This window comes from Lonchura striata, chromosome 6 (genome assembly GCF_050655825.1).
Source record: "Lonchura striata isolate lonStrDom1 chromosome 6, ASM5065582v1, whole genome shotgun sequence".
NCBI lineage: Eukaryota > Metazoa > Chordata > Aves > Passeriformes > Estrildidae > Lonchura > Lonchura striata.
Window position 1 is genome coordinate 35,182,485 of NC_140708.1, and position 144,179 is coordinate 35,326,663.

Here is a 144,179-nt window from a genome sequence, read left to right on the forward strand (position 1 = left end):
AGCTTCTGTTGGTGGTGTACAAATATCTGAACTAATTTATTTTTAATCATTAGAAGGAAAAGGGGGAGAAAGGGAATAACAGTCTTTGCCAAGTGTTCAGTGACTCTCATATACCTGATTCCCAGCTGCACCTATCTCATTATCACTCTTGTGAGGATAACACTTCTCTGAAAATGCTCCAGCCACTTGGATTTTTGAAGAGGGTTTTTAAGCAAGGATGGAATGTGATAAATGTAATTTAAACAAGCCACTTAATCAACTTATTTATAATAGATAACAATATAAGCAAAGTGAATGAGTCTTCCATACAGAAGCCCTCAGAAAGTCTCTATAGAAAAAAAAAAAAAAAACAACCACAAGATCACTCCTTTTACAGCCACCCCTTTAAATATTTTCCTTCTGTGTCCTCCACGCCCATAATGGGCAGTCAGGATGTTGATAGGACAGAGCTCTTGGGCAGGGAATTCACACTTGGTGAGGATTCATCTGCTCATAGCTATTGACTAAATTTCTGTGAGAATGAGGAAAGGGAGTCTGGGAAAAACAAAACAATTTTGATTAGTTTTACAAATGTTATTAATATTTTATTAATTTCTAAGAATATTGTCTCTGGGAAACTGTCTTTCTACCACAATGTTAAATTTGCCCTGAGGCCATAGACAATATGGAAAAAATCTTTGTACTCAGCTTTCCCTATCCTAGTGCCCACAGACCTCAGGAAAAAGTTCAAGAAAGAAATCTGTGCAGGTGAAGCTACCAAAAATGTCAGCGAGTAAAAAGCTGGTTTTTAAAATTATATTTTCAGATCAGAAATAGGAGATGATCCTCACATTGGGTGAGAAACAGAAAAATAGAGACAGAATTTTTATTTTAATTATTCATCTTACTTAATCTGAGAATTTAAGTTGATCCTCATTTTACAGAAGCTTGTGGAATCCCTAATTTGCGATAAGGTCTGAGTGGGGATCAGAGACCCCAAGCAGAGAAGAAGGCTGATGGAAGTTTAAGCTGACAGAAGTATAAAAAGAAACAAATGGGCTTTGCCATTCAGAGAATGCAAGCAAAGACCACAGCTCTGGAGGGAAAACAAGACAAAGTCATAGTAAAACAATTCAGAAACCACACGCTCCACTTCAGGAAATGCAGAGGCAAAGGTGAAGCTCCAAGAGGAGATGGAGTGAAATTAGAATTTGTTTTCCAGAGGCATCCTGAAAGTGTGCATAGACAAGCAAAAACAGCCAGGTTCAGGAGTTTTTGTCTGTGTGAAAAGCTAAATTCTGGCTTCAGATATAAAATTTTTAAAAAATTAAATATATGTAATTTGCACAAATGAGAAGAATTTGTGGGAAATTTTAAAGAGACAGCTACATGCAGTACTGGAATATTACACTGAGCCCTTTTCATTCGTGATTCCAACACTGCTGCACAAGCTCACTGCTCAGGAGGACTGAAGCTGAGCTAAAAATTTTGAAGATTAAATGTAGAAATGTTCACACAGGAATGTAGACCTTTGTTAGAAGCAGTGGGGAATCTCTGAGCTAGATATGGAGAGCAGGAACATTTCAGCTGCAGGGTTCTTGGAGATGTGAAATAGAGCAGGATGTGATGAGTAAAACACACGAGTTCCTTTGAGGATTTGTGAGACAGGGCAGCCCAGCTCATACTGATCAAGACATTTTGCTATGCATGGTATATTGTCACTTCTCTATAATATTTCCTTATTATGAATAAGAGTTAAGTCAAATTAGCCTTTTATGAGATTTAGAGTGAGAAATGTCACTTGCTGTAACATTGTAGCTGGAACTAAATGTTAAATTTAGCTGGTGAGCAGCCTGTGGGAAATGACAGACCAAACATTCCCTCTCCATCACGAGGACCTTGTCTGGAGTGTGTGGAGCAAGCTGCTCTTCCATCAGAGATGTTCCTGTGTTGCAGATCTGTGTGAGAGTGTGGCATCCCCTTCTCCTGGAAGACCCAGAGTGGATCTGTCCCTCTCCCTGTGAGCACACAATATCAGTGGCTTCCTCACATCCAGGACTGGGCCTGAATTCCACCTTTCTGCCACTTTTGTCTCCCTGATGTGCAGCATTTGCATTTGTGGAGCAGTAACAGCTGTCAGGCACTGATGGCCTCATCCCAAGTCTGGGCCAGGTCTGTGGTTTCAGAGCTCCATGCACACTTGCCATATGGACAATCCTGCAGTAACACATCTCCTTGACTGTCGTGGGCTGGAACTGGATGCTCATATGGAAATTTGTGTGTGTCTGCACCGGTTTTGCCAAACGTCCTGTTTTAATTATTCATCTCGCCTCATGAATAAATGAAAAGGGGAAACATCAAAAGTCGCCAAATACTCTGTGCTGGTCACAAACACTGAAGGTTTCTTTTTAATGTACAATCAGAAAGTTGGATTAAGATTCACTCCTTTGATATGCAGCTGATTATTTTTTTAATATATAAAAAAGAGAGAAATTCCTGTTTCCTGCAATTAAATGTATTTTTTTTGAAGCGCAACAGGCATAGAGAAATCACATATCTGTGGCGACTCCTTTCAAAGAAAACAATTAGCATCCATATCAAAAAGCTAATTCAGAGAAATTAAAAGAACACATACATCAGTAAAATATAATATTTCCTCTTTAGCACATCTCATTGTGTACAATGTGTCACTGTAAAATTGTTGGGCTTGGAGATAATGAAGAGTGACAGTTGAAGGGTTCAGGGCTTCATATAAGACTTTTGGGTATGTAAAGATTTTAATTGCACATAATTATGAATGTGCAAGTGGAACGATTTAATTTTTTAGCTTTCATGCTATTAGAAGGCTAATAGAACCAATATCAAACTGAGTTAGTTACAGCAGAATTACTAGAAGAAGCTATTTTTTCATTCAGCAATTTAAATTCAATCAAAACAAAAAAAATTAAAATAGCTCATATATTTCTCTCTTCTTTTACATTTATATAGTGGTAGCAAGATAAGTGGTGTGTGTTATTAACAGAGAGGAAGAAAATAGTTCTTATAAGATTAGAATATTCTGGAATAATGGCACTGGATAGTGGGGAAGCACAGAAGAAAAGGGGCAGCTATAAAGGGTGCAGCCAGAGTAATAAAGTGGTCTGTTAAGTTTGAGACTGACTCTTGTCTAAAGCTACTCTTCTTGCTATAAACACACAATTATACAGTTTCCTCACCTTGGACAAAAATGCTTCTGCTGGTAACAAGGAATGAGCTGCTTTTCCCAGATCAGTGAGGTTTTTGACTGCTGAAAGCACAAGAGCAGCAGGACTAAATGCTTCCAACAAGCCAGAAAGGTGCCTTAACTGGGTCTTAACTCCATGAATCAATGACAGTTTTCACCTTAGCAATGCAAGTAAGGACTTTATGGCTGGGAATGTTGTCTCCCAGCATCCTGGATGACTGTGAGCACTCCCACAGCTTCCAGGAAAGCTCAGGGTGGGATAAAACAAGGTTTCCAGCACAGCTCACCTTCTGCAGGGTTCAGGACTCTCCATCCAGTACCTTTCCCTGTGGGAATTAGTAAAGGTGAGAAGATTTTTAGAAAGCTGGGAAAGCAGGCCATAGAAACAGAGAGAGCAGAGAAACAGAGAACTAGTTGCAGCTCCAAAAAAAAAGCTTAAAGCAAAAAAAAGCTACAATAGTATAGCAAACAAGGACAATAAATAATAGCTTGAGTCTTAGGCTTGGCTAAGATAGACCTTAAGACTGCAAGAAAATATGCTAAGCAAGATAGTAGAAGATTTTAAGCTTAATAATGGTGTATTGTTAATAGAAAGATAATTAGCTAAAACAACTGTCTGTAAGCTTTAGCAATATACTATTGGCTAAAAAGTTTTTAAGATGCTCTGTAACAAATAAATCATTGAGTGCTACTAGCTATATGCAAACTTTACCATCTTCCTATTGTCTCAACAGTGTAATAGGGCTAATGCTACAAATAAAGCTCAAAGAACATACCCCAAGTCTCCTCCTGTTCATAAAAAAAAAAAAAATAACATCAACACAAATCCCAGCCTTCCCCCTAGCTGAGCACCCATCCCTCTCCTGCATCTTTCTCCCTTTCTCTCTGCAGCATCTCATTCCAGGCTCCTCCTCTGACTCCTCCAGCCACCCTTCTGTGGGCATTTCCCTGGATCTGCCCAAACTCAGGCTCTCCTGGAGATGATGCTGAGGGGGCTGGAGCTGCACCCCTGCCCTGCCTGGAGCTCCTGCTGTCACACAGCCAGGGGACAGGGCAGGAAGAGCAGCTCTCAGCAGACAGGAGGGAGAGGAAATGTCCAGACACTGAATTTTCTCTGCCAGAACCGGGAGTTTCAGTTCTTGCACGCTTCCCTTACAACAGGGCTGGAAAATGATTTTCTATCTTCTGCTAAACCCCATTTAGATCCATCTTTCAGCAGTAATTAGAAGTCTGTTGGTGTTAGGATCTCTTTGCAGATCTTGGACCTTTTCAATTAATTTTAATCAGGTTCATTAGCACTTTTTTTAATGTGTAAGAAATGGGCAAATACATAACTGAAGAGCCACTTACCTTTTAATGAAGGTAACAAATATGCAATTAAAAAAGCTCTGTCTTTCAGCAACTTTTCAGTAAATTAACTTGTTTTGTCATTATTGTGCATGTAGAATGTCACTTACTCTGGAGTTTTGACATAAAATTCTTTATCACTGGCAGAATTAGTGAGTAACATTAAGAACTAGGAAATTACAATTAGTTCATAAATTAGGTGGGATATACAATGTGTTAATTATTGAGGGACCAAACTTCATGCAATTAAAATTTAAAATCAAGATAAGAATAATGTATTATTAGGCATCTGAGTATTTAATGAAGTTGTGAATGATTACCAAATTTTATAAATTAATTCTAAGGTTCCTTGTCTATTCTTAGAAAATTTTGTGCTATGGGACTTATAACAGGCTGCAGTTGTTTGTGAATAGAATAATAATATGAAACTCAGAAATGCTGTGGGAATATTTGCTTTTTTGTCAATTCTATGTGGGTCTCTGAAGATGCTTAATAAATGTCTTGTTGCTAAAAAATACTATATCAATGCTTCTTCACCAAGAGTTTCAAATATGAGTTTCACATACAACTACCATACCCAAACATTTATTATCTGCTCATCAGGAAGCTGTTGGAAGTTCACTCTTCATTGTGAGGTTCTAAAATCAACGGGCTACCCCCAAGGCAGGTCAGTGCAAAGTTTAACTACAAAGTAAATGCAAAGAGCAGCTGCCTGCCTCCTGAGAATCCCAGCAATGAATGGCACAAATCTCTGTCCCACTGCTTCTGACTAACTGGGGTTGAGGAGCAAAGCAGACCCTGGAGCACCCCAAGGAGCCAGTGCCAGCATCTCCCTGGCTCTGTGGTGTCAGAGCAAGATGGTTTCATTGCCAGAGGAGACACTGGGTTGGGACATGCCCTCAGAGTTCCAAAAATGACAGTAAAAAATGAACCCACACCACTAAATTGTGGCATGGGACAGCCATGAGCAGCAAGACCAGATGGTTCCATCCATTCCTGCCTTCCAGGGTCCCTTACCTACCAGAAAATAGCAACAATTGCATTTCAACAACTTCCACAAGATTGTGTTCCTCTTGTAAAATCTCCCTTGTCTTTGTGAGAACTGTAGACTTCAGAGCAGCTTTGCTGGGGAGTTCTTGAATAGGAGCCTCAATTTCTACAATAACTTCTCCACTTCAGTGAAGAAATTCACTGTGCTCATGGTGTGGTATTCACATTCTCTGTACAGAGAGAGACATGAATCTCTCCCAGGATTTTTCCTGGGAAGCTGTGAGATGCAGTGAGAAAGCTCAGAGAAAGAAGAAAACAGTTCTTATCTCAATTCACTGCTCCTGTTTGGCACATGTGGAATGTGTTATGGAGATTGTTTACTGAAGAGTGATTTATTAATTGGACATCAGTGATGGTTGTTTGGAACCATTGGCCAATTGGAAAAAGCTCTGTCATGACTGTCTGGAGACAGTCACGGGTTTTTATTGAGTATATTTTTAATATTATATAGTTCTAGTACAGTATACTATTAATGTAATATAATTTAGCTCAATAAAAGCAATTAATTCAGCCTTCTGCAACAGGGAGTCAGAGCACATTATTCCCCACACAGGGGGGTCGTTTCAATACTCGTGGGTCAGTGCCCGAGGTGATTGTACCCATGTGAGTCCAGTTTGTGTCAGCTCCACTAGCTGGATGATCCCACAGCAGACAAACCTTGAAAAATTTGCAGTAACAAGAGGTCCTGGCTAAAAGCTGATGTTTGTCTTATTTATTTATTATTTCTGTCATAAACACCAGCAGAGTGTGATGCTGCAGTGCCAGCATCCCTCAGGGACCCTCAGAAGGACACCTGGTGTTTTCAGCTTGTGTTGGTGTGGTGGCAGGTACCCACCAGGCCAAAAAAATCTATCTGACCCAGGACAATATGTCTGTATGTGGAGGCTTCCAGTGTCCCTTTCACCTTGTGGGATGTCACATTTCACCCTCTAGCAAGGGTCCCATCCTCACGGCTCTCCCCAGGGTCTCATTGTGGCTGTGGGTGTCACTCCTGGACCTGTGTGGGTAATGCAGTGTGGGTGCTGATTCTGCATGCAGCCCACAAAAAGGGCTCTGTGTAAAGTATCTTATTTATTTCACTATCCTTCTCCCATTCACCAGGCAAATTATCACATGTGTATTTAGTTTCAATAAGATAAAAAATTGCCTAATAAAATATTTACTCAGCCTTTGTCCCTGCAAGTGTAAACTCATGTAATTACAGAGCACTCCAGAACCTGTGGCTATAAATCTCTAGAAATAAAATCCTCAGCACACTGACAGAATAAGGCTCCCATTTGCTGTGAAAATGGGAAGCTGGTCCATGCCAAGCTGCTAGATTAATTTAATGTGCTCCAATTCATGCTCCTTCTCTCTCTTCAGTCTTCAGGGAAGGATGTTTATCTCTTCCTGCCACCTAGAGATGGCTGTCATTACCCTTCCACCTGAGGCTGGAGAAGTGATGATTCCACCTTGTTCTCTGAATTCCTTGTCTCTTAGCCCAATATTGGCTTGTGTTGCTGGCAGTCAGTAACACCTGGGCTGTGCTATTCAGAAAGGCTGATGTGTATGGATATCCTTGGAAAAGTCAAAGTATGCCAGTAAAAGAGATGGCTTTATCTCAGCTATTAACAAAAAGCTGGTAGATATTGAGGTGCCCCAGCCTGATCATCCTGGCACAAGCAGCATGCCAGCCTTCCATGAGACCAGCTGCCAGCAGAGACATGGTGTGACCAAGCTGCTCTTTCCAGGAAAACATTCCCAAGGGGATTGGGAACCTGTGCCCGAGGAGGCTGCATGCAAAAGGCAAACACTCAGCCATGATCTCTTTGTTAGATGGGCAGGGGAGAAGAGGGACTATTATTCTTTATTTTCAATAATGTTTAGGTTGCAAAGCTTTAGCTTGGAGGGATCAGAGGAGGAGGGAGCACGAGGAATAGAACAACCTCTTTTGTACCTGTCACTTTAATGTATGCCTATTCCCACTTTGGCACAGCACCAGAGCCTTTGAAACACAGGAGAGTGGTAAGGAGTATATTTTGAAGGAACTTTTAATTAACTCTTCCCTTGGGCTACTGAGCAGAAAAAGGTGGGAGTGCCTGTGGCTGTTTTTAAAGGGTTCCTCTACAAAGGCATTTTTTTCTCAGGCTATCACAAGTCTAGGATTGAGGGGAAAAAAAGCCCAAACAGGTAACTTCCCTTACTCAGCAGGTAACTTAACACACCAGTCCCTGAAAAAGCACAGCAATGCAGGCTTTTACTTCCCCAACTAATTACTTGAATAAAACACTGCTTGGACTCAAACCAGGTATCCACATTGCATTCAGCATTGTCAGTCCAACCACAGCAGCCAGCTAACACACAATAGGGGAAAGGAGAGAGTAAAGAAGGAAAAATGTTCTTTCCTGCTGGCTCTGTGGAGGATCAGGGTGACCTTCAGAAAACCCTTCACAGAAATGGGGGAGCAACTCAGTCCTCCAGGCACTCATGGCTGAAGGTTTCCCTCTAAGAACCAGGGGAATCTTCCTGACCAAAAAAGCCTGGTTGCTTTTCCTTCTTTCCTTTGCGAGTATATTTCTGTCTGAAAATCTTTCAGACAGAAAATCCGTAATGAGATCTGCTACAAGCTCCTGCAGAAGGTGACCCAAGGTTAGAATAGCTAGAAGGGGTAGGAGGGAGGAATCTCTTCAGTTAGAAGCAAAAGTCAAGCACCACCCAAGTTCCATAACCATTGTATTTATGAAAATGAGGTTCCTATATCAGCCCAGGAGTTCACGTGGATCTTTGTGTGAACCTCTGAGCTTCATCTCAGAAACCCCAGGAGTCGGCAGTGCCAGTTTTGCAGCAATGCATGCTGACAGGAAACACATCCCACACATGCAACAGAGCCTGCCTGAGATGATCACAGGCTGACCTGAGCACTCACTCTGGTGATGGAACTTCTCCATTTCCATTTCCAATTTCTCCATTCCAGGCCCAGAAGGATGGCCAGGGATGACAGCTTGGCACTTACAGTTTGCAATGACAGCATACATGTCCTTCTGCTCCAGGACAGACCTGCCCAGGTAAGATGGCTCTGCAAAACTAAGCTTTCCTCCTATGTCTGGTATGAGCTGGCCCAGGAAAGAGCAGGGAGCAGTCTGGAGGTGGTGGCTGAGCAGGCTGAACGCAGACCCTACACCACCCACCTCTGGGGGCCATCACAAAGCTTCATCATGAGGTTGAAAATGGGAACTGGGGTTTTTCATTCCCCTTTCCTAAGTCAAACATTATTTATTGAACCAGGGGCTACTTCCCTCTGAATCTCCCAATTTTTTTATGCTGATTGAACATGAGATAAAAAATCTTGTGTCACAGTCTTAGATCTCCTTCATACCCCTTTTATCCATGTCTCCCTCACTTTCTCTCCATCTTGGTGCCACAAGGAAACTGTCTCCTTCTATCCAGCAGGCAAGGCAGAATTGCATTCCAGAGAGTTCAGCCTTTAAAATCAGAACAGACCTGTTTCCTATGGCCTGGCCCTCCTATTCCCAGAGTCTCCAACTTCAGATGATGTTTTTGTTTCAACCAGTGCCACTCCAGGTTCCAGCACCCATGAGAGGTGAGAGCCCTGCCCTGAGTGCTGCCTCATGCTCATATACATCCACTGCTTTAAAAAAGGATCATGGCAGCCCAAAATTAGTGACTGAATGTCTGGTTTTCTTCTTGTTTCTGTCCAGTCTTAATAAAAAGCAAATATCCCCTTCAGGGAGTTATATTCATGCAGCAATTTTAATTTCAAGGAAGGCCAGCTTCAAATTGACCCAGACAGCATCAACTCACCACTAATGCTTCCATCAGATGCCACCCTGTGGCTGGAAAGCAGCTTTCCCAGCTGGTGTCCAGAGGAAGGGCTCCACAGCCCCAGTACTGCCCCATCCCAGTGCTGTGAGGCAAGACATGGGCAGTGAGATGATGCCTTAGGATTTAGCTTTTCTATTTTTCAGATTCTGTTCTGCTTTAGTGTGTGAGTCTGGGCTTCATATCAGGGGATGGTGAGCTCTCTGCACAGAGAAGGGAGACAAAAAAATTCCTTCTCCAGCTGGGGACCAAGGACAAATGATCCAAATCTCAGGCCCAAGCATAAACATTGGAGTGAAGAGAGAAAAACAAGGATGGGACTTCATGGGCTGGAGCTATAATTGGACAATTAGCTCCAATATGCAAATGGAGCAGAATTTATCAAAGTGAGAGACCCTGTGACCGGTTGTGCGTTTTGTGACCATTTTGGGTTCACCTGGAGTGTGGCCCTGGCTGGGTTCTTGTGCTGCCCAGGGTGTATCTATTGAGACCTCCTAATAAATCCCTATTTTATTCATTAGTTCTGTCTAGTCTCTGTTCCAAGTCAGCCTTCTGAAGGCATCAGAGGGGATCCCGTGCCTCGGGCAGGTGTGTCCTGGCCCCCAGGCCGTGCGTGCGAGAGCGTGACGCCACTGCTGTGACGTCTGGAACGTTCCTGCCTGGGGAAAGCAGCGCTGGCTGCAGCCCAGGGATCTTTAACAGAGACTGAACATGGATGTGGGGATGCTTGTGTGTAATTATACACATATAGGGCCATTTCCCATATGGGAGCAGTTGGAGCCCTTTGATCCTTCTCACCCATAAAACGGGGCCGGAGGGGCCTGGCGTGGGGGAGTGGGGTCACAGAGGGGCTCGCTGGCGTTCCAGCGAAGGCCAGGGCTGTGCCTGTATTTTCTCATTTCCCATCAGTTTTCACAAAAGAGATTTGCCAGCACAGCTGGAAGAAAGCAGGAGAGCACTGCTGGTGTCCTCTGGAGCCCAGCTTGGAGGCCTTTGTAGGCAAACCAGAGGGGTGCTCTGGTGAGGTTTGCTGGGGCCAGCAGCTCCTCCATGTAGGACCCCATGCCCTGCACCCCCAGTTCTGGGGAGGGCACCCCTCAATCAGAGCACAGCTCAGAGTGGGGAGCCCTGGCTGAGAAGTGTCTGTGGTGCAGGGGTTTCTTGTGCTTAGCATGGTAATGCCTGAAACGGGGGGAGCCCATCTGTAGTTCAGACCCTCTGCCAGCCAGGATGCCAACTGCCAGCCAGGGCAGGCAGCTGCACTGCCATTCTCCAACAACTTTTTGGGAAGGTCTCAGATTGCCCCCACACTCCTTCCTGACTGTCATCTGCTTCACCTGCACCCATGATCCTGGTGCAGGTGTTTACAGGGCAGGACTAGGAGGGAGCTGCTCACAGATTTGAATCTGGGTTTATCACAGCAATGTCTATCATTTTGTGCTTTCCACAGTTCCCTGACAGGATGATGCCAAAACTATTTCATGAAAAGGAATTACATAGTACGAATGCTACACAGACTCAGTTACTTCTTGTCTTTTCCAGTTCTGAAAAAAATTCCTCAATACTTTACTTTGCAAAGATAGCTGAGAGTTCAGTTGTATTTTCCGTAGTCTGGAGGGCATCAGGTTGTGATTCCCCAGCCTGAGTTTATTTCTGACTCTGCCACTGAGGTGTGAGTAACCCTGACCAGACCACTTGGCCCCTCTGACTCAGTTTCTTCTTTTCTCTTTTATTTTCCTGCAGTATAAAGCCCCGGATAGAAGAGCTGGTTATTAGTTTGCATTTGTGAGGTGTGTCATGCAACGGGGGTGAGGGCAGGACCAAAGCTCAAGCACTGAGGAAAGCCTGCCAACAGTGTCATATAAACTATCAACTGGATGTGTTGCTGAAGACAAGAGGGTTTAATTGCATGAGTTGTCTGTCCCCCCTGCTCACCAGGTAAACCTAAACCTGGTCCTCTGGATAGTCCAGATCCTGGCTTGCCCCAAAAACTGCTCCAGACCTCATGCCACCTTTGCCCTGCCATCCCTGCAGCTGAACCCTGGGGACCTTCAGGGACAGCCCAGCATCACAAATCCTCATGCTCAGAGCCTTTCCTCCATCTTACAGGCTGCTGACAAGCATTTGCTTGCAGAGGAAGATCCAGCAAAGGAATGCAAGGGTGTCTTTGTGCAATTTTCTCACCCACACTCACCTGGGCAGTCCTGCTAAAGCTGAGGGAGATGCCTGGGTGTAGAACCACCTGCCTCAGCACCCAAATGGTTCAAGGAATTTTGCACACATGGGTCCTTGCTGAGAATCTCCCTGGAGCCATTTGTTCTGCTCTCCCTATTGCTAAAACATGAGAAAAGACAGTGCCTCTGCCTGCACATGGGGGTGTCAACCCAACCACCCCCTCAGTAAATCTTCACCACCCAAGAAATACTTGTAAACTCCTTCCATCCATCTATCCATGGACAGTGCTGCTTGGTTTAAACGTCCCCCATTTCTCAATCTTCTTTTCGTTGTTTTTTTTTTTCCAGGCTATTTGAGCCACAAAACTGGCCAACAGACACAGCTGGGAAACACACTGCAGCACAAAGGAAAAATAATAAAGGCTGGGAGAAGTTCTTTTCCCCTCTACAGAACTGTAATTGGGTCTTCTCTTTTTATTTTTTTTTTTTTTTAAGCTCAGTTGGGGTATGAACTCCTTAATCTTAGTTTGACTTATGGGAAAGGGAGGGCATTAGCATATTTATAAAAATTTACCTTGTTCTGAAACTGTAGACATGCTTCACCTTATAATTTCATGATTAGTGTCATTTCATCATAGGGGAAAAGCCACTTCTTCTATCCAGCGGCACAAAACGAATACAAATCAAACACATGCTTTCTGGAATTATTCACACAATGTTTTCAAAAATCGACATAGTTCAATAGTTGAGCAATAAATTTTCTTACTAATGAGACACTAAAAAATGTTTTTGATGTTACGCCCAGGGAGAACTAGTTATTGCAGATTTATAGGCAATCTGTGCAAAGACTGTCCTTTGCTTCCAATGAGTTTCTAATTTTGATTTGATGATATCCAGCTGCAGAGATTTGGCCATGATATTATATAACTTGTGATATCACATCTATACAGTATTTTCTTCCCCCTCGATGGCTGGCCTTTTCATGCATGACCTGGACTGCAGCATCCCATGGTTTCCTTGTGCAGACAGCCATGGCATGTGGTGTTTATGGATCCCTTTAAAGAGTGTGTGCAGTTACAGGATGTGCATCTCGTAACTCTCTGAAATACAGGAGGCAAATTTAAATTTTGCTGGAAATGCAGCTTTTCCTTTCAGCTCCTCCTGCTCTCTCCATGGCTGGGAGCTCAGAGCAGGCCGGGGTGTGGGCAGTCATTCTCCGGAAGGCCTTGCAGACAGTGTTTCGTGGTTCCTTTTGTTCCTAGAATTTCTTCTAGGGTTTGGCTGGAGCCAAGCCAGTCAGGCTTGTCCAAGCTGGGGGAAGCCACCACCCCAGGGACTGAAATCACCACAACCCACCCACTCCCACACCAGGACGGTTCGGAACAGGCAGTGAAGGGCACTCAGTGACCTCTTGTTGGCCTCTTGTGACACCATTTTACCAACAAAAAGCCTCAGAGGGAGAGTTTCCCAACCCAGGCCCAGAATATTTCCAAAGCAGACTATTCAGAGAAGGCAACCACCTATTCATGTCCTGGAAGTAACCAACAGCAGGGCTTTAATCCCCAGACCCTGCTGAACTCAGTCCTTCCCTGGGGACATTTTTAATCCAAAACAAACCGAGCCGTGCCTGTACTGACACTGCTGGCAGGCCCCTTCCCTAGGAAATGAGGGAATGTGGTGTCTCTCCAGGGGCCATGACAAGGCTCCTTGCCTGGGTACAAGGATGATGAGTGCTTCAGAAGTGCTGATGATTCAGGCCCGTGGCTGCAAACACAAAGGCTGCTTTTTGCCTAAACAAACTTTTCCAGCTTGGAAAGTATGATGAGGAGACTGTGGCCACCCTAAATAGTATCAATTAACTGATAACTCACAAATATTTCAGCCAGTTATTCTTCTGAAGGGCTGAAGGAAGAACACCCGTGACAGGGACAGAATACCCATGGCAAATGCCTTCAGCAGGTGCTCACCTGGAAATCAGGCATCACATGCCATGCATATGCATAATTCCATATAAATCATGGGCTTGAGCAACCTAGAAGCACTAAACAATGTTAAAACTTCACAGAAACACATTCAGAATGACATCTTATTCCCAGCTTTCATTAAGCATGTTATGCATTGAAGAGCTGCCATTCTTTTTTCCTTCATAGACCCAGGGTTTTGGTCCCCCCCTCCTTACATGCACCTTCTCGTCACATTTCTATCTCCAACTTCACTTCTGATGCAGATTATTTCAATGGCACTTCAGAAACATATGCAGAAAATGCAGCCAGATGTCTTCCTTGGATTTCAGGAAGGCAGAGAAGTGTCAGAATTAAATCTGGATGGCTATGATGTTGCCAAAAATAGTTTATGCACTCACCCTGTATCTGTGAAGATAGATCCCAAGGCCAAACACAGAAATTAGCTTCCATATCAACATTTTACTGTCACTTTCATCGCCACGCCAATAGATTAGTTAAAATAACATCGTTTACTGGCATGGAGTGTTATTGCAAACAGATGTCATCATTAGGCTAAAGACGAGTTCTACTATTTCATCCAGGAATTTATTCATGGAAATTTTGATTTTTTTCATTGAAATAAGAAACAGTTTTTAGTCCTTGAATCTTTCATCCCTGAAAACCACTTTAGTATTGTTGGGGTTTTTGTGTTGTTCCCCTCTCCCATGAAGAAGAAATCAGCATTTTGCTTGACATGGCATAATTCTGGTGGTTATTTTTCAGTTAAAAGTTTTCCTACAGGGAAAGGCAAATGTTATTTGGAAAAATACCTATGATCAGTTGTAATTCCTTGTATGTCTTTCATAATTGTATCTAATTGCATTCTGCTTCCTTCAATTCTTCTTCATCTAGAGCTGAATAATTCTAGTAACAAATATATTTGTTTTTCCATAGTCATTGAGTCACCTTCTCTGTGTTATTCAGATAAAGCTGGACATACATTTGTAATGTTTGGGTTTTGTTGCCTTCCTTTTTTCAGAAGGGAGTCTGCATGGATAATGGATACACATTTGACTTCATTCATTAGAAAGGAACATGAAGCAGTGCAATGTAATGAGATCAGCCACCAAAACATAGCAGCTCAGGAGGGGTAAAACAAGGCTGGACCAGGCAGAAAACTGAAATCTCAGTCCTTCTGGAATGAGAGGCAGTGCACTGGTTGACTTAAGCAAGGATTCTAGGACTTCATCCTGAGAATTTAATAGTACTGCTGTTCTAAGTAAGTTCAAGCAGAAATGCATGCTCACTGGTGTAGAATAAGGAATTTCAGTCCTACACAAACAAAAGCCTATGCATTTAAGTAAAAGAATTTTGAGCCCCTTCACTTTATTTATTTAATCTGCTTACAACATATTAAATATTAAAAACTACATTGTAATAGATTTTATGTACCTCTGAGAAATAACCACAAAAATCACCCAACACACAAAAAATGCAATAGTGGCCAATTTGTATTCTTACTCAATCCACTCCAGAGAGGAGAGCAACAAATCAGGTCATGTTTGGCCCCTAGTTTAGTGTAATATGTTGACTCATTTCTCCTCTCTGCATGTGTATTCCTTACACCATGACTAATAGGTTGTCCATAACTTCTATATGAAACTTGCAGTGTCCCCACTGCATGAGCCCTAGTGTCAAAAGAGAAATTCCCAACACTCCAACACAGCCCTGGCCTCTCTGCTCCTGCTCACATCAATGGAAAATTTCCTTTAGACCTCATAACCAAGAATCACTCACTACAATCAAAATCCTTTGGAGAAAAAAAATCCTACTGTCATCTTTTAAAGGCTAAAATCCTCTTCAGTTCTCTTATAGTATGTGAGAATGGACATTGCCAAGAAAAGGCACCTTTGTAATGTAAGATAGATGTTTAACTCAGGAAAACATGGGAAGAGCTTATATTAACAGCCCCAGGGTGCACACAAAGTCAGTTTTACTCCTGGGAAAAAATCCAAGTGGGTCTCTGGACACTCACAAAGAGCCTGGAGCAGGTGCAGGTGCCGCAGGACCAGCTAGGCAGAAAGAAGGTACAAATCCCACCCTGGAAAACACTGAACTAAACTAGCACCTGCAAAGGTGCATAAGGAAGGACAGAATGGTTGGAGTATGAAGAGACCTCTGGAAATCACCTGGTCCCACCCCCTTCTAAAGCAGGTTCAGCTGCAGCAGGTGACACAGGATTGCTCCAGGTGGCTGGGGAATGTCTGCAGGGGAGGAGGCTCCATGGCCTCTCTGGGCAGACTGTCCCAGTGCTCAATCACCCTCACAGTAAAGTTTTTCCTCATACTCAGATGAAACTTGTTTCAGTTTGTGGCCACATGGTCATGTCTTTTCTGGGATAAACATCTTCAGCTCCCTCAGCTTTTCCTTGTAAGAGATGCTCCAGTCCTCACATTCTCCTCCAGACTGCTCAGTTGTTCTTTGTCTGCTCCCTGCCACTAACCCTCTCCTCCTTTTTCCAGCACAGGGTGTCATCACAGCACTGCAGCTTTCTGGGACAGCCAGAGCAGGCTGTAGAACAGCATTTGCCTTCTATCCTCACTCACAGCCCTGTGCTGAGTTGCTTAAATGCATAAAAATCTCGATCCTGCATCTCCTGTGAGTGCCTACAGGGACCACCGCTGTGTCTCATTACTCTGAGCTGGGAAAAGAGCAGGAGTTAGTTACTGACAGCAGAGCAGCCCCCAGAAACTCTAGCTGGAATTTCTATCTTCTTCTGCATTTGCCTTTACTGTAATTATGTTTCAGAATAATTTCTATGTCAATCTCCCACTTCCAAATATAAATGTCACTTCTCTTGCCCGGATTCAAAACAAACTGTCAGTGTGAAATAGCTTCTAACACGTTAATAATGAAATACCGTTTTACCCCCACTGAGAATAAAATGCTAGGACTAATCATACCATTCTAAAGGGCTTATAAATCAATAAACCAAGAGGCAGTGAATGAACAAAATGCTGATTGAAATCATAAGCACATCAAGTATCTGCAGATAATCAGTGTCACATGTTTAAAATAAAAATAATTTAAAAAAAAGAAATAGTTTCCCTAAACATGTGGATACACACAGTGCCTTGCTAGATTTTATTCTCACAGCGTGGTTTGATTTCTCACCAAGGTGGATGAAAGCACAACTGACTGTTAGAAAACGAGGGCAGCAGATCACTTTGTGGTGTGACATTCACAACCCAAGTGGTACAACTTCATAATAAACTGTTCAGTAGCTGGGACTTTTCCTGTGTCTCTTTCCCTGCTTGCTGCAGGGATGCCAGCTGGCAGCAAACAGGGAAAGAGATACAGGAAAAGTGTCCATCAGCAGTTCTGATGCAGTTCCTCAGGCCAGGGCTGTGTCAGGGCCCAGCATCACAGCTAGCAGCAGAGCCACGTTGCCTGGCTGGGGACACAGGGTGGGAACTGCTGGAGTCCTGCCACTCCTCAGACCCAGCTGCCCTCTAACCCTTCCTCCCCCTGAAGCACCTGTTTTGTGGCCTTTGGCCCCATGAAAATTTTGGGCAGCAGCTCCACAGGGATGGTCACCTTGTACAATACACTCATTCAAAGTTGGCTGTTTCGGACACACAACACACCTGAAAATCCTCCCTGAGTGAGTCACGCTCTTCCCCATCCCACTGAGGCTGAGGAAGATTTGTAAATTTGGTGGTGGGGAAAGCTTTTCTCAAATTCATGGTATTCTCTTTAGGGATTCACATGACTACAGTTAAACAATTCTTTCCCTGTTTGGGGGTGTCTGTGAAGCTGTGATATAACAAATGTTGTCAAGCTTCAGTTTCTAAGGATTCCCAAAGTGTTGGCACCATGGAGGTGTCCAAGCACCTTAGCTTGGGCCCAGGAGAGCTGGCAACACAATCCAGTGTTTGCAGGTGTAACACCTCCTGTGAAAGACCCTCCCGAGGAAATGAGCAGCCCTTTGTCGAATGACACTTGATCACCAAACCCACAGCTGCTCTCCTGCATTTGTCACCCAAACCCCTTTTGTCCCTGGAAAGGAGCCTGTGAGAAATCTCTGGTACTTTAGAAGTGGCACATTGCCATTTTTAGCAAACAAACCTTGTTTCAGAATTAAAGGCTGGCACTGGATGTACAGAGAAATGTTAGATGAAAAACACCAACAGAGCAGCTCCTCAATTTTATGGAAACTGGTGACAGCAATTTCCTGTGTGAGAGTAAGAATGGTTCTTATTTACAGTCAACTCCAAATTATTTCCTCATATACTTTATCGAATCTTTCTTAAAGATAGATTCTGTAACTCTCATTGAACCTGTCTCAAGAAAAAAAATTACATAATATATCAAAATCATCTATCTATTCTTCGTCTGCATTCTGATGCAATTTATTGAATAAAATAGAGTAGAAATGAGGATGCTGGGAATTTGTGACAGAGTTTTTAATTGTAAATCTCAGAGTAAATAAGCATGAGGTTCTCTTGCTAAAGAATTGTAAATTAAGTTAATGGATATTGAGATTAAGTCCTTTTTTAAATTTATTTTGAAATACTTGATGATAATAGAAACTTACACTATGTATTATTCCAAGTGTCTTTAAAGACTTTTAGAGTCATTATTCTATGATGGATGCGTGTTTTAAAAAATTTCCATTTCTGAATAGGTAAATGGATTAATTGAGAGAGGATCATGAAAAGCTTTGCAAATGTGTGTTGATAAACGAGTTAATAAAACACAAAATGCTTTATTCACACAAGATAGGTAGGCTCACCCCTTGTTAATACTCAGCAGAGCTAAAATATTCCCGTGAAGTGGCATTGAGGTATCATGATCTTCAAGTGATATGGGGTAGGAACTTCTTTTGATAAAACCTTCTGGGGAAACACACCACACCAGTGTTTAAAGTGTTCATCTTGTGTCACACGTTATTCTAATTGTGTCACTGAAATGCTGCTGCTATTTGAAACATTTCTCCCCAGGTGATAGTAGCTCTTCAAAAGTGAGGTTATGTCTTAGCAGGTGCTTTAAAAACACAGTGGAAGATTCTTAGCATGGACCTCTTTTTGTCCTTTGCAAGATGACTGATATTTCTTCATGTCTTATTTCCTCTAAGAAACATTTAATGAACCTATTTTTTCCACAGGGATGATGAACCTCACTCAATGTCTGGTAGCAACGTGCACTCATTGGGCCCAGTGAGCAGGGCAGCAGGGCTGTGTTGCACTGAATACTTCCTGCAGCACTATGGAATTCAGGCACCAATCTTCCAAAAAGCATTCAGAAGCTCGGCCCCTGCTGGAATTCAGTGCTCAGGAGGTGGATGTTTCAGTAAAGCCAAGACTGAACCATAAATTTTTAGGTGTGTTGCCTCCAGCTATACCAAAGCTCTGGAACTCCAGCTCTGCACCATTCTACAGCACATCACTGTAGGTCTGTAAATATTCACCATCGTTGCTTTCTGTCACTGCAGGCTCTAATTCGTTTGGGATCTCAACTGGAAATTCTGTGTGACTGTGTTTGCATGCACAGAGGCAACCAAGTGCTCAGAGAGCATCACAGCACCAGGACAGTGTATGAACTCATTAACAACAGAGCACTAAGATGAAAATATATTTATACCCTGGGAAACAGAAAAAAAAGTTGCCATTATCTTGCACGTAACCTTGCAAAGTTTCTCCTACATGCCCTTCTTCACAGTTCACCCAAGTTGTCACAGTCCTGTCTGTAAGAGCTTGGGGACTGCCAGCAAAATCCCTACTGGAAGATATTCTGCAGGGCCATCAGTCACATCTAAAGCACTCAAATGTTAGGAAATGTCAGGATTTAAGCTGCTGAGAGAATCTTATATTTGCCCTTTTGCGTGTTTGTGCTGTACAGGGTAAAGCACTATTCCAGTAAGTAAAGACAGAGATCCTTGACTCCCTGTAGCAATATGAGTGAATTGAGTCACTAATACAAATGTTTCAAACTTATCTACTTCCCCTTCAATAAATATTTAACACCTGCTTAATCACTGGCCCCTTCTGAAGTCACTTTGTGAATTTTTGAGCCATAATTTAAAGAAGGAAAAAAAAATCATTACGTAACCTGGCTGGCAATAACATTTTCTTCATAGAATGGAGCATTCCCTCTGTCCTCGGAGCATCTTGTAGGAATGAAAGGGAAATAAAGCCTGGCTTTGCTGCAGTTTCTCCATTCTGCAGCTTCCACTGACACCTGCTGGAGGCAGGCACCATCAGTTCTAGCTGGGGCACCAGGCAGAGAAGGACATGGAGGGGCTGCAGTGAGCCCAGAGCAGGTCACAGAGATGCTCAGAGGGCTGGAACCTCTGCTATGGGGACAGGCTGGGACAGCTGGGGGTGACCAGCCTGAAGAACACTCCAGGGAGACCTGAGCCCCCTCCAGTGCCTAAACAGGTAGAGAGCCAGAGAGGGACTTTGTACAAGGGTCTGCAGTGGTGGGAGACAGGGGAAAAATTTTTGACTGACAGGGAGTGGGTTTAGATTAGACATTGCTATGAATTTCTTCCCTGCAACAGTGGTGAGGCCCTGGCACAGGCTGCCAAGGGAAATGTGGGTGACCCATCCCTGGAAATGTCCAAGGCTTGGGCAGGGCTTGGAGCAACCTGGGATAGTGGAAGGCATCCTTGCCATGGCAGAGGATTTAAACTAGATGACCTTTAAGGTGTCTCCTAACTCTTTTCATGTTAGAAATTTCAGCAGGCTTCTGATGGAGGTGTGAAGCGATTAGGGAATGACAGTTAAAAAACCCAAAAAAAACCCCAAAAAAACCCAATCAATCAAACAACAACAAAAAAAAAATCACTAAAATATAGCCACAGTCCTAAAACTTTGAAAACTAGAAAATGTATAACAATTTTTACAGTAGGTTGTTTATGTTGGTGTAAAGTGTTCTTGCTCTGCTGAGCCAGGGAACAGAGCCAGTCTGATAGACCTGAACCTTTCCTTCACTTCCAGATTAACATCACTGTTTGTGCTTTTGTAAACACTACGAGCTGGGTGCACCAGGGTTATCTCACAGCATCTAGTTCATAAGAGTAGATTTTCACTAAATCTCAAGACTATTGAAAAAATTGGAGGTATATACAAAAAACTTTTACATTTAGAGTGCTGCCCAACAGGAGCCATCTAAGGTGAGGGTGTTTTGTTTTGTTTTGTTTTTTTCCTGGTAGGGATGGGAGGACGGTTGAATTTTTGGCTTAGCATCTTTTCAATTCGTGTAAAGCTTTTATTACGTAGTGGCTCAAGTCGCCTTGGTGGCATCCAGGAGGTGGCAGTGGAGGAGCATCCATCGCTCCACAAACGCCGGGTGAGCAGTGTGAAGGAGGGTAGAACTCTTAGTTAGACTCCAGCTCTTCTTTTGAGCAGCACAGGGACACTGACTCCTTCCCCTCTCAGCACATCACAACTGAAAAAGAAGTGCTGGAGAAGATTTTGAAATATGAGGGAAAAGTCACAAGTTCTTCAACTTAAAAACAGAGAATTTTCCTACAGAATGCAGTGACTAAATGAAGTTTCTGTCACAAGTATCAAAGGACAGCAGGAGCAAACAGTGTCAAAATTTTAAAAAGTGAAGGAACAGAAAAGGATTTTACAAGTGATATCAGGAGTAGCAAGAAACAATTCTCAATGTACAGTGAGAAACAAAGGAAAAGAGCCCAGACAGGTTATTGGTTCATCAGCAAATTAAAGGAGGGGTCATCAGCGAATAAAAGAAGCCAGTAAGGCCAAAGTTCTCTGTGTCTTTTTTTGTGTTTCTAAGGGGGAAAGACCAAGTGCAAAGGCTTCAAACAGCAGCAGAGCAGGAGAAAATCCACAAGGAAATGCACAGGGAGCCAACAGCACACACAGAACTGGAAAGTTTCACAGTGCCTGAGCCTGATGCATTTCAACCCAAAATACTGCAGAAAAATATGACAGAATTAATGTCAAAACCACTTGGGGTTATCTTAGGGAAGTCATGGGGTGTAAATAAGCATCAGAAAACTGGAGAGAAGCAAATGTATTCAGTTTCTAAGAATGGAAGGGGGAGATTAATCAGGGATTTGTCTATCAGTCAGCTTACCTTCAAATGCCAGAAAATCCTGGAAAGCACAAAATCTTTGTGAGCAGTGCAAGAGAGCAAGGCAATGAGGAAAGTCAAAATGGATTTTCCAGCTGCAAATCCCCTCACAGCAAACTCATCTCTTTTTATGAATGGGCCCTGGGCCTGGATCGAGAGGAAACAATAAACAGCATCTAAAGTCACAGAATGAGCTTTGATACCTTCTCATTCAAAAGGGAAAAAAGTGGGTTCTACATCAGACTCTGACATGGCACGGGAATAAAGGCTGAATAAACATGCTGGAGTGATGAAAATGCAGCAATTTTCCTGCAGTCCAGGATACTCTTTTCTGAACAAAAGCCACGACATGTACTTGTAATGGAGTGACATTCATGCAGCACAGCACTCAAGCACACCTCTGCTCTGATGATCCATTTCCTGATGTCCTGTCCTCTCACCCAGCCATTAAAGCAAATGTTCTGTGAGAGCCAGCCCTGCTGCAAGGGGCTGTGATAAAGGATCTGCCTCCACTAATGGCACGGACTCACTTCCCAAACACTGAAATCACCGAGTGACCATGGATAATTCAGTGATCATCAGTAATTAACGCATTCACAAATTCCTCTGCCTATAACTGGCCAGGATTGAACCTTCCCTCTGAGCTGCACATGAAGCCAGTGCAACATTGATTCAGCACTTTCACAAATCTTTTAGCATGGGCACAAAAAAACAGAACTCTCTGCTGTAGCCTGTGAGAGGCAACCTTCACTAGCTAACATTGCTGAATTTTAGCACCCTTTGCTCTTATCTAGTGACAGAGGAACTCAGGCTTAGCAAAAATATCAACCATCACAAACAATGTAACCTGTTATTTACTACAGAAATAGTAAATAAATGCTAGGACACAAATCACAGCCTGTGTTAATGCAATTCCTGTCTGTGCTGGCAGACCAGGGTTACATTTCTGAAAATATATTAGAAATATATCACAAAAAAAATCCAAATGAAGTATAGTAAATATGAATCCATCAAGTGTTGATAAGACAACGAAGACTGCCCTGAAGTTTCTGTGTCCTGCTCATGAAAATAAAGTAGTTGGTAGAGTTACCTTCCTCCTTTGCTGTAAATATTACATTAATTGTTTTTGCTTGGAGATGTACAAGGGAATTTCCTCTAAAAGCAGATGAGAAGAGGCAGGAGAACAGGAAGAAAACAGCTTTGGAGAGCAGTGGGCAGACTGGATGTGCTGCTGGGAAACACCAGAGCACCACTGGTGGGAGCCAGTGTGATGCTCCTGCTTTCCTGTGGTGAGGCTTGTTGGGTTGGGGTGGAGCAGGCTGCATCCTCAGGTCCTGCACAAGCACAAAACACATTGTAAAATACATAAGTCCTGTTTTGTTTATGGATGCAGCCCATTGGTAGCAGGAATTTTGATTGGGTTTTTTTGTTGCTTGTTTTTATTTTAATGATCTTTCAGTTTTGGGCGTTTCACATTGTCTTCCTTGTAGGGTAAATATGTAGGATAAAAGTGAGCTTTATGGGTTCATGCTGTCCTGATTTGCACAGCTCTATTTTGTGTCTGTGCTAGCAGGCAGGGCTCTGCTGGACAAGCACAGATTTCCTTGGGGATGAGTGCTCCTATGTGTGCAGGAAGAGGGAGTGGGGGAAAATATAAAAACTTGTGATCTCTCAGAAGCTCAGCAGAGGAGATGGTTTAAAGCAATGGCAGTAAAATCTCTGAGTGCTGGCAGGGATTTGTATGGTGTATGCAATGGGTTCCTCGAAGATGTGTGATTGCATCCAAAGGGTGAGGCAGACTTCAGTGGGAACTGCTGGAGGGAGGCAATTGCAGTGTGGCTGGAAAGTCACACAGCAGCATTAAAGTTCCCATTCTGTGTTCCAGGCTGTCCAGAGCCAGCAGTGTTTGGTGTGAGGCAGGGAGGGGTTTAGAATTAGGAGCTGTCCTGAATTGTCCTTCCTGGCCCAACGTGTCCTTCTGCAGGTGTGGACCTTGCTGGAGAGGCTCTCTGAGCTGTCCTGGTGGCTGCAGGCTCAGAGCTGCTCTGTGCAGCCTTGCTCTAGAGCTGGCACCAAGCCACAGCACAGTCACAAGTGTCACAGCAAACACCTCTGTGTGCTCCCTGTGCCCTCTCTCTGCTACATCCTCTTCTGCAGATTTTGGGTTTTACTTAACATAAATCCTGTAGGATTTTACTTCTGGCTGTCCTTTTGACAGTAATGGACCATTAACTAATTGGAGATAAAACTGAAAGCATAAATCCCTCTCCTTTATGGAATTAGAAAGCAGGTTGAGGATGCAGGTTGTGAAAGGCAAGAGTTCACTGGAAGCTCAGACCAAACCTGATTAAGTGTCCCTGCCAGGCATCCCCACCTGTGCCAGGTGAGGAACAAGAAAGCAGAAGTTGAGGTTTGTGCTGCAGGACTGTTGGCATCTGCCAAGAGAAATCCTTTAGTCCTGATATTTGAGCTGGTTTGCCAGGGTCTTCCCTGAAAGACAGTGAGGAGAGTCTGGGTGCTTATCTCCAGAGACTGATGCTGTCTCTGATTGGAAGTTGGGTGTTTTTATCTTTTTTGAGACAGGGTGAGATGAGGAGAGCTTTGCTCATGTCAGAGTGAGGGAGGAAGAAGCACAAGGGGAGTGCCCAGACTGCTCCCAGCCAGGCAGTGGGGTGATGAGAGGAGATGATGAGGCAGCTCTGCAGGTTGGTGTGTACCTTTGTCCAGTTCCCAGGCCTTCCCCTGGGGTCTCCAGTGAGGCAGAAGGACTCTGCTACGTGGGAGTGAATTTGCCGATGACTCCCTTCACTAGACCTTGAGGTCAGCCCCTACTGATTAAAAAAGTTAATTACCTTCCTCTTGCAAGAATGACTCTGTTTTCAAGGTCTCCCAGGCCATTAATCAAGCATCTTCTTTGGAAAGCAGTTTTAATTAAAAGTAAGTCATCATTAGAGCCAGGTGGCCAAGTCAGAGGGGGATGTCTTCAGAGACCTCACGAGGCTCTGCTGTGGTGAAGGGAGTGGTTCATGTTTATGCAGCCCCCAGCCTTCCCCCCACTCCTGGTGTGAGTATTCTTTTTTAATTGTCAAGCTGAATCTTTAAACACTGTTTAAAATCTGCAATTTATAGGCAAATCTTCAGCAGAGTTCAGTCATCTCTTGGTGCCGAGGGTGTCTGCAGCATCCCCCACTGCTGTGCTTTGGGGTCAGACTCAAAGGGTCGAGTGAAAGACTTAAAATGTCCAAGTACATGGCCAAAATTAGATATTTTGTCTTTGCTTCAGCATCTTTTCAAGTTCATTTACTGCTTTTATTACCGCGTGTCTCAAGTCGTGTCCAGGAGGTGGCAGTGGAAGAGCATCCATGGCTCCACAAGCACGGGGAGCTCACGGCTCACCAAGGGCACCGTCAGGGACTGCTGTACATCCCAGCCCAGCACACAGCTGCACTTTGGGGTGTTTGAAGAGGTACCCCCTATCTGTGATGCCCCAAGTGCCAGAATCTGTGGCTCCATGGTTAATGGCCTGGAAATGTGTAAGGAAACTTGTTCCCTTGAAAGCCAGGAGGAGAAAGCTGAGTGTGGAATTGCAAAGAATGGAATTTCAAGACAGTTTTAATAATTTTAATTACTCAAATGAGTAAAACATCTGCATACCAAATCCACTGCAACTGACTAAAAAACATACAGGATTCTCAGAGTGAAGCAAACTAAACAGAATAGTGCCAACATCAGGTTTTAAGTTCATACTTGTTGATGAGCCTCTAGTCCCCTTTTTAACTGCCCTCATGCTGGGATAACTGCCTCCATGAAAATGCACAAGAAAGCATTAGAGAACTGGAAAGTTTCACACCGCCTGAGCCTGATGCATTTCATCCCAAAACACTGCAGAAAAAGATGAATTAATGTCAGAACCGCTTGGGGTTATCTTTGGGAAGTCGTGGGGTGTAAATAAGCATCAGAAGACTAGAAAGGAGCAAATATATTCAGTTTCTAAGAATGGAAGGAACAGATAATTGAGGATTTGTCTATCAGTCAGCTTACCTTCAACTATCAAAATAAAAATCCTGGAAAGCACAAAACCTTTGTGAGCAATGAAACGAAACAAGGCAATCAAAAGGATTTTTCAACTGCAAATCCTCTCACAACAAACCCAGTTATGAATGGACCTTGGGCCTGGACAGAGGCGAAACACTAAACAGCACCTAAAGTCACAAAATGAGCTTTGATACCTTCTCATACAAAAGGGAGAACAGTAATTAGTACAGATTTGTGTCCTTGCTGAGGCAGATCCCAGGTTTGCAAACAGGGGACACACGACCTGGTCTGAAGCTGATGTGGTCCTCATGTGCCTGTTTCAGATGGCCAGGGCAAAAGGAAATAGATAAGGTAATAGCAACAGGAGCAAGTGACCCACTTGGAACAAAAAAGGGGATAATAATAAATCCATGGGAATGAAATCTGAAAATTTTTTAGAAAGAACGTAACAACTGTGGACAGCATTTTAGGGCTCCGAGAGAAATGGGAGGTCTAGATTAAGTGGAATGTCAAGTTCCTCATGCACCAACAATTTTTTTTTTTTAATCAACTTTCATTAATTCTTTTCTGTATTTATTTACCCAAGAGATTAGGGAAGACTTTTTTACTCTGTTGTAATAGGCTGCTTTATTAGTATCACATCCTTACTTCAATCACTGCCTTGCATATGTGGGTTCTACCTGGCTTCAGGTAATTGCATCTCCTGATGACACAGCCTTGGGAAACTTGTTTAATGAGCTGAACCCTCTCTAAAGCATTCCCATCCACCCCAGCCTGCAGCAACACTGTCAGTTTTTGACAGGGGGGTCCTGTGTGTGTTTAAAGGCTCTGTCTGCTGGGCTGGGGGCAACTGAAGGTGGTGGAAGGACAGTGTGTTCATCAGAAGCTGAGTTCTGCTGGGAAATGGGATGTAAGGGTTGCTGGGGGTAGGGAAAACAGGTTTTGCTTCTCTAATGAGGAAAGAATTAGTGAGAAAACAGCTGACAAACAGGTTCCAGGGAAACAAGAAATAATTTACAAGAATGCTTTGGTGAATAAAGACCCAGCCACTTTATCAAATGTTTTAAAGCTGAAGGGAAACAGATATTAATTTCTTGTGAAGAGGTGGTGCTTGATAAACCCACTAGCTCCAATTCAGAGTTTAATTTTAGCTCTGTGTTAGGATGATAATTACATGTATTTGTGCTCGCCTTCATGGTTTGTGCCACAAGGACTCCAATCTCCCCGAGCTGTTAGGAGGAGATATCTCAGATCTGGGATTCTTCTTCTTCCTAAACTGTACAAAATGTGTGGAGGGAGGAGCTGCTGCATCCTGAGGGCTTCTGATCTAGAGGGGGAAACACAACAAAGTTTTTCTAATTCCCAAAAGGGAACTTGGGAATATTGTATAACAGGAGACTGGTTGGAGCTTCCCTTGTATTCTATTTTCCTTCTGCTAAAGTAGTTCAGAGTAATCTGTAGGGCTTTCCATTTTTGCAACTGTTTTTTAATAGTGAATTGTGAAACTCAGTGTAGCTCCACATTGCCTTTTATCCACCTCATTGAGTCTCAATATTTGAATGTAAATAGCTTCAGATTTAGAAAGCTGTACTGACACTCTTCATTTAGTTTTCATTCACAACTCTTAAAAATTTTAAAACCATTCTTATGTCAACCCAGCCTTCTCCAAACCCACCTTCCACCCCTGTTTGTAAATAACTCACGGGAGAGCTGGAAGAGAAAGTGCTTGCCTAATTATCCCTATTTTCAACACTGTAAATTAAGCTGTTCATGTGAATAGTTCCTTCATTTAGCAATAAGCAAAGAATGTTAAGAACTGTGAAATAATACAAATTTTGTCAGACACCGTACACAAGGTTTGGCGGGGGTATGAACTGTTTGGAACAGTGCTTTCCACAATGCCTTAAAAGCAAAGAAATCCATATTTTTGTCACTACAGCAAAACACAGGTCTTCAAAATCTTCCCTTCACTTTGTCTGTGTTGTTGTCAGAACTTTGACAGGTGATGATTTGCATTTCCTCTGTCCTCAGTCGGTGACAGTTTTCCAAGAGGAGGTAGTATCAAAGCAATCTAGAATTAGCTGAGACAAGTGACAATTGCATGGGTGGTACAAAAGGCTTTTACAAATAGACATTATTTTATGCAACAGACATTAATACATGTTTTAATGAAGAAGTGATTCACAATGATAATATTATTGACTTGTTAAGATTAAACAGGTCTGCCATATGCTGTTGAGTGCTTCAGATGGTTTCAAATTTATTTTTATTTTTTTTAATCTATGCATATTAACAACAGATGTTGAATTTTAAAATGATCCAATAATTGAGGGGAAATCGTTCCAAAGCTGAGTGATAATTTCGTCATGTTAAGGATTTGAAATACTTTGTATGTATTATATATTGTTATTTAGCTGATAGCTAGCTCTTGCACATGATATTTTTTGTCATCTTACTTCCTCCAGAGTTTTCTCCAGTGGCTGAGGAGTGGGTTGGTTGAACACTTGCCTGGGAACTCCATCACTAACCTTTTAATTCTTTTTATTTAAAAATCCCTTTCAGAAGTGCATCTGCCCTCAACCCCTCTGCCTCTGGACCATACAGAAATGGGATGTGGACCTCACCCTGATGTTCCTGCTTTTGCCTGGCCTGCCCCTGTTGCACTGAGGGGGTGAAGGGAGGGAAGAAAGATACCACAAAGCAAATACACCGAGCTGACATGCCACAGGTGAGGGACAACGCTCCCAGAAAGCTTGAGTGCCTCCTACACTGGCACAGGAACAGCCTCTGGGTGGTTACAGATTTACCCTTTGGCTGGTTATTGTTAGCTTGAAGATCAGAAATCTGGTTTTTTGCTTTCTTTCTTGCCCTGCCTCCAGGAGCCCAAGATGGGGCTGGTTCCCAGCACAGGCTGTTGCTTCTCCTTCCCACCCCCAAGTACGGCAGGTCACAAACTTGAGCTGGGGATGGTGGCAACCTGGGACAGTGTACCATGTCACCTTTTTTCAGCTGTCTTGTGGGTGTGATGGAGTAAACAAACACGGCTCCCTGTGGCTGAGAAGCTCTAGAAAGAGAGACAACACCTCGAGTTGATCAGCCTCCCCAGAGCAGAGCAGCCACCCTTCTGGTGATGCTGCTGGGAGAAGCTGAGCTGCACTGGGTGATCCCCAGCCCACACCAGCACCAGCTTCTCACAAAGCACTGCAATAAAGCCACTTCTGCTGCTGTGAGCCACCAGCTGCCTTTCCAGCATCTTATCTGGAGAGCCAGAGCTGTGCTAGGCAGGAGAGGCAGAGCTCATCTCCACGCTGAAAGCTTCAAGCTTCTCCTTGCAGTCCTCTTGCTCCAGTGCCTCATGGAAATGTAGGAATTGTAGGAAATGTAGGTATAGATTTTTGCTGTTATCATCTTCTGGATATTCCCTGCAGAAATTAAAATATATAAGTAAATAAACCCAAACCAAAACAACAACAAAAACCCAACAAACAAAAAACCCAACAAAACAAAACAAACAAAAACCACAGGGAAATTACAATGTGAACATAAACAAAATGCAAAGGATGGAGAGCCCAGTCAGCTTCAAACAGTGATCCCAAATTGATTTCCAATGGACTGGAGACATGAACTGGGGAGCTCTTGATTGTGTGCTTTATTATTTACATAGATCACTAGCTTCAGTGACTTAATTTGACAAAGAAAGCTGTAGAAAGGGAAAGTCAATCCCATTTGCTTCTTGGTGAAGAGAGTAAATGTATAGATCCTAAAGGGACATAACTCCTAATGAGATACATTTGAGCTCATGCCCTTTACCTCTCACTTTTTGCCCTGTAGGGAGGCAGCCTGAGTATCAAGTAGTTAGTCCTGTATCATTTAGGTGGGAAAACACCTCTAAGATCATCAAGTCCAGATGTTAACCCAGCACTGCCAAGCCCACCACTAAACCATGTCCCCAGGTGCCTCATCTACACATCTTTTAAATCCCTCCAAGGATGGTGAGTCTGCCACTGCCCTGGCAGCCTGTTCCAATGCCTGACCAGCCATCTGGTGAAGAAATTTTTCCTAATATCTGATCCCTGTGTAATCCTGTGGGGCTTCCTAAAAGAGAGATCACTTAGATGACTTTTTTTCCCCAATGAGGAAATGCCAATATTCCTAATTTCAGGTGGGAACAACCTTGAGGCTCTTGCTTTGACTGAGTAGCTGATCAATGGCTTCAAAAGTCTGGGGGATAGTTAGGAGAGCAGGGAGCAGAGAGAAAAATAATATAAAATTTTATTGAAATCAGCCTGGGGAAGCCGGTCCCATCTGGTTATGTCACTACACAGTAAGAATAAACTTCAAACCTGCTCTTGAGATGGGGATTGTGGAAGTCATTTCCGAAGGAAAAAATCCCATTAGTATAGGATGGATACCTCAGATGCATCTGCAGCTCCTCTCTGGGACTTTCAGGGAATCATCTTGTTGCTGTGGAGGGAAATCAGGTGCAAAGGATCAGAGTTAGTGATGGTTGTGACCCAAAATGAGGTCACCGAGAATGGGGAGAGTATTTACTTGAGGTGAACACAAAAGCCAGAGTTTCAAGTGTCAGGCCAGGCCAGCTGCAGATCCACACAGCAAATGGTTCCATGTATGTCTTGCAGAAAGATGAGAAAAGAGGATATTCTTCATTTCAGAAAACCCTTTTCCCTTTAGAAAGCTCTCCCTCTCTGTATTCCTTCCATGAGGGAGAAATGTTTGCTTTGACCCTTGAGCAAGCTTTTCTCCAAGGTAAGGAGGAGGAATGTGATTAGTTTTTCCTGAGAAAATAAAAAGACAGTGAGCAGTGAGAAGGAAGGACTGGAGGTAAAAGTTTGTACTACATTGCTTCATGCAGAAATGATGGCAGTGGCTTTACCACCAGCAGGTTGTTTTTGTCTTCTTTTCATCTGGTGGGGAGATTGATGCATTATACAGTTCCTTTTTCACATTGTTTTTATCCCCAGATGCAGGTGTACCATTTTCAGCTTCCATCACCTTAGACAGCTAATTATTGACAAGAAAACAAGCAAAATTTTCTCAATTAAAACTGTACAGAGCACCTGTTGTTCAGCAGGTATGAAGAACACTAGCTTTCCCCAGTCCATCTATCAGCTGTGAAAGGCTCACCCTGCTCCTGTAAGTGATGCCCTTATGGCAGGAGCTGCTTTTGCCCCCCAAATAAACTGACACTCCCCAAACGTGGTACAAATAGAACTCTGAGTTTTCTTCAGCCAAGAACAAGGAAAATTTATTTAAAGCAATGCATTGCACAGACAATTTAGTTTTTGGTGACTGAGTGGATATCCCTGAGGTGGGGGAAAGACCAAATCTACCTGACCCTAACTGAGGTTTTATTTTTTTCCTTTGGCTGCCTGATCTCAGCTTTAGTGAGCTTTGGTCACTTTCTAATCTAATTCCTGGCTTACTTTTCTATGTGTTTCATGAGTACATTGCCTTTTAATTCCAGCCACACTCTTGACCACAGGGAGTAGTTTATGTTTGATCAAGCACTAGTGTAGTTTATAGGTTTATCAAGTTTTGAACCAAGCTACTCAACAAAATAAAAGCATGCCATGATTTCTTAAACTGCAATTAAAAAGTATACCACCAAAAAAGCCTCAGTGATGAGCCCTGGTCCTTCCAAGAACTGCAGCAGTCCCCTGGAGAGGGGTGGAGATTAGCAAACACGTTTCACATGACAGCTTTCAATATGTTTATTTGCATTACTGGATTACAGAAGTGCATCAACGTGCCTTAAAATATTATTATTTTTTATTACTCTGGATATCGGACAAAACAATAATTAAAGAGGGCAGAGATTCTTGGGGCTCAGTTAACAGAATTGAGGCTCAATGAATGTGGCTGTGCTTTGTGGAACCCCCAGACCTCAAGATCAGGACTGGACCTCCTTTGTGCAGGGAAAGCCTGATAAAATGGCATTACAGGACCACTGAGGTGGACCAAGGTGGCTGTGGAGGAGAGAGAAGGAGCTTCAGGAGCTCACAGTTGGGGAATGCAGATAATTTCAGGGTTCACCTGAAAACCTGCTTGTGAGGAGGGCCTGAAACAAGGGCAGGCTCTGAGCATTCTGCTGCAAATTCACATCCTGACAGCATCAAGACACGTACAGGTTAAACCAGCACTCAGATGAGGGTGCCAGCTGTGCTGGGCATCTCCAGGAGCTGCCAGACCTTGGCACTGCTCTAAGAGCAGCTCCAGAGGCAGCCTGGAGTGAGATATTCCCAATGCATTTGTCACTGTGGGAGCAATCTGTGCACTGAACAGCCCTTCATTTCTGTCTCAAGGAAAAGCAAATTGAGAGAGAAATCCTTGTTTGCTTCATGCAGCTCTTGGCAGTCACCATCTCCAGTCATTATCGTTCAAGAGAGCATGAATAAGTCAAACTGCAGTGATGGTAAATGAGGGAAAAATATGGTGTGTAAGGAGGAAAAGATCCCAGGACTGCTGTGGTTTAGAAAGTCTGGAAAGACTCCATGGGCTTTGGATCCCTCTGGGTGATAGCACTTTCTGTATTTAGTGCAGGAGGTTGTAGACATTATGAACCATCTCAATCTTAATTAACCTATACAAACTGAAAAATTAGGAGTTTGAATTTACTTAATTCCACAGAAGAAAAAATCTCTAAAACTCAGGATTTTTTGTTATTGGAAACTGCTTTTTGTGTTGTTGTTTCAGTGCTCTCTTGGTGTCTTGCTCTCTGTACTTTTTAAAGATTCCTGAAAATGAGATTGAAAAGCTTTTAAAAATAGGTTGGTCTGTTTGGAAGTGGGCTTTGTCCCTTTTCAAAGTGACCAGTTATTCCAGTAATTTACAATATTTAGCTTCAAGGAAAAAAATATTTCCTGAAATTCAGCAAAAGCAAAATATTCTTTAGAAGGTCACTCAAACCTTTAAACTGAGGTAAGAAAGGCAGGCACACATAATCACAGAGTGAATGCAAGTAATGCCCAATTTAAATGGACCTTCTTCATTCAGTGACTCTGTAATTAGCTTTTAATGCCCTCATTACCAGCAATAGAATAACTTGAAATTGCAGTAAGTTTGTGAAATGGAATTTCAAATGTTTTCCAAGACTTTTCCCAGGGTGGGCATATGGATCTGGGGGACGTTTTTATCAGATTAATTTTACTGAAGCACGATAAGAAAAATTATTTCCACAGATTCACAGTAGGATTTGCAATCTAAAGCAACCACCTCTTTCTTCCCACTCCCCTCACGTCCTTTTGCATTGCCCCCAACAGAGAAGTCTCTGGCCACGTGCAGGTATGGTCAGAGAGATGTCCTTGCTGACCATGGCCAGAGCTGCCCTGGACTGTGATGCTTTTTTGGCTGATGGCAGTTCAGTGTCAGAAAGTTTCTCATGCTATCCCAGATTGCAGCTGAGCAGGTTGGAAGAAACCTCTCACAACTTTGTGCTGTGCACTTAACTGTTATTCCAGATATTTTCAGGGAGGAAGAAACTAGAAACCATTAGGTTGATTATAGCTTTAAAGTCCCTTTGAAAGGTGAGTTTCAAAGGAAATTGTTTCTCCCCAAAAGACTCCTCCAAAGGAGAGTGCCTGCTGGAATTCATCTCGGTGCTGTCGAGGCTGTGAGCACAAAGCAGCCGACTTGCAGTAGGGTCAGGGAACTGGGGCTGCATGAAGAAATGGCCCTGACCCAAAAAGGACTAAAGGAATGATGTAGTCCTCTACCCTAGAGGCTGTGCTAAGGAATGGACTCTGGATAGACACACAGGTTTCATTTTTACCCAGTCCAAAACACTGCCTCTTTGAGATATTTAAGTTTCCTATTCATCCTTGCTTCTCTTTGTCCCCAAAAGCCATGTCTGTACTGACAGTAATATCCAACACAGATAGAAAGGATCCCTGTATCCTATTGTGCTTACATCTCCTTGGCTTCTAACTCCAATCAAAGCAATTAAGATATTTTTGAGGCATGACATCTGCCTGTCATTCTCCATTAGAAGTGGAAGTGCTGGGGAAGATGCACACGGGACCTCTGTTGTTATAATTGAGCCCTAAAGGCAAATGTCAGGAATGAGGACTAATTAAAAGCGGAAAAGACTTACAATGTTCATGTACAAAGGAGGGGCACTCCCACCAGCTCTCTTTTACAGCACCACACTGGCCATAATGCAGTTTGTAGCGGGTCCAATTTTCTTCTTCCTCCAGGCAAACATTTTTTTCAGCTCTCCCCTGAAGCTGTCATGGAGCCAGGCATAGAGGAAGGCATTGGTACAAGCAGACATCATTGCAAACCAGTGGCACAGCAGCTGGATGAAGTTGAAGTACTGCTTGTCAATCAAGCTGATGTCAATGTCCTTTATCATGTTGAAGATGTGCAGGGGCAGCCAACAGACTCCAAAGGCTGCCACCACTAAAACCAGCAAGCGAAAAGTCTTTCTCCTCCTGGCACGGTCCCACTCAGCCTGGCCCTGGGTGACATTGCCTGGGACCACACGGTTCTTCAGCTTGACTGAGATCCTCAGGTAGGACAGGGAGATGACAGCCAAAGGCAACACATAGGTGATGATGAGGGTGCTGTAGGCGTAAGCCAAGCGATCTCTTTTCATGTGGAACCAAAACTCCTCGCAGATGGAGAAGTCCAGCTCCGGGAACTCTGCGTGGTAGGTGTGCACCAAGGCTGGGGCAGCCAAAGTGCAGCTCAGCAGCCAAATAGCAGCCAGGATGTAAGCACAGATGGGGATGGTGAGCCTCCTGCGGAACGGGTACACCGTGGCACAGTACCTGTCCACGGCTATGACAGTCAGGGTGAAGACAGACACAAACACCGTGACGGGTTGCATCAGGAAAACAAAGTAGCACATGAAGCGCCCATAAACCCATCCCCGGGGCTCAAAGGCATAGGCCAGGGTCAGGGGCACGCAGGTTGCACACATAAGCATGTCCGAGAAAGCCAGATTGCCTACCAGAAAGTTGGTGACGTTGTGCATTTTTTTTGTCTTGCAGATGACATAGATGAGAAGGTAATTCCCAATGACACCAATAAAAACCACCAGCGAGTAGCAGGGGATGATGAGTGGCTTGAAGGACTGAACAAACTGGAGCCCTGAGAATAAATTGGTGGTGTTGCTGTGAATCGCAGAGAGGAAGCTTTGGGAGGTTAAATTGTCCGAATTCATCATTTTGCTCCTTTTGTTGTCTGCCGTCAGCTGAGTGAAGTAGTTAGCACCGCGCCGCTCCCGCACTCAATCAGTGCGGATAATGAATGGATTTCTGGCTGTCCAGAGGTTACCACATGGATAGTAAACAAGCAGCTGTAAATGCAAAAGGTGAACTTGTAACCCTCGAGAGGCAGCTTTCAGCAAATCCTGAGAAAAATCAAATACAGCCAATTTCCATTAAAGTCCTCCTGTATTTGCTATTAAATCTAGCTTTTGACAGCATGCCACTTAAAAAACATTTAATGCAGTGAGTACTTACTGCTGGGGGGTTTTAATCCCATATGATTTTCCTGTGGATGCCAAGAAGTGCCCTAGATGTCTGTCTTCTGCAAATCCAGGAGCGTGTGTGTGTGTGTGTGTGTGTGTCAGAGAGAGAGAGGCAGAGAGAATATATGAGTGAGAAAGAGGGCGATGTGCATTTACAAGCTAAGTGGAGATCACTGTTTTTAAACAGTCTTCACTACTAGGTCATGACAGATTTATGTATAAGCTTTTATCCCCATTGGCTGCCCTGGGTATTACGTTGCTCTTTGTGTGTTTTTTACTGATAGTAATTAGTTCTAGAATATCCTTTCAAAAATTCCACTCTCCTTCCAGTGCATCTATAATTGCCCCTCACATCTAAGAATCAATTTACTTTCATTAACATGAACCTGCAAAGTATCTAATCCTAGATTAGCTTTTCCAGAGCCCCCAGAGTGTCCAAAAATACTACCTGTAATTTCGTTGCTATAATGTGACTGTGAAATAGAATTTTAATCACACACTGAAGGCAAATAAATGTTTATGCCACTAGAGGGTCTCAGCTATGTACCTGTGAATGAAGTTAAGATTAGAAATGTGCATTTTTCTTGTAGCACAAAGCATCTTATTTTACTTAAATTTATTTTCCGCCAGTGCTACAATGTTTACTCACCCACTATGGCTATTTTCAGTAGGATTTACACATCTTTAAAAGTAAACAAATGTGTATGAGCACCTCAAAGGAAATATTAGATCCAAATAGGTTAGATGTAAGGGTTTACCTGCAGAGAACTACAGCAAACTTCTACTAGTATTTCAGCTGCCCAAAAATATTTGGGGTGTTTCTTCATTACTGCATTCAATTTGTTAACTTTTTCCACACCAGACAAGTGCTAACCAGTCTGTAAAACAATCTATAGCTGTTTTGCTTAGTTCAGATATTAGAAAGCAGAAAATTCAGGATATGTGCTTACAGAACAGTTAATTAGACATCCCCCTCCAGTTCTTGTCTATTACACTAATTCTCCCTTAACTCTTCTCCATTTCAACCCAGGACCAGGACCTCATCTGGTGAAAAACAGTGAAAATCCACTGCATCCATTTGTACTGGCTAGAGAAACTAAAAAAATCTAAGGAGCAGCCTAACTTCTGAATGCTTCAGAGCAGAGAATATTGTTATGTTCTGTCAGGCATTCAGGGGATTTAGACACAATTTTAAATGACAATTTGTGTCCTAGTCAATTAGACTAAGGAAATAGTAATCCATTATTTTCTAGGAGGCTATGGCCAGAACAAAATCCTTTTGATTTTATGCCATTTGACAGAAATCAGAAGTTTGAATAGGCTCCATTTTTCTCTTACTTCTTTCCCTAATCCTAAAACAGAAGCTAATCTTGTGTAGCTCTTGTTCTGACCAGAGACATTCTGCTTGTGAAGGATGAGAAATTCAAGCAAGGTGAGTGCTGGCTCTGTGCTGCTGCAGCCAGGGTTAGATTATGCCATGGACTGAATATGGCTGTAATTCCAGCCTGAGGGGAGAACGAGCATGTAACCCCACTGCTCAGGAGTGTCATCCTTCACTGCATGGCTAGAGTCACCTAGCCATGACCCAGACTAAAAATGTGATGTTATAGCCTGCTTCAGGTTCCAATCTCACCTCTCTGATCTGTATGGGACCCAAAGGAATTCACTACCAATTTATCTCTATATACCCAAATCCAAAAGAGCAGAGGGACATGATGGGGGAGGTAGCAAAGAGGCAAGGAAATAGGAAATTCCTACTGCTGTCCCCAGCCAGTGCAACCACACTGCTTGGTGACAAGCAGCATGCTGCAGAATTCCTAAAGCCCATCAATTCAATTGCTCCATTTAATGGGGGAGAAAAATATGGCCTGGTTTAAAGTAAGATTGCAGTAGTACATGGCCCCTCATAGAAGCCAAAACATAGGAAAAATGAAGGAGGACATAAGTAAAAGGCTTTCCTACTGCCCACATCCTACTGGATCGACAAGCATTGTGTGAGGAAAGAAACCTCTCAATAATATCATTGCAAATTAAATAATTGAAAATTTCATTTTTAACTAAGTGAATATTTTGTTTCATTCCCAAGAGCTGCAGAGTATATCCTATAAATATCCTCATTGTATTCCTATGAGAAAAAGGTTAATTCTTCGTTATGTGAGAAAAATCAAACACAGCATCAGCTCAAGAAGCCTTCAAGGTCACCTTAACACTCAGGTCACAAAACTAACCTTATCTATTCTTTTCTTTTAAGCTGTACCAGCCAATGTTCCTGCATTTTCCCTTGTCTTTAAATTTTCTTCTCCTCTGAAACCAGTAACCGGTACACCTTTTGTCTGAAGGCTCACATCTATTTCTCTTCATGATTTTCTGTTTGTTTTGGCTTCAGGCAGAAAATGTCTTCAGTTCAGCTGTATGCTACAGTCAAGATCTGGAAAGATAATATTTAATAAGGGTTTGAATAGAAAAAGTATTGCAGCAATTTATCCCAAGGAAATAATCTTTTCTCCTTCTAAAACTGCAAATATTAATTTTGTTTAGAATTTCCAAGGCTATGTGACAGAGTCCTTCCTGAATGGACTATAAGTCCTTTTCACATGCATAATTTCCTCATTAAAAGAGAAAAGGTCACAGAAACTGCATTACTGTCATATTAGAACTACTTTGACATTCCAAGTGTATTAGGGTATCACACACAGGAATGATGGTGAGTGTTTGGTTGAAGCCCTGGTTGTCCTTGATGTTATGTTACATTTAGAGCCACTCCAACATTTCACAGAAATGTTTCACAGCTGAGCTTTCATAATCTCCTATGCTAACCTGTCTAGGTCCACACAGAAATTCTGAGTACAAACCTTGGAAGTTTCTTTAAGGCTTTACAGACCAAAACATTCTCTTCTGTCATTAAAGCCTCACAGTTTCAGCTGTTAGTGTTCCATGTTCTTATTTATTTGTCTTTTTTTTTTTTCCATGACAGATCTACTTTAAAAATTCTTTCACATTCTTCCAGGAATGTTCTGTGCAGAACAGCTCAGATAATTCTTGCAGAGCCTGTAATAAAAACTGATTATTTGCATATTTTGAATTATGTCAGGCTGGGGGTTCCTTTACCAAAATCTTCTTTTGGCCAGGCAGGGAACAAGATTTTATTTCATACAACAATTTCAAGTCAGGGAAGCTTGTACTTCCCCCATTTTAGCAATAAATGCATCCTGTCTATCCTTGCTGTGGACTGAGACATCACAGTCCCTAAACTCTAAAAACCATGTTTACAACTAAGGGGTTTTTTTTTTGTTTGTTTGTTGTTTTAGGGATTGTTTTTGTTGTTGTCTAGGAGTTTTTTGGTTGTTGCTGCTGCTTTTCTCAAATTCAAGGCATCAAACTTTGATTAGCATAGAATTTAGATTAAAATAATTCACTATAGATGAAAAAGAGTACATAAAGTGGAAGTCCTGTAGTCTGACAGCTTTATAGTAGGTTTTAAACTAGATTTAAGGACAGAAGAAAGCACACAAGAGAGAATAGACAGAATAGGACACTAAAGGAAGATTTTGTAAAAATAACATTCCAGCAATGTTGTTAAAATTATTTTTTCAACATAAAATATTTAGCAGTTCTCAGTTTGGGTTTGTGTAACTTATGAGAAACCATCATCTATACCAGAGGAAATATCCTAAGAACTGTGAGGCAGGAAAAAGAACAGCAGCATCTAGGGAGAGATTGGACCAGCAGACAGCAGCTATTCATGGGGCTCAAGAACCCTGTTTGGGATTGACCAGCCTTGGCAGCTTTTTTCATTTTACCATGTTAGCACAAGAGGCAGGACTGCACCAAGTAAATCTGGTAGAAACACCAAGTTTGGAATCAGAGACACCACGGCAGGTGACTGCACAATTAAGCAGTGAAACTTTGAAAGCCTGAGGGAAAATAGAAGGAAAACCTGTCAGAAAAGACAAAATCAAGGTCACTATAATAATTTTCACTGTGGCTTAGGACAAAGCAAATTCTGTAGTGGGTCTATAGAAAGGAGCAGACAGTGCATTTGAAATGCAAACAAAAGAAAATCTACTGCTCTGTGAGAGTTCTCAGGCTGAATTCACCTCTACTTTCTACAACCTCTGGACAATTTTCTTGCTATAAGTGTCTATACAGAGCAGAATTGCACTGTATTCTTTAAAAACACTGGGGAGGATGGTAAACTCCAGGGCAGGAAAACACATATTTAGAGAAAGGAATAACACTAATGAAAGAACAAATTCACTTTGGGCAAATTTAGGATGAAAAGTAGAACACTTCTAGGTTGGAGGGCAACAGATTGCCCCTTGTAATCGCTTGCTTTTTGAACAACCAGTGTATTATGGGAGATAAAAACATCCATGTGGATTGATTCTTTGCATGGGTCATGGGTTTCAGGAGGTTCCTTTCCATCCTTCATCAACACAAGCAAGTTGTGCTCACTCCTACAGGGAAATATCTCCACTATCACCTTTTCCAGCAGTATTCCTGTTGATAATAGGCAGATAGAATTCAAAAGAGAAAATTAAAATTTATATACCTGTACATCCCCACAGATAGACACAGCTCACACTCAGTCTTATTATGTTTGCATTTTTTTTTGCCATTTTTCAATGGGAGATGTTTCACTAGTGCCTGTGAAGATCTACTAGAACAGCACTTAACTATTTGCCAGACAAATTTCTCCTGTTGCTGGTCTCAGCACCTGCTCAGAGCAGCTGATTTACAAAGCAGGGAGAAAGGCAGGGTCAGCACAGTCACTCTGTAAAATCATTTCAGTCACAAGGCACTTCAGTCAGTACAATCACTGATTCTTCTTTCTCTAATCTGCCTTCCTACAAAATCACTGCTGAGACTTGATACAAGCAGCCCTGGTTCCCCCATGTCCCCAGCTCCTTAATATTTTCTTTCTCAGACAAGCCCATACAGGAATTAATGACCAAGAAAAGCTGATTGTTTTTTATGTTGGGTTTTAGTGCACAGTTCTGAGGGATTTTTCTTTTTTTTTTCTGTTTTTTTCTTTTTTTTTTTTTTTTTTGTTTCAGTGTGTGTGTGCTGTTGTTGCAGGAGGGGGTTAGTATTTTTTTAATTTCTAAGTAAGCACAGGAAACATAGGTTGAACCTTAGGATGACTAAAGAGGTATTTGTGTTTAATATGTTGCTTGAGCATGCTGAAGTAGAATTTTGCTAAAAAAGTAGGGTGTGGCTGACAAGTCTGACCATCTTGAGTTGATTGGACAGACAGCAATAGAATTTCAGATTTTAACTACAGATTCTTCTGTAAACCCACGACTGAAATGGATTCTTATCATGTTACATTAAGAGACAGCTGCTGTCTTAAGCACTCCCATGGACAGGACTAGGAAACAAACAAACAAACAGACAGACAAATCCCTGGGGCAAAATCTTTAGGAATATCAGAGCTAGAAGTTTTCTTCTTCATCTCTAATTGTAATTTTAGGCAATAGTACTGACACATCATGGTAAAATGCATTTGTTTGTTTTTATAACTCTGTCAGAACTCACCTGGGAAAAGGTATCTGGATGTCTCTGATCTAAAGGTTGTTACAAGGAATGATAAAAATGGAAAATTATGCAGGCAGATTTGCATATCCGTCAGATCCAACAATTCCTACCGCTCCAGAAAAACTGGCATGTCTCCTCTGCTCCCAGGTCCTGAAGGGATGCAGAGAGCAATACAAACATGTGCCCCGAGCCAGAGCAGACCGTGGGAACTGGCTGCCACAAACATCTTCAGATTGGAAGCTGAGCTTGAGAAATTTCGTGTTCCAGCTGTTCCCTGCAGCCCTGAAGAGCCGAGAGTCAGGGTCCCTGCACAACCAGGGTCCTGCGGGCTGTTCAGCCCGGAGCAGGCGAGGGCTGCCAAAAAACCCAGCAGCTGAGGCTTGACAAATGCTGCCCTGCCCACGACACTGCTCTGCAGCCCCGCGGAGGAACAGTGCCCCTCTGCAGCACCGTGGGGGCGAGTGGAGAGGGGCTTGAACACCTCCAGGAGGATTCCCAGCGCCTGCAGCACCAGGGACAGCGGGGACCTGCTGCACCAGGGACAGCGGGGACCTGCAGAACCAGGGACAGCGACACTTTGGGTACCACGGACAGCGACACTTTGGGTACCACGGACAGCGACACTTTGGGTACCGCGGACAGCGCCCGCAGAGCCGCGGCTTCACCCAGGATGGGCTCACGTCCCCCTCCATGTGACAAAGCCCAGAGCACCCCTGAAAGGCAAGGGTAGGGCTCTCAGAGCCACCCCTGTACCTGGGGATTCTCAAAGTGTGCTTTTCCCACTGAAATTCTCCATCCATGAAAAAATGTCGGGCCACAAGTTGTATTGAACTCTGCCCCCAGCAGGGATCGCTCCCCAAGAACTAAAGAAGGAAAAAAGCATTTCCTGCTTCCTGAATGTTGTGGTTTATCCACAGCAACTAAGCCCCACACATCTCACTTCCAACTGATAGGATAGCGGGGGAACCAGAAGAGTAAAATTGAGAAAACTCATGGGTTGAGACAATGACAGTTTAATAGCTAAAGTGAAAGCTGCCTGCACAAAGCAGAACAAGGAATTCTCTCACTGCTTGCCATGGGCAGGCAGGTGTTCAGTCATCCTCCTGAAAGCTCCCATCCATTACATTCAGTGGCCTCTTGGGAAGACCAGTGTTATCACTTCAAACATCCCCCCTTCCTCTTTCCCCAGCTTTACATGCTGAGCATGACACCATATGATAGAGAACAACCCTGTGGACAGCTGGGGTCAGATGTTCCAGATGTGCCCCCCCAACTCCTTGTGAACCCCCCAGCCCCCAGCTGGTGGTGTGGGGTGGGGTGAGAAGCAGAAAAAGCTTTGTCTCTGTGCTGCTCAGCAGTAACAAAAACCTCTCATTTTATCAACACTGTTTCTAGCTTGAGTCCAACAGCCCCATATCAGGTACTGTGAAGAAAATCAACTCTATCCTGGCAAAACCCAGCACACTACACCACCCCAAAATTTCCATTTCCCTGGTGATGGGTAAAGGACAGAAGAGATCAACAGCCACCTGATGTTCTTGAGCAACCATGTTGCCATGAGCAAACTCACTGATTTCATGAAACAATGATTTCAATTAATATTTGTCAAACAGAAAGGAAAAAAACCCAGAGGACTAGCATCATTCCAGCTGCCCTTAGTTGTTTATAAAAAGTAATAAAATCCAACTTCCATTTAATTAACTATCCCACTAACAGCAATCTGCCTGGGAGCTTTAAAAGCTCTTAATAATAAAGGTTTGTCTGGAGGACTGTCATCTAGTTTGATTATAGTTTGCATAATAACATTATGCAGAGATAAGAACACTATTTAGAATTGAGTTGTTCTGCTCTCTCATGCAATTCCTGTTTGAAGAAAAAAAAAAGAGAGAAAGACAATAGGAGAGATTGGACTTTCATAACCTACAGCACCAGAATAAAATTTAACAGAATTTCTAATGAAGCCTTATGCATGTTTTCAGTATAGTTATATTAATAATGAGGAAGGGACATTTTAAACAATAAAAATAAAACTTTATAGCACCTTCACAGCAGGGCTGGTCCCTCCAAATGTATAGATCTATATTTGCTCTCAGGACTATTCCCTCACTCTGTGTGTATGTATATGCACTTCAACACCTGGGTTTATTTTCTTTGTCTGCATTTCTCTTCCACAGCAGAATTTGGTTGTTTATTTTTCTCTGCTCACAGCAGCCATTAAAGGCATCTGCTATCAGGTGAGCAAAATAAATCAAAAAGGATAAATGTGGAAGAAATTAGAAGAATATCAAAGATGAATGACCACTTCATGATGACTCCTACTTCCATGACTTGCCCCCACACACCACTTCTGCTGTTTATTCTTTCATGCTATTCTGATATGTGTAGCTGGTTAAAAGTAGCAGTATTACTGACTAAAGACTATCTTCCTGTGAAAATCAGTGTGAATTCAATGTGAATTTTGCTGCAGATTTCAACATTGTACAGTTTCTCCCCTGCCCTTTTTTTAACATATTTGCTTTAGAATGTTTCTCTCCAGCTCTGTCATCTTCCCCGTCTTTTTATCTAACACAAGAAGTTTGCAATCAAAAAGACCATCAGATTTCCTTTATTGTGACTTCTTCTGTCTCACCTCTGTCAGCCTCTCCTTTGATACTCTTCCACTCTTTAATGAGTCTTACCAAGAAGGAATCCAGCCCCATCTGCAAAGATCCTCAGCTCATGTTTGTAAATCCTATTATTCCCCATGGATGCTCTCCCATTATCTGATTGCTCTTAGACTAAGAGTTTAATCTCATAGGAGCTTTCCCCTAATGCTTTTCTTAAAGAATTGTGGGGTTTTTTTTATTTTGTGACATCATTTTTGATGGGAGAATTGTTCTTACCAATGGGCTCTGTCAAGTACATGAGCAGCACTGAGAGTCATGGTTTAGCTCTAATTTTATGAACACTTTTGTTTCAGCTGAATGCACTGGTTGAAGTCCCATCAATTAGAAGATTTCAACATGCAGTTGCTACTATAAATACCTATTCCATAATGTATCCATTTTTCTATAGGTATTTTTGTTCCTAAGAACAGATTTGTTTTACTTTGTAAGATTTCTAAGTGTTTGTTATCCATGGTCACTCAGTTCAGGGCTGGATGTGACCACCTTCTGATGATGATGAATTATAGTGAAATCAAACAAAGCAGCAGGGAGCCTTAACCTGGATTTTTTTTTTTTTTTTCTAAAAACTTGCAGTTAAGCACTGTAATGTCAAAATAAGTAATGGATGAGATCTTGGCTGAAATCTGTGAGGTCCAGCATGCCCCAGTTCTTTACAATTCTTACATCACTTTACGTATATTTTGTTTCATCACAGCAGCAAAACAAATCTTTCCTATTAAGAAACATAAGTGTTGTTCCAGATATTTCATTCCCAGTCGCAGTGACTCATGATTACAATTAGAGTAATCTAAAAAAGCCCCATAGAAGTGAGCTGATACAGTTATGTAGGACTCATTTATTATTTTAACCCTATTGCTCAAGCAGTTCTCCAGGTGTTCAGAGGGACTTGCAATAGAACAAGGCAAGACCTGCCCAAACAGAAGACAGCTTAATCAGTGACAATGGAACAAGCCCAGAAGCTCACAGCGTTTTAAACACGATAATGAACAGGTCTTTCTGACACCAAGCAAAGATCACTGTCAACTCCACACCAGGGAACACGAATCTGAGGCTGGATAATTTTTTCCCTGGAGCAGGATAGATTTTCCTGATAGAACTGACAAAGGAATCCAGATCTGTCGATGTCTTATGTAGGCAAACAACCTTTCCCTACTACAACGTGAGGTGTCAGCACTCAAGAGGAGCAAGAAGACAAGAATTTCTAATTAACCATTCTCCTTTTCTCCTGTTTCTTTTCTAACATTCCAAAGCCAGATTTCAGCAGACAAAATCAAAATACACAGCCCTAGGCAACAAACTACTCCAAAGCCTCTTCTGAAGATTCTAAGTACATTATTGTACTTTCAAAAAGGCCAAAACTCTTTTCTATATCAGTAATGGTTCCTATTTTTGTTCTAGTAGGAAAAATAGCTTTTAAGCCTGGCTAGAGTTTTACTGGACAAAAGTATTATACAGTATTCTGTCTGGCAGAAAATGAAGAAGATAAAAAACCCCACTGAACTGAATTCTTGCCTCTCAATTATTCTTTTGGAGCACTGAAATACTATTCCTAATATTTTGAAAGCTTGGTGAGAAGTGGTGTACTTCAAAAACAGTAAAGAAAGCATTGTTAATGGGAGGTGATTATATAAGATGTATAGTTAAAAGCTCAGAATGACTGAAGTACCTGTATTTATTTAGACTTCTCTTTCTTCATTTGTTGTTCTTCCCATTGAGTATTTTAACTGAAAAATACATGGAAGATTCTAGAATATTCACGGGGGAGATGCCATTAAATGGTAACTTTCTTTGTTCTGTGGAATCTTGAAGAAACAGCAGCAGTTCAATTCCATGTTGAAGGAAGTGAAACACTTGGAGGAGTTGTGGGATGACCCTGCCATTGGCAAAGAGGTTTTTTGCAAGGCCATAGTTCACAACTTTTGAAGCAGAGTGAAAGGGTAGCCAAATCTCAAGTCAGAAGAAATCAAGAGAGGTAGTGGACCAATAGATCAGTGCTCACACCCACTGTTCCTAGTGTGCAGATTTAATTTTTCATGGTAGAGTTTGTGAAATCTGAACTTTTGTTCAAATCTAATAGTGAAAATTAGGAGCTTTGAGTCTTAAGCCATTTTTTCTCCACTTCCCCTGATGCACGTTACCCCACAAAGCTCCAGTGAAGTCAACAGCTCAGAGAAATGTGTTTCAAATTTCTTCATTTGTATCCTTGGGAAAATGGAGCTGCCATGAGTCTGGAGTACGAATACCTGGGGTGTATTCCTCAGCCAATAACATCCTGCATCTCAGGCTCAAGATCCTATTTCAATCTGAAAACTCCATCTTTGCCATCGCTGCAACAATAACCCCCCTGCACCCTGGCTTTCAATATTCAAGGCCATAATTCCCCTTCACATGACCTCTGAACCAAACCTACACAGCCCAGGGTTCACACCTCGCTTCATGACAGAAAGTTTTAACAAATTACAATGAAACCTCAATAGCTGAAAGCAAGACAAAGGCATCTTTTAATCGTCAAATTAGCTGGAGGGAAGAGCTGGAACTGCTTTCAGTCAGGAAAGAAGGGGAAATCATTAAAGGAAATCATCCCCTTTTCTTTCCCCAAGTAATTAGAAGAACCATCTGTATGTTCATTTCACTACAGTGAAGGGTGTGGATTAGCATTTCAGAGAGATTTGAGTTCAGCCAGCAATACTTTGATGTGTTAAAGTGAATGATGGTAAAATTTCTAAGGCTTTCAATGTTATACAAGTTAAAAAGGGTACACACGTCACTTTCCAGTCACTCTTTTAAAATTACTATTCAGCAGAGCACAATTTACATTCAGAGAATTTTCCTTTTAACTCCAAAAGCATATTTAAAAAATAATATGTTCCCATTAAAAGAAATGCATTGTTTACAGAATGCCCAGCTATAACCCTGTGGATCTGTAGACTATGAAGCAAGTACTGCTGGAATGAAATGAAAATTGTACAAAAGGCTGACAAAAAGAATCCAGATGTAAATAAGCTAAATAAACCTTTTAGTTATGACTGCTTTTACTCAATGGGAAAAGTAGCCTTTCAAATATTTCTTTGGTGATTTACAAAGGTATAGCAAAATTTCAGGCACAAAGCCATAAATAACTAAAGCACACTGAAAAGTGAAAATGAAAAAATACTACAGGCTTAGATTCACATATATAAAATAACAATCTCTAGTGTGGCACCTGCTCTGGTTAATCTGGAGACAAATCTTTCCCACTACTAGTTCTCCCAGTACTATAGAAATCTGCACTTGACCTGAGGCAGAATGGAAATTATAAGATAATATAATAGACCCTACAGACCTCATAGATAAAAGGCCATGGGATGTCTAAATTGCTCAATCAAGACTCTCCATGATTGAAATTAAGTCCTATGGATAAGTGAAGCTGAATTCAGTTTTCCCAAGATCCTTTGTCACTGTCCAGTTCTCTTAATATACTTGTCCAAGTCATTACACAAAGTTCTGTCTATTTATTTAACAAGAAATTGTAAACTTCAGCTCCATCAAGTTTAGGATTGCCCTCCATAAGCCCAAGTCTTTCCTTATCATCCATCATAATAACCAACCAGTTAACTGAAAGTAAAAATGCACATCTGAGGAAAAAGAGCTTTGAGACTTGGCCACATTTTTTAAATTCCCAGCCACATCAAGAAAATAACATATTTTCCCGTGAAACAAAAAGAAATTTCCAAGTAAATCCATGAAACTCTAGATCTGGGAATTGCAAAGCACTAACAGCTCTCACCATTTTTTACAGAAATAATTAGGGAGGGGTTTCAACACCCCGTTACAAATCTCTGCAATACCTTTGTTCTGTAAATGAAAACAGAATATGGAGGATGTTTATCCAAATGGCAGCAGTTCAAAACAAGGATTACAAGGGGAAAAAGAAACAATTTCTTTTGCTGCATTAATTTTGTAAAAGAGCTGATGTCATGGTGTCATTTTACCACCATGTCGTGTTCTTGAGTTCTACAGGCCAAGGATTTTACCAAGTCAATGTTAAAATGAGGTGGCTATTGATTAATTCCATTTCAATTAAATGGTACATTGTAGCATATCAACCTGATTGAATTTGAACACACACACGCAGATATTAAAAAAAAAATTATAATCTGTAATGCCTCTCAGTGTTCATGAGTCATAATAAGAGAGTTTTCTACTAAAAGAGATGTCCACTAATACACTATGATATTCTGTGGCAGGGCTGAATTTATTCCTGTGAGCTATACCTCCCTGGGGTCTGTCAAATGTGACACTGAGAGAAGGTAGTTAAAAAGCAGCAAAATTCTTCTATTGAAGGTTTTGAAATCCAAATTTATCGGTTCCTTATCCAGTGGGTTTTTGTTTGCTCTGGGATTTTTTATTAATCTGTTAGAAGTTTTTTCTTTAAAACTTAATATGCTTCAGGACTATATTCTCTGATTAACATGCTTGATTCAATTACTCAGACACTCTTTAACTTACTTTTTACTGTACACCATATAACTTTAACTTCAACAGGGCTGAGAAGGTCAGGTCTGAATGAGCAGAGTACAATAATTTAGTGTCGCCACAGTGCCTGCCCACACAAAACACCCCATTATCAGCAGAGTAGTTTCCCTTCTGTCCCATTTCTCTCTGAAATTAATGCTGCTTGACTACGATGAATCACAGGAGACAGTGCTCCATTATCAGCAAAAGTAGTCTATCATTCATAATAAAGCAATTTTTGACCCACTTGAAATGCTTTTTGCACTTAGTTATTCTTTCCTTTTTCCACATTCAGCATGAGTCGCCTCTATCCAGTCTAGCAGCTTAGTTGCTGTCCACAGACTTATTTCACAGCACTGAAATTACACAGTGCTCAAAGGCTACCAAAATCCTGCAGGACCAGTGAGCAAGAAGCATGATTAGCAAGAGATCACAGGAGCAGAGACCAGCTGAAAAACATACTTCATGTCAATGGGGCTTGCAGGAGACATTCACGAGCATTTGCTCATTTGTTAAATGTCAAAGGGGAACAAAGCTCTGAGAGCCTGACATGCAAAGGCTGGGATAGCTGCACGTCCTTGCCATGGGAAAAGGCACATCTAAACTGGGTGAGGGTTTTGTAGGTACCAGGTTATCAAACACCTTGTCCATAAAAAGAAGAGAGAGGTCTAGAGGGCTCTGCAGAGGAGCTTGTTTGGTGCAAAGGAGGGGGCAGAAGAAGGCATGTATCATTATTGAATCATGATTTTCAAGGGTTAAGATTTTAGCTGAGGGTTAGGATTAATTCATATTGAAGTAAGATACACCAACAATAGGTTAATGATTATTAGATGCATAAGCTAAAGCTAATTGTTATAGTATGAGCTTATTTGTAGAAGGAAGTGGAGCAAGTAAACAATTATAGGAACATATTGAAACCAGCAGAACAATGCCCAGCACCTGGACCTTATGTCAATCCATCATGAAGCAGGGGGCCTTGGATCCTGCCAGAGGGTCACAGAGACCTGATGAAGACGTTCCTGACTTCATCCCTGGGACCACTGACCCAATTTGAGAGAAGAATTGCACATGTGTGAAGGACTAATAACCTCATTGTAATACAAAGAGGGGATGGGAGGTGCTGGAGTTGTGCATATGTATTATTTTGGGAAATAAATGGAAGGCAAAAATCCTTGTATGTCACAGTCACACATTTTGGGAACAACTTCCTTGTGCCACCCACTGGCGTAATAAACATAGCATTTCTAACTTTAACTAGTTAGAGAGTCTTTGTCCTTAATGATTCACCCTCAATTTTTACTACCAGATTGATAGAGTCTTCCAAGTCATCTAGCAGGGCCACAGCCTTGCTGTTTATAGCCACCATCTCCCCTGAGAGCACAGCTGGAAACAGCCTGAATCAGCTGCCACAAAGGGCTGCATCTCAGTGGCTCCCAGAGCCTGAATGTGTGGTAATTATCCAGCTGGGGAGTCTGAAATTGTTCAGCTGGAAGCACAAGACATTAACTCCAGCCAAAAAAAGAGTTATCCTTGCTGACTCCTGAGGGGAGGCTGAAGCTTCTTGGAGGGTATTTTTGACACCAGGCAGGCACAGTGTGGTCTGCATGATCCCCATACATTTTGAGGTGTTTGGAGTCTTCCTTTTTAGCGGTCTTCTGTCACCTAAACAGCTTAGGGTCCTCATTATCACAGACATCTAATAAATTGTTCCATAAAAAACAGAATTACCAAATCCTGCTCACATAGACAGATTTCTTCCATTTCTCACACCACAGCAGCTGTCTCAAAACTCATGTCCTTTATGACCTCCTCACCGCATTGTTCTCAGCTCCCATTAAAGCCACCAATTGGTGAGGGCTTGCTGGCACTGGGAACATCTCATAATAAAGTTAATATTAGAGATGGAGATAAAAAGACACGGAATAACAGAGAGTTCCACTCTGCTGTGGAACTCATTTGTTAACCAGATGTTTGCCAGGTTTTCTAATCCCAAAGTAACACAATCTGTCACAGGAACTCTCTTCAACTCCAACACAGAAACAGCTGCTAAATTTTACAAGTCAATAAAAGTTTGGTGTTGAAAATGTAATATATCTGCCTAAAATTATGATGCCTATTTATTTTGTATAGATATTATCTATTATCTATTATCTATTATCTATTATCTATTATCTATTATCTATCTATTACATATTACCTATTGCCTATTATCTATAATCTATTATCATCTATTATCTATTCTCTATTATTACCTATTATCTATGTGTACGTGGTTACTACACATACAGAGTTATAATATCCACACACTTTGAAATGAGAAAAAAAATACAAGTAGCTGAAAAATAAGTGACATAGATAATTTTGGGTGGCAAAGAGGCACAGTGATGAGTCAAAAAAGGTGTATGAGAAGGAACATGAAGAATAATGCAGTTAATGGAATATATAAATTATTATTCATATGCCATATATAAAGCATGACTCACACATGCTCTCAATCCTTTCATAATTTGAGCTCATGCCTCATTAGGAATATGATTCAGGTATATAAATGAGACTTCAAAGATTTTAATATGGGAGGAGAGAATTAGTCCCATGACAGCAGGATGAAGAGGCAAATTGTGACTATCAACTGAGGTGTGGCAAGGTAATGACAAGCCAGCACTGACCAAATCTTCCTGTTCGTTCCCCTTTCATAATGTTGTGATTTTTGGAGTCACAAATTAAGTTTGTGATTAATTTAATTTTGTAATAGAAGAATTGCAGCACTAGATTAAGCAGCAGACCATCTCTGGTAGTGATTTTTGGGAGAAGGAAAAGCAGAAGAGAAAAGGATGTTTTGATGCCTTCCCTGTGAGAAACCTTCCAGTGATCAACATTCCACATTCCTCTAAGGCAATGGTTTAATCCAGAGAGATTTATTCCAGAGGGCTTTCTCCCAGAGATTTCTCTGCATTTTTCTCATCCATATCCAAAACAAAGTACCAAAAACTTGCCACGTTTTCACTTTGCAACTTTGGGTTTTAAACTGACCACCTGATTAATAACTTTATGGTTTACTTCCTAATTTTTGCTTCCTCAAGAGCTAACACAGAGTTTGTTTGCTACACTGACTCAATGAAGTTATTCATAGGCAATGGGCTTAAAACCAAAGTCATGCAATTAAAACATGGCACTTTTTTGGCAGGCATTCTGTCTGAATTCCTGCCTTCTTTACCTACAGAAAAAGCAAAAAAAAAAAATTATTCTTCAGTACTGATAAGATGCAGCTTGAACTTCCAAACAGGAAGTATAGACCTACATACCAGGCATTTTTTCAGAATTAGAAAAAAATTATATTTTGATGTTGAAAATTGATCAGCATAATAGATATTACATGAAATACAGATATATAGTAGTCCAATTTTAACAAGTTTTTGTTCTGTATCCCTTCCTCAGCAATTGTCTCCTGCCTTCATTAGTTAATTTGGTCTGCCTGAAGCAGTAAGCTTCTGATGCTTAAAAAAAACCATAAAACCAGTAACTCAACAGACCCTCAGAATCTTTGATCATTTGTTCACTCATGCTAACCCACAAATCTTGTCTTTTTTCACTTTGAAAATACTTGCAATAAATTCCTGTAGGAGAGTCTCAGACTCTGCTGCTGGGGTCCTTTCAGGTGAACTTCTTGTAAACACTTTCAATCTCAGGTTGCTGTAGAGAGTTCTCCAAAGCAGCTGAATGCCACAGAATAAACACATTAACCAGAGACAGAGCTTCTCCAGATCATTAAGATATTAAAGATGTAAATAAACTCAGCATTTTTGACTTGTTATTTCACTCCCTCTGCAAAAACCAGTAGAAGGCAGCCCTGAAACCATCTTGAGTTGGACAGTTATTCACCAGTGTTAGCCTTGCAATAAATTACCAGGAGTCTCATCCAAAAGCAATGACAGCATTCATTTCTTCATAAAATGATCACTTATCATTTGTCCTCCAGTAATTTTATTAAGTCATGGTTTAATAATTAGGAGCATCTTGCATCTATTATTCATCTTTAAAAGATCAGATGCTAAATCTCAGATGAAAATAAACTTAATATTTTTGAAAACTCCAAGCATATGATCTGGAAACAATATTGATTTAGTTAGCCTGGTTAGTGCTAATAGCAATAAATACTACAGGGAAAACACAAAATAAGTTTAAAATTTTTTCTTCCTTCTCCAAGTAATAAACTGCATCATTGGCCTTTTTGCTCAAGTGCTATCTACATGAGATTCACACATTTCCCAGCAGAGCCACTGCTTTCAAATTAGGCAATGTATTGGAATTTAAACTAATTTGTAATTTAAAACTATTCATAACAGCATTAGGATTATTTTATTTACTGGATGACTGGAAAGTTAATACTGCAGCAACAAGCTGATCAATTTAAACTGTTTCCAGAATAATAATCACACTGCAAAAGCCTGAATATAACTGTCATAAAATATCTGTTAGTAAAATTCACAACCCCAGACAGAGGTACATTCTCCAACATCTCTGTTAAAGAGGATTTATTTGTGATATCAATCTATTAAAACACCAGGTTGGTGTTCTCTTTATTATACCTTTGCTTGAACCTCAAGAGAGGAAGTTGTCTTTTAAGGTCTTTAAGCATATAGAGTGCCTCACCCCTGCAACAATTAGTCACAGAATGTTCTATTCTGAAGTACTAAAAGAACAAGGATTTATTAGTACTTTATTCTGAGGATGTACAGGAGTGACTTTGCTTGGGAAGCCAGCACTCCTCTGATAACCCTACCCAAACAACATCTGACCTTTTTTAACATCTGTTTTTTTTTAAAGGTTACATATTCTGATCTTCCCAAACCTATCATTGGAGAGGAGTTTGACTAACTCAGCAATGGAATTCTGAATCTTTGAAAATCACCTTTCTTTTTGAATTTTCAATCCCCTTGCCAGCTCATGGTGACTGCATGACCAGTGTACAGCTTGAGAGAACAGTGGAATAATGGTTTATGTTGAAAGGCACTTAAAGATTACCTCATTCCAACCCCCTGCCATGGGCAGGAACCAGGAGCACCTTCCACCTGACCAGGCTGATCAGGGCCCCATCCAACTCAGTGTCAAACATTCCCATCCTTCAAAGCCTCCCAGCTCTGGTCCTCTGCTCAACTCTGTCAGAAGCAGGGGAGAATTTTTTTTTTTTTTTGATGTTATGATCATGTCCAGAACCAAATTTCCAAAAGCCTGTGCTAAGCTAACCATCCAACCAGTTGTAATGTCACAGCTGCCATTAGAGATCAGAAGTTGTTTACCTTGGGAATGCAGAACTCCTCTAAACATCAGATCCAGCTGATGTAGCTCCCAGTTCCAGCAATATTCTTGCCCCTCAGGTCATCTGCTGGAAGTGTTTGGGAAGCTGTCCAGTGAGCTGGGCTGGGCAACTGGTCTCATTGCAAAATAACAGTGTGAAAAACAAGATTATTAATAAGTAGGGTTGGTTCACAGGCTGTTCTCAAAGCACTGCATCTCTGACTCACTACAGAGGGGCCGGAGGTGGACAAATTGTGACCCTGACACCATCCCTTGTGCCTTTCTGATAGTGACAGAAAACATGTGGGTATATGCAAAGCCACAAAACGCCAGGGTGCCCATAGTTCTGGTAGAGGTCTCCAGACTGAAATTCAGAAGGTTCTATTAACAGCTCACTGGCTCCCATGAAGGGCTTATTTAACCAGATTATTTGGCCCCACCACCCACATTTCACTGTTCACGTATTTATCTTTTCCCTGCACGCATTCTATCGCTACCCAATGGGTCCCGCTAATTTTTGCAACATCCCACATGCACGCATCTTTTTCACCAAGTGGCAGCCAGATCCACATGACTCATCCTCAGAAATGATCCTTTCCTACAAAGCTCCAACGAGTACAAAATTCCAGCCGTCTCCTAACAACCAGCCCCGTTGCTGAGTCCCTCTGGTAAGTGGTTGCTTCAGTCATACATGTGGCAATTAGTGGTGATGGAGAAAGAGCCTTTTATGCACAATTCCCAGCTGTGAGCAGAGTGATTCTGGCTCTTGGCTGAGCTTATTGACACTCTGCTTGTTTCCCTCTCCACACATGGGAATGGAGAAGAGGATGAGGTCTGTGTTAAAAATTCAACACAGGCTCAATGCTGTTTTCAGCAGAGATTCAGTGAGGCCATGGCAATATTCATCTGTTCCACGTGACTAAATCACACTATAGGTAAATAAATATGATCTTATAAGCTTCCCAGAGGAAGCAGTCTGAAAAATAGAAGTAATACAGAGCTACTTCATCTGCAGGAGTGAAGTTCTGCCTCTTAATGAGACAACTAAGAAACAGGAAAACCATTTTTGTGCATGCATGACGCACAATAATTTCTAATTCTTCTTCCTCCCCCTCTCCTCCCAGCTCATCAGCACCCAGAAATAAGAGGAACTTCTAGGAAAGTTTTTCAGACCCTTTTGTCAGAAAACAAATATTTCTTTTTTCCTCCAAGGCATTGTCTACCCCAAGGCTGTGCAGGACAGCAAGAACTGGTTATGATTCCAGAGAGAATAATCAGCCATGCAGGATTTTTGTCCTCCCACTGGTCATGGCCACGCTGAGCCATGGTGGGCTCTGCACCAGCCAGACTCTGCACCCACCTTTGGTCACACAAAGGGACCTTCACAAAGGTTGATGGGACAACCCACAATTTGCAGAGAATCAGCACACAGCAGACATCAAAGGTGACACAGCAGGGTCCTATTGAAAAAGTCTTGTCCCATAAGGGAGGAATCAGATTTACCAATATGCAGCCTTGAACAATCAATAGAAATCATTTGAACAGTTTGATTTGAAGTTCAATGATTGCACTGGATGATTTATTTTTCTAATACTTTACGCATTAGCCTGTCATCACTTTTCTTTTAAGCCCTGGCTGCCCTGTATAGCAATCAGCTTTAATGGGTACAATCAGGTATAAAAGGGATGTTCATTTCTACAAAAATATGACTAAGGATTTAAAGTGTCCTTGAGTAAAATTTAAAAAAAAACAGAGAAGAAAATAAAAAGAGGAAGTGAGTTACACTTAAAATAATTTGCACTTATAAAATATAATCCTATTGACATCCATAGAAATTAAATCAAATGGAGAACACTGAAATGAAAATTACCCTTTCATCTACACAAATTATTGGAAAGTCGTTAGACAAGGTGATTGTTATGCAAATGTAGATCCAATGCAATCACAAGGCCTGGGAGTATTTTCCAAGAAGCATGTTAACTCTTTCTAACACATCCTATCTGCTTTGTCCAGAAGCCCTTGAGTCTGGCTTTTCTAATAATCCCCATGTGCTTTGTCTTGAACAGAAATATTTACAGTTATGAGCATTCACACACAAATATATTTGATGTTTTTCATCAGTTACAAATGTGGTTGACGAAGAAATGGGTGTTAATTTATGTAAGTTTTTGTAAAGCATTTCATGTACTGGGATATGGCGCTTGGATTAAAAAAACAGAATATACACAAAAGCAATATATCATAGAAAGTGAGCTCAGATGTAGATGACATATACTTGAGAGAGTAAGAGGTTATCACATGATCTCTGGGGAAAGATTTATTCAGTTGTTTCATAAAATAAAATTTTGTTTTATAAAAGTCACAAGGGATAGGTTTATGCCAACAGAGCAGCAGCAGAGAATGAAGCACTGACTTGTACTTCAGAGAGACAAAAAAGCAAATTCCCCTGCACACATGCCAGGCTTCCTACAGCCTTGGCTGAGAATACGGGGGCAGAAATGGCCACAGAACCCAAATGACCACTTGTCAAATGCAAAACTGTCTTGTGGACCAGCTTTAACTGTTTGGTATGAATAAGCAGGAGTAAGCTCAATAACTTGGAGCAAGCTGAGAGAGAGAGAGAGAGAACTGCACCCCAGGCACCAAGCAAGGCTGCACGCAAGCACAGAGCAGGCAGAGAGGGCTCTGGTGGCTTCCAGCTGCTGGAGCTCTAGCAGGAGCCTCTGGCAGCACAAGGAGGAATATCATGCAGAGGGAGAGGGATGTTTGGTGGCAAATGATCCAGCCTCAACAGCAGCAGAGCCACAGCTCAGTTTAGTGACAGCTCTCACGGGTCCTGTTGATGGATCAGCTGCAGTTCTTGACACCAATGCTTTTCCAGCCCTGTCCTCACCTTCTGTGTGGCCCCTCTGCTCAGACCTAAACCATCCCATTCCCTGAGGTCAGCTCCCAAGGCAGTTCAGCCTTCCCAGGGTGCCCAACTCCCTCCAAGAGCCAGGAAAACCCTGTTGCACCCTCTTGCAATAGCCAGGAAAACCCTGCTGGCTGTGCTTGCTCCACACCTGCCATTTTTAGCACCATGCTTGGGTGTTGGATATTTATGGGGCTATTTGCTCTTTCTCAGTTTCTCCATACCCTCTAAAAAATGACAGAAAACAAAATATTCTGTAGTTGCTTTTCTTAGAATTCACTGTTTTCAGGAAGGACTCAAAGGACCTCAATATGAGTGTATGCAAGAGGAGGTTAAAAGGTGAAGATGTTCTAATTCATGCAGACATGAGAACATCTGGTAACGGAGAGACTATTAATCAGCAAAAGGCATAATGAGAGCTGAAGGCCAAAGCTGGAGCTGGATAAATTGAAGCTAAAAATAAGGCACAGAACATCAGGTCTGAAGTTTATCGGGCATTGGAGAAATTTTCTGAGAATATGGGTTTTTTGTTGCTCAGAGTCTTCCTAAATAAGATTTATGAGCTGGTTGATTTTCTATAAGAAATTCTGCTCCTCACTAAGGGTTTACAGGCTAAGTTATGATTGAGGCTGCTCGTGCCATACACAGTATCCAATTATCCAGAGAAAGCTCCCCTTTCCTAAGGAAAATGCACTCCTGTGGAAGTGAGGGGAGGATAAACTCATGCATTAAGAGTTAAACCCTGCATCACTCTCTAATGCACACCTTCTTCTTGCCAGGGATTTCATTGTGCATCTTGCTAAAGAATTTTTACTTCTATTTAAAGCCATGGGTAGGGATGTTCAAGAGCCACATGCTACATCCCTGGGTTACAGGAGAATTTGAGCTTGGAATGAACGGGTCTGTGGTGACAAAGGCTCAGGAGTGAGATTAATTTAAACTACAGGGACAGCAGCTGAGCGTCTCTTAAACAAAAGGCTGCTGTTGGAACAAATATTGACACATTTAAAAAGTGGACAGAAGGAATCCAAGAACACTGAGTGTGTTCATTGTACTTGCTAAAAGCGTGCCTCGCTCCTCGTGCTATTTTAGTCAGGCAGCAATACACAGAATTAAGACACACTTCTCCCACCAGACTGTCTCTTCTCCATGTGCCTCTGCTTCTGCTCCATCTGTAACTTTTCCCAGCATAAAGAGAAATTGCCACACAGAGGAGGAATTATGCAGATTTTATTTTAAGGTGAGGGAAGGCAAAGATTCCAGTTCCATATGAGCTAAACGAGCGATCTGCTCCCACACTGAGGGATGATCATGGAAATGCTCTTGATGCTGACAGCACACTGTGCATCTGACCTATACTTCAGTACCAATTTTTCAAACAATGCAACATACCTGAAACAGGAATGAAAATTACACAAGTTTGGTTTAGCACTCTAGTTTGGTTTTTGTTTTATTTCATCACCAGTTGTTAAAAAACTTGTGATTTTTCCTACCCACTGAATTTATTTCTTGACTGTCATCACAGAGTTAGAACTGTGTGAAAGCGTTAAACGGATCCACTGTTAGCCAAAAAAAAAATCTGTAACATAAAACATGTGCAATGTTTTTATTAGCATTACAAAATAATTTTTGGTTTCTGTCTATTGCATACCTACTCAAATCCCAGCACCTGAATCTTCCCAAAGGGGTCCATGGTATACAGGAATATCTATTTACAGAGCATGCCTTTAATAGGGAAAGGAATAGCACTGAAACCTCTTGAGCCAACAGAGCTGGTTCTCTCTTGTGCCTGCTCAAATCTCTCCCCTCCTGTCCTGAGGCCACAGCTCTGCACATTTTTTTTCCCAGTGTTGGCAGCTGCCTCTTTGCAGTTTATGCAAGTGGTGTTGCAGCTCAATGCACTGCCAGGCAGGGTGGCTCTTCCTGCTCACTCCATAAATATTCAGTTTTGAGTCAGGAAATAAAAAGAATCTCCTAAAAACTTGGCCTAGGATGAACTTCATAAGAAAAAAAAAAAAAAAAAAAAAAAAAAAAAAAAAGAGGGGTTTGATTGGAGTAAAACAAGAAAGAATCTACAAAAAATTCATTCTGAGCTGTGCTTTGCCCATCTGGGGTTACTTCAGCTTTTCATCCAACATCTAAATATAGCATGTCAGTATGAAAAGCCAGGGTTGCTTTTTGAGGGAAAAAACACAGCAACATGAAAATTGCTGGACAACATTGGAGTGAAGCTTTTTCAAAATGCTGAGGGAAGGCAGGTTTTTAACATTCCTTCTCCTTCTCTTCCCCTCTGGCAGAATCTGTTTCCTAAGTTAAATTGAAATTCACAAGTAATTTCTTCTCCTCCCCACGTTCTCAAGAAACCCTCCAGTCTTGTGAATCTGCTACTCACAAAACAGACTTGAAAGACTTAAAATGCATAGGAGTTGTTACTGTTCAGAGCTGAAATATAAACAGGAGGAAGTTACAAAAAAATAAGGAAAATTATTTTTCCCATGGTCAGGTAATCATAGGAAAAAGGGGAGCATTTTTTAGCTAAAGGAGGAGAGATTTAGATCAGATGCTGGGAGGAAATTCTTTACTCAGTGAGTAGTGAGGCACTGGCACAGGTTGTCCAGGGAAATTGTGGATGTCCCACCCCTGGAAGTGTTCCAGACCAGGCTGGACAGGGCTTGGAGCAGCTTGGGATAGTGGAATGTGTCCTTGCCTATGACAAGGGGTGGAACAAGGTGACCTTAAAATTCTGTGGTGGCTGGGATCTCCTCAGTGTAGTAGTCCAGATAAAAGCCCAAGTGTTCTCCTGATGGGATCTGAGCCCTCAGCCAGGGGTTTCCAGCTGTGTTTTGTTAGATGGTCTCATGGAACAAAGGATTAGGGTGGAGCATCCTCTCCTTTCCCATTCCTCCCAACATTTTTTTTCAGTGTTACAAAAGAAAGGACATCTGTAACACCAGAAAAGGGGTGTTGGAGGGAAGTGGCACCTTTGTCCTCTCAGCTACACCTCCTCCCCCTCCTGCCAACTTCCTCTCAAGATGTGGCCACCAGGTACACTCTGTGCCCATCCATATAAATAAATCTACTGCCCATAAGGAGTAAAGCATGCTTGTACAGGGGCTGGCACACTGAGTTTAATCTCTGAGTTCTTGTTCCTGAATTAATTTCAATATTCCCCGGAGCTGCCATGCCTGATAATGACTCTGTTCCTCTGAGCAGCAACTGTGCTCCTGATAACCAAATTCCAGGCCAGTCACTGCCTGGGACAACCTGAGCAAACCCTGCTGAGGGCAGCAGAGCTGGGCTGAGGATCTGATCTCCTGTGCATCAGACCAAGGGCTGTACCCTCAGACAGCTGCCAGACCCCTCCTGTCATGAGCCCTCAGCTCAAAGAGGTCACTGCAAGCCTCTGAAAGGAACAAGAAAATCGCACCAACAATGCCACATAAGAAGAAGAAATGTCATATAACACCTTAAAAAAAAAAAAAAAAGTTATTTTCAATCAAGGAGCACAGTAAATTCTCAAATTAAATGGATTCATCCTGTCCAGACTGCTGCTCTTCTCAGAAAGTGGCAATGCTGCCCAGACCACACTGCATGACTAAAGCAGCAGCTGGGCTACACTGGGGTTTGCAGTGCCCAGTGCCAGGTGGCAAACACAAGCAACAAAAAACCCAGCTGTCCTCTAATCACTGACTGATAGTTCTGGTAGTTTTATTTCATAAAAGAGACTAAATCAAATTCTCTTCCAAGTAAGCCCAACTGACATGGCAAGGAGTGGTCTTAGGGAGGGCTTTAGACTGCTAGAGAAGTAAAAAGTGCTTGTTGACATTTTTCAGAGCAATGTCACCAGAAATCTGGCTTTCACCTAAACAGAAATTGTAGTACAAATTATCTAGTCCGTAAAAAATTGTATTCTGACTGAAAGATGAAAGACACACAAATCTGAAATATTCTTCTAGGCTACTCCCTGCCAGTTTAAATTTAGGACTTAAAGGGAAAGCTAAGGTACTTCCCCCAGATAATTAATAGAGCCCCCTTTAATAAATAGATCCAGCGAAATATTAAGAGCATGTACAATTTCTGTCCATGTCCCTCTCCCAGAAGCTCTGGTTCAAGTTCAACAGCTTCAACAGGAGCCTCACTAACTTGCAATTGAATAAGCCTGGTGATAATTTAGTGATAACATGGTCCTGTCCTCCAGCAGGGAGGAAGGCTCAGCAATGAGATCTGAAATAATGGCTCTGCTTTGGTGGTTCTGGGTGTCCAGGCCTTACACAAGGTAAAAAGGGCATTAGGGGAACACCAAGGAAGCCAGAGCAGGCTACTGGTTGTTCTCCTGCTCCTCCTCCACTCCCCAAACCTGTGAATTTTCTACTCTGAGAGCTGAACACAGGGTTACACAGAAATTCAACTTGAGTCAGGGCTGCCTCATGCAGAACCCCATCTGCAATGGCAAATAATTCAGGGTCTAAAGAATTATTCTAATCATTTTATAACAAAGTAAAGAATACAGAGGATTTGGGAAAATATTTATTTTGTCAATATTTGGCTACTATGACAAGATTTCAAAGGAAAAGTTGTGAAAATCCTTCATTGTTTCAACTGCAATACAGTTCCTTAAAAAATTTGCAAAGTACCTGGGTCTACCCCACCACCTGGGTTTCTAATCTGTGGGACAATTACAAAATAAACCTAGGCAATTTGAAATCTGGCTGGAATAACCTGATGTTTTCCAAGATTATGACAGAAAGAAGTGTAATAGAGAAATTGTTCATCAGCAAAATGACAACAGCTGTCCAATTTTGCTTTTGAATGTATATCAGCAGTGCTGGCCTTTGTCAGACAGACTGCAAAGAGTGAGTGAGGCTCTTTCTAAATGTGCTCGTTTCCACTGGCAACCAATGGAGCAAAAGGACAATCAGATTTAATCAATTGATCTCAGTGCGCCATGTTCAAAGTTTTCTTTAAATGATTCAAGAGACAAAAGGAAGGAGAAAAAAGTCAAGCAATAAACTGTAATGGTTCTCATTAATGGCTATGAATCAACTTTCATAGTTTAGTTTTGTTTTGTTTTTCATATTTTCATCAGATAAAATCTTTTTTTTCCAAGCAAAGCCACAAAACTTAATTGTAGGCTCCAACCCCTTTGTTTGGATGCTGATTTTTCAACTCAGTTTTCCCCAGAATTGCAAATAATCAAAATACCTTTTCCTGTCTAAAATGCCATCTGCATTTTTCTTAAATAACTCTCTATACATGAATCATCTGCATTTTTACGCTGTTGCCGAAACAACATAAAAACCTTCCACCCAAATTGGAAATGCGACGGGGCTGGGTGACATTTGCAGAGAACACTTTCTCAGAATAACCTAACCTTTAATAAGTGCATTTTCCATATATTTATTAATGCCAGTAGAAGAACACGATGTTCTGGAATAGAATATTTACGGAATTTCTGTGTCTTTGTTGCGTGGGGCTCCTGGCTCCAAGAACCATTCAGAGGCTTTTAAACTGTTCACATGTCACTCCTGTCAAGTGGCACTTTTCAAGTGCTGAGCTCTCTGCTTTTTCTTTTTTTTTCCTGTGCATGAATGTACATTGGCATAATGTTTCCTTGAAATTTAAAGTGGCTTGTAACAGCACCACAGAACACATCCACCTCACAGACATTACATTACTCTTGCTTGATTTAATTTTTAAACAGACTTAAATATTTGTATATCCTGTTCAGACTCCTCAGCTTCCAGATCAGCATGTTCAGGGCAGCTCCTGACTCACAGCAAGGAACCAAGCCTCTTATTCTCTCTTCCAGGCTGCTTTCCCATTTCTATTTCTCCACCCTGTATTAACCCTGGTGCTCTTTGTTAATTTGGCCCATTCATTAGCAAACGTCACACACACAGGGGTGTTTCTTTCTGCAGGAGCTGTAACATGCTCTGATGCCCTGATGGCACAGTAGTATTTTTGTGAGTGTGCTATTTCTCCAGGTTTATTTTACCCCATTTCTGGGCAATGCCCAGCAAGTTTGTTATGAGGAATGTGAGCAGAAAGGGAGATCCTTGCACCTCCATCCTGGATTTGATTTACTTGATTCCCTCTGATTTCCTGTGTTATTTCCTTAACCCTTATTTTTTTTTTTTCTGTTTTCTTCCATGATTTCTTTTAAGCTGTTTCACAAATGCACATTTCAATAGTCTAACACTGTATTTCTTCATAGCTCTCAGGAGGAAAGAGCATAAAGCAAACAAAACACTTGCTCTTCGATGAGAGAAAAGTTTGTCTCATGTTTTCCAAGCCACCACCTTGTGATGAGATTTCACTAGCTGGGAGTTTGACATGATAGCCTAAAGTGAGAGTAGGATGTGCACTGCCAGCCCACACTGTTCTCAGAGCCTGCAAACCAGTTCCAGTTCCTCTTGGAAACAGATCTCTTGTTTCAAGTGTTTGTCAATATTCATGGCCTTTTCTCAGCACTTGCACAATTCTGCACTCTCAATGAGGAGGTTGCAATGTTGGCAAACAGGTTGAGGAAGGTGGAAGATAATGAAAAGGTCAGGCTGAGCAAAGATGATGCTGCATTAAGGAGGAAATGTAAAATTATTCTTTCTGAATTTTTCAGTAAAACAATAAACCAATCCAGATTTCTGCATTCTTGGGAAAGACAGTAATTCTCTGCTGGACTGAGGGTGAGATGTGGTACTGGTACACATGAAAAGCAGGTCAGGAAAACATTAATTACATTGCAAAGTACTGGTAAAAACATCCTTTCCAACATTCATATCTGGTAAGAGAGCAAGAACAGGCAATCAAAGTTCAAGAAGGATTTTAATTAATGTCCTGCTTACAGATACATGGCAAGAAGAAATTTTCTCATCTGCAGCCATGCTCTACACAGCACTTTGTTTCCTCCAGCGTGTTAGAAGTTGGCCAGATGCAGAGGGAAGCTGGCACACAAATACAAACATTTAAGGGCACAAAGGCACTCAGGATGCTGACACTGCCTTTCCCCACACTGGGCACAGCCAGACTCTGATCCCAGCCTGAGGTCACCAACCTTTTGGGGACAAAATGCTTTTTATTTGTTTTGGATCCTGACAAAGCTCATCTCCCAAGTTCTCTGTGGTTTGCCACGATGTAAACAAGCCCAAAGGTGAAAATAGAGGTGGTCCCCAAGGACAGGACCTGCAAGGCCACAGGACAGGCTGGAAGCTGCTTTAGCAATAAGATTTCATATCCTGCTTTCCTTCATACTAATTAATTTTTTTCACTTTGAGGAGGAAGGATGACTATTCATTTTATAAGATTACAACAGATCAATAAAGGGAAACTATGATTCATTCAATACTTGGTGGTAGATTAAATAAAAAGCATCATTCTGGGTCTGCTCTAAAGTAAAAAGTTAAACTATTAGGGAGACATAAAATCACAGCAGTTATCCTCCCTTCCCTCCTTTTCTGTCTAATTAAAACAGAAATTACAAATGGTTTTATTAACCTGTGTTCAGCAGACAAGCATCATGATGGTGAACAGTAAATTCATTTTTCTAAATTAAATTCATACAACTGCAAGAATACAAATGTAAAAGTGAAGCAAAGAAAACTTTTGGGAGAAGATTGTTATATTCTACATAAGCCTTGAAACATTGCTGGCTGAGTCACTAAACTGAGATTTAGCAGAGAAGGAGGCAGCTCTCCAAAGTGTTTTACAGCTCTGTATTTTGCAAACCATAAACCAGATTTGCTGCTCCTCTCATGTGCTGTCCTTCAGCCAAGCCTCTTGCTAAATCCACCACACAACAACTTGTCAGGGACTTGAAGTTATTGCAGCTTTTTCATGCTTGTTGGAGAGATTATCAAACAGATATCCTGTCAACCTGCTGACTGCTCAGAGTTTTGGGCTAACAGGTAACCTTTTCTGGAAATATTTGTGGCTTGATGAGCTAAATACCACATCAGATAGGGGACTGCCTATGCTTTGCAGGTGGTCTGCAAGGATTTTCCATCTCAGAAGTCAGGAAATTGCTCTTGATCTTCTCAACTCCACACAATTCACTTCCACAAGACAGAGCATATTGAAAGAGGAATAGGACAGTGAATATTTCTGAATTATAATAATGAGGCTCCAGCTGTTTTCAGTATTCTCTGATGGGGATAGAAACCAATCACACTCAATTTTAAACATAATGAAAGACATTCTCTTTCACGGCAATGAATTTTAAAATGTGCCTTGCATTGGTGTATAGAAATATTAGAAATGTGCCTGCTTGCTTCTGTGAAGAGCCAAGTATTGTGCAAGACAATATTGAATTTCAGTAATTAATTACATTCTGCCAAATTCAGCTGTGGTTTTCCTGAAATCCTAGCAGTTGCTTCAGCTCATCTTTATGGCTCTGACTCAAAGCCCTTCAAAATGGATCAAAATCTCTCCATTGACTTCGAGTGGTCTTAAAGCTGATCCTCACTGTCAGGGAGGCTGCTGGGAAAAGGAAAAAGGGACCAAGAGTCTAGTCTTACTCACAGAGGAATAGAAATGAGAGCTTTGGAGTACAGCATTCATTGAAGTATCAGTTAAAAAAAAAATGAAGTTACTACTACTGCTACTAAGAGACAAAATACATGAAAAAGTCACCTCTGGACCTCAAATCAGTCTGAGGATTTTCTGTTAGCTTTGCTGTCCAAAGCCAACTGCAAATGTGTTCTTTTCCCTGCAATTGAGGTAAAATAATATCTCATCAAAATGTTCTGCAGGTGGTAGATTTCTTTTCAACAGCAATTTCAGGAGAGAACTGAAATAGTTTAATTTTTTAAAAATGTTACTTTGGTGCTTTATGGAAATGGAACCTTGGCTTCTTTACACTTCCAGTCTCCTACTAGAAAAAGCAGCAGCCAGACCTGGAAAAACCTGCAGTTAAAAGAATGTGATCCTGGCACTGTAAGCAGACCTGAAGAACCAATAAAACCTATGAAAGGAATCCTATTTTTAAAAAATCAAACAAACAAGCAAATAAAAAAAAACTACAAGGAACAAAAGAAGTATATTTTTGGGCTAAACAGTGGAAGCAAAAGTCCTGGAAACTGCAGGGGAATTGTGTCTCTGGAGGCTGGGCTGCTGTGAGCCCCAGTAGAACACAGCAGGAGCTGATTTTTGGTGTTCTGAGGCTGCAGAGTGTGTAGTGAGCTGTTTGATAGCATGAGAGGCTGCTCCCAGCCCAGAAAAACCTGAAGCTGACAAACTCTAACCTCAAGGAGGATTATTTTACAGATTCATGGCATTCATTGGCAGCTTCAATCATTCAGATTGACTGAGACACCTGATCCACCAGGACAGTTTTAACATCCCAGGCAGCAGGCACAGAGATTAACAGTCTCAGTGTGGCATATCTGCTGCCAGGCGTGCTGGTGAGACAGCTGCTAAAAACAAGTGTACACAATGGGTAATTGTAATTTTTTTTTGCTTTCTGCTTGTTAAGGTGCTGACAGTGTGACAATAACGTGCCAATATCTGTCACCTACGTTGGACAGTGTGTCCCCAGCCTGAACCAACAGAAAAATGCCAACACCACAGTGAGACATGGAGGGCATGAAGAAGGAGAAAAAGGACAAGGCACACCCAATTTCCTCCAGCTTGACCCCTTTGGACCCCTCATCTAGAATCCTAAAATTTTACTTTTGCACCCGTGCCACACTTAATTATTACTGATATCAAACACTCAGAGCTGGTAATTCATCCTGTAAGGTTGAAAACTCTTCTCCATGGACAGAGATCACAGCCAGTGTCTCTGGGGGCTCTGTCCAGGGGGTTCCTGACCCCTGCCAGGGTCCCAGACCTGCCAGGGCAGATTCCCATACCAGATCAGTCCTTACAGACAGAACAGGAGGGGTTTTCCTAAGTCAGGTCAGTAACAGAAAAGAGACAGCAGTAAAAGTCACGTTTGCATTTCTCTGTCTCAATTCCTCACTGTTTTCAAGCATTTTGAGATTGACAGTTCAAGATCTCCTGTTCTCCACACAACTTTTCCACAAGCAGTTCTCATGCAGTCAACTTGTTTTAGTCCCACCTGAAGCATAAAAGAATCCTTTTGCCAAAAACATGTTTCTGTGGGGATCATTCTTGCTCAAACATGTTTGTCTCTAAGCCTCACATTCAACCATGCTGGTAAGAGTGCAGGTCAGAAACACACTGCATTTCTTTATAAAACAACAAAAAATATTTTCCCAAGGGAATACTTCTGTGGAATTTGTATATTTTATATCTTTACCTTTGACATTCTACACTTTGGACTTATTAATAAATAATAAATGTTCTGAGAAGTGTCATTTCTGAGTCTTTTCAACCACCTGTCCCGTCCAATACACTTGGAGCCCAGGGATGCAGCTACAGGGCCAGAATTAAAAACAGCAAGAGAGATAATTGTGGGGCTTTTCTATTTGTGAATGGGGACAAATGGTTGGACTGGTTTGCCAAGGTTTATCTTGTAGGGTGGGACTCCACATCCCCCAGTGGGGATCAGACTCTGGAGGAGCTCAGATGTGGCAGCAATGTGGTTAATCTAGCAACCATAACAACCATAATCCTCACTGCAGGGCTCTCAAAAACTTGCCCTGCTCTTATTTCTTCCTAAAAACACTTCAGCTCAAGGAAGATTGGGGTTTGCTGAGGTTTGGGGAGCACAGAAGAGCACAAATTGAAATGAGGAGGGTGAGTGAGGTTAGAATTAAAAGAGGATAATGAACAAATTATCAGGATACAAAGGGCTGTACAAAAATTAGCAAAGCACATCCTTTGGTCCTGCAGCAAAGGAGATGATAAATACCCCAAGAGGCATGTTGGAACACCTAAAGGAACAGCTTAGGAAGTCAGGCACTTTTCTGTTAAATCACCTTGTCATGTTTACAGCTCCCCAAAGCCCTCCTTAAATATGATAATAGGAGTCTGACTAGTCTGACTTTGTCATTTTAATTAAAAGCTCTATTTCTCATGGCAGGAGCAAGTGAAAAGAAAATACAGTTCCCATTGCAAGCCCATGGAAAATATGAATGTTTTCCTCTATTGCTAGCCTATGGATTGGTCTGGCCTATGCTCTACATGTAAATATCCATAATTCACCTTCAAAAATGGAATCTAATGGCAGATTCACTTGGATAATGGGAAAAAAAGTAACCATGGACCCATTTTCACCCCTCAAAGAATTTTTGTTTTTCTCCCTAGATTTTTCATCCAGAAATGTCTGTTTTCACCATTAAAAATCAATTGAAGCTGCCAATTCTATAAGAAAGTTTCCATTAGTTTGAAACTTGTTTTCAGAAATTTATTCTGCTTGAAACTGTGAGTTAGCCATTAAAGAGAAAATTCAGCTTCCAGCCTGTTCCATTAAGCCACATGACTGTGCAGAATATAATAGCTTGAGTCCATATCCTGACATTTCTTAAGCAAGCCCAAACCCACAGATTGCCAGGCACAGCAGATAGATCACACTGCCACCAAACTCATTCCCACTATCTGGATCACAGCTCCTACAACTTAATTCCCTCTTTGCCAAACCTGGAGAACTCCCTCAATAGTCCCAAAATCCAGCTGGCACCTATTTAATAAAAAACCAAAAGTCACTCTGGCACACATAACAGTGGGGGATAAACCTTATCAGGCATTAAAAATATCATTTTCCTAAGGGATTTCTGGCAGCTGATGCTGCCATTTCAAAGGGCAGAGATATTTATCTGAATATCTACCACCAGCCAGTTCTGCTGTTTTCCTTAGTTCACAGTAAAACCCTTAAATAAAACATTTTAAGGAAAAAAAAATAATGGAAAATTAATTAAGATAGCCTCAAAAGTCATATAACACTATGTGTAGGTATGAAATGAGTTTAGATATAGGCTGGGATTGCTTTCTGATGTTACATCAATCTTGTTTGACCAAGCAGTTACGGAGACACCCAGAAATGAATTCTGTGACTGCAAACACCATGCAAGAGAATATCTATTTTCACCTTGACAGCACTAAGAACTAAGACATTTTTATGGGAGGAGATAGTAGAAATCCTTGGAGAAACCCAGAGACCAGTTTTTAGGCCTGGAAAAAATGGACTTGGAGGAGCAGCAAGGAAATGTTTCAGCGAGGCTGTGAAAGTTTTCAGAGTGGTCCCAGCCAAATCTAGACATCTTTTAAATCCCCCCAGGGCAGCCTTTTCCAGTGCTTGACAACTCTTTCAGTGAAGAAATTTTTCCTGCTCCCCAGTCTAAACCTCACTCGTCACAACTTGGGGCCATTTCTTGTCCTGCCACTTGTGACTGACCTGCACCTCACTGCAGACTCCTTCCAGTGGCATAACCCCTTTTGACATAATATATCCTTTTTATACACTCTTGGCACAGCCAGCACTCACTGGCAGAACAACAACACAGCCAGACAGGAAAAGAAATATCTAAGAGCTGCAGGTGCAATAGAAAAGCCACTGAAGTTTGAAATTAGTGCTGCATTCACTCACTGGAACCCAAAGAGAGCACTGAATTTATAAGTTTCTGTTTTCATAAGATCTGTTCATTAAAATGAAGATCACATAGTTTGGAAATGCTCTGTGATAAACAGATCAGGATTTATGACATGGTACCTAATTTGCAGCCAACTCTGAAACGCAAAACAGTGGAGGTTTAACAGTGACTGAAGGGAATGCTGAGGGCTGTAGGTTTGGGGTTTTAACAAATGTTTTCTCCATCACATCCCCTTCAACACCCAATTTTTCACCATCTCCATTGCCTTTCTTACAGAATTTGCTAAATCACAAATAGACAAAAAAACATCCCTATGTCCAGGCTGGGCACTGCCTTCTTCCCCCATTAGTCAGAATTTTCTGTAGTTAGGCTTTCCTCACACTTCAGGATATTTATTTTTAAATTAATCCAGCAGGTGTTGTGAAAATAATTATGAATAGCAAATGGCTTCATGGAACCAATTTGGCTCCTTTAATGGCCAGCAGCAGATTGTACCCACCCTGGAGAAAGCCTTCTTCCAGCACAGTTACTGTGAGCCACAGCAACAGGAATGAAACTTTCTGGTCCAGAATGCCCTTGGTGCCCAGCAAGGCAGGCACCCACATTAAAGACTCTGTATCACACAGTGTTCTTCTTCCCAGATGTTCTTTTATTTCCCTGCAATTGATTTTCAGTGTGATGATGAGGGCAGGAAAGTCTCTCAGGGTGCATTTGGAATAACAGAAGCACCAAAGCCTGGATCTTGTAACCTCTATTTTTAATAACCTTCAGGCTCAACACACGGAGCAGAGCTGAGCACTGTTGGGAGTTCTTCAATTTGCATACTCCGTTATAGATTTAAAAATCAAAAGCAGAAACTCAATGGACCCTCCTCAACCTATGGGTGGACAATTAAATAATCCCAAGAATTCTGCCAGGAAGTGAACTTGTCACATGCAGCATCCTGCTGCCTTTTTCTGCTTTCATTTCTACTGAAGCTGTAGGTTCCTTTAATTATCTAAGTGAATAACTTAATGATAAATTCCATTCCATCTCTGACAGCTGAATAATTCAGGAGAATTTTAATGGGGAACAGTAAGGCATTCACTTTGGTTCCATCTCATCTTTAATTAAGTCAGATCTGGAAAGATCCAAGTTCTAAAGGTCATTGAAAGATGCTGGCAAATTCATCAACTACATTAAAATGTAATAAAAAAAAAAAATAGGTTCAGTTTCAAGGCTCTAAGGTAGCCTTAAAGGAAACTGCATGTCATGACCAAAGTATCCCTATATATTAGTTTGGAATGTAAAAGCTACTAGGGTTAATTGCAAAATTAATACTTCTATTTTTAAACTGCTCTTGCAATAAATTTGCTTTAGCCAAAGTACATGATGTTGTTTTTCAATTAGTGACCAAAACTTCATAAATGATTATTTTTTCAGGGTTTGGGGGGTGAACTTTGGAAAAGAGTTCATGTCCAAACAAATAAAACAAGAAAGTTTTGTTTTCAAGTCATCACTGAGACAAGCAAACAAGAACGCTCTGCTTGGAGTCAGCCTACAAAATTGTTTGACTTGAAAGGTTGCTAAAACCCATTTACTAACATTTGCTCTTGGATCAAAGTTTAAATAAGGGAAACTCTTCAATAAAAGTCAACATTTCAAATTAAAAATAAGTCAGTGCTTCCAAATAACAAAGTGATTACTTCACCCCCCCACCTGAAACAATTCACTAACCTTTCTCCAAATTCACAGTTCACATTGATTTTTTGGGGTCAGTTGCCTCTGTTGAACCCTTCAAGTTAAAACCTGGCAAGCCAGTGGAGTCTCCTGCAACCATTAAACAGGTTATTAAAATATTCATCTGCTGCTCAGTAGGGTTGTTACAGAGGTAATGTAAAAGGGGTCCACTCCTGGCTGACCCCGCTTTAGGCGATGACAAGCGTTCATGAAAATAAATGAATATATTTTAATGACTTTACAAATATATATATGGGGGATATATGGGAGAGCAGGAGCACTGCACCTGCTCTCATAGAATGGGACTGCACTTAGCAAAAATCCTCTGGAATCACATTTGCAACCTAAATGGATTAGCTCCTAAATGTATTACCTTCTTAGCTCAGACTGGACAGGAGCAGAGCTGCTGTCCCACAGGAAAATTCATCATCCCAAATCATCTCATCAGGCAAGAACCAGACAGAGTGCAGATCTCAGAGCCAGTGCAGCTGTGCAGCATTCCAAGAACTGGTTTGTGCCTGACTTCAGGCCTGATGATCAGAAACGTTCACTCTCCTGTTTCCAGAAGAAGCAAGTTTCCAGCAGCTAAACAAGCCCTGGCTGGTTTCCTGCTGTTGTGGAAATTGACTCCATATCCACAAGTGAAAATGTATTTTCTCCTTGTGACAACTCAAAGTCAGGGAAGGTCATTTACAAGTAATGACGATTTAATGTAAAAATGAAAGCAAACCTTGCACTGAATTTGTGCAATTTGGGGGTTGGGGATTTTCAGCCTGTTCCAAGAAGCGAGATTCCATGTAAAGATTCCCCATCCAAAACCCAGTTGGGATGAGGAGCAAAGCAGTGTCTGGAAAGCGAGGTGGCTGGTCAGCGTTCCCTGCTAACACTCACATGCCTGGTGATTCCCAAATCACCACCCTCAGCTGCCTCCCCAGCAGGAGCCAGTCACAGCCTGCCCAGCCCAGCTGCAGCCATTCCTCACCCTGCAGGTCCTCATCTCCTTCTCCCAGGGATGCTGGATGCAGCAGGGACCGGGCAGCAGCCCCAGCCTGCACAGGAGGAGCTGCTGGCACCACGAATTGTGACTGTTGTCACCACAAAGGTGAGCTGCTTTCTGCTTCCATAAGGCAAGCCCACGCCACAAGCCAGCAGCACAAATCCCTCCCTCTTCTCTGCTGTTCACCCCCTTTTTTGGGAGCTAACTCCAGTCTGCAGCATGGTCCAGACAGTGGGTCCCTATTGTAAATGCAGGCGAACCCAGTGGGAAGAAATGATGATGTCTGACTCAATTCAGAAGGCTGAATTATTTTTTTTTTTATTGTAACTATGTTAAAATGCATTAATATACTATATAAAAGGAGGATACTAAAACTACATACTACTTTTTCTGACCCTATCTCTAATTCTCACCCAACTCGTAACCCTCTTTCCAGAGTCCAGCCCCAGGTGGGTTGGATTGGCCATCAGGCTCAAACAATCCTCACCAGAATCCAATCAAGCAATCACCCCAGGTAAACAATTTTCCAAACACATTCCTCGTGGGGAAAAACAAGGAGCAGAAATAGAAATTGTTTTCTCTTTCATTTCTCTGTGCACCTCTGTGAAAAATCTTGAGAGGGAGAGAAACGTGCTTGCCACAGGTCCCTCTGCACCCACTGCTGAGAGAGAAGAGCTTGCTTGCTTCACCATAAAAGCCAAGGAGCAAAATCCCCAGGCAGACCCAAAGCCTGGAAACATGATGCCATGCTGCCACTTCAGCAATTCCAGAGGAGGAGGAGGAGGAGGCGGCAGCGTGTCTTTTGAACAAGAGGCAGCAGAAGCTCCCCCCAGGCTGCTGCATTATTGGTCTCGGTGCAGGCACAGCTCCTCGGAGCACTCCAGAAGGGAGGGATGGTGCCAGAGCCCCTGCAGGGATGGGGAGCCCCATTCCCCCCACCCAACCCCATGGCCCCAAGGGGGAACAGTTCCTCCTTGAGTTGTTTGGTGCCACCATCAGATGCTCCACACCCACAAAGGAGCTCTGTGCTGGAGCAGCGTCAGATCAGCCACTGGCACATTACAGGCAGACCTGGGTGATGATTTATGCACAGCTGCACCACCTCATTTCCATAGACCTATGTGGCTCTGGGTCAAATTAGGGAAAAAGGCTCTTTCCATGCAAGATTCCCCAGGTGCTGTGTACAGGCAAGACAGGAGAGCACCAGGACTGCCAGGCAACTGGAACAGTCCACAAAAAATGCAGAAGGGATGAGACTGAAATGAGATGCAAAGCAAAAGAATAAATCCGTACAACTCCTCCTGGTGGGATTCACAGAAACACCAATTTTCCTTGCTTTCAGACAGATATTTCTTCCTGCCAAAGGCCGTGGCTTCTTCTTGTTTGTTTTTAATAAGACCAGATGTTTTTATTAATGCATACAAATCCACACATACATTTTAATGTGAGATATGCTCCCGATATTCTGTGAACTTGGACCATCTCCTCAGAATCAGGGAGCAGCTCACTATTTCAAGTCTCCCTGCTTGAAAATTCTTCCCCTCACCTGTGAAGGGCAGCAGTCATCAAACCCACTGCTTGGATTTGGAACTCCCACTCAGGGAGTCTCCAGTTTTTCTTGGCTTGCTTTGCTAGGGAGAAGAACACAATATCAATATCAGGCTCAGGATTTCTGAGACGTTGCATCTCTTTGGCTCAAGCTGATGTTTTCATGCAAAGGGTGAGCAGATGATCTTCTCAAATACAAAGCACAAACCCATGAAACCTGAGGGCTAACCTGGGGCTTTGCTTTGAGCTTGGTTGCATTCTCCAGCTCAGCAAAGAACACATCTTGAATGCACTTTTTGCAGTTGCTCAAGAGCTCACTGGAGCAGTGCAGAGCTGGATGGGAGGGAGAGAGACAGCCAGATGCAGAGTCAGTGCCCATTTGTTTTCCCCTTGTCCTTTACACCAGATGCCTGGAAGGAAAACACAAATCAAACCTGATGTTTTCATTCCCCTCCACACCCAGAGTCCACAGTCTGCTCTTTGGTTGCCCTGAGTGTCTTCCCCCTCTCTTGAGGAATCCTCTCTAAAATGAAGGTGAATAAATCCACTCCTCCCAGCAGAGCCAAGGCAGGCACTGGTTTCAGGCTTGCTGCTGACAGTGCTTCCCCTGCAGATCCCACTGGGTCTGCACGAGCACCCACCCTGCTCCCAGCATCACCCTCAGGTGCCCAGCACCTCACCAGGGCTGCACCAGGGAAGGGGCAGCAGCCCTGGATCTCCAGTTCAGGAAAGCTGTGCAGACTTCACAGAGCACAGAGGGCTTCCTACTGAAAGAAGTGAGTGATGATAAACCTGTCTCCAAGTCCCACAGCCCAGAGAAACTCCTCGGGGCAGGAGACAGACCCTTGCCCAGGGCACAGGATTCCTCACATCCCCCCATTCCCAGCACAGGGACTGCTGAGCTGGCTCCTCTGCCTCACAGGGGACATGCCATGACTGACTTCATTCCCCAGGATGTTTCTTTTGAAGGCAGTGGTACCAGAGCTTGATTTCATCAGTGCCACCAACCTGGGGCTGCCCACATCCACGCTGGGCACTGCCAATGTAAATGTCAGTGCCATCCTGCCTCTCAGCACAGCCTGCATTCCCAGCCATGGGCAACGGGCTGAGCTCATCTCCCCTGCCTCAGAAACAGAATTATCAACAGCAGTAACAGGAAGCTCTCCTTAAAGGATCAACATCTGATTCCACAACAGCCTGGGAGGCCTCACCCGTGTGACACAGCTCATTAATTAGGGTTCACATGATGGCTGTGGGAGTTTCACTACACAGAAACCTGGAACTTGCCAGCTTTAAAGCTCACTAAAGGGCTCTCACAGGAATTTTTAACTAAAGCATCTCTAGCTCCTCTTGGAAATGTTTTCCTGCAGTAGGATCTGTGGGCAGGACCAAGCTCAGCTGTAGGTGATTTCTGCCTTGCCTGCCTCTGGCCCCTGGGCTGGGGGATGTTTTAAAGCCCAAGGACTGGGTCTGCCACAATAAATCTGTTCCCCAGGCCAGTCCATAAACAAGGGTCACACAGAGCCAGTGGTGGAGCAGGGGGATGAACACACAGAGGCTCCTGAAACACCCTCACATGGAGCTCCAGCCTGCCTGTGCTGCAATCAGCAAAGTCTGCAGGTACAATTTGGCAAAAGATGGAATCCTTAACAATGAGCCAGTCTAGACATGGAGACATCTGGATATGTCACCTGTGACCCTCCCAGCAGTTTCTTCCTGCAGTTCATATCTTGAAAAGAAATTGCTCCTAATTCGTCCAGCTTCACTTCTAATCAGCCCCACTCTCTGTCAGTTCTGTTGCTATATAAAAAAGCCCTTTTATCACCAAGAATCATCTCCAAGGGTTTAGCTTGCTCTAATCAAGTCAGCATTTCCATTAGATAAACAGTCATGTCTGCTTGAATCTTCCAGGCTGTTTCTTGTGTCTGGTTCTTTTCTGCCCACACTCGACTTTGTCTCCTTCATTTTAAGCACCCAGATGGTGACCCTGCCCAGGGCTGCTCCCACCAGCAGCCTGCACAGGCACCACATCCCCTCCCTGCTCACTCACCCACCTCTGCCAGCCTCTTTTGCCATCTAGTTTGCATCATGATTAGCAAGACAAAAAAATAAAAAATAAAAAAAAAAAAAGTGCTGAATGGTTCTTGTTCATCTCAGCACACTTCCCTGCTTTCTAGCAATTCATCTCGGTATTAAAAACAAAGTACTAATGACCATCATCCCATCAGTAATTGCCTTAATCTGATCAAAATTCCTGCAGTTATCAATCACTACAAGTCCTCATTACCCTTTTCTCTTTCTGCTCTGTTATCCCAGAGGCGTCTCCACCACCTACATAAAAAAATTTTCTTTTATTCAGAGAACCTGTTAAGGATCTGTAAATCAGAGCTGCCAATTTCCTAAGCATGCAGCAAAATCACATTTTTTTCCCTGGTGCCAGAATCAATCACCTCAGAGTGATTCCAGTGATAAATAAAACTTCATATCTTATGTGCAAGATAGTGAAAATTATTGTTTTCCACTTGAATAGATGCACAAAGAGGTGCAAAAGCCATTCAGATGCCATTCACACAGCAACAGGTATCTTCAAGGACTCTTGCTTTTAATTAAAGGCTTGAACAGAATACCCTGGCCAGGAAGAAATAGTGTTACAAAAATAAGTGCTGTAGTCAAATTGCTGGAAAATTGGAGAAGTTTAGGATTATTTATTTTGGTGAATGCAATCCTGAACAAGCCAGTGTAAGATGCCAAGCTGTAAATAGCCTTCCTTCAAGCAAAAAATGGAGTCAATTAAGAACTTTTAGGCATGGTACAGGTGAGGTCTGCAGCATCTGCTGTTCACAAGGCAGGGATGCAGCGCCCTCAGCTGTGGTTCAGCACCTTTTTGGGATTCTGGGGTCTGTCTTTGCAGAGAAACACTGGCCAAAAATAAAAAACAAAGCCCACAGATTTTCCTGAAGCCTGTCCTGAACAGCAAGCACTTAGGCATGACTTTAGATGGTTTTACCTTGACTTTAAATGGTCTTACCTTAACTTTAGATGGTTTTACCTTGTCTGCAGCAAGAAGCCCGAGGGCACAGATGAAGGTGTAACAGCACAGACCTGGGGGAAATGAATGCACAAAGGAGCTGCTACAGCACAGCATCTAAATAGAAGAGAGACAATGGAAATGACCCATTCCCAGACAGCCCAGAAACTGAATTCCTCCCATCAAAAGGCATTCCTAATCTCTTAATGCATTAAGGGATTCAGCAGTCCTTGCAATTGCCTAAGCATTTAAAGGTTAATTGCAACCAGGATCTTTCAATGAGGTTATGCTGGAGAATAAAGGTTTCAGGAAATTCAACCGCTGTAATTAAGAGATTGATATCACAGATTCACATCTTCCAGAGCTTTGTGCTGTGCCTAACACTGACTCCTCAGCTTCTCTCTGGGATTCAGAGCAACACAAATAAGTCCATGTCTCCTGCCAGAGCTCACCCTGGGTCAGGGGTGGCTCCATGTGGTGGAAAATCTCTCCTCCAACCCGTGCTTTCACAGAAAGGCTCAGAAATCTTCTGTTGTCTGGTCTCAAGGCAGTTTAAGATTTTCTTCTGGGGCTGCTGTGGTTTGCTCACAGCTCAGGCAGAGGCTCACACACACCCTGACATCCTCTCTGACCCCGACTGCTTCTTCTCTCCCCGCCAGGGATGCTGCTTTTATATGGGACATTACGTGTTACATGGTTACAGTTTATCCCAATGCCTATTACCTATATTAAATGGTGCTTTTCTATCTTTTATATGGTACATTACGTGTTACATGGTTACAGTTTATCCCAATGCCTATTACCTATATTAAATGGTGCTTTTCTATCTTTTATATGGTACATTACGTGTTACATGGTTACAGTTTATCCCAATGCCTATTACCTATATTAAATGGTGCCTTTCTCTAAACCAATCTGTGAGTGCCAACATCATCAAGAACAGGGAGGTAAGGAAGAAGAAAGAGGGAGGACAGGGCAGGCCCAGATCCCTCCATCTTAAAACCTCTGACCCCCATGTGTAAAACCAAAAACCCCCTGTACAGCACTCAAAAATTATTCCCTTTACTTTGTGACTACTTCCACTATAATATCTAAAATTTTGTGACTTCTTGTTCTTCCTGCAAGTTTGGTAAATCATTCCATGGCTCAAACCCAAAATCACGGCTGTTTCCAGGTGCCTGCAGGGTCTCAAATGCTTCTGACCTTAACCCGGAACATCCAAAAATGTCTGAGGGACATTTTGAGTGCTGACAGTCTCTGTGAGGCTGAAGGCTTCAAAATCTAGCTGATCATTTCTTCTGGGTCTAATCACTAAACCCAGGGCTCTGTTGGAAGACTCCAGACATTTCTTTAAAGCTCCTGGATGAACAACATCACCCCAGATACAAATATTATAAACTTCTTTCTTGTGGCCTTTTGGTTGGGAGTTTTACTTTTGCTTCTCCTGTAGATGTTCAAATTTTCAAACTCTCATATTGACGCACAAAGGGGTGCCATGAAAAGCTCTAAGGATGGGTTGCTGCTTCTCTCTACAGCAAAAAGGAACTTGTTTTCTTCACTTGTGGCAGCAAAAGGCTTCATCACACCTGGATTTTTTTGTGTTTCTTGGGTGACTGCTACAAGGACCTTGCCTGGGATTAAGGAAAGTGGGGAGGATGTAAAAAAGCTCCTGGATGTGACACCCAAAAGGGCTGGAGGTGATAGAGAAGAGTGTGAGAGGCTGATGAGAGGAAGGTCTGTGTTCGGGGGTGGTGGCAGAGCAGTTGGGTGAGGAATAGCCAAATTTCACATAATTGAGGGCCTGAGCTCCTGGTGGGGAGCAGAGCCAGCATTGCCCAGGTGCTCAGTCACATCTGCAGAGCTGGCAGCCCTGACATCCACGGGCAGAGCTGGGTGACAATTTCATGCCCCAGCCCTGCCAGAATCAGCTCCTTCATTTAGTGCTCAGCCCATTTCACACCTGGGGTGTTCTCCTTTGTTTAGGAGCAAAGCAGACAAAACACATATTGTCTGCAGAGCATCTGCCTGCTTGAAAAAATAGAAAATATTCTCTTAATCAACTGGTGCCTCATGGCTCTAAGGCCAGTGATTTCACTCTGGGCGTGATTTTCCTCATGGAACGAGATGAGAACAGGCTGACATGTGGGGCTGGCACCCCAGACTCAGAATTTATTCTTTCTGGAACAGTCTCTTTCACAAGCCTAAGTTCATTTTAAAAGCAAAAAGAGATGCCCCAGAACAGAAGAAAGGAAAGCTCTTAGCCAAGCATACAGGATCCCTAGGACTAAGCTGGAGTACTTAAAACCCAGTTTTCCCCCTGCTGCCTTTACACAAGTGCTCAGGAGGAAACAAGAGGGGTGTTGGATGTCCCCATCCTTGAAACATTCCAGGCCAGGTTGGATGAGGCTCAACTTTTAGCAGTCCACATCATTATTTGGATTTCATTAGCAGGGTTGCTAATGAGATAAAGGGATTGAATGAGCATTTTCCTCCCAGGGACAACAAATTGACCAATACTCACTAAGAGAAGCAGTAAAAAGCAGGATGTGTGTTCTGTACCATCTGGGCAGTTTCCACAGAGTCCTGGCAGACCTGGAGGAATCCACCTGGCTTCTAGTCAGAGAATGTGTTGCAAGATGCATCTGTACCTTCATGTTTCAGTTTTAAGGCACTCCCTAAGCTCAGAATTTGAGGTTGATGGGTGAGAAGGGAGCACGGTCCAAGCCTCTCTAAACCTGGGAGCAGCCACTGCTCTCAGACTGAGCTGAAAGGCTTCACATCCTACAAATCCTCACTTGCCAGGAACAGCAGAACTCCACAGGCGGGCAGAGGTGAGCCTAATACTTCATCTCCATGAGATGGAAATCAAGAAGAGCTCATACAATCTTGCCCTGGCAGAAATAACAGCAGAACAAGCAGCCCCTGGCAGGCAAGAGAGATGCTCTGCAATGCACTTTGGAAAGTGCTCTGCAGCTGCACTGACACTGCCTGCTCAGCTCAGGAAGTGCCACAGCACACAGAGCAGGCAGGGGGAGCTCAGGTGGAAATTAGATTCCAAAAGAGACACTGCACATTTAAAATTCTCCAGCCTCGGGAGGACAGAATTGAGTTGTTTATTCAGGAGGAAGCATGTCTGGCTAACATTGAGTTTGCATTTAATTGGCACTGATGAACAATAAAGTTGCAAACTCCTTTCGCCAGGGCATGAATGTGCAGCAAGCAACCTGCCACAGAACATTACATAGGAAATCTTGTCCTTCAGCATCCTGCAGCCTCCTGCCATGTGAATCACAGCCCATTTACCAATGGCATGGATGCCGGGCTGCTCAGGGGAGAGAAAGGCAGCTCTGGCCATTGCACACCAGCCAACATCATTAGAGTCAATTACCCTATTAGCACCGAAACAGACCCGATACGTGCCCAGGGAGCCTCAATGCTCTTCAAGCGCTGCTCTTCAACTGGAGATCAAAAGTGGGCACAGGAACACATCCAGCACTCAGCACCCGGCAGCATCGGCTCCCTAATTAGGATTTAATAAGCTGGTAATTGTAATGGCAGTGGTCTCATTAGCCTGATACCTCATTACTGTGAGCACAGATCAAGCTGAGGAAGGCAGGGAACCTTGCAAGCCTTTCCAAACAACAGACAAGAGCTGATTAAAGCAAGCGCCGCTTTTGAGGCGGTTCCTAATGAAAAGCCCAAATTCACGGCCAGTGAGAAACCAACAGTAATTTGTGTCACTCTTTTAAGGAACATCTTTAGTGAGAGGCATGGGACCAGGAAGTTTCTTAATATGAAATAAATGCCCAAAATAAAAAAAGGAAGAATTTGTAGTCAGCACTACAAAATAAGGAGCACCGAACTGGAGCAATGCTTGCCCCAAAGACAGTCCATGGAAATGACTAATGGCTGCTCAGGGTAAAATCTCTAAAGCAGACCAACACTTTTCTGAATCTCAAAGAACTTCAGGGCCCTGGGTTGCTCTCTCTGTTTATTGAAGCTGTCACTTCTTGGGCACTGCTCAATAGCAGGTGAAATTTCACTGCAGTGCTCAGAGTGTCTGATCAAACAAATGTCTGTGTGCTGGCTCTCATCTGCCTCTGTTCATGCAAGATCATAGCTAGAGGTCCAAAATACAGTTGTGCATTTATCAGTAACAGAAATGCAATGTGTTTTATAAACACTTTTGATTTCAGGAATTTAGATTTAGAAATAGGCTATTTCATGAACAAAAGTGGAGCACAGATGCCATCTCATGCTGGGTAATCCCCTAGAAACCAATCAATCAAGAATTTCTGAATGTAAATCAAAAAGCCTTTAGGCTCTATTGCTCACCTTTTTTCCAATCAAAACCATTAAGTTTACTGAGGCTAGGATTTTGCAGCAAGTCACTTTACACCACCTTTTCATCTCAAGAGAGCAACGTGAACAGAGTTGGTAAAATTAATTAAAATTAATTCAAAATAATCAGTTCATTAAAAATAAATATCAAAGTGGCTTCATGAAAATAAAATCTCTAAAAAAGAACATTTCTGAGCTTGATTTTTAAGTATCCAACTAGACAGTTTTAAAGTTCCTGTGAGTGATTACCAAGGCAGATACATGTAAAAAAATTTATACAGTAGGGAATTGAAGGATTAACATTTTTTCTTTATTTTTGTGAAAAGATGCCTGCGGAACAAATCTTTATATAGGCTGCCTTTCAGTCATGAAATACTTTGACCTACCACAGAGAGAAAACTCTGCTCTTACCCTCATGGGTAATTTTGGGATGGCAGAGGAGCAGCAGCCACCCTATGGGCTGTCACTGGTATGACTTGGCAGCTGTTACCTTCCTGTTCACAAAAACAACAATGGTCAGGGCCACCAAAAATGGAAGAACCCCTCAGGAGCCTGAAAATGAGTTTTTTAAGCAGTTGAGGGGGTTTTATTTACTGTGCTGATATCAGCACTGGTACTTCCAGGAGCCACGAGCTGGTGTCTACCTGATCCTGCAGGAAGCTGGTGCAGGGAGGGCACACAGCAGAAATCCTCTCCCGTGCCTGGTTTTGTGTCTTTCAGCATCAGGAAATGTGTGCCTTTGTGGGAAAACCCCCACTGAGTTTTGGTAAGTACCTTTATGGCATTTTACCTTTTGTTCCAGTCCCAAGGTCTCCTTTGCTTCCCTTAAAAAGAGATTTTTCACAGTGTAACTCAATGACCTCCATTAAGCAGAGCTATTCACTAACATCAAAATTAATGTTAATGCTAGAGTAATGCAATTTATGGACAATTCAAAAAAGCATACAGCACTTACAATTAGGACATAATTACGAGTTTGAAAGGAACCCAAATAACTATACCTGCTTTTCCTCACACAAGTTACTGGTCTGACAGCCCCTTGCAAAACAATTCCCCAAATCCTTCTCGAGTAATCAAGTAGAGAAGTCCTGGTCTTTCTAATGGCATTTTGTGTGACATTATGTTGCTACTGGAACACACAGGTTTCCCTATATTTACCCAGAGGCCAGGCAGCTCTGTTATCTGATGGAGAAATCTGTCTATCCATGCACTTAGAGGCTTGACAAGATGGGATGGATTTTGCCTCCTCTGCCCAATGTACTCCTCAGCAGCACCGTGCTGGCTACGGGGGCCAAGGCATGGCCCAAGGAGCACCAGGCAATCTGTGTTTGGCAGATATTGCAGGCTGACCACTTGTATGGCCACTGATAAGGGTTTTTTTGGCTGTTTTGGCAGTGCCATCCCTCAAGAGCTGTGAGAAGAGCCATTTCCTCCAGGGAAAGCCTTTCCACCCCACCACCACCTCAGAAAACACTTCAGGCAAACTGAGCCCACAGCATCTCCTTTGCCATTCCTTGGTGAAGGAAATTATCTGCAGTGAAATCTCTGAGGTCACAGGCCTCAGCAGACTCTAATAAATTATGTAATATTTTGTCTAAGCAGACTCTGTATGGATGTCTCACATGTCCCAGTTTAACACAACATCCCTATTTGGTTTGTGCATAATTTAAAGAACAGCTGAGCGCTGTTTCCTTCTTTGTGCAAGACTAGTTGCAGCCACGTGTCTGAGCACTTCCCTGCACAAACATCTCAGCTCAAAACTGCAGCATTTGGTATTTTGCAGGGAAGTTCAGCAGAGTTCAACAGGGGCAGAGCTTCAGTCTGTGTCTGTACCCCTGGAATCCTTCACCACTCTCTTTTGTCACATCATTTCACTGTTTTCCTTACAACCACCACTTCATTTTGGGGTCCCAGGTTTGTTCTATGGTTTCAAGGAATTTAAAGCATATTTTCTTATTAAAATATAGACAAGAAGTTGCTCTGTGGTGAAACTAAGCCCTAACATGCTGAAGCAATGGCCAGACACATCCATCTTCAGCATAAAGATGTCCCCAAAGAGCCCCACTCAGTGTCTTTCAGTAATGGGGCAGGTTACTGAAAGTGTGGTGTTTTCATCTTTTCAACTTCCAGGAATTCTCTAGCAAGTGGGAATAAGCCTTTCTGACAGTTCTGAGTCAAAGGCAGAAAAAGTGACAGGTTTGTATGACTCGAGAGTAAAACCAGAGAGAACACATCTGCAACTTCATACATATTGAAGTAGGCTACAAAAAAAGTGACAGCAGAAGAAAATCATACAATGTTGGAACCTACAAATCAGAAGAACCTAACTGACAGCACAGCAACAAGCAGAGAATAACAGACTAGAATTGCTGGTAGAATATTTAAATATATTTAAATTAATTCCCCCATTCCCGAGAAAGCAATTATGTTGACGCTAGAAGTACCTAAGATTTCAATCTGTTTTGAAATATCAAGCTGTCAATATTTTCATCCATTTTGCAAATAACCATTAAGGGGAATTAAAATGCAACATTGCTCAAGGATTGCCAGTACATCATCCACACAGGAGAGAGAGATTAAAGCTGCCTTGACAGCTGCAGCCTCACCCAGCTGCAGCACTCAAGGGCAGGACTGTGGAGAGAAAAGGATGCAGACAGCTCTAACATGGTGCAAAGGCTCTCCAGAGCACATCTGGACAGCCAGAGCACAGATCAGGACCATTAAACCCAGAGGAGTTCAGTTCATGATGTTTCTTCTCAGGAAAAGGCAAGGAGAGTGCATTGCTGTTCTTCCTGAACTAAGCAGTCTCGTCCTGTCCCTGACTTTCCCCTCCAAAAATCTGCTTTTGGAGACACATAGAATAGCCCAGACTGTGCCCTGGGCTAGGGGGGAAGATGGGGATTTGAAGGTGTCCAGCATCATCCAGTCAGAAGACACTGGACAGCTGAAATAGAGATGATATGTGAAAACCACATGAAAAGTTACAAATTTCAGACACAACTCAGCAACGCGCTGCAGAAGCTAAAAAAATACTGAAATTGTGCCTATTGGGGCACACACAAGTTTTTCACAGTCCCAATTTGTGGTCAGAGACAAGCTCTCCCAAGTGGTGAAGTGCTCCCTCCATTCTGCTCACGAGTTGACATGTCCAGCATGTCCCAGGACTTTTTTAATCAGCTCTTTGTGACTGAAAATTCTTAGAGATTAATATTGAGGGCCAAGCCTGTGGTTCGAAATTTATCTAGCCAAGAGAAGAATTATTTCTTCTGTATGAATATCCTTCTTTTGCTTTAAATTCAGTTTATTAGCCTTAATTTGACTGATGAAAAATCAGTCACATGGTTCAATTAAAAGCAGCCAGACATGTTGGGCTTTTTCCTGTGCATATGTAGCCCACAAAGAGAATAATGTAATAATGGCCAAAGCATTTGTTTGTATTCAACAGAAGAAGAATTCATCCGACTAAAGCAATCTTGAACTCAGTCACTCTAGGATGCAAACCAGCAGAAAGTTAAATTAGCTCCCCTAGGAATTAACTTCAAATTTATTGCACTTTCAGGATGCTTTTAAAAATTAATAGATCTCTTTAAATACTTTATATACAACCAACAGCTGGTTGCAAAGCAGCTAAATCAGTTTCAGGGTGGTTTGTCCCAGCCTGGGAATGGCTAAAAGGAGCACAAGCACCATGTGGTGGTCCAGTGACACCCTGCCCTCTCCAGCACACAGCTCCAGCCAGGCTGGGCAATCCCACTCTCCCCAGAACCCTTTTAGCAGCACCTCGCTCTAAACTCTGGAAAATGTAAAAAAAATGCCCTCAACCAGCCAGGGGCAGCCCCAGCTGTTCTGCCAGGACAATGGTTTGTACTTTGCTGGATTAAGCTTTCTGCTCCTTTCTTCCCCAAAGCCCATGGGAGAGTGGTGTTTTCACAGAATTACAGATTGGGTTTGGGTTGGAAGGGACCTTAAACCCATCCAGTGCCACCCCTGCCATGGCAGGGACACCTTCCACTGTCCCAGGTGCCCCAAGCCCTGCCCAGCCTGGCCTTGGGCACTGCCAGGGATCCAGGGGCACCACAGCTGCTTTGGGCACCTGAGTAAAGAATTTCTATTATCTACCCTGCTCTCTTACAGCTTAAAGCCATTTTTGCTCACTTACATAAATACAGAGCAAAGGATAATCTTTTGTTTCCCCTTTTATTAGGCAAAGCACCTCCCATCCCTGAAGGTTAGCCCTGGGCCATACACACATTGCCATTACACCTTCCTGCAGCACATGTGGAAATTAAAATTAAAAACCTTCCTGTGGCCCAGGCATGAGGCTTTGGGGACCACTATACACCCAGCCCCTGCACAGCTGAACACAAACCCATCCCACCCAGAATTTGGAAATAGGAACCCACAATTTTGATTTCTTACAGAGCTCAGAGATGATGGAGCTCAGGAGGGGCATGGTGGCTTTGGCAAGTGTGCCTCAAAGGTGATTCCTGACATTTGCAGATCACTGACTGTGGCTTATTTAAAGTAAGAATCAGAGAAACAAGTGTGACAATGAGGCATTGAAGTGTCCCGTGGATGAAACAGCAGCAGGTGTGGATGTGAGAGCTCAGCCAGCACTGGGGCTGCTGCACTGCTCTGCTCAGTCCCCTTCCCTCAGTTTGCACCTTCAGGTGCCAGGAGATTCTCCCAGGATGAACAGCTGTGCTGGCAAGCTGACAAGAGGACCTGGCAAGTTATAAACTTGTCAGTCCAAGTTCAAAGAGTTTGCAGCACATTTGCAGAAACTCTTTGCTAAATAGAGCAGATGACATACTCTGCTGAAAATGTTCTTTTTTCCTTTTACCCCAATTCATCAGCAGGGCCAGAGTGTGACGCCACAAATTTCCACCTGAACTTTTGTCACCTGTGATGTGAGAGTTCAGACCCAGCAATTCCTATAATGGAGAAGCTTTTCCACATGAAGAAATTGCCACTGGGAAGTTACACAGCAGGAACTGATTGTGCTCCCAACAGAGAGGTCAGCATCACATTCCCACAGCACTGGGGTCCTGCTCATTGCTGTGCTCACAATAAGCTGACAAGGAGGTGAACAATGAAGAGTGAGGTTCCTGTGCCATCACCCAGGGAAGTGCAGAATATTGGCTATGAAGAGCTACAGGATTGCATTTCATTCAGCAAGGGGCTGAGAGCTCCAAACACATCTGAGTGCAGTGACTTACAAAGAGAGGCACTGGGAAAATGTGATCCTAATTCTGCTTTCACAAGGAGGAGCTGCTACTACCCACAAATGGCATCTTGGCACTGTAACAGCTGTAAGAAGGGTTAGTTTGATATACTGCACTTCTTAAGAAAAGGCAAATTCAATGCTGGGTATTATTAATAAAGAAATAATAAAACATAATTATGCTAGAGTATGAACAAACTGAAGATCCAGTTTTTCATTCCATGTCACATTCCCAGAGGGAAACAGGAAACAGAAGTATGGAAGCACTTTATGGCTGTCTCTCCCCTGCATATCTGTAACTATGGCATTGTCTGAAGCAGATCAGAGCCATAACTGGCAAGCACATTTCACTTGAGTATTCAGAAGTTGTAACTGAGGGAACAAATAGGATAATGAGATTATTTCCAAAACAAGTGGATAATCACCAGGTATGACGCATCTCTGCATTTTAAGGGAAATTATTATTCTACAGCTTGGATGGAATTCTGCTTCAGATCCATTCCAACAGACATACAAACTGTGTACCTGAACCTGAGGCTGTCTAAGCAACTGGGAACAGCAGGTGTCTGCTCAATAAAGACTTAATACAGAGTCATTAAGTAATTAAGAAAAAGAACCAAACAGGCCTGTTTTCCTTCTGCTCGTGCACAGGTAGGACTGGTCCTGTCTGCCAAGTTCTCCTTCCACGAGGTGGTTCAGATACCAGCAGCCCATGGCCAGTAACTGAGACCCAAACCAGAAATCCAGGAGCACATCCATTGATGGGTGGTACCTGCTGGAGAAGTCTTTTGTCTCACATTCACCACACAGGGAATTTGAGTAAGGAATAGACAATCCTTAGATTTCAAACCCTGGGCTGAATGTCACTGCTCAGCCACTTCTGCCACAGGAACAGGCAGCTGCAGAGGTAAGAGGCGAGTTTTACAGTCCATCACCTCCCCCATGGTGACTGTGTAGAGGCATTTGGGGTGTTTGCTGGCAGTACAATTCACTCCATGGTCAGTGGATGTTTCCACAGGACAGCAGTGTGACATTCACCCCAGGGATCACCTCAGCAGAACCTTCAGACCTATCCCATCTATCCCATAACTGAACAGGAGCTCTCATCCTGGCAATGCACCTCATGCACAGGGCAGCATCTACCAACCATCCTGAGACATTAATTCATGAACTGTTCTCTGTACAAAACCATCCAGTTTGCTGATAAATGGTGCAAACTGTGAGTAATAACAAATAAATTATCCACTGCTGTCTAATAGAATCCAGTGCTGACCCAGGTCATCGCTGAAACTGGAACAGCTTCTTGTAATGAACACTAATTGGAAAACAATACTAATGAGGCAATAAGTGCCATTACTAAATCCATTCTGTTGTCATCATTAGGCAAGTCAACAGTCCTGTTCTGTGCTAATTAGGTCAGATAGCAGAAGCTCAGAAAGAACATTAACCAAGTGTATCTGGAGCATTCCAGAGACAGCCAGAAGGGATTTCTGAGTACTCATTGCCTATGGAATTTTGGAATCCCCTTAACAAGTCATTCCAGTTAGATCAAGATACATTGGTTTAATCCTTTCCTTCACTCTCTCTAGTAAAGCACAAAGCACTTTGTCAAGTTTTCAGCTGAGGCCAAGTCAGCAAGTTTGTCCTGTTTTGCTCATGCAGTAATGCTGATTTTCTGTCCTTCTGATAGACAGGGGACAACTCCTCACAGGTGACTCTGGTCCCATTCAAAGCCACTCTGTTTCAGTGTTACAAGGCTGAAATTTAGATTCTCCAGCCTTTTTCTTTTAACAGGCACTAGGGCCTGTTAAGTATCTTGTTGGGCCAGTATCACACTGACTTTGCTAAATTTACAAAGTAAATTCCCATGGCTTGTAACTAGTGGAATGGCACCTGCCTTGATTACCCATGCCTGAAGTTTGCAAGCTACCAAAAAGATCCTTGTTTATCCCAGATTAAATCCAGGATGGTTGCAGTCGACTGACCCTAAAGGTCCTGTGAGCTCAACTACGTGCCCTCTGGATACCTTGTGCTTGTCAAGGCAACACACAAAAATAAACAAAACAAAATTCTTTGTTATCTCTCTGCTGGAGCTGGGTTGATGACAGGAGTCAAATTCAAGTGGTTGTTTTTTATTCCATAGTTCTACAAAATGCTCCTCTCACTAGGCTTGTCACAGTGTACATGAGAAACATTTTTCAGTCACTCAAACATGCCCTTTGTAGTTCTTGGGGGTTTTGTTTGGTTTTCATAATTTTTAGAAAGTAAATAATCATGTCAGGGACAAATAAAAAGGGATGAGTTTGGCTGATCACATTTCTATCAAATGACAGGAGTCAAAAACTTCAATGCACTAATATGTAAACATTTCCCCAACAACTGCAGGAAGGAGATGCAGCTGAAGAAGAGTTGGGTACTTACTTGGTTAGACCCCCAACCCCACCATTTGTACCAAAGATCATCTTAAGCACGTATCAACAACTGCCAACCATTAGTCAGCATGCTGAATTTAAATATTTCAACTCCTCAAATAAAGAAATGAAATTAATCTAAAAATATTTTAATGTAGCAAGCTTGGCTATAGAACCAGTGCAACATAAAAAGGACACCCATTGTATACCAACTTTACTGCTTAACACAGTAAGCTACAGATGCAACAGATTCACCACAAGTTATTTGGTTAAATTAAATACTGCAGTTAGGATCATGCTGTTGGTAATTCTGGTTTTACAGTACCAATGCTCAAGTTGGCTGAGTTAGTTTGACTGTAAGTAAAATGCAAGTTTACAGAGAAACAAAATAATTTAGTATAGTATCCTGTATTCTGTTCCATGCTAAGTCACAATGATAATGTCTTCAACAGATAAACAACATTTCAGCATTATGTAAATAATGCCAAAACATACAGGAATTGTAATGCCAAATTTACAACATAATACAATGCTTAACAAACAGATTCCTCAGGTATGGGGGCAGTGGTGACAATGCTAAACAGGACTAGAAGCATCCAAGCCCCACTCAGTGCATACACAGTGGACCACACTGACAGGAATGCTTTACCTTTTGATGGAATTGTCACTCTAGGAGTTTGTGTCCCAAACATGATGCAGTGGAAAAGAAATGTTAAACCCTTGCCTGAGACATGAGGCAAAAGCACATGTTATTTACAAACATGAACCAGTAAAACCACATTAAGACCAGAGAAGAACTGTGATCACTTGACAGAGATGGCAGAGCTTGGTTACTGTACTGTGTGAACCAGGATGGTAATGAAGTTGTAAACAAATTTAACCAAATTAGGTTAATGCATCTATTCTTAACTCAAGAATATTGCCATTTCAGCAGACAGTGATTTTTAAAGCTAAGGACATTATCAGAGGTTTTATTTTTGTTTAAAGCCAAAACTTTAAAAGCCAGGAAGGTGGCAAATTATTTTTGTTCCTTATTAGCCTTCATTATCCACAGCACACTTCAACAAAATTTTCAAACCCCCTGATTTTATCTAATTCTGCTCCAACTTAAGTAGCTGGTAGCAAAGTTGCAGCAGACACTACCAGCACCTGAAAATCCCTTTCAGAGAGGCTTGGTTTACACTACTGGGGATGAATTCAGATTGCTGGCATTGCTCTACACTGAACACAAAACACTGAAGCATTAGGACTTGGAAAAGGAACACTTCCTCAAAATTAAACAGGCTTTGCAAATGTGCAAAGAAAGACACAGGAAAATCATATTTGATTCTGTCAATCCCAGCAGTGTCAAACTCATTTTTCCCCCCCACCCTCCAACCAAACATTGCCAAAGTGGCTTGTGAGACACTGATTAAATCCTCTGACATAAAGCCTGGATACAAAACAAACTTTGTCCCTGCCGCATCTATTTTTTTCTTTTTTTTCTTGCATTTTGTAATGAATCCATACAAGCATGAAAAGAGTTGTGTCAGTATTTTGTCTTGTTCTTTAAAGCAGGCATAAGAGGTGTGCCAGACAAAACTGAACAAACTTTTATTTTGCTTCAGAAAGATTTTTTTTTATATTACCAACCTATTTCTCTTCATAACTAAAAGTGATAAAAAAAAAATCCATAGCAATGAAAAAAAAAAAAACCCAAACCCTGTAATCAAACTGCTTTTTCAAGTATGTTTCTCCCCTCATGAAAGAGCTGCATTAGCCATAGTGCTGATTAAAACACACATCACAATAAGCAGACTTAGCCTCTAGCCCAGATCCCCTGGAGATGGGCTCAGCTGGATCTCCAGGACACAAAACTGGAGGCAGGAGGCTGATGGGTACATGCACACTTGATACCACTCCTGAAATCCCTGATTCTGACTACATCCACTGTCACAGCTCCAGCACATCCCCCCAGCAGGAGAAATGGCACAGGAGCCACAGAGTGGTGTTGGATAGGTACCGTTGCTCAGCCCAGTGCAAATCTTGTGCTGATGGAGATGCACTTTGCAGAGCTACCAGACTGGAGACTTTTGTCCACAATGTTCTTACAGAGCACAACATAAACCACATCCTGATATTCTGTTCAGTCTGGAATTCTCATCTTCATCTACTGCAATTATGGTATCACAGAACAGTCTGAGCTGGAAGGAACAAGGGTTATTCAGTCCAACTCCTGAGGCCAATGAAATATCAGTGAGGGGGATTTTACAAGAGTTGGTCCCTCCATTAAACACTAATATACGTGAAAAATAACTGGGGACAATCTTCCAAGTCACTATTAGTGATGGTGAGAGGTTCAACTTTTCTTCCTCCTTATTTTCACTTCCTTTTAATGCAAGAGAAAAGTGCAACTTTGCAGCATGTTTGTTCACATCAAGTTTTTCCTCAAGAACACATTTTGCAGTAACAAAATATGGTCTATAAAGTCGCAAAGTGCACAAGCTGAAGGCACAGAGTACAAACACATAGGAAAAGAGATTTCAAAATACCAAGTAACAAAAAAAGAGATTAAAGAAAAATCCAGAATTCAAAACTCCCTGACAGAAGATACATTTATATGGGACCAACTCTTGAAAGGTGACAGGTTTTAAACTAACAAACAAATACTGCAAAATAATGAAATTTTATTCTTATTAAGTAGAAGCTCCAGAAAATAACTTGAAGTTTAAAATCTAATACACTGACATGTTAACTAGCTTTAAGAATGTCCTTAATATTAAGAAAAGAGTGCAAAAAGGATTCTTCCATTCTAATGCTTTTGGAAGCTGCTGATTTTGGCTACCCATTCCCACTTTGAAAGAATTGTTTTTCAAGGTGCATTCCTCACAAAGGTCACAGAAGAAAAGCTTGTTGATAGACCAGACCAAGGAATTTGTCTTTCAAAGTCATTCCAACTGTAGCAGCAACTGACATTTTAATATATAAAGAAGAAAGTCCAAAACTCTTCTTTGAAGCATAGTTTGTGTCAGAGCTTGAGTATCAGCAGTTGCCAAAGGAGGCTCCAGATATCACCTGTGCTCTTCCAGTGTCTGTTCTGGCTAGGAATAGAAGCTGATCCAGTAGATTCACTATCTGTATCCCCTGGAGCTTGCACAAGCTGATGAGCCATCTGAAATTAAAGAAAAAGTTGAGAAATTCTCTCACGTTAAACCTTTACATCACGCCCCCTTGCCACCCTTCCCCCAAAACACAGCAGTGTCTGCAACACATTCACACATAAATGTCCATTCAGTCACTTCAGCCTACAATAAGAGTTCATCATAAAACTGACATTTTATGGTAGGGAATAAAGTGAACATACTCAGCTGAAAGCACATGAGGACAATTGATGGCAAGAGGGCCATAAAATGAGCAGAAGTTAACAACAGTACCAGAACAGATACCACTCCCCAACGGCTCCATGTCCAAGCAGTTTGTATCATTTCTTGGCATGGCAAAGGTGACATTGCAGACAGCTGTTCCATGGGGAGATACAGCCTCTGACACCTCCACACCCTGAGAATCCAAATTCCACCAGGACCTGTCTGCCCAAGCTGGGAGGGCAGGGCTGGATCTGTACTTACTGTAAGTTAACTCTTCTCCAGCTCTCTTGCGTGACTGGTCACCTCTGCAGGAGAAGGCAAAGAAAGGTGTTTTTGGGATAACCTCAATTAAAGATGTCCCTGCTCCTCTCGACCCTCAAAGGTCCCTACCAACCCAACCATCCTGTGAGCTTCAAAACAACCTTAGCACAATCAGTAGCTTCTAGAGATTTAGGGAAAGAAAAAAAGCAAACCTAGCAACAATACTACTACTGACTACTGCAGGAATCTGAATTTACTGAAAGTGTAAGATTTAATTAGCTCATCCTTTTGCTACAGACAGTAGGCTTGATCTCACAGGATAATTTTTTATAAAATGAAGATGAGGAAAAAGCTGGAGCTTAAAACATGCATAAAATTATTTTCCTCAGTTTGAACTCCTCAACCAAACTTTATAGAACTATTTGAAAAAACTCTGTATCTGTCAGTCTGAAAAGATGCTTCTGAATCTTACAGACTCTAATCAAGTCTGAGCTGACAACACTTGCTCTTTAAGTGGAAGACTTTAGCACTTAATGGTGTTGATAAGCTGTTGTTCTTTAACTAGAAGCTGATGTGCAATTACTGCTGCTGAACACACCTCACTGTGCTGTGTTCCTCATGGTTATTGCTTTCAATCTTACTAATTCTGGAGGTGGATGATAATAGTTGTGCTTACGAGTGCATTTCACTCCACATAGAGAACTAAACGTGACATTTCAAGTACTAACAGTCTATACCCACAAAACCACCTGTTTTCTGAAATGCATTTTGCCTTGCAGTGGGTCAGTGCCCCTGACTACCCTTCAAGCTTTTCATACAGTCTCTCATCCTTACAGAACCAGCCAAAGAACTTCACAGCCAAGTCCCTCATTTTCAGGTAACTAAAGAAAAACATTTTTCAAACCAGTCAGTTTTGTGGATATAGACTGTTAGTAGTTGAAATATCATGTTTAGTTCTCTAAGCAGTGTGAAACTGGTGAAATGCACTTATAAGCAGAACTATTATCAGCCACCTACAGAATTCGTAAGATTGAAAGTTTGACAATAACAAATTGTTCCCTTTTCTGTTTTGTTCTGTACATTACATTCTTTTGTCAGCATTATATGCCTACTCAGTTACAAAGTCTCACGCTTGTATTTCTTGGGCCAAATGCACTGCTTTTCTCAGCCCAAGGTCTTATGGTTTTATTTTTATGCTTATCTCTCAAAAAATTCTTTTCCTCAACAGCCTTTACAAGGTTTGCACCACATCATTTGCATTTGGGTCAATGGTACAGCTCTGCAGCTCAATAATTTACCAAGCTCTGAAGAGAGAGATGTCCTTTGAGGAAAACCATGAGGTATGAAATCCAGAAATACACCTAACACTAAACATACCCACATCTAGTGGGTGCTCAAACTAGAAAGCCAGATTCTCAGCATTGCACAGGTAACAGGAAAAATGAAGATGTTTTCTCCTTATGAAGAAATGAACCTCTTGGGAGTAGAGCACGAGGCTTCCCCAGCCTGATCTTGTATTTTGAGAGTACTGCAGAAATGGTGAAAAGTGGTGGCCTTTGTCTGGGCAGAAAAATAGAACAGCATAGTGCAAAAGGCACTGCCCAGAGGGAACAATTTACAGTATGAACATTTTCTGCTGTGTCTTTTACTGTTTGCTCCTCTCCCTTTTTCCCCTCCCCAATTCAATACTCAGATAGGAAATGTCTATTTAAAATAAACACTTTGCCTGTATAAATAACTGTGAAAGTGGAGTGAAGAGAAAACTGACATTTTCAGAAGCACCACAACTAAAAGAGCGCTTATAGAAAATAAACAGCCAAGGTAAAGGTTGAACTAAAACAAAAGCATGATCATGCAGTAGAAGCACAATCAAAACCAAGAGATGCATGAACTGCAAGCAACCTGATCAAAAAATGTTAAGCCTTACAATCATCTGCTTTTCAGGTACCATCTGCAGGGCTGTTAGTGCTCAAAAAACATTGAAAATAAGGCTATATTTCAGCTACTGAATTGTGAAGGTTCTGCACTATCTCTTAAATTATTTCTTCAGTATTTTTAGGTGCATCCATTTTTATCATTTCATCACTGTCTTGCACAATCACTATTAAAGATTAATAATTCTTACCTAGTAAATCCATTCTGAATAAGCTCTCTTTGAAGTTTCTGGTCTTGAGCAGCATATTCCTGAAGCTCAGATTCCACAGCAGGGGGTAGAATATTTGGGATGAATTTAGAAAATAAAGCTGGTGCCATCTGTACCCATTCTGTAATAAGAGAGAAAGCAATAACAAAATACATGGACCAGGTATTTTGTGACACTTTTACTGTTTGACAAATGTAACTTTATTTTGAATACATATTAGGATCTTGAATTAAAAAAAAAAAAAAGGAAAAAGAAAAACCCCAAAATCCACAGAAACCATGCCTTAAAGCAGAACAAACAATGATGCTGTTGAAGTCAGATGTTTACATGTAGATAGAAGAATTACTATTTTTCTCAAACTCATCATCAAATTGAAATTCAGTACTTGCTGCATCTCACAGGACCTGCTGAGTCCCTGGCCATTCTTAAGGACAGGCAACTGAAGATCAGCAAAGTCACTTGGATAATTAGATAATGATTGTAACACTGTACTCCAGGAAATCTATCCCCAAAATGTACCCTTCTCTGCCCTGGGCCTTTCTTCTAAAAAGCACAATAGTATTATCATACAACCCTACTCCTCCATCCTCATTTCAAAGGAATTAATGCATTTCTCTCACTGATCTTCCAAAGCTTAGACAAACACTATTTTAATGTTCATAATGTAAGTCTAAGCTGTACTAGTCCAGCTTCAGGACAGAAATGTGATTTAATTTCACTATACTGAACACTCTTTTACAGGAGCAAGACAATTGACCTTGAAGCTGCTTTAAGACTAAGAAAGGAATGAAAATTGGGTTTACAGCAACTGTATAGGAAGTTCTGAGAAAAATAAATAGCCTTCAACTATTTCTGCAGCCAGACTTTCCACAGGCTGTAGGAGTTTCCTGAAATTTGATCTTTACTTAGAAAAAAGGGACGTTTTTAAATTTGCTGAGGAACATCACAAGTTTTTATGGAATTCCTATAGTCCTGCAAACCAACTGAGGGAGCACTCAACGCCCTCACCCAGAGCACTGATACAGGCTTTAAAAAGGACTGGCCCCAGTACTGAGCTAGCATTAAAAGAGAATTTTCTCTGGCAACATTTGGAAGTACCACAGCTGTTGGGAACTTCCAGCCTGAAGAGGAAACAAAGGAAGAGGATAAGGGGAAGCCCCTGGCTGCCAGCCATGGCACTGCAGACACCCACAGGCTGCTCTAATCCCACAGGTCTTCCCCTGGCCCCACTTTCTGCTCCCCCTCCCCACTCCCACCATACATCCAGTGGAGCAATCCATCAGGGAAAGTGAGCAGCACTGTCTCAGAGCAACCCTTGCTCTGACTCATTCAGAATTCATCCCCAACAACTAGGATCACCAAAGAACAGCCTTTTACACCAAGAGGTCTACCCTGGGTTCTTCAACTACTCAAAATCTGGTTAGTCCCATGGTACCAACCCAAAGCAGTGCCTGCTGTGCTGTGGACAGCAAGACAGGGACCATCTGAAATGGAAAACTGTGAAATCACAAGTCCATCACCTACAATATAAATGTGGTCAAAGAACAACCACGCTGAATTGTTTTCTAAAGAGTAATACTTTTATATTTACGTATACACCCCTCCTATCTTTGGTCCTGAACACTTTTTAAAACTTTAAATTTGAAATTAGCTTTGCCTTAAAACTGATGGAAGAATGTTCATTTTGCTGATGTAAAACTAAACTTTGCTTACAGAAAGTGCATTTTGTACATGCAGAGTCCACTATATTCCTGGTTTGTACACATGCTAAATATTGCACTAAAGCTTTTTGTAGAGGATTCCCATTCTCATTTCTATTTCCATAAATGGGGACTGCAAAAACAGACTGAAACTGAGGAACAATTCTCTCAGGCACGCACAGTAAGAAACTGTCAGTACTGTAAAAAGAAGGGAAACAGGTACCATTTATTTATGGATATTGTGAACACTTCCTGTTTCTAATAACTTCTCAAATACAGAGTAAGGCCCTCCTCAGTTCTCCAAAACTTGGAAGATTCTTATACAAAATTGATTAAAATCTGCAATACCATTTTCCTTTCAATATAATTGTTGTAGCATAAAATATCACAATGTATTCACAAGTCAAATTAAGCTCTTCCATGAAATAATACTGACAAAGAAATGGCTTCATAAAAGAAACAGTCAATCATTCACCTCCTGCCAAACATCTGATTGTTTGAAGAGTGACTCTCAATACAATTTTCATCATTTCAATACTTCTAAATTTCCACCTTGACTGACCCATTAACATCCTTCTCTCCTTATTTCCACAGAGATGGAATGGATCTTCCCTTTGTCTCCAAAACAGAGGGCTGGGTTGCTTTTTTTTTTTAAAGTATTTGATATTCACATGGTACTTTGCCCAGGTGACAGATAGGCAACAAGAAACAGGGTGGAACTGAGCATTATGATGCACAAACACAACAAATTCTGACTGTTAACTGTGCATTAGTTAGAGAGCAGAGAGATTTTGGCAAAGAAATGACAATCACAGGATGAGATCAGTACAAACATTTTTCCTTTTTACCTGGTCGTAGTGTATACAGGCCTTTCACAATATTTGCCATGGTTGAAGGAGTTATTTGAAACGGCGTTGACTGAGCTTCCAAAAGTAAAGCTGAAACAAAATTAACACAATCAGCAACTTTTCCAACCAAGAAATACAGGCTCTTACACATATTTTTTTTAATTAAAAAAATACAGTAATTGTGCTTTTTTCGGCACCTGATGTCCTCACAATGAAAACAGCCACATATCTGATCTCATCTTATTCTCAAGAGTAATAAAACACCACCTTTAGATAGAAATATTCTGCTCCAATTATGTATAGTGAAAATGTGCAATAATTTCTTTTTCATTCATTGGAGGTAGCAGAGATTCAGCAAAACCAAGCAGGAGATGACTTTATTCAGACCAGAACTGAAGCAAATTCATACCAAGTGTGTCAAACACTTGAAGATGCACAGATCCTCACTTTACAGCATTTAGAATCTGGCACACAAAACTAAGATGGATTCAAAGTCTATGCACTTGTAGTGCAAAAATTGTAACCATCCAAGAAGGAAAGTTGTTCTTTTAAACACAAGTTAATAATTGCACCTTCCTCTTGAGGGAAAACCTGCCAATAGCACATTTACTGTTTATGTTGTGATGTACAGGTTTTTATCCTTATTCATATTTATATGAGCTTTGTACATACATCTGAATTACAAAAACACACACACACAAAAGAAGGAAATTAAGAAAGTGTAAACCAATGTCTACATCTTGATTTTTATTTCTCTGCCAAGCAGTTGAGCACCTTTCTGTGCCCACCACAGGAGGAGAAATGACTCCTACAATTCTACCCAAGGGACAAGTCTCTAGGGCTTACATTGGAGAAGCTCTGCTTTTTAATCTTCAGAGCATCTCCAGTTCTGGCTTCAGCATCTGCCACTAGAACACTTAAATAGAAAGAAAAATCTTCAGTGGCAAATTTTTTTTAAGTGGCTCATGTCATAGGGAAATGAAAACAAAGTAATTTTTTTAACCTTCAAGTAATCAAAGTTGTTATATTTAAGTGTTATAAATGAATTTGTTTTACAAAGAGCCATGTTAGAAGTGCTTGCTCATTTCAGCAGAAGCCTTGAGGGTAGAAGAGCCTGTGATTTGTTCTGTAATGACATATTTACAGCCCCTTTCCTAAAGGTTTGTCAAAGAGCCTCTTGGCAGCCAAGAGAGTTGGAAATGATAGAATTAAAATGGGCATAGTGCTTTATAATGTGACAGTAATGCAGAATCTAAACAATGTGCGTGCACATATAAATATTTATATCTTTAATTAGACGGCAGCCACTTCAGCCTAAGCATCACCAATAGATTTGCAAAGTATCCAAAGAACTGTGAATTTGTTCTTCACATGTAGATATTAAATTATGCAAAACAAATTATTTAAAACAAAAAATATTTATTACTTGATTGCAGCTTCAGAAATTAACATTTCTTATCCTGCTTTCTGCAAATGCACACATCACCTGCTAAAATGCAGATTTAAATCACTCACTCCTGATTTACAGTCAATAAATACAAGTATGACAGTATTATGTTCAACAAGATAACAAAGTAATGGCATGTATTTCCTGATTCTCAATAGAGAAAATTAAAGAATATCCTGTTCAATAAGCCATACAGTATGAACTAACTCAGCTTGGCCAAAAGCTGGACCTCAAGCCTCGAAAAATGAATAGCACTGCTGTAGGACTTGTGTTTTCAGAATGATTTCCATAAGAACAAACAAGACTCCTCATCGATAGAACCAAAAGATCTCAATGTAAATTTAAAGACAAAGTTGTAAACTAAGATACAGAACTTCTTTGCACATGAATTCATCTTCAGTTTGCAATGAAACAAACTGAGACATTAATTCAACCCTGTATTACTTCTCGAGAGGCTCACTTAAGAAATTTGTGCATTTCTGGCTCTGCTAGACGTTGTTGTTGTTATTTTACAATCTTACAAAAGACTAACAAATACCAAGGCTTTGACTCTTGTTTTATTAGAATAATTAGTCAGAGTCCACAACACAGAAGTTGCACAGACTCCTTCTACCCGTTCCCAGAATGGCACCTGCAGCATTTACAAAGATAGAGGAAGGAAAGGCAAAATAAAACTGAACCTCAGCTGAATGAGTGTGGTAATGGCACCATGATACCATCTGACCACCTCCACAGTGCTCACAAATTAATACCACATTCTACAGACTAAGCAACTAACATGTAAACCAGTTAATTAACCTGGAAAGAGTCTGGAAAACAACTCCTGGCAGAATCAAAGAAGAAAAGTGTGGGTTCCCATGATGAAAAGTATTAAATGCAGAAAGATACAAAATGCTTTGAAATATTCTTGAACACAAGAGGGTATGAAACATTAACTGCTACAACAGCTCTTAGTTAGTCCTGCAGAGTGTAAAGGTGTTTGCTGAGGTCTAAGAAAAGGGTGACATTAATGTGACAAGAGTTTTGAAGGAATGTTCGACTTTCCTGCAATAGCAGCATCCCAGCACACTCCCCATAGGCTGGAAAAGAAGTGGAACAATACTGCAGTTGGTTTTCACTATCAGTTAGCTGTGTCTATCAATATTTGGAAGTAAAGAAGGAAGGAGAGGAAGGAAAACATTGTTTAGAATCTGGTTAGAATTGGAAACTTGAAGTGATTAAACTATTTGCCAACATAAAGTAAGTTAAAAATTAAATACTGAAATTCACAGTCCTGTAGGTGCATAAAATTCTTCTAAAATTATTTTTAATGAAGAATTTTAGAATAATTGAATCCCTTCTCTACATCTCAAAAAGAGGACTTTTTATGCTACAAAACCCTCTTGCCCCCAAATCAATTACTGCCAGAAGATGGGACCTCAACAATTTTATAGCTGGGGAAAAGAGTAAATTAACTTTTAGTTTCAGAGGAATTCTAACAGAAATCACCCTGGTTTAGTCTGGCACAAACCCACAGGTATTAATTGGCACTTTCTCCTAGTCTTCCATTACCTTTATTCATTTTTAAGGTCCTGAGGAAGAAACCTCATTTCATTTTACCTAATCTGACACATATGCTAATTCTAAGGACAGAGCCACTTCACAGGCCAGTAATTCTGCCTTTTTTATTATTTATTTTTTAAAGAAAACTCCCTTTTCTCTGTCTCAAACTTAAAACCAAGAAATACAGTTTATGAACATGGCAGAGTAGAGAGAGTTGTGCAGATTTTTTTCTCAATCTAACTTTTCAGAGTTTTAGGACAAAGGAAAGCAGTGTCTAGAGGCTGAGTAACATCCAATATATTGCAGAAGGGTCTCAGTAATCAAAAAAGACATTTTTAAAACACATCACTTCTGCCATCACAGAATCCCAAACCAAAAAGAATAATGATTTTGAACTCCTGAGGGCAGTTGCTATATTAAAGCTTTAGTTCAGATTAGAAATGTGATTTTGAAATTCACTGATCATCCCCACACTGCTGCTCCTTGGCTGGTATGACTGAGCTGTCTTGGAGCATATTACTTAAATTCCTTTTGGGCAAGATTAAACCAGATGTGCTCAAACTGCTACTCCCTGGCACTCTGTCCAAAGGAGCAGACACGAACAAGGAGGAAATAAAACTCTCCAAAAGCAGGGAAAGGTCAGCATTGTGTCCTCAACACCAATAGGGAGGAGTTTCATATTCTACTCCCTTTACACCACCTTGCTTATTGATGCAGACAGAGCCTAATCCATGCAATGAAACTCTCAGCTCTTCCTACAGGGCCCAAACCTTTTAGATAAAAGCCTGTGGTTCTGCTGCACCAAACCTATTATGATGCTCCAGGCACTGCTGTCAAAACCAACTTAGGACAGTCATACAAGAATAAGATCATTTTCCTTATGGAACAGTCATTAAATGTGAAGCACAAAGAACTTCTTCAATGTCAGCAGCATACAGAAAGGCTGGGGGCAAGGCTCTCTTCAAGAAGCTGAGACACCTTGAGTGTGTTTTCTCTCCTTGTCAGGTGTTTTCTCTGCAGTTTGTGCATCAAGGCAATAACAGGTTGTTTTTCTCATGTGCAGATTGTTTGAGACAGGTGTCAAAATTGAGGGGGAGGGAAGAAATGCCACCGCAAACAGGGTGAATGTCAATTCAATCCATCTTTTTCTTGTCTATCTGTGCCAAAGGGTGAGGCAAGGGGAGTGAATAAAAAACACAGCACACATCAAAACAAACCCTGTGGTCTCTGTGGTAGCTGTAGAACCTGGCATCACTCACAGTCCTTCTCTCAGCCTTTTGCACTGCTCCTCTCAAACAGAGTTCTGTATTCACAAACAAAAGCTGGATATGGCACTTACTAATGAAAGGCATTCTGTCAAAGCAGCACAAAGCTGAAGAGATGAGGAGGATCCCTTGCTTCACTGACATCAGCAGGCTTTGGGAGGTCAGCACAGCAAAACACAGCTGCTAAATATGTAGGGCTGGGTGCCTGCAGAGCAACAAACACCCCCACTGAGGCACTGCAGGGCAGCAGGAGAATCCCTGCACAGGCAACATCTTCCCTGCTACATTCCCCAGCCTCTAACAGGTACAAATAGATTCATTCTCTAGAATTTTGCATTGCATTTCTACCCGCTCTATCAAAAAGCTGGACAATTTCATTGTTGAAGACCTGATAACGTTTGAGTTAACTTTTCTGATACTTTTAAGAAAGCAGCAATGCATTGGCAAGCTCTTTCATGTTTTTATAAAGGAAAAACCTTTTTCAACATAAACAACCCTTCTACTGAACTTTAATACACCTCCAACAAAAAACTAAAGAAAATGGAACAACAAGATCTCTTCCCCTCATCTGAATCCAAGTGACCTAACTAGAAAGAAAAAAGCTGTTACATGTAAAAATCTTCAGAGAAAAGACTTCCTCTGTAACTAATAAGAAACTGAAAACATAATGAAGTAGGCTGTGAGTGGTATCCCTCCTCCTGACTTTTTTCAAAGAACTTTTTCTTGGAGACCATGAGAAAAACTTCTATTTGGCAAACATACGTGATGCATTTTACACTGGCTTTTAGCTCTGAATTCACACAGGCATTGACATAAAGACTTATATTCTGCAACTGCCCATATGCCTTGAGAATCCAAACACAGTAACCACTCTGTGTGCTCAGGCTCCAGTGGCTAATTCTGTAATTAACCCAGCCAACAAGAACAAAATCAGAAGTGTTGCACAAAGCTATTTTCCTTCTGATAAAGTTCACCTGACTCCCCAGCTGAATAACTACCATACAAAAGTGTAGGCAGATGGATTTTTGAGAGGAACCAACTTGTACTGAATGATCTGTACCAGCACATTGATCTTTAAAGAGTAAAAAACACTTCTTGAACTCAAAACAGGAACATGTAAGGCAAGAAACAGCCCTACACACAGAGATATAAATGGCTGAAGTACCAGAGCAGAGAATTAGGAGAAGGAAGGAGAGGAAGACTGTCCTCTAAAACAGCTTTTACCTCTACGACCAGCTTAAGTTTCTTGCCTTTTCTTTACTATGGGAACATCATCGACTTCCCAGAGCAGGATTACAGTCTAGCATTCACCTTCCTTCCTTCAATTTCCAGGTAGAGAATAGGAATACTTGCAAACTCCTGTAATTTAAATCTAAGTGATCTCTCCACCAAGGAGACACAACACTATACTCTTAATGGTGTTTCCTCTTTTGTTAGATTCAAAAGCAAGCTTGGTTTGGGCACTAAGTTGCCAATATCCAAAAGGAGAAAAGTGGCAGTTACTTGCAAATACTCTGCCATTGAATTTTACCTACTGCAAGTACTGGAAGTAGAGAGTTTCAGGAGCTGCTATTCACTTTCACACAGTAATTGCCACTTTTCTAGACAAGGCATGGTCTAGGGCATGGACATTACACTGCAGGACTATCAGAAGATACAATGACTGCATGAGGAGAAAATAAACCTATTTCTGAGTTTTCCTGCTTACAAGTCACCTCATGCAGGACTGTAGCAGGAACAAAAATTACATTCTTCACCACCCCTTTCCCTAGTGACATGGGGATATTATCTGCACCTTCTCCCCCTCCCACACTCATTTCTGAAGCTGCCTGTAAATAAGATGCTGTATCTTTTCTTGTTACATTCAGTTGAGCAGTTCTGCACACAGCAACTTCTCCCAAGCTATTGAATGCAGCAGTCTTATCAGCAAGAGCCAGCTTTGGCTTTGTAAAGAAAATAATCAGGTTATATTCACTTAGTTTAAATGCAACCACTTTAATTTGAAGAGCAATGACTTGATAAATGTGTGAGTGTAAAAGTGTTTCACAAACAGCTGTGTTCATGGATCTGTGTATTGTGGGTTTTTATTATGTATTTACTTTAACTAATGAGAAGTGCTCCAGATAGTCAAGTGCTTTCAAAAAAAATAATAATTTATCAAACCCCAAATGGAACCAAATTGGTACAGGAAAAATTTGCCAAAGTAATGTTCACTTAGGCAGTATGTCCACTGTAATAATGAATTGACACCTTGATCAATGAAATTTTTGCAACCAAGTGCTGAGAGAAGTGCTCCCAGCACAGAGACAGGCATGGATATTGCACCTTCCTGCCTCCCAGCAGCCAGAACAGGAACGAGGGGACTCAGCCCGGGGGAGCCTGAGCCAGGTCAAACACCAAGGACGAGATCAGGGCTGCACTGCTCTTCTGGCTTCTCCCCCTCTCTTTCTGCTCTTCTGGCTTCTCCCCCTCTCTTACTGCTCTTCTGGCTTCTCCCCCTCTCTTTCTGAAGTGGAGCAGGAATTTTTTCACGAATTAAATGAACCTGAAATGTACTTACAGTCCTTCCTGAACACAGCTTCAAATAGAAATGCCAGCTTCCAGGCTCTGAGAGAATGACAAGGTATTTAAACAAAACCCACTTTGTACAAACATAGCAACAAATTTCAGGAGAGAGAGCAGATGTTACTCTGACCCTCTAAGTCTAGATCACAAATGGATTAAACCAATTTTGTAATTTGATTTTATTTTCAAATAGAGGGAAGGCACGCTTCCTCTCACTGAAGTGGCAGTTGCAGCATTTCTTTCAAAAGCAACCTCAGGATTCCATTTCTCCATACCAATCACAACTTCCTTTACTTAAATTTCCAAAGTATCCCCATTCATATCTGTACTTTTTTCCCCTCCCAACAGAGAAACATTTTTTTGCTGAACCAAATCTGTATCAAATATCAGCAAAGTGCACCACACACTGACATTGGAAAGCAAAGTAACAAACACTGAGTTGCATTCTATTTTCACAGAGCCCTTTCCAAAAAGGAGGGTACTACCCATCTATTTTGGTTTGAATTTCAGGAAGCTAGAAAAAACAGCTGAGAAAGGCAGAAAAAAATACAATACTAGAAGTTTTTTAGCACATCTGCAGTACTACATCATGTGCTATGTATCTTCAATTATCTCCCAAGAACCTGTTAGCAAATTTAAAATTTTATTTAGGCATACTTTAATTCAATTTATAGATCCTCTTATCCAAGATTTAATTAAATCAGATCACAACTAAGTGTTCATGCCTGTCAGTATTGATCATCTTACTAAGGAGATAAAACCCAAATAACTTAGCTTTAATAAACTGGTGGTCAGACTGAAATGAACCCAAAGAAATTAACCTCTTGCTCATTAAAAAAAAAAAATTTCATATACAGCAAGACAGACAGCTTACATTTATTTTTCTTTTATATTTTTTCATTTTACTACTGCAATTAACAGAGCTGGGGAAAAGTATTTCTGATTACACACACACACAACACCACGGGTCTTTTCCTTCCAACAGTTCATCTGCAATTTCTATTTGATTCTGCTGTTATCGCTACAGAAAGTTAATTACTTAGCAACAACACATCTGACATCACCTTTGTCAGAGGTTTATACCTTTGCTTTGCCACCAGAAAAAAATTCTTTGCTTGAAAAATGCAAACATTTTAAGGCAATTATCAGCCAAATTTTCCATAATCTTGTTGCAGCAATCATCTTACCAGGTTTCATACCAGTAATTCTCTTTAGCACAAAATAAAACATCAGGCCCATGGCTGAGCATTTCTCATCGTTCTGCTATTTTTAAGGTGATGTGATCTGCTCCTAGTGACACTTTTCCAGATGGCAAGAACAAGACTTCATCAGAGCTGGTAATCCCCCATCCCTGTAGGGTGCCAGGCTCCCTGACCTTGTAGCCACCCTGTTCACCCACCCCTCACCCAGAAGTCACCTCTCAGTGAAACAGCAGCAAAGCTCCTTTCCCCCAGCCCTTGCCTGGGAAGAGCAGGGCATTGCTACCCAAGCAAGGACAAAAGGAGCAGTAAACTCCACTCCTACTGCTCCCATGCTTTGCTAGGTGCCCTGCTGGGGGGCCAAGCAGCCAGGACAGCAGGTCCCTGTGCTCGCACAAAGCCTCCCAGGGGTGGCAGCTCCACACAAACACTGTGGCTCACCACAGGAGTCACACTTCCCATTCAGTCCTCCTGTGGCTGTCACTTGCAGCACATTTTATTATATTACCCATTAACCTAAGAAACTGCTGGCAGCATTCTGCAGTTCACAACCCACAGAAGAACTCATGACAATAACCCCAGAGGCAGCACAGCTCTTTGACCACACCACCTTCTTAATGACACCTGTCAGTATTTTGATAACAAAGCTGAGAAGTAGCAGCATAAACAACACAACAATAAAACATTCATTCTGCTATAATCACAAGTCACAAGGGAAAATAAATATTGGTTCTCCCAGATCTCAAGCAAAACATTACTTGATTCTAAGTCAAATTTCTGAAAAAAATAAGCTGCAGAGTTGTCACATTTCCTCATGCCTCAAAGGAATTTGTATTCAAGTTCACTAATATTTGTCATTTTATCCCTATTTGCTGTGGATCTCCACAGTATCTGAAAGCACTGTGGCTCTCCAGGCTCCCATTATAAGAAAAATTCAACAGCTTTACTTACGCATTAGGTTGTAAATGTGCTTTTCTGCAACATGTTCCGTAAACAGCTTTATAAGGTCATCTTTTAAGTCTCTGTTTAGCTTGGTTTCTATGTAAAATTTATTCTGGAAAATAAGACAGAAGTTTTCAAGTTTGTTTCTCCTAATAGCAACTAAAGTAAACTTATTTTTTCTGCCTGAATAAAAACAGTTCAGAATATTAAAGCTGTAGAATATTTCACATATAAAATGTTGGTGACTGCATTCAAGCTGAATAGAACATTCCTGTACAACAAAAAAGCATGGGTGACAAACCTACTTACATGCAACCATACATATTTACTTTGTTTTCTGTATTTACAGCTATACCTGTATAGCTGTAGATACAGAATATACAGATATATATGCCTATACAGATATATCCAGATTGGAGAGCATGTATACAAAACACTTCATTTTAGAACTTTAAGAAATGTGGTAAATTCTCTTAATACCAAAATGCAGCTGGGCATCATGCTTGCAATTAAAGAAAATATTTCTTCCAATGACTAAAAGCGATCAAACCATTAAAATAGATGGGTTACGATAATAAAACATCAGCATAACTATCCACTTCTGGATTCATTGACAATCTCAGAGGATAGCTACTCAGAATTAATCACTTGTGGAAATAAGTGATACAGACAAATCTACACAAAAGTGAACTACATTAAAATCTTTACGATTCCATTACTTTGACCAATTCAGCATTAAAGAATTCATCACTTTGAGGGAAATTCTAAGATAATTCTATTCATGAGTTCCTCAAGAGCCCCAATACCTAATGTACTATTTGGTATCAATGCTCCGTTTCCTGCAATTAATAGCAAGCTTTCTTGTGTGTGACTTATTCATAGAGGTGTTTTAAAAGCTCAGAGGGAAAAATTGCTTCAATATTAATCTCCTACCATTAAAAAAGTTAACTTGGAAGTTGAACAGCTGAATTAACTGATTTGGACAAATGGTGTAAAATAGTGAAACAGATAATCTAACAGAAAATCAACTCAAAAATTATCCACAAGAACACTCATCTGAGAGATTTACTAGAAGAAGTGATAACTTAAGGGAGAAAGGTTTTTTCCACACTTTTAAATTATGTTTTTCTCCTATTCACTAAAGCATTTAACGAAACAAGAACAAACTTTCAGAACACAGAACAATCTTCATGTTTTTGTGTGAAACCCATTCTCTTGGCACTACCAAAACTACACACTGTAACAATTTGTCCACACAGAAATCCCTTAAAACTTTTGAGAGAACATTCACCAGCAGTTATTTACCTTTAACAAAGATTGCCTGGTAGAACAAAAATCTGAGAGCTGAATACATGCTCCTATTGTATTTTAAGTTTGTTGCAGTGATGGACAACAGCCTTAAAAAGATATTTTTTTAAATTTACAATACTTGCTGCTGGTGGTTCCCTCTAATACCCTGAATTTATCCTGCCAGTAGAGGTTTTATCAAGGACTAGGACTCAGCTGCTTCCCCTCACCTGGGTCTGTGAACAGGGATTGAGGGAAAGTCACTGCAGACAGAATATCCTAATTATTCTGTTTCTAATTAGAAACAGACTCACTTCTTGGTAATGGTTTTGGTCAATGGTGAATTGCCATTGCAAAAGAAACCCACAGCAACTAAAGATACACTTCAAGGAAATGTTAAGCTACACACCACACTACAGCCTTTTACCAGAGCATTTTCCAAACCAGTTTGCACAAGATGTGCAAATTATGATGCTTTGCTTTACTCAGGGGCTGGAAAGCTTGAACTTTTAATTCTAATAATTTCATTACTAGAAAAGCAAAATACTCTTCACATTTGCTTACTTGGAAACATTTTTCCAAAAAAAAACGTTCCACTTGTGTGAGCTTAAATAGACAGTGAAAAAGCATCTAACTGAAGTACTCAATTTCCAATCCTCAGTGCAGAAAGGAGAGAGCAGAAGAGCTGTCACCTCCCCTGCTCTTGTTAGGGGTAAATCAGGAAGATTTTCTGTATAACTTGTCACTACCAGTGCCAGTATTTCTTGAAAAATGTCTCAAATCACATAAAGGTCTAACTGACACATAAAAGGTAAGCAGATGTGAGTAATTGAGAAAGTCAGGTATGATACAAACATTAATTCTACAAAACATTTATGATAAAGCAATCTGGCAAACCTTACAAGATAAAACTCAGTAAATATTAAGAGGAGATCAATAAGTACTTGAAAGAAGAAAACACAGTATATAGGTGTGCTTGTCACATCATACTCACATATATTTGAGTTTACAGACACACACAAAATGCCCTCCTGATAAACTTGGAAACACCCCTTGGTCACCATACACACACAAGAAAGAAATCACCTTTCCTGCTTTGGTACACACCAGGAAAGAAAAGGGCTGCTGCTGCTTTTAAGACACACAGGACTAAGACAAAGTAATATGCCATATTTCAATTCTATATAAAAGCTTTAGTTTTTCCTCAGCTTCATAGATTTTAAAAACATTTAAATGCATATTTGAAGTTTTCCTAAGCAGCAATATAATTATCATTTCAGAACAAAGTCCTCAAGAGCAACTCAACAGCCTTAGAAACCCCTGATTAAAGCAATCACAGAAAGAGAAAGTCTCTCCTCACCTCTAACATAAAGGCAGAGTTTAACAACTTGGTCCACTTCAAAATGCTTTGAAAAGTACCTATTAAAGTAACTGCAAAGCTGTAATTTAAACTTTAATTAGGCTTTCACCTCTTGCAGTTGCTTTTCAATTGTACTTTTGGACCAAAGAGAGGAAACTGTTGTTGCTGTATGAGAAAACCTGGTTAGACACTACAATTTTAAGAGCACCTGTACATAAAAGTACTTCCAAATGCACACAGAAAAAAACTAAGAAACACATTTGTCACCCCGACTTCTCTAGACATACTTCCCACATCATGCACAACACTGAAATTATTTCAGTGATAAAGTATGACAGCTAATCTGCCATTAGCCCTGTAAAGCAGCTGTACAGTGAGCCAAGTCAGCATTGCTTTTGGCAGCAAGAGAAACTAAAAGGTAACAGAACCAGATAAAAGGGCACATTAGAAGACACCAAGTTCAAGAAAGGCAAATTCCTCTTTTAATGCAACAAATCTGTATGGTAACACAAAGCCAAAATACTGTAGCAAGTTACCTAAATTCACTGAGACACAGGAGAGCTTCCTAAAGGCTACTGCTTCTCAAACTCTGTGAAACTACCAATGAGAAAAACTTTGAAGAGTTTGAGGCTTACTTAATCCTTTTTTTTTTCCTTTTTTCCACTTCTAAATGATGCCAAAACAAGGACAGTTTCTGGGGAAAGGACAAAATTCAAGCTTAAGTTTTCATTACCACAAAAAAAAGGCAATAGGAGTTCTGGTACTTTGACAAACAGGATGCAAATTATTGGTTTCTGAACCACTCCAAGTACAACTGACAGTGCTGTGAACATTATTTTGGCTTCATCCATCACTCTGAACTGCTTTATCTAATGATGAAGATGTTTCCAAGCCACATTTCTTTCTGTATTTTATGAATCTGTACTATTTGAAAGCAAAACTTAATCATCTCCACAACCTGACCAAACTAAGAAGCCAAAATTTAACAACTCAATAAAAATGGTATCTATACAAAAATATATAAATAATGAACTATTTGAGACAGCTTTTTTCCCTTTAAAAATCAAAACCATTCTCCCCACTCCCAGGAAAGATGCATTAGGGCAGAAACAAACTGCAAAACTCTGCATTTAAAAAGCATAGCCTCCCCTTCCTCTCCCCATAAAATTTGATCAGTATTGTTAGGCAGGCACCAAAACTAGGCACAAATCATTAGTTTTACATGTCAGAAATGATAGATGCATTTTATTCTTTTCACTTTCAGTCAGCATCTTGTATGGGCATATTTATTTGAAAAGAATTTTCTAAAACTTACCATATATATGAAAAGAGGCACAATGCTCTGCAATGCTCCCATATACTGTCCAAGAGCTACGTTAAATCTTTCAATATAGAGATCTGGAGGGCTGGCCTGCAAGAAACCGTAAAAGTCAGGTTGTAATTTGAACAAGAGAAAGATCTGGAACAGCATGGGCTATGCTTTCATAGCAAACTCAAACAACTACAAAGGATTTGATACACTAGGTTCACACAAAGCAAGCCACACATCATTCCAGAGTTTCTGCTCTAACTCCCTCCAGCAAAACCAATCTCCCTTCAGTAACTAGGTTTTCCTAGGACTATACATCAGTGCCCAGCACAAGGTCCATTCAATAAGAACTACAGTGAGCCTGTAACAAGCTGACATTTAGCATATGCAAATAAAAACACATTTTAAAGACCAGTGGTTTGTTTTGAAAGCACCAGCTGTCATGCCTAGAATCCATAAGCAAATCTGCACAAGTGCTGCAGTGTGTGCTCCCACCCCCCTGAGCTTTCCCTCCACCAGAGCAGGGTGACATTAAGCTCCTGCTTTGCAGCTGAGCTGGTGAGTGGCACGTCCTCCAGCCCCAGGGAACACTGCCCTCCACAGAAAACCTTTCTGTTACTGCTGGGTCACCTCAGGCAAGGCAAGTGTTCAGGGGGTTCAGCTTCACAAGCAGCATCTTCAGAGAGAATTCTGCATTCAGGTCTCACGCCCCAGGTGAGGCCTGTGGAAATCCAGCCGTGTTCCAGCACACAGCATCCCCCTGGAGCCCCAGCCTAAACCTGCCTACACAAAAAAACCTGAATGTGCTATTTTCTGGCTACAATACCCTGTTTCCCAAGGAAGGGGATAAGGAAGCTTAAAAGATCTGTTGAGCAGCAGGTGAAGTTAAATTGAGAAGAGAACCAGAAGAATGGGAAGCACTAAGCACTGTTTCTGTTACAATATCCATTTGGAGGCCTGCAGGGGAGCTGCATTGGAGCATTCAGAAGTGCACTTATATACCCACAGCTGGAAGTGGAGCTACAGCAATGTCTTCCTCCACTATCCACTTCTCAACCCCAATCCTCCCCCTTACTTTGCCCTACTTCTGGCCCAAGCCTGCTTTGGTCTTTCCAGAGGGGTTGGGTGGCTGCCTGAGTTCCTACTGCTCACATATATAGAAACACCTATAGAAACCCAAGGGCAAAGCATTGCCTGCCAGTAAGAAGCAAAACTTTTCTTCCCCAGTCTGTTTTCCCCTCTGACAGCAACAAGCCAAAAGAAGATGGAGAATACAGCAATAATTGGGACCTTGCAAGAAAACAAGTTTAAAGATTTTCCTAAAGCCAAAGAACCTGTGGCATGAGAAATACTCAAGGCTTAGCTGCATCTCAACCACCTTATCAGAACTTAAAGCTATCTTCACAAACATTTTTCAACCTTTGTATGGACATTCACCAGCAGGCCTAAAAGAAAAGTTAAAATTTATGTTCATATTTTGCTCTATTAAATATTCTAAATTTATGACATTTTTTCTCCCTTAAAATAGCTTCTTTTGCCTCCCTTCTTAATCTGCTTAATGAACACGTGGATAATTTTCACAGCAAACACCAATACAAAGCAGACAGTTCAGAAACGAAAGCAAATCTGGCAAAGGAAGAAAGAGTGTTATTCCATATGCAGTTGCCAAAGGCTATATATGGTTATTCCTCATTTTGATCATAAGGTTTTAATCTTATTGCAAATGCAGTTCTCAGGGGTGGCCAAACAAATTTTAGTTCAAAATGCCAACAACATATAAAAGTGGCTATAAGCTCCAACGACTCCCTTTCATATATATCTACATATACAATTTGTTGCAAATAACATGCAATGAAATCTGCATTCTAAGCAGTATGTATTCCTGCTTCACTCCTTTCCAACCTCAACTTTAAATATGGTTATACCCTCTGATTTGTATACAGCTTCTAAGACTAACGAAAAAGGAAAATTCTTCTTGAAAGAACACATCAGACAGAAGGAGACCACAGCCTCACACAGAGCACCACTCTTCTCTCACTGATAGATTGCCATTTTCATTAAAAAAACCAAAACAACAACAAATCCAACAAGAAAATAACCACAGTCAGAAGCTGTCTGGGCAGTGGAGATTTAATCCCCGGCAATGTGTGCAGCCAGTCTGCCACACCTTTCACAGGGGATATAAGCACCGATATCTTTTTTCCTCTCTGCAGATGAGAATTCTGCTAGCTCAGCTCCCAAAGACCATGTCACAGTAAGGGAGGCTGTTTATGAGGGCACAACATCTGAGAATGACATCAGGAGCCCTCTAATGGAAGGATACCTGGGAGCTGTCAACCATCATTTTGCCTGGCAATCAAGTGGAAAACAACTGCTCTGGATAAAGACAAAAAAAGCCAAGAGAGGCTCTGATGGCTTCAGAGAAAGTGCCTCACTGGTGTCAGGCAAGTATCAGGCTTTGGTTTTAACCTCTGCAAGGCAGAAATGATGGTGTTGTCTGCTTCATCAGCATGAAATGTCACTTTTCAATTTTATTCTCCTGACACTGTTTCGTGTCAAGCCTCAGCAGCCAAGACAGTAACAGCGATGGACAACGACAAAAAAAAAAAAACCCAAGCTAGGCAATCAAATCTGCTCAACTCAAGCTTGATTTGTAAACTACCAAAATACCCAAGCCAAAGAGAAATCAATAATAGTATTTTCACAGCTCATCTATGAATTACTGTAATGTGTGTGGGGAAAACAGAACCATCTGTTTTCTGCTCATCACAGTGTTACTGTACAGCTGCTCCAAACTGCCAAACTGAAATCAATTATTTGCTTCAGCACAGGATCTTTTTCCACATCTCTACATTCACATTTATAGGCAGTAACTGGAGCTGGAATCGTTTTATATAAACTATTTGAGCTGTGTAAAATAAAAAGCAGCACATGGCAACAAATTCATGAGTAAATAAAAGTTGCTAAGATTTCTATATTAAGTGGCCATCATTACAGCCCAACTCGCATTTAAATCTATACTTATTCAGATATAGCTATTACAAGAAAAAAACCCAAAAACCCTGCTTTGGCTGACACTTTTTACTCCTGGTCCTAGTCCAGAAAAAGAGAATACATACATTCAGCTGTTTAAATTACAAGGCAAAGAGGGGGAAGAATTAAGCATGACATTTACTTCTTACAACTCCCCAGCACTATTAAGTGTTTCAACCCACTCCAATCTTACCTGAGGGATGTATTACAGAAGGTATTCAAAAATACAAAATACACACTCCTAGCTTAAGGTTTTCCAGGAAAGAAGAGAATCCCTCATTCCCTCACTCATGCTGAATCCTATCAAACTGTCAATTCAGGGGGTTGGGGATGCTTTTTTTTTGTAAGTTTGTTGGGTTTTTTTGATTATTTGGGGTTTTTTTTAAACACTCAATACAGGTGGACAGTTTAAATCCTCTCCTACATTTGCTCTTATCTACCACTTGTAGGGTTAAGAACAGTTTTACAGCAACAATTGTATTGTGTGCCTGTTCACAGGAGTATTGAATGTTTGGTTGGATTTCTCAAACCCTGATGCAATTGCATTTACTTAACATCTTCAGCTTGGTTGTGAGTCAGCTGCTTCTTAGAATAAAATACTATAGCTGCTGTTTAAAAGCTGATGTTTCATCTCCTTACACACCACAGCAGACATCTCAGCACCAACAGAAATGAGAAGTAATAAAAAGCCACATTTGGGAAAGGATTACATACAAGACACAGTCAAACAAAACAAGCAGCTGGAGATCCTGTATACTAAATTACCCTGTCCTTATTTGAAATCTAATATCTAGGCACTTCAATGCACTTGTGGGCAAGAAACTATGTATCTGAAAAAGATATGGGTTTTTTGAGCTTGAAAACCAGTCTCAAGATCATTCTTAAACTGAACATCTGAAATCAACAGGCAGCTGCTGGCTCAAAACAACTCAGAAACAGCTCACAAGCAAGAAACAGAGACAACAGTTCTGAGTTTGAGGAACACAAAGTTAGTCTGTTTATGAAGAGTTGTCTGGCACAACCAGCAGTATGTGTAGTAGAGCTTACATTCCTACGGTGAATGGGCAGCTCCATTTTCCTGGGAATATGCTCCCTGCCAAAATGCCAGCACATATGCTGCAGCATCCCTCCCACGCCTTCCAAGTGAAAAGGGAGAATGGCTATGACTACACAAATTAACCTGTTATTCATGTAAGTGGTCTCAATCTTCTAAACCACTCTTTGTTCTTGCTCAAGAAAATGTAATTTGTTTACCTTGCCTTGCAATGCATGTGGTGCCCAGGTCTACCTCACTAGACATTAGTATTATTAAAACATCTTACAAAAAACAGACATCAAATCAAAGCACAACTGATTCAAAGCCTCTGTCTTTCTAGTCAAGCCTGCACTCAAACCTGTTCAAAGCCTCATGACATTTTCTCATGTAACTGTCTTACATAAGGTTAGCAGGTGTGGGCCATGTTCCATTTCCATTCTACATGCTAGTAGAACAAAAAGACATTTTATATAAAGACCATCAAAACTGTGTAGCAGTAAGAAACTTCCAGAAGCTTTTCTATCTATTAAATACATAGTAATTTCTTCTGTGCTTACTTTGTATCTTTCTGAAATTGAAGCAAACTCTGCAGTCCCAGTGCAGTGTGAGAAGGCACTAAACAGAGCTGCAGAGCTACAAGCCTTCCCAAAAAGCTGCAGGTAAGAAAGCCCCTCTCAGTTTAACTTGATGATGGTTGTGTCATTTTTAATGGCAATTCTGGCAATAGGGTCTCCTCTACTACTTCAAGTCAAAAGGCATCTTTTTGGTGTCCACACACAGAGATACAAACATTTAGAACACTTCTGATTTCTACCATGTGAGTTCAAATCACCAGATGATCTGATTCAGTTCAGTGAAACTCACAGCAATAAATTCACTTTAATATTAAAGCTGCTTTTGCTGATACCTTTACCAGGGGTTCTTTGAGCACATTAAAGCCCTCATTCAGAACACCTGACTCCCATACACATTCTCCCAAGGAAACAGCACGTGGGACAATACCTTCATACACTGCACTGACTGGTTTGAGAGCTAAGACAAAAGGCTGGGAAGTTTTAATATCAAGCAGGAAACCTTTCTGGCATTGCACAACAAAGCCTATAAACCTGCAAGTCCTGGGGGCTTAACAGCAGACATGCAAATCATCTACCAACACCAGTGACTCCAGTGCAGTCATGTTCATTATAAAAAAATAATTCATCATCATAAAAAACCCCCACCACAAACAGAAAACAGCAGAGCCCTTTTTAACTCTCCTCTAGATAAATAAAAGGTGAAACATGACAAATAAATGGTTTTCAGCCCTCAATCATTTCAAAAAGGAAGCACTGAGTTTATTCTAACTAAAAGGAAAATACTGCACTGCATCTGCCCAAAAAAAGCTACATTTATAACAAGCAGGCTCAAATGCACAGAGCATTTTGATTGCAACGCTTTGAGTACTTTCCAGCATCTTTTGCTGAAGTGCTAATGAGTAAAGTGCTTGATTTTAAATTACTTTATCAGAGTGCATAAGAATAAATTAAGCCAGAAACACTAGTGCCTAATGCAAATACAGTTTTACTCATTTTAAAGAGATGTATTTAATTTGAAAGCATATGTTTGTGTATCCACCCTACCTCATACATCTGAATGACTCAGCAATTACCTACAAAAACGGGTGACATTATTTTAAACCACAACATAATGAACCACGTCCATTACCAGTGAAATGTTTCCAAATAAAGCATCTTAGAAAAATCATCTGCATGCTACAGGCTTCAAAGACCTCAAGAGAACAGGAAACAAGTTAATTTGTGTTTTCTACTGTGACACGTTATTTTTTTAAAACTGACAAAATCCAAAATTCCAATCAGCTCAGGAATTAGTGAGACTAAATTCTCAATTAGTCAAAGTCCACATGGTAAAACTCTGTCTTAACTAATTCAGAGAAGCTGGTCAGACATCAGCTGCAGGAAAGGAGAGCAATCCTGGCTGTGAGTCTCTCCTTAGCAGTCTGAAGAGGGGATCATTAACTGACTGATACAGTAATGAAGGAGCTGGAAATGGCTTGGCATACAGGAGGCCCCAAATCAGTCTGATGACAAGCAATTAATCTCATCTAAATGTACCATTTCTCAGCAAGCACTGCTCACTGCTCTTCACCCAATGCCCAACGTGCAGAAATACCCCAGCCCAGCCACACTTTCCTGCAGCCTCTGCCACCACTGACAGTAACTCTCTGGAGCTGGAAAACTGTGAAACAAACCCTCAGGAACACACAGGGAAACAAACACCAACACCACACAAGCTGTCCTGCACTCTGGAAAAGCACGAGGCACACAGGACAAGGGGGGACACCCAGCTCAGGACACGAGTGTCCATCACACTGCTGACTCCAGCTGTGGCCAGCTGCTCAGGCAAGCACAGGGCTACACACACAGGGAGAGGGGAATAAATATATATAGGGAGTTTCTGCAGTGAATGCCCCGAAGAGAGAAACCAAACTCCATTAAGACTAAATCCATGCAAGAGCAAGTCTGACCAGTCCCCCGAGGTGCTCCCACTTTTACTGTTTGGTATCTAGGTTTTACTGTTTTGGCTGTTGATGAGTGGTTCCTATAGGAGACAGCTTGCTCTGGCATGTTGGTTGCATGCAGACATTCTGCAGCCCACTTGCCATTTAACTGTTACACTGCAGTGCAAAGAAAGTGCTGCCCTGTCCAGATAAAGACATTGCATTTGTCTGCCATTTCAGTTTCTATAACCATCTGTTTTCTTACACACACCAGTATCCCTGCTTCTACTGGGCTACTTTTGCATCTCTGAGCATTCAAAACCAACAACTTGCATCAAGTCATAGCTTGCCAAATAAACAGAAATCTTAAATATTGTTGGCAGAATGAGATTATGTCAAAAAGCAAAACACCACAAACTGTGCATTAAAAGGATTCATATATATGTCTTTTTTAATTGTTTGCCTGTGAGAACCAGAAACTTCCAAGCAACCAACATTTACGAAGTAATTTGCTATTGTTGCTAAGGTAAAGATTTAGAACTTTGGATTTATGCATTTTCAACATAAATCCTGAGTGATTGAATGTCACTAAAATACCCTAAGACCACAGAAGTATCAGGATAATAAAACATACTGTAGTAAAGTAATTTCTTAGGAGTAAATTTCACAACCCACAGCTAAAACAGTTTCTTTCTAGAATAATTTTTTGAGGCACATGAGACTTTACCTCCAGCAGCTCAAAAAGATCCATTTGTCATCCAAAAGCCAAGTCATGTTCACACGTCAGACTCAAGGATAGTATCATGTTATATTACAGGTGTGTCTAACCTACATAAGGAAGCTTTTGCAAGGCTAAGATTGCATTAAACAGTTGTCTCAATTATTCTTTCAACAAGCCAATGTTCAGAAGGCAGCCTTGTTTTTAGGCAGAAGTATTTAGGCTCATATGTAATAAAACAAACTTTAAAATCAGCTGCCTCAGTTTTGGGACTTAAGACAAAAAAAGTCAAGGATTAGCAAGTAAAGAATTTGGGGTATTCCCAAATTCAAATCAAACTAAAGCTGTATTACCACGGGATATATCAGAAGAACTGGCCTAACCTGTATAGCTGTAATGATTCATAGTTCTCATAAACAGAAGAAAAATTGTACACGCTGCACCAGCTCAGCAGAACTAAGGGAAGGCTTTATTTTAAATTCTACGTTCTCCAACTTCAGTTTTTACAGAACACTGAGGCTGTCACTCCATGAGGAATAAGAGACCATAAAAAAAAAAAAAAAAAAAGAAAGAACCTCACAAATACCATGCCCATTACATTTCTTTATAAGGAAAGCCACAAGAGGAAAACAGTGCAACAAAAAGGACATCAGAGAGATCACTGTGCTATATATTTTGGGAATGCACGATTAGACAGAAATATCTGATGCAGTTAAATCATTAAGACTGTTTTGGGCTGGCCTAAATTAGTTATCAATGTGTTTGAAGCACTGAAGAAGTGCTGTAATTTAGAGTTTCTTTTCATGTCGTTTCTCTACTTCATGCACTGCAAATCAGTACAGAACTCAAACATCAGTTACGGAAGTAAAAAAGCTTCAGGGAAAAAACAAGCAGTGTTGCTGCTACAACAATTTCAAGTACATACCTGAAGATTCTAGTCTAAAAGGAATGTTCAACAAGGTACACATGTGAAAACAACCAAGGATGCACAAGTAAGATGCAGAGAAGGATAGGGATATACAAACTGTATATATTAGGACTGCTGTAAACCACTGACATCTACAGATAGGCAAGAAAAATGCAGAATAAGCTGTAAGGGAACTCCGTATGCAGTAATTCTTAACTTATACTTCACAATCTATATTTAATTCACTTATTTTTTTTTTCTTTAGATTTTGCCTTTTGTGCTGCTTGTGGTGCACAAGAACCATAAACAATTTATACATATTTACACAGGAATAACAGACATTTATCTCATGTGCTCAGATCACTTTGACTGAGGTATTTACATCCAATTATACTTAAGGTTTCCCATTCTCCATTCTTTCATTCTGTATCACATATTTAGGTTTACCCACTGCTCTCCATGTGATTGAGATCTCCAAGGTTTGGCAGTGCCATACCTTTGGATCTAGTAGTTGGTTTTCTGTCTGACAGCCCATTAGTGAGTGAAGCAGTTGACAATTTTGTAAGTTAATGTAAATCAGTCATAATAGCAATCCCCTTCATGGGCCACCTACATACTGCTCTGATATAATCACAGATCCCAGGAAAGAGAGAATTAGATTGTGCAGCTTCTTACCTGCAGCTCCTTTGAGACTCTCTCTAAGTGGTTAGTTATCTTTTTTATTAGGTCACTATACATCTGTTCCGAATGCTGCTGGCATACACACTTATACACACAACTGCAGAAACAAATATAGGAACAAACAATGAACTTACAACAGTTTGCAATGAAGGGTAACAGACTTCAAAACATTTTGTTCAAGTTTCAATTTAGAGGATTACAGGATTACAGTTGAATTATTGTTGAATTTTTAAATATAGTCCTAAGCTTGGAATGAGCTCCAGCAGGCCCTTAGGCCTCCCCTGGAGGCTCCAGGGTGTTCATCCCATTCCCCCACCCCAGCTTCATTTTAACTTACAATGAGTTCTCAAACAGTGCACTTCAAAACAGCCAGGACAATTCTGCCAACAGCACATTCCTACTTCTGGCTTTTGTCTCTCCTTTGTGAATGAAGTCTCCATTAAAATAAGCAGGTTTAACAATTCTATGAATATTCTAGGGCAAAACCATTACTAAAAGAAGGGGCATGCTGACAAGTATCATAGAAGCAGCATCAAAACCATGGTAGTGTTAAAAAGAAATGGCAAAAGTTCTACAATTACAAACTCAAACATGCTTCTCCATTCTTTGTTACTTAAATTCTAAGAAAATTCTACAGTTTCATAATAAAGAAAGATGCAGAAAAAGAGCAACAAAACTAATTCTCCATTCTGTGGCTTTGCTGGGTTATATCTGGTCTTCAGTACCACCTTTGATTCTTAAGAACACTTTATTGCTTTCATACTGCAATATAACATCTGCAAAACAAGGCTATTCATTGAGGGCATATTTACAGCAGTTGTAAAACAAATACACTTATTACTTTCAGTGAGATGTTATTGGAGTAGTCACCACTGTCAAGATAACACCAACATTCATCCATATCAAGCGGCTTTTACTCCTCAGTCAGAATTTCAAAATTGAGCTGCCAAATCCAAGAGGCCCAGGGAGACTTCACCTGGTATCTTGGGCAAGTCACATCTCTGTTCTGCTCCCTCTCTACTGCTCTGCACCAAGAACTGGGACAGCAGGCAATTTAGGCCAGAGACTGCTCTTAGGACTGACTTCCAGGAGGCCCAGACCCCAGCCTTGAATTCTGCAGGCTTTAAATGCCCCCAAAAGCCCAGAGCTATGGGACAGCGACACTGTATCTGTAGGGGAACTCTGACTCTCCAATTCTCTACTGAGAAGATGGCACAAAAACAGGCAAACTACAAAGATGGCAAAAGTCTGCTTATTTGGTAAATCATGTCATTTGTTAAAAACCAAAAGACACCCTACACCTCTCATATTATTATATTTTAAAAATACTGTGTATCAGTAGTTTGATATTATTTATATATTATCAGTCAAAGTCATTCTTTTTATTTCATATCAAGTCTACCAATAGCATATCCTATATTGAAACAAGCAACTGCAAAAGATATTTTGGTACAATGCTCTTTGCTAAGAGCAAAAATGTCAGTTTGGTTTGGATCAAAGAGAGAAACACTGATAAGAAAAGTGAACTGATTTTTGTGATCTCTTACAAAATCAGCCATCTGGGTAACTGCAGCAAATGGCCACACATTTGTTTGCTCCACAGCTAACCAGCACACAGCCACTTCCACAACTGACTGCTTTATCTGTAAGCAACTAAACTGATATTTAAAGTACACTTCTCCTTAGTGTTATAAACACTATTGCTGCCTCTATTTCTGCAACATGTTCTGTAGTCAAACACCAGTCTTCCCATGTACACACAGGGTGTGTTTACATTTTATTTGAGCACTTCTACTTAGAGGTTCCTTCTCCATTTTGAGATCCTGTTTTCAGTTCCTGATTGTGAGCTAATTTTGTGAATCATCTTTGCTCTGATATTACCCAAAAGAAGTCACAAGTTTGTCAGTTCTTTAACATAACCAAACACCTTAGGAAAAGGAAATCCCAAAAAGGACATTAAGAGGGTAAGCAGTGGATGAATATCCAAGCTCTCCAAGCTGTCCTGAGGAACAGAAAACTGCACTGCACCTGGGAGGCAGTGGAGACTGCCAGAAGGACAACTTAGCTGCTCATGTTTTCCTCACCTCAAGCCTTCCTTCACACCTCTCTGCCAGTTTATCCAACCCTTTTACAATTGGAAGTGACTATGCACAGGCAGGCTCTGGACTCACAGTTGAAAACAGACAATAATAACACTTTGATATTTTACAGATAAACTGGTCCATGGTAAATATCTGTACACACACCTTGGAAGTTATCTCCCAGCTCTCACTGCTGAGGAGTAAACACCTACAGCTATCATTGATTATTTCAAATATAGCAAATACCCAAATATTTGGGTATCTAATAATATATTTTGAGTTTGCATTATGGAAAACTTGATTCCTTTAGGCAGCACAAAGATAACCAGGAATACACTGTATTTTCATGTCAGTTTCACTGTAAAGAAAAAAAATATATATGCAGCTGTTTGAACCACTTCAAGAAACAATCAATTTTTCAGACTAAAGAACTAGCTTAGAAGCAGAGAAGATCTGCACTCCAAGTCTGCTACAGACTCTCAAAAATAGTACAAGCAAACATCCTTAATAAATTCAATTAAAAAAAACATCAATTATCTTTCCCTTGTCAATCTATCTTGTCTAGATTGTCAATCAAAGGAACAGTCTGAAAATATAAAAAAAAAAAACCAAAATCAATCTCCTGGTTGGAAGAGGCTGTGGCAGAGTAATTACAATCCCAGACATACTTTTTAAAGGAAAACTGACACACCAGCTTTACCAGTAACACTAAACTATGGAAAATCTTTAGCTTTGGTAACAGTAAAATACATGCAAGAGAGATCCATGCATCATTACAGTCCTGCACCAAGTGCCCCAGATGTACAGGGCTTATCCAGGAGAAACTCAAAACCCAGTATTCCTTCAGTAAATAAAACTTTTGAGGTATAGAAAGATGACAAGGATGAAGTCCAGTTATCTGCAAACCATAATGAGGTATAATTAAACCATTAACTTTGCACACCTACTCATTATCAGAGATCACTTTTGAGAGATGCCTTACTACAGACTGTTTGCACAGTGGGGATTTCAAGGTGGGAAAGGATTCTGATTACTTACACTAAAGCTGGCTCTCTTAATTCAAACAGCCATCTCAATTATTTATAGACATGATGATTGATCTCTGAGTCCTGTTAAAAGCAGTTCCAAAAGTCTGGAGAGGAAAGAGGAAGTTTCTTAAAGTTTTCAATGGGAACTAAGGGGCAAAACTGAACACCTGCCTTTCTTTTATCTGCTTTCCTAATCCAAAGTTTTAAACTGCAGAGACAAAGTGGCTAAGAGCAAATGGGCATGAGATAACAAAGCTGAAAGTCTCCAAGAACAGCCATCAGTGCCTGGAGCTGGCAGCATTATTCCACAGAGATCAACACTCTCCTTAGTTCACCATAAATCACTCAATCAATTTCTGGTGAAGCAAACTAAGACAGCAGTGCCACAGTTGTGCAAGGGCCAGGGGTTTTAAGACCATCTTGGGCAGTAAATCCAGCAGCAGCCACCCACTTTCCATTCTGTTCACCAACACCCTCAATACCTGCCACCTACAGAACAAACATCTCCATTTTAGTTCATCTCTTAAGAAACTGCCAGGTCTCTACAGCATTTAGCATTCTGGTTTGGAGCAGCAGCATGATGGGGAAGCAAACCCCCACCATCCCCAGAACTGAGCACTAGTTTAGCCTGAAGGGCACTTCTGGTGTGTGATTAGATCCCTTTCAAACCAAACTGCAGCTCCAAGACAGCTACAGCCCAAGCCTTCTCCAGACAAGAATGGAGATCCAAAGGAGTGTCCCTCAAACTGCCTGGAATTTGGCAAGGGGAGAACACACCAAAACTCCTGAGGCAAAACACACAAATGACAATTTGCATCAAAGGACCTTGGCACCAGGTGCTTCTCTTTCCTTCTGCACATCAGACTCACCAAAATGATTCCTATCAGCTATCCCAAAGAAGCCTTTTGGTACGTTAAGTCAACCTCTTACCTGTGCCAGCTTCTTTGGAGAAAAGGATGTTGAGTCTTTAATACATTTCCTATGACATTACACTAAGCAACTGTGATGGGGTTTATTTTAATTTCAATGTTAGGCATTTTAATTCTTTAGCATTTATTCTTGTTAACATGTGATGTCAAAATACGTATCTATTATTCACTCTAACCATTTAAATACTACTGTATTTCCCATAACTTTCCCATTTGTCTCTTCAAAGGTACAAAATATAACATAAGTATAGACAGCAAAATCAAATAAACATCTGCTTTTAAAGATAAAATAAGTTATGTAGCATTTAAAGTATTTCCTTACCTGTATATTTGTTCATAGGAGATAGGGATGTAGTCACCAGGACTCTGAGTTAAAAGCTGATCTATGGCACTGTCCAACTTTGGCCAATATGTGCTCTTATAGTCTTCAATTGTTATAACATTCATTACTGCAAGAAAAAGACAAGAATAGATTTAGTAACTTCACCTAAAAGATTAGAAACAAGTGAATGTTCTATGATTTCAGATCACACTAGTGACAAGGCCAAAAAACCTGGGAACAGCTCACTTCCACCAAAATAACCTCATCTAAAACTAAAGCCTTGAATTTGTACCTTTGTATTTACAGAAAATAAAATCAGAACACCTGTCAAATCAGTGCTTCAGTATTTCCCTGGGGCCTAAATAGCATGGAAAAGCAAACTCCTGGGAGTTCTAACATGAAAATATAAGAATAAAAATGTATAAAAAGATTAGTTCAGACTAATAAATTATGTAACTTTGTGGCAGTTAAGAATTAATTATTAACATGGCATCTTCACATTGAGGAGACCAAGCTCTGGCCAAGACTGGTAGGTTTTTGAATATTCCTTTCCAGCAGATGTTTTAATTTCACAAGTCTCAGGTGGGACCAGAACTTTCTTGGTCTAAAAGATAATGCAATTCCCTCTGCCTTCAACTGCAGTTAGGCTTCCAGGCAACTTTTCTTAATCTGCATTACAGTTCCCCTCTAGCAGGGACAATTACACTCCTTTTGCAGATAAAGATCACCACAGGGAAGAATAGGAAGTGTTTAAATTAGCGTTCCCCACTGCTCCCTGACCTTCCTCCTGAGCTTCCCAACTGCACCCTCTTGCACCAGTGACTCAGGGCACTTCACGGCCACAGAAGGGTTTGGATCTCTCTTTTCAGGGAGGATTTCTGAACCAACCACTCGTGGCTCAGTTCCAACAGGTTCACACCTTCCCTTCAGGGCCTTACAGCATTTCCTCACTGCTTTGTCACACCACCACAGCTTCAAAGCACCCACTCATGAAAGCCCTCAGCAACCAACAGCACCTCAATCAAATCTATGATTTAAATTCAAGCAATGATATCTAATCAAATCTATCAAAACAAAAAAGGGTCAACTCTATCCAGCCTTGGAAATCTAGAATTATTTCTTCATTTGAACTCCACATGTGGGTCTGGCCTAAATGGAACAGAGAATAAAGATACTTTCCACCCCACACAGACCATTTTAGATATAACAATGAAAAGAAATATATTGGTTAGCAATGAATTTTAAATATAAATTTAAATGTAGATTCACTGATGGGTTTGAGAAGCAGTATTTTTGAAAGGTATTTTCAAAGGAGTTGAAAGGAGCTGGGTAAGTGAGTCACTTTTGGCAGCATTATAAAGAACAATTGTAAGGAAATTGGCAAAATAATTATGAGTATCATAAGGAAAATAAAAGATTGTAATGAGAACATGGAATAGAAAGAGGTGTGAGACATGGAATGTTGGAACTCTATCTGTAAGAGCAAGTATTACAGATTTCTTTGTGTGTCATGTTAGGGTATTTGAGCCAGAAACTTTGCTTAGAGAAGGATGTTAGTGCAGCATCCCTGGCTCCTGTTCATCCAGCTGCAGCCACTGGTGCCCTCCTGCTTCACAGTTGTTACAGAATCAGCTCTAGTTACCCTGAAAGTGTCTGAGCAGTGACCAGGTCCCCACTACCAAGTGCTGCAGGACACTGCCCCAGGAGCCCAGGCTGCAATCTGAAAGGACATCACTGATTGCTACTGAGAGAGTCAGGGGCACAGGGCTGCCTACACAACCACCAGGATTTCTGTTAACAAGCCCAACGAGTCAGCTCCCCCATGGAAAAGCAGCCATGCAGTCAGCAGCAGCAGAGCACCTCCCTGGCAGTAAATTCAGCCCCTGTTCCTTGCCCTGCAGTGCCTTGTTTGAGTTCTCATCCCTTACAGAGCCCACACTCCAGGCAGATGTTCTCAGCAGCAGCTCCACACAGCACCTTGACTATTCCTGCTTACACTCAGCAGCAGAACCTGAGCTTCTGTTTTTCACTTTGCTACCCTAAAAAAGATGGGACTCCATAGAACCACTCTGTTCCACAGAAAATATTGAGCTGAAGTCAGCATAAACATTAGACCAAGTCTTGCTTTTAAGATTTCAATGTATAATCACGCCCACATCTCGTTTAACATATTAAATGAGCCCTATTAATTTGAAAGAAAATAGTCAAGTAAGATTTGGGAACACTGTGAAATAATTTTAACAGGCTGTTGAGATGTTAATATTTAAAAATTTTTTTTTACAATATGGAAAAAGAGAGCAGCAGCAGACAGGAAGGTCTGCCCATTAGACATGCTGCACAGGTAAAGGACAAAATGCTTTTACAAAAAGCCCTCTGAGACTTGCACAGAGAAGTCTGCATAGAAAATTTACTGATAAATTCACAGTAACATTCCAGAAAAGCTTCATTCTCATTCAGAAGTCTCTTACAAGTACTAAGTAATTTGATTTCCACGCTTCAGTTCTGTAACTAAGCCAACAACAATATTTACAAAGCTAAAAGTCCAAGACTACAAACTGAACAATCACTACTTTTATTCTTCTAATCTAGAAAACAAAGTACTTTAAAATTTGAATACTTACTAGAAGTTAGTAATGCCTTTTTCTCCTGGCAACTTTTACACACACATAAGTGAAGGGTGGCCTGAAGACCCTCCAACTACAAACTGTGCAAGAACAAGTTCGAGACCAGCAAGGAAGGAATCACACAGATCCTTAGCAAGGAAAGATAGATTGCCCTTTAATTTTTTCTCTCTTTTTAGGATGTCATGCTTAAATGCCTATCCCTACATTAGGTGTTCAAGATTTAAAAAGGATTTGCACAACTGTTTCCAGTCCCAAACTGCAATTCAGTTTGTTTCTGGGAAGTCACACTGATATTTTGTAAGAAAGCATGCTAAAATGCTGGACTTTATCCAGCTCCAGCAAGACTGGGGAGGTGGTGCTGGGAGAGAAATCTGTCCAATAGAATTGAAAGAAGTCAGTATTTTTCAGAGAATTTAATAATTTTCTGGAAAATGCTGAAGACTTCACAAATAAATCATGAGCACAAACTGCTGCTTTTCCATACAAAGAAAGTTCAAAAGGAAAACTTTAAGTGAAATGCAGCAGTGAAACCATTTCAGTAAAAAAGAATATGCATGAGCTATCATAACCTAGATACATCAGTATTATAGTCATAATGGAAACACAGTCTGCTTCAACCTACCAAATTCTTTGGTGTCAACTTCAATGAAAATAATGGAAAAATCCACTTTAAAAAAACCCCCACCATATATCACCCATTCAACTGGTAATAAAACCTTACACACAACACACACTTTTTCAAATCTGTAGCTAAAAACCAAGAGACAGAGCAGGATGGCTGATCCAACCTACTGCCAAGTATGCAGAGAGCAGTCTGACAATTACCTGTCATTTATTCTGACAATAAAAACAAAAGAAAGCAACTAAGCATCTTTCAGAAGCTGTATTTCATCTCACCAAGTGAGACACACAAAACTTTACTGCTCAATTAGCAGTGCACCCTACAATCCTCAGTATTTTGCTAAAGTGTACAAACTCTTCAGGCAGCTGTCCAAGAGTCATTTACAGACCATGGCCCTGTGCTTTCCTGTTTCTCAGCCCCCATGTGCATCTTTTCACAATAGATTTTGCTCTGCCCTCCTGCCTGACACATCCCAGAATACATTAGCAAGTTTGAGTTTGCCCAGTGGTTGCTTCCAATTCTGTTCTATTTTTATAACCTGTTTCTCAGCTTGCATGAAGGCTGGTTAATAAAAGTAACTTTTTCTTCATCAGACCATTTGCCCATGCAGCAGTGCACAGAAACTGCACTGAACAATGTGATGCAGATAGAGTGGATATTCCAATGTACACAGCCACATCTACCTGTCCCAAATGGCACTGACATCAACAACATTTATAACCACCCTTTCTTGAAAAGGAGAAAAGAAACAAAATGGGAACTCTTCATTGTTCACCTCAACCAGGTTATGCTGCAATTACTATTATGGAAAGGTTCTTCTTAAAGTACTAAAATTTCTTTGCCTTCTTCTCTCCCTTGGGAACTTTGAAAAATACTTTTCACAACACTACTGCTTTATAAATCCACAGCTATGACTGCAACTGATCAACTGTAAATATTTAGTTTTAAGTTTACTACAACATAGAAGTTTTTGTTAAGTTTAAGTAGAAGAAAAGCTATTAAAGAAAAACTATTAAATGAACTATGAATTATTCTAATTTTAGCTCTCAGTCTTACCAAAATCTCAAGGAAGGAGAATTGGATTTAGCCTCTTTGAAAGACAGGAAGGACACTCTGTCCAGGACAGCCTCTGCACCATGAAGCAAGGCAGGAGTTGTTGCTCATCCAACTGCAGAACTGCCTTATGCAGCAGAGAACAGACAACTTTTCCAACAAGCTTAGGACTGGCAAACTTCTCCACACATGTTCTGTCATTACTGGGACAGAGCAGGCAGGAGGGATCCAGCACACACTGATTCCCTCTTAGGGAGCATTTATATCCAAAGAGACCTTTCTCCCTTTTTCTGTGGGTGAAAATTAAAGGTGATTAAGGGATCCTCTGTCAGAGCCAGGATAAGAACAGGCAGGAGCCCAACTCAGCTCCTTTAGGTTGTCAGTCCATACTGCTTCACTGGACTTTTCTGCTCACTTACATCACAGCTACCCACAACACAAAGGTGGGGAAAAGTTCTAATGAACTTCACTTAGAAAATTCTCTGTTTTGCAGGAAAATAACAACAACAAAAATCAGTAAAATGTTGTGTTGGGACACCAGTGCTAGAGAAGTGAAAACAAGAACTCCAAAACCACACCCTAAGCAAGATCATTCTCTGCTGCTGCTTCTCCCTCTCAGACATAAATTGTGGATTAGCTGGAAAGTCACCTTCCCACTTGCTGGAGATCCAGCTTGAAAACCATTTTCATTCTGAAACAGAAGGAAAAACTAAGATTCTGAATGTCTGGAGTAGGACTTCAAGAGCCTAGTTTAGCAAGGTCGAACGACATCTCATCTCAACTGTCTCCAGGGTTCAGAAGCCACCCCAAGGTACCTGGAGACCTGACGAGCAAGGCAGGCAAAGTGCCAGGAAACTCACAGAGCCTGAGAGTCTTAACTTCAAAGCAAACAGCCTTGGCCACATGCCACAAAAGCCAGGCTTACCCGAGAAGCAGAAATCCAGAAGCCTGAACTTTGTGCTTTTGATCACCTCTGGACATGGACAGGTGAGAGAGCACTGGGGAAAGCGGGGAGGCCACACAAAGTGCATTTCCCATCAAAATTTTATCATGGCAATCACACAGTTAACACTTCCAGGAATGCTTTTAACTACCCAAATCCAAGTTTTCCAATGGTCCATGAGAAAAAAAAGGTCAATTTTGCCCAGAGAGGTGACTTCTGGGAAAAAAGTAGAACTGAAACGTACAGCAAAACACATTCCATTCCCCCGATCTTAACTCAGACAAAAATAGGAAAAAATGCCATTTTTGTTAGAAGCTACACACAAAAGCCATTCTGGAACCCCCAAGGCCAGGATGGATGGAGCTCCGAACAACCTGCTCTAGAGGAGGGTGTCCCTGCTCAAGCAAGGGGCTAGGAACAATATGGTCTTTAAGGTCCCTTCCAACCCAAACCATTCTCTGATGTTACAATTCTATTTTTGGGGCTATCTTGGATAAATTAACCCCCTGTCGTTCTGATCAGACCTTTGAAGATACTCAACCCTTCTGGGACAGCACGACCCTTCCAGCTGCCACCAGCAATCCCAAACAGGCTGGGCTCCAATTTGGGAATCCCAAACCCAATTCACCTCTAGGTTTTTCAGGCTGAGAGACAAAGTCTATAGGAAAGTACGGTCTGAGCTAAAAGGCTTCAGAACCAGCAGGAGCCGAGAGCCCGGCTCTGCCAGAGCCGCATCCACCGTGACAGCAAACAGGAGAAGTCGGGGCGCTGGGCGAGGAATGCTATTTTTGCCTTCCGAGCCGCCTGAACCCGCTTGACTTCGCCTGGAGAAGCCTCCGGAGGCGAGACCCCGGCAGCAAAGCGCGGGGCAGGGAGGGGGCGGCGGGTCCGGCAGCGCGGCCCCCGCCCCAGCCCCGGGTCACTCACGGAACTTGGAGGTGGAGGCGCTGATGTTGATGGCGGCGATGGCCCCGGCCGGCCCCGCCCGGCCCGCGGCAGCGCCCGGCTCGCAGCCGCGCAGCCCCGCGCCGTTCTGCTCGGGCCCCGCGGGGCGCGCCGGCAGCGGCCGCTCGCCGAGCAGGAGCTGCCCGTAGCCGCCCGCGCCCCAGTTGTTGTGGTTCTGGTCGTCCATCATGGCCTCGCCGCCGCCGCCTTCCTCCTCCATGCTCTCCTCCTCCATGGCGGGCGCCGCGGAGCGGGGCGGGATCAGCGCCCGCCGCCCGTCCCCATCGCCGCCGCCGCCGCCTCAGGCCCGGCGGGGCTCGGCGGGCTCGGCCCGGGCCCCAGCCCAGCTCCGGCCGCGCCGCGCGACACTTGGCGCCGGGCGGAACGCGGCAGCCGCGCCGGGCGGCACCGCCGCGCGGGGCATGCTGGGGGATGTAGTCCCGCGGGGCGGGGCGCGGGGCCCGGCCGCGCCCGCGGTTCGCGGTTGCCGGTTCCCCGGGGCCAGGGAAGCGTGCTCGGGAGCGGGGAGGCTCCGGCAGGCCCGGGCTGACAGCACCCCCTGGCGGGAGCGCGGCCGGGGACGGCCCGCTGTGGGCAGCGCGCTCGGGATGGCGCTGTCGCTCCTCTGCCCCGGCCGCGCGGCCTTGGACACAACCTTCCCTGAGGGCCCGTCCGGGTGTGGGGAAGCTGTAGCTGGAAACAAATCTGCCAGAGCAGGGCTGTGAAGGTGCTGAAGCTCTAATCTGAGGTCTGTTCAAGGTGTGGTTTTACATCTGAGGGAAACGCTCTTATTTCAAAAATGTACAATAAGGACATACTGTTTTCATCACTTGCCTTTATCAAAGCAGCTTGAGATAGTCCCACACTGCTGTGAAATCAGTGGCATCTTCTGCTTTTATAAAACAGAACAATTTCACAGCCCAGCCTGTTCCAGGAGCTGTGAAGTGCCTGCACAGTGCTGCTCCTTCCATTCTCCTGTTAACAGGGAATAACCTACTCAAATAATGCGTAAAAACATTTGTCTTGCAATAAACAATGTAACAATTAAGAATTATTTTTTGATATGCTCTTCGCCAAGTACTGTAGTTACAGGACTATAGTTTGTAGTTACAGGACAAGAACTAATGGATACAAATTGAAAGAAGGGAAATTTAGGTCAGATATTAGGAGGAAATTCTTTACTGTGAGTATGGTGAGACACTGGAACAGGTTGCCTATGGAAGTCATGGATTCCCCATCCCTGGCACTGTTCAAGGACATTTTGGATGAGCCTTGACAAGCTTGGTCTAGTGGAAGATGTCCCTGTCCATGTCATCAGGGTTATGGCTAGATGGTCCTTAAGGTCCCTCCCAACCCCTTCACATTCCATGATTCTGTGATAATACTGCCTAGTGGCCTTCAAGTACACTTTAAATTTTATTTTAATTTTCACCTGGGCATTGTGATGGAAGAATGGAAATGAGCAGTGGTTTTTTACTGAAAATAGATTTCCACTGTGTGGCTTTTGATCTTGCTTGGCAAACAAAACAAAAACTTAAAAAATGTAGATAAAATCAAAGGTGCCTTGCCTTCTTTCCAAAATGTCTCATAAAAAGTGAAAAGCATGTAGTCTTTTTTCTGAGTAGAAACATTACGTTCTATTTTAGCATGAAACAAAATTGTCCTGTTTTATAAAAGCAGAAGATGCCACTGATTTCACAGCAGTGTGGAACCATCTCAAGTTGCTTTGATAAAGGCAAGTGATGAAAAGAGTTTGTCCTTATTGCACAGGGGGGCTTTGTACATTTTTGAGCTAAGAGTGTTTTCCTCAGATGTAAAATCACACCTTGAACATCAATGCTCTGCTCAAACCAGCAGACATTTCCCTCCATTTCCCATCTTGGTAAACCCCAAGCAATCATAATTTGGTCTTGGAGTCCAAAAGCTGATTTGGCACATCATGCCTAGACCTCAGATTAGAGCTTCAGCAAATTCACAGTCCTGCTCTGGCTGCTGATTTTTTTCCATCTACACCTTCCCCACACCTGGAAAGAAAACAGACAGGACATTTTTGTTCACTCTGCTGCAATTTGTGTTTAGTGACTTGGATGTGCAAGGAAATGCAGGTATCAGTAGAGCCATTTATAATGGATGTTAAACTTGGAAAGCTAAAGCTGCAAACCATTTTCAGCTTAGGTAAGTGTTGTGGTTCTCAGATAACCACATAGAAAAATAAATGGTGTTTGCATATCTTCAGTGCTTCAAGAAAGGCATGTTTGTGTTCTCAAGCCTCAGAGCAACTCCACTGTAGCCTCCCACTCATCTGCTCTTGCTGATCTCAGGAGTGGGTCTCTGATTGTTTGCCAGTGTTTAAAAACATCGTGAGCTGAGGAGGAATCAGAACTTACTCTTATCAGCAGAGTTTTATCTTTGTTTTACTAATTTCAATAGTGCTTATGCTAACATCTAAGAGCAGTGGACAAACACAGCATTTTTCAGTTCTAGAATTACTGCTTTTCATTTTCAGTCCTAAAACGTCTTCTTTTCTTTTTCATACTTTCTCTCACTGCCCACACTTATTTCTGTTGCCATCTCTGTAATTTACTGAACAGCCAAGGGTTTGGTTTGGTTTGGTTTGGTTTGGTTTGGTTTGGTTTGGTGGCTGGGGGTTTTTGCCACAAAAGTATGTTGCCTTTAAAGGTATATTGCCCTTCTAATTCCTTTACACAACGTTCCATTCACTGTGACTGCACTCACTGCACTTCCTTGTGGCAGGAATCCAAGAAGGCTTAGGAAATACTTCACCAAGCATTTCTCCTCCATCGCCTTGTGCAACGAGGCAGCTCATCTTACCAATCAAAGAAGAAGCCCTTTCTTGCCTCCCATAAGGCAAAGAACAAGCTGCAACAGTCATCCATGGCTCACACTATTCAAAATACCTCTGCACACTGATAAAGGTGCTATCAAAGGGTTCATCACCACTGCAGCACGTGTTTTTGCACGGAGACTTCTCTGCACCATTTCCCTTTTTCCTCGTCAGCATGTGGAAATCCAATTCAGGATTTAAATACTTCCTTGGCAAAGTTGCGTTTTGAAATATCATAACTATAATTATTTTCGCTGTTAGCTGAGAATACCACATAAGAATTCAATTCTGACAAGACCTGAGGATCCTCACGTCTCTGTAACATCCCCGAAGATTTGAGGCTTGTCTCTGTTATAACTAGCTCGTGGGTAGAGTGCAGCAATTTTGATGACAAAGTAACATGCAGATGTCACACTTTCATTTCAGTCTCCAGAATCTGCATGTAATTACCCAGACAAGTATCACAAGCGTTTGTTGCATCTTCATCATTTTTTTTTTTCTTTTTTTGGGGGGCTCACAACTTTTGATAACCAGGTCACAGCCACAAGCTTTGCTACAAATTAAGATTTCCTAGCAGTACCTGTCCATGGAAAGTGTGAGGCATTAAAGAAATATTTTCTACACAGGACTTCACAGAAATGAGACTACAAGGAAGCTTTTCCTTCCAGGTTCTCAGAAGCAGACTGGGACATTTGCTGAATGTTTCCTCTAGTGTAATTTCAATTTTATATGAATATTTGTATCAATCAGATAAGGGAATTTTGTTTTTCTCATTGATTTGTGTTTATAAAGCAGAATTATTAGGTAGCCCAGAAGAGCTGTTTCTGCACTCTGTGTCCCAGCTGGGTGTATATAGGTAGCAGTTAAATGATATATGAGGGAAAAGATGTGAGTGTTTAGGTTTATTTCCCACTACTGGTAATAAACATTATGATATGGATACAATTCTTATTTTAAAAGACTCTTCTTCCTGATTTCCCAAGCACCAATTCCACTGCAGTCAGTTGGAAAGCTTTCATTGATTTCAATGGGATTTCAATCAAGCCCTAACACAGCGTGTAAAATGCTTTCCAGATTTATAGCTCTGGTTCTAAAAACCAAATAAAAAAAGAAAATAATTCCAACGAGAAAGAAAAATTAATGCTAGGCAGAGCCTTAAATAGCAGTGTGTCAGGAGGAGTGTGGAACACAGCTCTTTCAATGCTTAAAAAGACAGCCCCTTGCTGAGTGCTGGCAGACAGCAGATAAACCTAAAAGGAGGTTTTAGGTACCTGATTTTTTTAGGCATATTTTGACAATTGACGATTTGCTCAGACACAGGGAACTGATAGTCCCATTGCAGACTGGCAATTTATGGCATGCCTCTTTCAACAGCAACTCCCACTTTGGGCAAGCTGATCAGTGTAAAGTTTTCTTGAAAATGTGCCAGTTATAGGATGGAGAGACCATTCTTATTGTTTCTTGACTACATGCAATTTGTGAACACTGACTATGCACAGCCTCTTATTTCATGATGCCTCAGTTGGTCTCTGCCTAAGCAGGGAAAAAAATGGAGAAACACAGTTTATGTGATAAGTCCTTGGGAAATAAAGGCTGTTAACACATTTGACCAGCACTATCAATTTCTGAGTTCGATGGAAGGTGTCAGAGCACAAGCAGAAATCACCTGCCTGAAGAGGAATAATCCTTACCATCTTCCACAGGCAGAAGTTCTATTGTGAGCAAAGGACATTCCAGCTAATCCCCACCAAAACAGCAGGAGCATGCTCATGCCAGGTGCCAGCAGAGTGCCTTTGGTGGAGAAGAGAAGCACACAGCCAGAGAAGCCAGGGAACAGCCAGGGAACAGCCAGGGCACAGCAGGGTAGGTGTGAGCTCTGATCAAAGCCAAACATGGGTACTCCAGGGATGTCTGTCCTTTCCCTGTACTGTCCCACATGGCTTCTTTGCAGGGCAGAACAAAAATACAGAGTGAAATCAGATCATATTCTCCTGAAATGAGCTAAAGAGTCACTCCATGGTCTGCTCCTGCTATCCTGCATATGTAAAAACTCAGTTTGATAATTTGCACTTAGGCTACGTGGGATGGTTTTAAATGAGGCACAAGTGTGTCCCTGCTTCTGTCCTTCAGCAAGGCTGTATTCCTACTTCTCAGCCTTACAAAGAGGATAGGACCCAGAGCTGTGTGAAAATGTTTAAAATTAAAAAGTCTATTCAAACCAGCTCCCCTCTGTCTGCTTGAATGCTCTCACCAGCAAGATATTAGAAGCACAATGACTACAAGAGTATTATGCACTGAAATTTTTCCAGTTTCCCTGCTAGTGGTCCCATTCCCTGCATGATCTGTGCTGGGTATGAGTAGACTAATTTGCCATAATTAGCAAGAGCAGCCTCACCTAGATCCCCATAAATCCAGTGCCCTTTTGTCCACAAGCTCCATTTAAGCTCAGAGCTTAAGGTTCACTCCATACCTGCCCTATGCTGTGTATGTCCCGTCACCTTTCTGTGCTGAGTCCTGACATGTTCCTCCCTCATAAATTATTTAACAGGATTATCTCAAGGTCTCTGTCACCAAGTTCCTGCATATGAGAAGAGCTCAGTGTTTGGCCCATGGGAGCAGGGGAAAAGAGAGCCCTGCCCAGCCCTGTCCCCTGGGGCACAGCCATCCTGAGCAGGCTCTGGACGCTCTGTCACATCAGTCAGGCACATAAAGCAGTGTCCTGAGCTGAGCCCTGAGGGCTGCAGGGTGGGAGGTGTATGTACTCTGTAAAACAGGACTATATTTTGCTCTTGCACCAAGACAAAGAAGAATTCTTTTAGCATAATTGCACTACAAGCACATTTGTGGCATGTGATACAGGTTAATCCTTCTAACTACAGGCATGATGAGACCATTCTGTCTCATAAGCCAATATCAAAGGGGTTTCATGTTAAATAATAAAATATATTGCCTGCTATTCATCAGTAACCTCACTTTGGTTGGTTTTTGGTTCTTTGGTCAGCCAGTCTCATTTATCAATGAGGGCAAGGAGGCTGGTGTGGGGCTGGGAACACAAACCCTGTGAGGAACCCCTGAAGGAGCTGGGGGTGCTCAGCCTGAGAAAAGGAGACTCAGGGGTGACCCCATCACTCTCCACAGCTCCTGGAAGGTGCCTGTGCTCAGCTGGGGTTGGGTTCTTTCTCCAGGCAGCACTGACAGAACCAGAGCACACAGCCTCAAGCTGCTCCAAGGGAAATCCAGGTTGGATATTAGGATAAAGTTTTTCACAGAAAGGTGATAAAGTTCTGGAATGGCTGCCCAGGGAGGTGGTGGAGTCACCATCCCTGGGTGTGTTTAACAAAGCCTGGATGTGGCACTGGGTGCCAGGGTTGAGTTGAGGTGTTGGGGCTGGGCTGGACTCAATGATCTTGAAGGTTTCTTCCAACCTGGTCATTCTGTGAATTCTGTGAATTCTGTGAATTCTGTGAATTCTGTGAATCTGGATGACACTGGGCCAGTGCAAGCAACAGAAAGAACTCTCTGAAAATGTGCTCAGTCCCTTACAGAATCAGGCACCTGGAGCTGCCCAGGCTGTTTCACCAGTGCTGTTTGCCAGCCTGGCATTAGCTGCCCACAGCTGGGACCACGGGAATGGGAAGGTCATCCAGCATGTGGATACATCCAGCAACAGGCAGCATTTGGAAATAAACACAAAAGCTTCTGTTTTATTAATGCAAAAAGAAGAAGCAAAACAGCATGTAAATTTTCTGCTGTTTCATCATGTTTTCTCATCTGACTTGCTTCATTATCTCACAATAATCTTCTGCTGAGTCTCTGCCTCTACTCGGGTGTGCAATCTCTTGTAAGATCCATTTATCAAATAAGTGCTCCTTGACTAAAAGCAAAAAGCAAACTTCAGACTTCCCAGTGCAGATTTTGTTTATTTTGTCATTAAGTATTTGATTTCCTTCTCAGAATGTATTCAGAGAGTATGTGAGAGTCCGTGAAAACTTTGGTTCCAGTAAAATACGGTGCATTAGTCTATGCATTAAGTCATTAAGTGGAGTTTTCAGAGACTCTCCCAAAGCTTTTGAGCCTTAATCTTAAATCCATGTTTCCCTTTACAGTTTTTTAGCTGAGAATGCAAATATAAATGTGTTTGATATTAAAGCATGAGAACTTTTGTCATTAGAAAAAGAAAAGTATTTTGATGTTACCTGATACCAATAGGTTTCTTAGTAGTAAGAAACCTTTTTTTCAAGGGATGTTATCAACATATTTATGTATGAAGTTTAGGAAGTATTTGGGAGTTTTTCATTATAAGGGTGAATAGAGTGAAAACTTTCCTTCCTCCTAGACTTTAGGCAGGTAAGTGTAACAATAGAAATGTGCCTGTAAATGAGAGCCATCTATATAACAAAACATTCTGGTCTGATTTTTCCTAAATGAAAACAAAAACCTGAGCATAAACAGCTCTCACACTGCAGAGCCAGCTGTAATTGGCCTAGAGGTGGAGCCAGTCATCTGCAGGGCTCAACACAGAGGAGCAGACGTTTTCTGAGCAACAGGGCAGGAAAACAGAAATACTAATAATATAAGGCAGGGATTTGCTTGAATAATGGCTCTGTGGGTGTGATACATCCTCACCAACAGTGAGCAGCGGATTCCTGGAAGGTTTAGAATATAGCTGTGATAGCCACAATGGAACTTCTCAGGGGAAAATGTGGGAAGGGAGCCTGGTGGGGAGGAAGAAAGAATCTCTGCACAAATGCCAAGTATACATAAAGGAGGAGAGAACAAGTAGCACCCTCCTCACAGAGCAATGTTTTGCTGCCCTACCATGCAGAGCCCTGCTGCTGATTATTGTCTTGCACAATTTTTAGGTGTCAAGCAGCAGTTCTCTTGCTGTTTCAAAAACTGGCCTTTCTAGGACTGTTTAATCAGATAGGAGGGAAGCTTTCCTCATCACATCTTTCACTGTTTTTCACATCTAAGGCATTCTGGAAAATAATTTGCACAGCACTTATCTGGGCTGACATAAGCTACCATTGTACAGCAACAAAAGAGTGGGCACCCAGTCTTTGTTTTTTATCAGATACTAGATATCGACTTCCTCATTATTTGTATTTTCTCAGGAAATGGAAAAATAGCATCCATAGTTCCTCCTGCTGGAAGATAATACATGAATTCATCATGCCTTCAGTTTTAAACCTGACTGTTTTATTTTCAGGGCTATAAGAGAAGAGATACTGGTCCATTAAAACTTTTTTCCCTGTAAGTTGTCATGATGGGGAAGGCTTTAAAGAGAATTAATTTTAATTTTTAATTTTTAAGAGTTTTTTTCCTCTGCTTTCAATTTTATACTCTCAAAGAAAGGCTCACCCATGTATTCTGTGGGACCTGCTGCTGCTTCCCACTTTCCATTCTGCGTTTTCCAGAAATGACACATGCTCTGGTTCACTCCAAAATCTCTGCTGGCCAAAACCAATGTCCCTTCTGCAAAATACTTTATGGTGAAAGGCATTACACAGTTGCAAGAGGTTTTAGAGGCAAAGTTAAACACAGAAATAAAAAATACAGGGAATTTTCATGTGTTGTTATTCAAGGATCAAAGGCACACAAATGCCAGCCTCTAGCCCTCATGATTACTGCTCTTCCCAGCACAGCAAGTGGCCTTATCTTAATCAAACTTCTCTATCAGCGCTTCAGCCTCATCCTCTTCAGTCTGCCCAGAGCTCTGGCATCATTCACCACCCACAATCTTGTCTTGTCTGGCTTCTTTGCTCAGTACTCTCTAATTTTCTTCCTACTTCTTCAGTTATTTCTTCCCTTCAGCCTCTCCTCCCCCGCCCATGTTGTGTTGGTGTCCCTGGCTTAACTTTCTCTCCTCCCTTCCTTTCTGGCAGCAATACACCCTCAGCATATCAAAAACCTCAAAGACATCTTTAACTCCCCCTCTGGACTCACAACCTTATCTCCTTTCCTCCTCTTCCTTGGGCACAGTCCCATCACCCCACCTGGCTGCTGCCCTGGCCTGCCCCTTCTTGAGAACCGCTTCAGGTGACATTTTGGCATCCGCCCTCTCTCCATCCACCAGAGCTGCAGGTCTCCCGAGCGGGTTCTTTCCTCTTTTTTTTCACTTCCCATCCACAGACGTGGCTATGTTCCCCCCTTATCCATCAAACCTAAACCGTCTCAGACCCCTCTTGGGTTTCTGGACCCTCTTCTCCATTGCATCAAACAGAAGCTTCGCTTTCAAGATTCTTTATGATCCAGTTCTTGTCTTTCTTTAAGTGTCAGGAAACCAACTCTGGCCTCTAATCCTTTCAGGATAAAAGCCCTTATCTCCCACTTGTTAAAACATTCACTTAGGCACCTTTGTGCTTTTTCCCAGGCAGCCGTAAGTATCTGTGAAACTATCCTCATTATCCTTGTAATTCTCCTGTGGCATTACGTCAGTAACATCCTTAAGTGTTGGGCTGTGGGTTTGCTGCAGCCCTCTGACTCCGGGTGGCTCATGTGTCCTTCTGCCTCCCTCCCTGTCTGTGTCCATTCATTGTCTGCTGGCGAGCTCTGGGAAGGACAGACATCTCCTTTCTCTTCCACAGCCCCCCACCACACTGAGGTCCTGATCCCTGACCAGCTGCTGTACTACAACTGTAAGCGAATTAATCAATCCACAGCTTTTTCCCATCAAAATTATGCTTCATTTTGTCTTTTTTTTTATTTTTAATGGTAGATTTGTCCCAAATTCACCATAGATTGAAGGAATTTAGATGCAAATGACACATATAACACTATGTAATAAAAGAAAGCAATGAACTAGCAAGAACATAAATGAGCATTATTGAAGACTAATTCTGACTTCATGCCAGAATGAAAGAAAAAATAAATATGGAGTTCCTGGAAGCATATCAGCAGAAAAGATAAGAAAAGGCAGAAGCATTCCTAGGAGGTTTTTATATGTGCCATGTTTTAAATTCACACCTTTTCTTCTATCAACTATTTGTAGAACTGGTGGAACTTATCAGGAAATAAGAATACAAGAAAGAGGCTTTTAAAGGAGTTTGGGACTAAAGTACCTTTTAATTGCCATCTTCTGATGTTACAAAAAAATATCTAATCCCATCCTAGGTTTTTTGTTTGTTTTTCCATGGTAATAAGCAGCATTAACAGATTATGCTTCAGGCCAATCACTTTCTCTGCTCTTGCCACACTCTCTTGCAAGCTGCTCCTTCTTTGCTTCAACACTGGTTCACCAGGACAGATTTTATCCCTAAATCAAAGACCTATCCACTTGGCTTCATCCATGTCTCCTTGAAATGAAAGCAGAATTCAAAGAAAATACTCTTTTATATTCATGTGGTCAAAACCATTCTCTTTTGCTGTTAGACAACAATTTCCGAGCCATAAATCTTTACCAGGACAACTTTTGCTGACAGAATTATAGTGGCAGCAGAGCCAGTATAGCATTCCTAATTCCAAACACCACCAGTTTAACATACACTCAAGTCTAGAACAGAGGGACTAAGCTTTTAAATAACTTAATTCATTGCTGCACTTTCTTTAATAAATATCAGCTGAAAATGTCACACAGGATCAAAATCATTGTGGAAGTGCTACAAAACACAGTGAATGGAAAATAAGGCAGGAGGAAATGGAAACAAAATAAGCTTTATTTACAGTAAAAAAAGGGAGGGGAAACAATATCACTTCTCTATGTGTGTATTCATTAGTGTGGCTTAAAGCAGGTGGAAATTTCGCTGCAAAACTCACTGTTGCAGTGCATAATTGATGAAAACAGAGAAGAGGCTACTCTACTGTTACAGAAAAAGTCTCAGCTGAATTTAACCACCTTTAATAGACTTTTCCTTCATGCATTCTCTGATGAGGTACAATGAGAATGAACACATTATAGGTGATGATTTATCTGCTGCTTTGTGGAAGGTGTTAACATCTATGTGAAAAAAATAAAACAAAAAAAGAAAAGAAAACCCACAAAAGCCTAAATAAATAAATCACTGTAGAGGAACTAACGGGATCAGACAAAGCAAATTAAATACTTAAGCATCTTAAATAACTAGTTTAAATAAAAGGGGTTGCAAATAGTCTGTCATATGTGTTACTTCCACAGACAGAAATTACTTTAATTTCTCTTTAAATGTTTCTTCTGTAAGTGAGACAGGTAAAGAAAAGCCCATATGACAATAATAAGGGGAATTAGGTCAGCTTCTGAACTCATCCATCAGTGAAATGCAGCACATCTCCAGCTCATACAATTCCAAAATCATATAAAGTGATTGTTTTCAAGTCAGTCTTCTATCACCCACCTTTCTTTCTGCCAGAGGCCAGAAATAGCACCTCATAATTTATCTTCCATGTCAAGCTTTGCAGCAGCTACCCCCTTCTGAGCCACTGAACTCAGTTTGCTGCATCTGCTTTCAATAGACACACTGGAACCACATTTTCTCTCTTGCATTCACCTGTCAAATATGGTTTAGGAGAACACACTTCAGATACTGCAAAGAAATGCTACATCCACAAGACTCAGAGCTCAGAATTCAGTGTTTCTGAACTCTTGAAAAGCTTGTGGAACTTCAACTCATTGCAATGAACTAAAGCTGTTAACTTATGGGCTGGATGCCAGAGACAAATTGGCTGGTGATTTTTAAATTTGTAAAACTAGAAGTTGCCTTGGACTCAAGCATTCAAAAGTTCCACTTAAATAAATGCTGAAAGCTTCTGTATTCTTTTCCCAAACACCCTGCATTGTGAGCAGTCTGAGACACTTACCTCAGATAAGTGAGGAGCTCCTGGAACTTTTCTTGGTTCACAGGTCAGGGTGTGAAACCCTACACGTGCTGGCTCTGTAAAGATAAGGCTCAGGCATGACAAGCCCTTTTCCCTCTCCATTTTGCCCTTGATGCTCTGCTTTTACCAGAAGTAAAACTTGGCTGCACAGGTGGAAAGCAAAGGCACTTTGGGCAGGTGGCAGTTCTGGGCAGTCAGGAGAAGGATGAACCACAGCTTGTGTTTGCCATTAAGCACATCCTTCCTTTCAGAAAAGCTGATTACAAGATCCCAGTGTACCCAAGCTGCTCTTCCTTCTCTGCAACTTGCCAGAAAGCCTCTCTGGCTTTCCACATTGCCCTAATGGAATTTAGCCTGATCCAGTAGGAACAGCACTGGTAGAAGGGACCACGACACTCAGGCCATTTATCATCTGTTGCAGGAGTTGTTGGAAACACATGGCCAGTCTCAGGGCTCTGCTGTACCAAGCACCAGAGAAGAGAGAAACCTGACAGCAAATCTCTGCCCTGCACAATTTACTGAGCAGATGTTGGACAGAATAAAAACAACCCAGACAACGGGAGAAGTTTCCTGAAGCTGAACCTCACCATGCCAGTTTATTTATGTGTTTCCACACCCTCACTGCTCTGAAAACAGAGATTCACAATTCCTGTATGAATGTGCACACTAAGACTCAAGTAAATGGCAAATAACATGTGGCAGTTCAAGTGCCTTTATGGTGGTGTCTGCTTCTTCATCTTTCAAAAAGCAGAAGCAGTAGCCATTCTGAGCTGGAATACAATCAGCTTTGTGCTGAAAAGGGAAGACTTCCCTTTAAGAGATCAGTATCCAACCTCAGCTTTGTTCAGCACCACCTCCTGAATAGCAAGAATTATGTTTGAAAGGTAGCAGCTCCTGAATAGGAGAAACTATAGGAGACTGCACATTTTTACAAAGAGAGGATGTGCTCTTCTCCATTTACTGATCCAATGCTCAAAGAGCTCAGAAAACACCTCCTGCAGGTGCCAGGCTTAGAGAACAAAACAAAACAAAACAAAACAAACAAACAAAAAAAAAAAAAAAAAAAAAAAAAAAAAGAAAAATGGATATTCTGGTAACTATGGAGAAGCAAAAAAAACCCCAACGTTTTTCTAGGTCACTGAAAGCAGGCAAAAGACAGAAAGTGTTTTCTATTGCCATTCCACTCTCCCCTGTGCTCCCCACAAACATAAATAGTTCTGTGATTCATTGCAAAGCTGCTCTTCCCTTGCTGAATTTGAAAGAGAATATAATTGCTTTTTCCATACACCAGTAATGATGACAGGGACCAAGATGCCTTTTTGACATAAAATCGTATGTCATTCATTAAAATTACTACTACCTGAGTGGGAAGTTTTCAGCAGAAGTGTCATATTCTCAGAACATGCATTGAAAGGAAATCAAATAAATAGAAGTTTTCTCCTCTTACTTTTGCACAACACATCAACCTAGTTTGCAGTTTAACAAAACCTTTCTGCATGTTCTCATAGGAGCTGTGGGTTTGTTAAAACACCAACCCAAAGCTGGTATTAAAAAATTAATTCTCTGTTATTCAAAGTGTGACTAAATCCGTTCCTAGTGAAATATTTAATCTTTTATAGTTCTTTGCATTCTAAGTTTGTAGATTTAGACATCTTGAATAAACATACACCATTTGTTACAGCATTTCCATCAGCAAATGGGAAGCTATATTAGGTTTAAGGAATATGTTTCAATTGGAAGGGAGGAAACCAGGAGACGTGGCCAGTGAAGAGAGCAGTGGACTCTATTACAAGAATCACAACCCAGTGAAGCACCCTGGTTTCTCATGCAGTTGTCCTTTCCAGCTTTAAAACCTCTCAGAAGTTCTCTCCAGGATCATCTCCCCACCACTGCCTGGTGCCCTGTCAGAACTCAAAATGTCCCTCAGACATTTTTGCATGTTCTGGGTCCAGGTCAGAAGCATTTGAGACCCTGGCAGGCAGCTGGAAACAGCTGTGATTTTGGGTTTGAACCATGGAAGGATTTACCAACCTTGCAGGAAGAACAAGAAGTTACAAAAGTTTAGATATTATAGCAGAAGTAGTCACAAAGTAAAGGGAAGGATTTTTGAGTGCTGTACAGGGGGGTTTTAGTTTTGTACATGGGGGTCAGAGGTTTTAAGATGGAGGGATCTGGGCCTGTCCTGTCCTCCCTTTTTCTTCTTCCTTACCTCCATGTTCTTGGTGATGTTGGCACTCACATATTGGTTTAGAATAGAAAATCACCATTTAATAGAGGTAATAGGCATTGGGGAAAAACTATAAACATTTATCACGTAATGTACCATATAAAAGAGCAGCAGCCCTGGGTGGGGAGAGAAGAAGCAGTCGGGAGTCAGAGAGGATGTCAGGGTGTGTGTGTGCCTCTGCCTGAGCTGTGAGCAAACCACAGCAGCCCCAGGAGAAAATCTTTTAGATAACTTGCAAAAAATTGCCTTGAGACCAGACAACATTTGGGAATCCAGAACTTCCCCCTGGCTGCCCTGGCAGGTCTGGGACCCTGGCAGGGGTCAGGAACCCCCTGGACAGAGCCCCCAGAGACACTGGCTGTGATCTCTGTCCATGGAAAAGAGTTTTCAATCTTACAGGATGAATTACAAGCTCCGAGTGTTTGATATAAGTCATAATTAAGTGTGGCACAGGTGGAAAAGTAAAATTTTAGGATTCTAGATTAGGGGTTCAAAGGGGACAGGATGGAGGAAATTGGGTGTGCCTTGTCCTTTTTCTCCTTCATGCCCTCCATGTCTCACTGTGGTGTTGGCATTTTTCTGTTGGTTCAGGCTGGGGACACACTGTCCAACGTAGGTGACAGATATTGGCACGTTATTGTAAATCCAGCCCAGGGAGTTTCTGGTATTTAATGTTTGTCACATCCCACTGAGGGCAGAGCCCCACACGCTGCCCTGCAGGACAGAGCTGGGCAGTGGGGCTGAAAGACAGAGACTTTCTACAACCTCGGAATCATCAATACCACAGATTCTGACACAACAGAAGACTGCTGAGCCTTTCTTTGGAAGCACAGGTTGGAGGAGAGACTTTTCCACCACACAGAGCCACCCCTGACCCAGGGTGAGCTCCGGCAGTGCCCGGGACCAGCAGCAGCCCTGCCAGGCCTCGGGGCCTCCATGCCAGAACTTTTATCACACGGAATCCCAGCGCTCTCATGCAACAAAAATAACAGTGTGCCCTTGGTCAACAGCAGTTTGTTCTCTGTCTGTCAGCTCCTTGCCTGCAAGAAGCCAGTGCCCATCACACAGGACTGGGAGATAAAGGTGGAACATGCCCTTTTTCCTGAGAGCAGAGTTGGAGGCAGAGTGACATCCCTTTGCCTGTGATGCACCTTGCTGTACAGCAAATGCAACGCATCAATTGCTGATGCTATCAAAGGAAATAGCATTTCCAGCCACATGGGAAATATGTCAGCAAAACAAATGGATTCAAATAAACAGCAGCAGAAGGCACACAGCAATATTGATTCATGGCTTTTTATCCTCTGTCCTTTTGAAATGGTCCCTTTCCAGCACTCAGGCTGCTGTGATAAATGCCTCCTCCCCCTCCTGCATGCTTGACTACTGAGAATACATTTTGTGCCTTTTTTTCTTAGCAGAGAGGGAAAAAAAAGGATGAAAAAAGAAAAAGACACCTACACTTTGTAGTGATTCTGGTTTTGAGCCATTAGCTTGCCCTGCAGTATCAAACATAGCTTTGAACCTCTCCCTAATACAACAATGGCTGATTTGTATCAAGGTGCTTCTCAGTAAAGGCAAGGCATTTGAGAAAAACACTGAATTATGTGTCATTAAAAAAAAAAGGTTAGCAGTAGAAATACATCAAAGTAAGCAAGATCAAAATTACTGTAAAGTGAGCAATTGAAGCAACAGGAAAAGCCCTTTCCATTCAGACAGGTCACCTATTTAAGTCCAGCCTGAATCAAAAGTGAAAATGAGTCTTCTGTAGCTTTGGGAAAATGGGACGAGGGGGTCTCTCTACTGGGTTTTCATTTGAAAGACAACCCCATTGCAAAAGCAGCTGCTGTCAATTTTAGC

General features: G+C 41.6%; 2 protein-coding genes and 1 long non-coding RNA gene across 6 annotated transcripts; all 3 read right to left on the reverse strand.

The window, feature by feature from the left end:
- Positions 1–25,246: 25,246 nt before the first annotated feature.
- Positions 25,247–36,048, reverse strand: PRLHR (prolactin releasing hormone receptor). Of its 3 annotated transcripts, none has more exons than XR_014956190.1 (4): positions 35,162–36,048; positions 33,787–34,995; positions 30,089–30,140; positions 25,247–29,098 (listed from the first exon to the last, which is right to left on the reverse strand). XR_014956190.1 is itself a non-coding variant. In XM_021529316.4 (3 exons), exon 2 carries the CDS (start codon positions 34,861–34,863, stop codon positions 33,829–33,831), a length of 1,035 nt encoding a protein of 344 aa, XP_021384991.3. In that variant the 5' UTR covers positions 34,864–35,049; positions 35,162–36,048; the 3' UTR covers positions 25,247–29,098; positions 33,787–33,828. The 3 variants fall into 3 exon arrangements, 1 of the variants encoding a protein (XP_021384991.3); XR_014956189.1 differs by having other exon boundaries at positions 33,787–35,049; XM_021529316.4 differs by lacking the exon at positions 30,089–30,140 and having other exon boundaries at positions 33,787–35,049.
- Positions 36,049–72,127: 36,079 nt separating this feature from the next.
- LOC146767083 (uncharacterized) lies at positions 72,128–82,806 on the reverse strand. The gene is made up of 3 exons (XR_014956191.1): positions 79,242–82,806; positions 75,854–75,927; positions 72,128–73,235 (listed from the first exon to the last, which is right to left on the reverse strand). It is a non-coding gene; the product is annotated as an uncharacterized LOC146767083 (long non-coding RNA).
- Positions 82,807–87,534: 4,728 nt separating this feature from the next.
- CACUL1 (CDK2 associated cullin domain 1) lies at positions 87,535–128,818 on the reverse strand. Of its 2 annotated transcripts, XM_021529262.3 has the most exons (9): positions 128,443–128,812; positions 122,274–122,400; positions 117,908–118,010; positions 109,048–109,143; positions 105,095–105,197; positions 96,126–96,215; positions 93,560–93,698; positions 91,435–91,478; positions 87,535–90,980 (listed from the first exon to the last, which is right to left on the reverse strand). In XM_021529262.3, exons 1-9 carry the CDS (start codon positions 128,693–128,695, stop codon positions 90,940–90,942), a joined length of 996 nt encoding a protein of 331 aa, XP_021384937.3. In that variant the 5' UTR covers positions 128,696–128,812; the 3' UTR covers positions 87,535–90,939. The 2 variants fall into 2 exon arrangements, with proteins under 2 accessions (XP_021384937.3, XP_085439032.1); XM_085582906.1 differs by lacking the exon at positions 109,048–109,143 and having other exon boundaries at positions 128,443–128,818.
- Positions 128,819–144,179: the final 15,361 nt, after the last annotated feature.

Coding starts and splice junctions, on each gene's coding strand:
- CACUL1 (XM_021529262.3), bottom strand. CDS start 128,695: ATGGAGGAGGAGAGCATGGAGGAGGAAGGCGGCGGCGGCGAGGCCATG. Junction 109,144..117,907: donor GAGTCTCAAAGGAGCTGCAG/GTAAGAAGCTGC, acceptor GGTTTCTTGCAG/GCCAGCCCTCCAGATCTCTA. Junction 90,981..91,434: donor TGGAGAAGAGTTAACTTACA/GTAAGTACAGAT, acceptor CTTTAATTTCAG/ATGGCTCATCAGCTTGTGCA.
- PRLHR (XM_021529316.4), bottom strand. CDS start 34,863: ATGATGAATTCGGACAATTTAACCTCCCAAAGCTTCCTCTCTGCGATT.